This window comes from Solanum stenotomum, chromosome 6, assembly GCF_019186545.1.
Source record: "Solanum stenotomum isolate F172 chromosome 6, ASM1918654v1, whole genome shotgun sequence".
Lineage (NCBI taxonomy): Eukaryota > Viridiplantae > Streptophyta > Magnoliopsida > Solanales > Solanaceae > Solanum > Solanum stenotomum.
Genome location: NC_064287.1, coordinates 25,312,596 through 25,456,774, shown reverse-complemented (window position 1 = coordinate 25,456,774; position 144,179 = coordinate 25,312,596).

The window sequence follows — 144,179 nt, the reverse complement described above, 5'->3', positions numbered from 1 at the left end:
TTTATTATAATTATTTTTATGATGGATATACTATGATCTTATATATATGACATATATTATCTGTCGAAATGGTACATGAAGTTATTCTATTTTAATTGATAAAATGAGATTAAGAAGAAAAAAAAACCCTACATTTTTATTTGTTCAAATGATTTGAAAAGAAAGAAAACACGAACATTGTTCTTTAATAATATGTTAATTAGGAATAAGATATGTTTAAAAATAAAAAATATATATATATTTATTCGGAGAAGGGCATTTTTGACCTATTTAGTAACGATAGGGGCATTTCCGGGCCAAAGTATTGACTACAAGGGCATGTTTGAACCAAAGTATTGACGACAAAGGCATTTTTGAGCCAAACTATAAACGGAAGACATTTTTGTACCTTTTACATAGTTTAGGGGCATTTTTGACCCTTATGCTTGTTTTTCAATTATAACGAGAAAAGTCTAAAAATCTATAGATCATATAACTAAAATCTCAATAAATAACGACACAGTAAAATATAGAATTTAAGTAACAAAATTAAACTTAGCATTCTATATATTGAAATAAAAAAAAGCACGCAACTGCTTATGACGTGTAACATAAAAAAAATCATTCAAATTAGATTAGTGAAAAGTAATAAAAATCCAATAGAAATAAAAAGAAGGGAGAAGAGGGGTGGGGAGAATATTTTGAATAATTTTAAGAATAAAATAAAATATTTAGATAATATACGTATTATTGTCCATAAATTTTAAATTAAAGAGATGTGAACAATATAATAAAAATTAAAAAAATCACGAATAAAAACAATAAATATATATGTTTTATATTAATTAGAAGATTATTTAATAAGTATATTAAGATAAATGATAAGCTAATAAAAATCAATTCTAATAATTTAATAATTTTAAATGGTGAACAGTATAATAATAATAAAAAATATGGAACATAAAATTTATTCGTTGCATCTATTCAAATAAATTTAGTTATGGGGTGGGGTTGGGTGAGGAGGGGGAAGGGGGAAGGGGGAGGAATTACATTTCATTAATGAGGAACAATACTATAGTTGGACTTCGTAAGGTAAAACAAATTCATATGATCGAACAAGATATCACAATAAAAAATAATTAAAAATAATATTTTAATATTATTTGTGCATCGCACAAGTACGTATACTAGTATATATAATAGGAGAGGTGATAGTGCCTACGTGTTAGCACCACAAAAACATTAAAAATTATTATTATTAATTACATGTAATAGGATTAAATAATAAATTAATATTTTATTTTTAAAATGATTTTAAAAAAAAACCCCCACTATTTGTAATTATTAAAATTCGAAATTAAAAATATTAAATTTATTCATTAAAGAATTACTTAAAATTAACGATATAACCACTTTATAATTTTGGAAAAGACTCAAATATGCCATCAATTCTTTTAAAAAAGGCTCATTATTGTCATTCGTTAAAAGTTTGGTTCATCTATGTTATAGCTATTAAAGAAAAGGCTAATCTATGCCTTTTTTTTAACTCCATTTTTTGCAAAACCATGTTCACACTCCAAATAACATTTAACACTTTTCAATTGTAGTTTTTAGAACAAATATACTCTTTTTGCTTCTTCTTCCTTAAGAACACTAAGAACAAATTAAGAAGATAAAGAACTCTCAATTTCAACATCTTCAATTCGTCACCGAAATTAGGCTACATCATTAATTTCTTTTTTAAAATAAATCAAAATTTTAAATAATTTGTAGAGTTTAAAAAAACACCCGTATTAAAACAAATCCAAAAAAAGAAAACGAAAATCAGTCCCAATTTTTTTTAAAATTGCTTTGATTCGTGTTTTTGTAGTTGATTTGGACATTAGATCTTTGTTCTCTATGGAGAAAATTCTACTATTAAAGAATGTTGAAGTTTTGAAACTTTGAAGAAATTTCAAGTGGATCTGTTGAGTTAGGTTGAATTTGAGCTCAAAAGATATTGAATTTTGGCATCTAGCTCGAAGGGAAACTATTCTTGCAATTTGAGGTGATTTCGTGAAAAATTGAAGAAGTTTGAAATTTGGGAATTGTTAATGTTCTTTATGTGTTCTTGGTGTTCTTAAGGAATAAGAAACAAAAAATGTATATTTGATCCAAAAATTGTAATTGAAAAGTGTTAAAAGATGTTTGGGGTGTATAAAATGGTTTTGCAAACCTGGAGTTTAAAAAAATGGATGGATGAGCCAACATTTTAATGGATGACATAAATGAGTCTTTTCTAAAAGTTTGATGGCATAGTTGAGTCTTTTTCCTATAATTTTTAAAAGTTATATAAGATAATAATTGAAATTTTGAATTATCTGAATATGAAAAATAAAACAAAACACTGCAAAAAGTGAGTGTGATTATTAATTTTAACAAAAATAAAATTAAAAATGCACCACGTTAGTAGTGGAGATTTTAACGAATAATTTAAAATATAAAATAAATATAAAATCTGAAAATAAAAATTTTAAAATGAATAATCACACTCACTTTTTGCCATGTTTATTTTTATTGTTTATATTCAGATAATTCAAAAATTTTATTATTATTTTATGTAACTTTTTAAAATGATAAAATGGTTGTATCACGTTAATTTTAAGTAATTCTTTAATAAATAAATTTAATATTTTTTAATTTTGAATTTAAAATAATTACAAATAGTGGATTTTAATTTTTTTTAAATCATTTTAAAAATAAAGTAGTAAGTAATTATTTAATCCTATTACATGTAATAATTTTCGTGGTGCTGACACGTATGTTTTATCACCTCTCCTATTAAATATATATATATATATATATATATATATATTATTAGTATTATTATTATTATTATTATTATTATTACGGAGGAGCCAAATGGAACAAATATTTAGGATCAATCTGACAATAAAATAACTGATTTCAATTCAAAATTTAGTTATATTGTGCATGTTTGTTTCTAGGTTAATTTTATTTAGTTTTTAATTATTGATTTCATTTTTTCATAATTTTAATATATTTCTAAATACCATTTATTACGTTATTTTCATTTTTTTATGTTTGCATTTTTTCAGATTTTAAAATAATTTTTTTGTTTCAATATAAATTAATTTTAAAAAGACTTCATCATCCATTGTGGATATTTTTTATTATTTTCAATAAATTATTTTGTGTTTTTTGTAAATTATTTTAAAAATAATTCCCGATTGACAGTATTTTGATTTATTAAAAATCAGTTTTTTATGTTATTTTTGTTTTAGATTTTTTAAAAAAAAACATTTGAAAGACTCCAATTTTATGTTTTTTTTACACTGTTTCAATTTTTTAACTAGACAGTTTTACACATTAAAATATTAAGCAATGATACTATATTTTTAGAAACTAATTAAGTACATCTCCAATATTTGCAATCATAATATGCACCTTAATAGGATATAATTATTATATTACTTGTAAAAACAAATCAATATATAAATAAATAATAGGATTATTGAATTCACATGCCCTCAATATTTGTTTATTGTTTAACAATTTTAGCAAAGAAGGTATGAAACAATGGAATGAATAATCAACCCAAAACATGATTTATGTGTCTAAATATAAATAATGGCATGAAACATTTTTTACATTCCTAAACAATGGAATTAATCTTCTTTTGTTGTTGATTCCAGGCCGTCGTTCTCAAAGTTTATTGATTGTTCAGAAATAAATTCATCTTTGAGCAAATTTTTAATCTCAATATAAAAGTTATTTGTTCGCATAAACAACCTTGCACAATAAAAAAGGAAAAAGGGAAATTAGTAGCCAATATATATATATATATATATTTACTCCATAATAAAATAAATCCGCAACCCTGTTTTAATAAACAGCAACAAAATAATGATATCAGAGCCAAGTTACTAAACAAAATATGGTACTAGACAAGAATCTAGTGAAACCTTTATGGTATATAGAACAGGAAACCTTAGTAACAATACTACAGGTAATAAAAAGTTTAGAAGAAGATCTAAAAAGAAAAATAGTATCTATAATCACTCTTAGAAATAAAAAAGAAGAAGAAAGACAAGAATTAATTTATAATTCATATAGTTTCGATGAAACTAATACAATGGATACTTCTGATTACTATTTTTCAGAGTAAATATGAGCTTAAAAGAAATCTCAGAATTACTAAAAGATCTCATAGAAAGTAATAAACAACTAACCTTACGGTTAAAAATGATAGAAATAGAGATTACATATATTAAAGAAAATCTTCCAGGAAGAATTACAAATATAATAGAAAAAACAGAAAATTTTGACAAAAAAGTTGGTCAAAAATATATTAAAGAATTACTGTCTAAGAAACTAGCAAGTGGAAATACTTATCAAAAAGGAAGCATGGATGAAATATTAATCCATGAATTTCTTGAAAAATAAAAGAAAAAGATTTATATGATCTAGAGATGAATCTAGAATGTAATTCTGAAGAAATTAATTCTAAATCAAAAGAAAAAGAAACACAAAAAGATGAATGAGCTAGATGAATTGGTTTATTCAATGGAAGATCTTAATCTTTAAGAAGAATTAAAAGTATTCATGAATAAAGGGGAAACAGGCGGACCCCAAGGAAAATTTGAAGCATCTACTTCAATGAAAGAAGAATGGCAAGAGCCAGAAAAAGACGATAAAATTTTTGCAAATAAAGCAAAAAAATAATGATTTTTCAAAACATTATCATAATAGTGATAAATCAAAATTCATTCCAAATAGGCTCCCAACAGGAGATATCGGAGCTCAATTTCTAGATCTCGAAAATGCAAAAGAGATCCGGAAGATAGCTTAGACCTATGGTCTCAAAATTTGCTCCTATACTTCCTATTAGGAAAGGGAAATTATACAGATGAAGAAAAATATATCATCATGATAAACACTTTCATCGGAAAAGTAAATGATTGGTTTTCTGGATTAACAGAAGATGCAGAAAAAATAATCAAGAATGATACCTTAGAAGGATTAAAGAATTATGTACAAGAAGGTATAACAAATTTGAAGCAATACATTGCAAATGAATTCTTTGGTGGGCAAGGAAATATAAAAGAAAATAAAGAATTTATAAGAACTATTGCTAAAGAACAATTAGAAAAATTACAAATCTGTAAAATGAGTTATATTCAAGAATACACTTGTGAATTCGAAGAATATTACTATAAGATATTTGATAGTGGTAAAGAAATGATACCTTATCTAGAAAAATACTATCAAAAGCTACCAGGCTTCTGGGCAAAATACTTCAGAGAAGAATACGAAAAAGAAAATAAAAAAGGAGATACTCTAGGTCAGAGAATAAATTTCCTAAAAAATAGACTTGGTCAACTCTGTATGTCTCATAACATACAAAGAAAAGCTAAAAGAATAAATACACAAATCTATTGTAATGATACTACGGCAGCCACCCAATGGGGGTGTGATGATAGACCATATAAAAAAAGAAAACAACTCCAAAAGGGTTTGAAAAAAAGGGAAAACTTCTCGAAACAGAAGTATATACCCAGGAAAAAATACTATAAAAAGAAAAGAGAATTTTCAAAAAAACCCAGAGATAAAAGCAAATGCTACAATTGCGGAGAAGAAGGCCACAAAAGCTATGAATGTAATAAAAGAAGAGTAAAAATCTCAAAAATAGATAGAATAGAAATTGATTCAGATATCGAATCAGTAAAATCTATAAAAAGTGACGATTTCTTTGAGGAAATCTATGAAGAATATTCAACCAGTTCAGAAGAATCTGACTAAATGAATAGAGAAATACAAGAAAGAGATGATTCTGTTCAAATCCTAGAAACAGAAGAAGATCATCAAGGATACGCTTTAAAAGCAACCTTTGATGGAGAAACATTCTGAAAAATCCAAAGATTAAAACTAAATCTTAAAGTAGAAGACAATCTACTAAGCAAAATGCAAAGAATGTTTGCAAGAGATAAAATTTCTTATCATGAATATCAAGAAATAGAAAGGGTAATAGAAATTACCCAAACAATAGGAAAACATAAACTAAACCTGTTAACAAAACCTATGATAGATCAAATTCTTAGGAAAATTCCAGAAAGAAAAAGAAAGAAAATGAATTATGTTCATTTAGGAAGAATCCAAATATTAGTCAAATCGACTTTTAAAGAATGAATCAATTGTCCTATAGTAATAAATCTATCAAATGAAAGATTTATAAATGCAAGAGAAGGAAATCTTGGTATAGTAGAGGGAAACCTAGCATATACAAAACTCTTGTTCACATATTATCCAAAATATTGTATATCACTCAAAGATGCTGATTTTAATGACGCATTAAGTTTGCATTTCCAGATCAAGAGAAATGATCTATTCAAACCTGGTAATCATATAATGAGCATATATTACCAAGCATTATACACAATTACAAATTCAAATTATGGTAAGATGTATAAAAATAAGGGAATGATTGAAATAGATCAAGAATGTGCAGGAATTGCAAGAATAGTTGAAGCAGAAATCCAACAAGCCCAAATTCCGGATGAATACGAAATTCGATTTGGAAAAACACAAGAAATAGGAAGTACTAGTAACCCTAGACTTTCAATAGAATATGAAAGAAATTCTATTAGAAAAAGTATATCCAACAGATATCCTATAAAAATTGAAACTCCGAATATAACAAAAATAAAAGGAAGAATCTTCAATGGAACATAATGGAAATATCAAGAAATCTTGATACAAACAGGAGCAACTGCTAACCATGTAAAAGGTATCCTAATAGAGGGAATACCAGTTTACGAAGGAAAACATTACACATACAAAACCTTTGAAGGAAATAACTTTAGTTGTAAAAACATGGTAGATTTACCTATACAACTAGATACCATAAGAATAACAGTTCCTTGTTATATTACAAATCACGAAGGTGATCAAGAATTAATTTTAGGAAATTTATAAATTAGAAGATTACAGCATTGGAAAAAATGGAATAGAAATGCTATATAAAGGTGAAACCTGTTTCATATCAAAAATATAAAATGCCAAAAGAAACCATATTTAAAGTTTCAGTTTTCATAGAAATAACATTCTATGATACAAAAATAACAACCTGTTGTCAAATAGACAATGGATCTGAAACTAGCCTAGCAAAATCTTTTTTAATAAAAGATTGGGACACAAACAAAAGCAATATCTCTATAATAGGAATTGCAGGAGATAAAGAGAAAATTACAAAATCAAAAGAAAAGGTAGAAATAATTTTAGGGTCAAAAATTATTCCTATAAATAAATTATTTGCCTATGATAAATTAGAAACAAATTTGTTATTAGGAAATGATTTTCTACAATAATTCCAAGATTATCATCAAACATTATATATGATAAGCTTAAAAACTCCTTGTGGGCATTACATAAAAGTCCCAAGAAAACAAAATCCATATATTCTTGAAAAAGATAATGGAAATCTAAAAAGAAGATACTTAGATAATCTAAGAAAAATTACTTGTAAATATCTTAATCTAGAAAAAATAAAAGAGAATTTGCAAAAATCTTATGGAGAAAATCCATTAGAAAAATGGGAACAAAATCATGAAAGGGAAAAATTAACATTAAAAGACCCTAGTATAATCATTAGAGTTAAACCCATGCTCTATAATGAAGACGATAAAATTGAATTCAAAATTCAAATTAGAGAATTAATCAACTTAAAATTAATAAGAATGAGTAAAAGTCCTCATAGTAGTCCAGCATTTATGGTAAGAAACCATGCTGAAATAAAAAGAGGAAAAGCTCGTATGGTAATAAACTATAAAGAACTCAATAAAAATTGTATATTTGATGGATATTTTATCTCAAATAAAAACAATTTAATTAACCTTGCGAAAGGAAAAACTTATTTCTCAAAATTTGACTGTAAAAGTGGATTTTGGCAAATAAAGCTAGCAGAAGACTCAATGCAATTAACTGCATTTAGCACTCCTAATGGACATTATGAGTGGTTAATTATGCCTTTTGGATTAAAAAATGCCCCACAAATATTTCAGAGAAAAATGGATAAAATATTCTCACATAAAGAATTCTTAATTGTCTATATAGATGATATTCTAATATGTTCAAAAACATATGAAGAACATTTAAGGCATCTAAAGAAATTTTCAGAAATCTGTTTAAAAAACGGAATAGTATTAAGTCAGAAAAAAGCTGACATAAATAAAAATGAAATAGAATTCTTAGGAATGATTATTTCAAAAAATGGAATTGAACTCCAATCTCATATCTCTAAAAAGATTATAGAGTTTCCTGACAAACTAACAACAAAACAAGAAATTCAAAAATTTCTAGGTTGTTTAAATTATACAGGAGAATTTATTCCAGATCTAGCAAAAAAGAGAAACTTGCTACAAAAATTAATAAGAAAATCCAACCGACTAGGATGGATGGATGAACACACTCAATGTGTCAAAAGTTTAAAAGAAGAATGCGCAAAGTTGCCCAAACTTAGATTACCAGAAGATAGCGATAATCTAATTTTACAAACTGATGCATCTGACTATCATTGGGGAGCATTATTGCAAACCGATTTAAACGAAATTTACAGGTACACAAGCGGTACTTTTAACGATGCCGAAACAAGATATTCCACTAATGAAAAGGAATTATTAGCAATTGTTAGAGGAATTAGAAAATTTTCTACTTTCCTTCTACCAAAGCAATTTACTATTAGATATGACAATACTCAAGTTTCAGGGCTAATATTTAACAAACTACCTTCTGAACCTCAATATAGAAGATTGCACAGATGGCAGGTGTTATTATCTTTCTATTCATTTTCAATAGAATACATTAAAGGTAGTGATAATTTTCTTCCAGACTTCATCTCCAGAAACGTCCAATATGGACAATCAGACAAAAATCCTGGTGAACAGGATATATGAAAAAATGAAGATAGTGGATGAGTCCATTGATGATAAAAGCCAAAACTTTTCAAAATTAGAGACGAGTTGTCTAAGCTGTCTGAACAATCTCGGATGTTACAATCTGAAATAAATCAGCTTAGTACTAATCAAGCTGAAAACATGAGGGAATTTTTACTCTTATGTGAACATTTGGACACAAGTCCTTCATAGAATTCAAATCTGAAAGGGAATATTAATCCCAACAAAGTGGCAGGAGATGTCCCACTAGCACCTAGTGTCAAAAACATCTCAATGGTAAGCACGGATATGCCAAATTCCGCATCTAAGGATGAGGAAAAAAGCCGAGCAAATGAAGCAAGCTCATCAGCAGCAAAAGCTGAAAAAATCATATCTGGGAAACCAGAGAGTAAAACTAACCAAGTTCCGTCAGGAACAAAAGTTTTTTCTTCTTTTCAGGTTGGAAAGCAACATCCAAAGGAAGAAGAGTATCTTGCCTTTACTAGATACATCTATAATCTTCCGGAAGAAAGCGGAGAAACATACGGTGTTTTAGGAACAATGAGTTTGTTTCCTAAAATATCAATTTTTCCTAATGGATTATCGGGCTTCACAACTCAATTATTCGAATTTGGATATTTAGATCGTGTGTATACAAAACTAGATCTAAAAGAATTGTCCCAATTACCATCAAAACTGTTTGAGGCCGTTAAGAATTTTGCTCAAGGCAATGGAGTTTACTGCAGGTTCTTTAGCATATCAATGGAATGCAGAGATTTGCAAGCATACTATCCTACACTCAACTATATTTCAGTTGAAAAAATTAAGGAATTTAATGTTAAGGCTACCGGAGTTGATAAAAAACTTTCCCACCTTAATAAAAAATGGATCCAAACCAGAAGAGCGTTAGGAATAAAAGCCTTATACGCTATTCTTACAAGATTTTATAAGGAAGACTGCAGAGTCATCGATCAAGACCAGGATTGGGTTTTGATTACTAAAGGGAGAACTAAGTCCAAAGAACTAAAAGAGAGAATACTCGACATAGAGCTCCACAGGCTAGGAGCAATTGAAGAGACATGGAAATTAGCGTGCAAAATGCTAGATCATGATCATGCTTGATGCAGCATAAAGATTGAAGACAAAGAAAATGACGTAAGCACTTACGTCATAAGCGACAAAGAAAAGGAATCCTTTTCTTTTCAAAAAGAAGGGTCACTTCAGGTCGGCCAATTATCAAAAGAAGACAAGGAGTCATCTTATCAACAAGAATCTTCAGCTTTTAAAGCAAGGACTCAAAGATAATTATAAAATTATTAGAGCCCCTAGAAAATATTTTTTCTTTTTGTAATAAGTCCCTCCTTATATCTATAAAAGGAGAGGAACTTCAGAGGAAGAGGTAGAGAACATTTTCTGAGAGAACACTTAAGAAAAATGTTGGATACTTCAGCCATGAAGAGAGTGAGTGAGTAGTAGCTTCTCCCGCTAGGGAAAAGTAATCTTTTGTTTTTATTAAGTATATTGTTATGTATGTGTGAATGTAAAAAATATATTATGAAATAAAAGTTGGTTTTTATACCCTCTTTCTAAAAAATCCATTAGTAGTCTTAAGTGAAGGTTGCGATCTTCAGCCTGAAGGAGAAACAGTAGGAAGTAGTCACTGAGGTCATCAGGGTGAAGAACTGTTCATGGCCTGAAAGGAGAGCTGCTGCGGTTGTGATAAGGATTATTCATCGACTAAAGAGAAGGAAGGTATACACGCAAACTTTTGTTCTATAATATATTTTTATCAAACATATATAATAACATATGCTAATTTAAACAAAAGAAATACTTAGTACCTACAGGGAATTAAAACAAATATGTTGGTTCGTATTAAGCATATCATATAGCCAAGGCAATATAAAAATGAAATTTATGCAAAAATCTCTTCACGAAGTAAGAAATAGAGCTTGGAAGCATAAAAAGGCTTTATTTCATATGAATAAAGCAATCAAGGAAATGGAATTAGTATACAAAAGTGCTAGTCATTCTTATGAAACTCTAATATTTTCTATAAATGAATTGAAAATATATAAAAGGCAAGAGTATTTTGAATATAAAAATGCTCAAAATATACTTCAAAATTATAGAGTCTTTACTCCATAATAAAATAAATCCGCAACCCTGTTTTAATAAACAACAACAAAATAANAATAATGGTATATATATATATATATATATATATATATATATATATATATATAATCATTTCATGACAATCATTAGCTTGAATAAAATAATTTACAAGAAATAATTTTTTTACTAATAAATAACACAAATTTTTGGATGGACTATAATAAAATAAAATTATCTTAAAGTCACTCTTTGACGGGTAAGCAAATTGAGGACATATATATTTATGTAAGTGCTGCCTCAATGAATAATGTAAAACCAACAAACGAAATGAAGAATTAAAGAATAGGTGCAAAAGAATTTAGAGAACAAAAGAATGTTTGATGGAAAATTAGTTTATATAGGAAAAAATAGATTGAAATTTGGCTTTATCTAGTATAGAGTTAATTTTCGATTGAAATTTTAAAGATCAATGATAACTTCCCATTCTAATTCAAAATTCAAAAAATTAATTATATTTAGTAAAATTTATCTCTATATTTTGTAATTTTTATTTTCTGATTTTAAATTAATTTAGTTAATTTAATAATAAATATTATTAATAATTATTAATTATTTAAAAAATATATTTTTTGTGATGCTGACACGTGTCACTTTTTACTTTTCTTATTATGTATAGATAGATTATTATCTATTTAAAAATACAAAATTTAAAATAAATATAGACACATGTCAATAATAAGAATTGGATTGATTTAGTTCTACGGTAGTTCGCATACAATTTTAAATAAGCATAAAACTTTTTTGATACATTCTAAAATAATTTTAAAAATAAGTCAATTTTAAAAAATATTTAAATTATATATTAGAATTATTTTTTTAAATAGTACACAATTAATTACTACCTTTTTGTATTTTTTTTAAATATCTTTAAAAAATAAAAATAAAAGAAATACAAAAATGTAAGATTTCTTTTTGATACATTCTAAAATAATTTTAAGAAATTAGACAATTTCAAAAATATTTAAATTGTAAGAAAAATTATTTGATTTTTTTTTTGAAAAATACAAAATTATTAAAAACAACTATTAAAAACAATAATTACTATCTTTTTGTATTTTTTGTAATCTTTAAAAAAGGAAGAAAAAATGTACGGTTTTAATAAAAAACTAATCTAATGAACCTCCATATCCCCTATTAAAACCCTACTAAGAAGTACACGTAAACACAATTTTACACGCACATACCAAATAAAAGAAAATATGTAACTCCTTCTTCGTTCTTCTTTTTTTACTTTATTTTTTAATATTGAATTTATATGAAAATGTAATTAATTTAAAATTCAAATTTCAAAAAATTAATAACTAATCTTATACCCAAAAAATACCTAACCATGTAACCCACGTTTTTTTGAGGAAAAAAAAACTACCCTTAACTCTATCTTTTTAAAATTCTACTCACACAATAATTTTCTTATTGTCTTATCTTTATTCAACCTCTTTAACACGATAATTTTTTTTGTTTTTTTTCTTTTCATGGTGCTCTTTCACTTTCTATAATTTCTTTTCTAACAGTTCCTTTGTTTATGCTAATGAATCTTTATAGTTTGAAGCGATGAGTTATACACATAATATTTGTTACATACAGGAACAATATAGGGATATCCTTCCCAAGTCAAAATGTGGTGCATACCTAGCGAGTTTGGATTGATGTTGGTTATCTTATCTCTTTTTTTTTTTTTTAAAAGTAATTGCACATATATTTCTTCTTCTTTATTCAAAATTTAGAATTATTATTATTCAATTTAGATGCTAGTATTTGACTAGTGATTAGGTAGCTAATCATTCCATCCAAATTACAATTTATAAGATTGATTTCACTTCATTTTTTATGAACTAATAAATGAGTTATTAGTTGGATGCATTTGTTCAGATGGGAGAGAATGTGAAACAAGACTATATTGAAAAGGTTATTTTGCTGTTTTACATAATTTTTCCGCTTCAAAGTTTACATATGCACATAAATGTAACTCATCAAACTTCGGAAGAAAAACTTTTAATTTTAATACGCTGATAACATAAGACCATTCATGGATCGTACTCTATTATTTAATTTAAAGTAATTTTTCTCATTTTATTTTTCTAATTATATGGTGATGAGGAGATGTAGATGTGGTATCAAATACACGAGTAAATATTGTGTTGCAAAGGGAGAACCACACAAATAATAGGAAACTAATGAAGCATAAATGAAAAAAAAAATTCAAACTCTTTAAACAAGACTTAATTCTGAATTTTTATTCAATTGAGAAAATGGACTACATGTAAACTTTTAAAAAAAGTGCATTTTCTTCTACTTTGTGACACCTGTTGTGTAGTTGATTAATTTGTAAATTATACATGTTAAGAATCAACATGGAGTGTATAATGTCATTTCTTATATTTATATTTTCTTCCTTTCTAATGTGGTTTGAGTCAAGTTTTACATTTTCATAAGATTTTCTAAATAAAATTTTAATTGTGATATTAAATAGATACCCATTCACAGTACTTCTTTCAATAAAGTATAGTTAATGAGTAATATTATAAAAATTAACTATAAATTGTAAGACAAATACTTTGTTAGATTAGTTTGTATTAAATGTAAAGTGAGATTAGTTTGTATTATATTAGCTTATGTTGTATTTAAGTGGATTTGATCATAATTGAAGATTACATTTAAGAAGTTCTCTGCGTATTTTCACCTATTATATATACCATTATTTTATGCATATTAAATAATGCTAAAACTATTATTAACAAATTTAAATAATGAAAGAATCAAATAAATAGAATGAAAGAGCATAAATAAATAAAATTTAAATAAAAAAATTGTTGAAGAGCATCATGTGAAGCAACTAAAAACACTCCAAAAACAAGCAAAATTTTACCGCCAGGAAATCTATTATCATTAATGGGATCAAACTATGCTACACTTGTTTGTATATAAAAGTTGATTTATGACTTAATAGTTGATACACTAATTTAAATGATTTTTCCAATGTAGACAAGTGTATACTATATATTCGAGCATTAATATAATACAAGTAACAACAACAACAACAACATCATCAACAACACCAACAACAACAACAACAATAATAATAATAATAATAATAATAATAATAATAATAATAATAATAATAATAATAATAATAATACTAAAAATAATAATAATAATAATAATAATAATAATAATAATAATAATAATAATAATATTTCATAAATGTTCCAAATGACAACCACATATAAAATCCTTTTTTCCCGGTTTACTGTACTAATTTTAAAATATAAAATCCATAAAAAAATTCACGAAATATTTAAAATATTCAAAAAACTATATTCTTTATAATTTTTATTTTTTAATTTGAATTGATCCAAATCCTTATATGATAGATGTTTTTTGAATTTCAAATTGATGACAACTTGTCACGACCCAGACCGTAGTGATTGACATCCACACTAACCCTTTGGTGGGAGAACCATTACTTCAACCCAACTATGCAATTTAACAAAAACTAGGCATTTAAAGATACGGAAGCAGGTTTAAATGACTAAACAAAATATGGAGTTCTCATAAACTCTGAAGGTCTAAAAAAACAAAAAGCAAAACTTAACAACTTAAACAAATAGTTTGAGTCCGAAAAGAGTGGACTAAACAAGGATCCATGGCAGCCTGAAAGAACTGACTCACCCTTGAATCCGGTCACGATCAATAGTCTCCTAACTGAGGTCTGTCAGTAGCCGCCCGAAGATGCCTTGTACTCAACAAAGAAAGAGCAAGTGCAGTATCAGTACACAAAACAAACTCTATTGGTAGGATCACACGACTACTCCCATAAGCACAATATACAATGAACGATTACAACATAGTAAGCACACATATACAAAATACATAGATTAGTTCTCATTTTTGGAGGAACATACAATTCCAACAATATCAATGACAGGTAAACAAGAACGTAACAATCACAAGTGGTCCTCTCATGGAACCCATATCCAAACTATTAGTGTGTCGGAATGTGACACCCGATCCAATATACATGTATCGGAACGTGACACCCGATCTAATATATTCTTCGTAACGTGACACCCGATCTAATATATATGTCGGAACGTTACACCTGATCCAGTCAGCACAACCACAACCACAGTCACAATCACATCCATAGTCAACAATACTCAAATCATACAAGCAAGTAACAAGTTCATGACATGTATTGTTCAAACGTCATCATTTCATTAGATTGATTCGCATTCCCTATTCACATGCATGCACACATACAATGAAGAAATTATCTGGCATATATCACACAACATGCAATCAAACCATCACCTACCTCGAAACCAAACTTGATTACTCCTAGGACACTTGAGCCTTCCCTTTCCGGAGTCTTTTAACTTGTTCTTGGTCTAAAACAAGTAATTTAACGCAAGAATCAATAAGCAAGGTCTAATTTACCCCAATTATAACAAACTTAATAACCCAAGACCAAACCCTTGATCCTAAGGTTCAACTAGGGCTTTTTCCCACCATCAACTTCAGCCAAAACCCTCCCCCAACGATAATTACCCAAGAATCTAAGTTCTAGGGATTGAAATACGGATTAGAAGAGTAAAATCCTTATCTTTAGCACTAAAAGTTGTGGAAAACTGTCAAGAAATTACCCTGGGTCGTCCCTTAGCTCGTAAGAATGAAGTTTTACATAAAATAATGAAATTGGGGTTTTTCCCCGATTTAAGTCGCGACTGACCTGCCACAACGGACCCCATCCTGCTACAGCGGCCGCGCCTCGGCGGCTTGCACGGAGACAGAAGATCAGAATTTGAGTTCCAAGCCCCTATTTACAACACACTTTCTAACCAAGACGTTCTAAAATTACCCTTTCATGCCAAGATCTGTTTCGGGAGATCTACTCGCCCGAATTTAATTCCGTAAAGCTGTACAAACTTCTTAACGTCTTGGCTATCCACTCATGTGATCAAATTCATAATTAGACCCCTCATTCATTACCAGATTTTTCTAGACTTCACCTGTCTCAGATTTCTTCCAAGTCTGGCCTAGGCTAGAAATTTCCAAGTTACTACTCAGAAGTTTTCTTGCCTAAAATCCTTCCCCATTGGCTTTTCCATAATGACAGGAACATGTCGTTACAATAGATACCAATTTAGCCATCACTCATCCCCGAGTGATAACTAGGAGAAAAAGGGCTAAAGCAAGAGTAGAATAGTACCTGAGTTGTCGAATAGCTGGGGATATTTGTCTCGCATGTCCTTCTCGATCTCCCAAGTAGCTTCCTCAACCGTATGATGCTTCCATTGAACTTTCACAAACTTTATCTCCTTGGTCCTCATCTTCCAGACATCGCGATCCAGAATTGCCACTGGTTCCTCCTCATACTGAAAGTCTTTGTCTAACAAAATAGAGTTCCACTTTATAATGTAATCTCTATCCCCATGATACTTTTTCAACATGGACACATGGAACACTGGATGGACTCCAGAGAGGCTAGGCGGTAGAGCTAACTTCTAAGCCATTGGCCCTACACAGTCAATAACCTCAAATGGACCAATGTATCGAGGACTAAGCTTTCCCTTCTTACCGAATGTCATCACCCCTTTATGGGTGATAGTTTTAGAAGAACTTGCTCACCAGCATGAAATGTCATGTCCCTTACCTTACGGTCCGTATACTTTTTCTGTTGACTCTGGGCTACTAGAAGCTTAGCTTGGATGCTTCTGACCTTATCCCGAGCATCCTTCACAAAATCAACCCCCAAAGGTTTCACATCTCTAGCCTCAAACCACCCTATGAGTGATCTATATCCTCTACCATAAAGTGCCTCGAATGGTGCCATGTCAAGCTGGAGTGGTAACTGTTATTATAGGATAACTCACACAAAGGTAGGAACTTATCCCAATGCCCTCCAAAGTTAATCGCACATCCCCTCAACATGTCCTCTAACACTTGAATAGTTCTCTCTGATTGTCCGTCCGTCTGTGGATGGAAAGTTGTGCTAAAAATGAGTTCAGTGCCCAACTCCTCATGTAAGTTTCTCCAAAACTTGAATGTGAACTGCGTACCACGGTTCGAGATGATAGAAAAGGGCACCCCATGCAACCTCACTATCTCTTTCACATAAACCTTTGCCAACTGCTGAGTATTATAGTCCATTTTGACTGGAATGAAGTGGGATGACTTAGTCAGTCTATCAACCACCACCCAAATGGAGTCAAACTTTCCCAAAGTCTTGGGAAGACCTACCACGAAATCCATAGCTATCCTTTCCCACTTCCATTCCGGAATTGGCATTCGGTGAAGCAAACCTACATGCCTTTGGTGCTCATACTTTACCTGCTGACAGTTTTGGCACTTAGCCACAATCTCAGCTATGTTTTTCTTTATACCAGGCCACCTATAAAGTTGTTTCAAATTTCGGTACATCTTGGTCACACCCGAATGAATGGAATACCACAAACCATAGGATTCTGTCAACATCTTCTGAATCAAGTGATCCACTTGGGGAACACAAATTCTTTCGTTAAACATGAGCACACCTCTCGCATCAAGAACCACATCTTGTGCTTTACCAGGCACTGTCTTCTTTCTGAGCTCATTCAAACTCTCATCCCCAAACTATTTGGTCTTGATGGTCTCCTCAATGAATGTGGGTCTAATCTCAATGCTAGTTAAAATCCCACCTTTCTCTGAGATGCCCAACTGCATGAACTTAGACTCCAAGGTATCAAACTCTTTGGCCAAGGGTCGCTTGGACACCCCTTAACAAGCTAAACTACCTATACTTACCATCTTCCATCTTAGTGCGTCTGCCACCATATCAGCGTTACCCAGATGATACTGGATGGGAACATCATAATCCTTGAATAACTCTATCCACCTTCTCTTCCTCAAATTCAGGTCCCTTTGAGTGAATACATGTTGTAAACTACGATGATCAGTAAATACCTCACACTTGACACCATAAAGGTAATGCCGCAGATCTTGAGAGGAAACACTACCGCTGCAAACTCCAAATCACGTGTTGGGTAATTTCTCTCATGCACTTTAGCTCTCGCGATGCATAAGCTATGCCATTTCTTTATTGCATCAACACAACACCCAAGCACAAATATGAAGCATCACAATAAACAATAAAATCCTTACCTTTCACCGGCTGGGTCAGAATAGGTGATGTGGTCAGAAGAGTCTTGAGATTTTGGAAGCTCTCTTCACATTTGTCAGTCCACTCAAAAGGCACCTCCATTTTAGTCAGCCTTGTCAAATACATGGCAATAGAAGCAAAGTTTTTCACAAACCGATGATAGTAGTTGGCGAGACCTACGAAACTCCTACTTTAGTCATAGAGCTAGGCCGAACTCAATTGTTGACTGCTTCAATCTGTTGGGGATCTACCATTACCCCTTCCTTTGAAACCACATGCCCCAAAAAGGTAGCTGAAGTCAACCAGAACTCACACTTGGAAAATTTTGCATACAACTTCTGTTTTCCAAGAACACCAAAAATAAAACGAAGATGGTCGGCATGTTTTTCCTTAATTTTTGAATAAACCAAAATGTCATCAATAAAGACGATAACAAAAGAATCCAGGGATGGTTTAAACACACCATTCATCAACTTATGAATGCTACAGGCGCATTGGTTAATCCAAATGACATCACTAAAAACTCATAGTTCCCATAACGGGTCTTGAATGCCCTTTTCAGTACATCCTCAAGCCTAATCTTTAACTGATGGTAACCAGACCTTAGATCAATCTTAGAGAAAACTGACGCACCCTACGATTGGTCTAAAAGGTCATCTATATGAGGCAACAAATACTTATTCCGAATGGTGACTCTATTCAACTGCCGGTAGTCTATATACATCCTCATACTACCATCCATTTTCTTAACAAAGAAGAAAGGAGCACCCTACAAGGAAGCACCAGGACGGATGAAACCTTTATCAAGAAACTCATGGATTTGAGATTTAAGCTCTCTTAATTCTGTCGGAGCCATGCGATAAGAAGTAGTGGAGATGGGGCGAGTGCCTGATTGTAAGTCAATGCATAAATCTATATCCTTATACGGAGGCATACCAGGCAAATCAGTAGGAAACACTTCCTTGAATTCAGACACTACATGAATAGACTCAATAGAGGGAGACTGGGCCTCAACATCTCGAATATGAGCCAAATATGCCAAACACCCCTGCCCCACCAGTTTCCTAGCCCGAATAAAAGATATGACCTTAGATGGCTTAGGCATGTACACCCCTTCTCACTCTAACTTTTCCCTACCCGAGATTTCTAGAGTCACAGACTTAGCATTACAATTTAACACAACATAAAAGGGGGACAACCAAGTCATACCTAAGATTATATCAAAGTCAGTCATATAAAAAATAACCAAGTCAGCCCAAGTCTGAAAACCATAAACAAAACAGGACAAGCATGATACATATGGGTGACTATGACAGACTCTCCAACTGGGTAGAAACATGGATGAAGGCATCAAGTATATCACAAATTGCATCAAATCCCAAGGCAAACTGAACTGACACATATGAATAAGTAGAACCCGAATCAAACAAGACAGTAGTCATCTGGTCACATACAAGAATAATACCTGTGATTACTGCATCAGATGCCTCAGCCTCGGTCTTGCCCGAAAAGGCATAACATTAAGCCCTATCATCTTGACGGGCGACCTCCTTACCTAGCTGTACTGTTCTACCTACATTACCATTTCCTCGACCTTCACGGCCTCGCTGATTTGCCCCTCTCCCACCTTATGGACGTCCTCTACTATTATTACTCCTGCCCGCTGGTACCACTACTTTGGTCTATTGTTGCACTAGGTCAGACATACATGGATGGGGACAATCTCTCCTCACATGCCAGGTTCTCCATAATTGTAACAAGTGAGGTCAAATGACGGCTTGCTTTCAGACACAGGCGCGACTCCTTGACTATCCTGAATGTAAATCTACTGTGGAGTTCCCGAGTAGCCACCTGTAGAAGCGGGCATGGCTGATTGAATTGGCCGGGATGCAAGCGTCGGCCTAACTGAAAGTTACCTATGTTCTTAGGCTTCTTAGCCAAAGCCTTTGCCTGCCCATCACGTTGAACTCCTTCCATTTTTTTCACAAAGTCTTTCACCTCATTAAAACTTTTACCTATAGGGGGGGGTACCTAGTTACTCTTATTTCTTTTCATGGATACCATATTTTAGGATTGATCGGTATTATTTGGGGCGTAGTACCATGCAAGGCGGGGACTCTGTGTGATTTCATGTTGTTGTTAATTTTTGTATTAGCATTTGAGCATATGTGGCCTTAGTCTAGGATTAATCTAGTGCTGCCTTAGACTTGCATTCCTTGTGGCATGTTAGCCTTGTTTCTTCTCTGACGTCATTTTAGATGGATTAGATCCCTGTAGACTAGAATAGCAGACTTGAGTCTGGTAGTATGGACCTTAGTTTAGGCATTTTTGCATCTTTATTGATCTTCTGTTTTCTCTTCCTATTTTTACGGCTCTGATGCCGTTTAGGAAGCAAAAAATCTTACCTTAGTATGGACCAAAGGTTTTGTGCTTTTGCAGGACTTAGGATTTGAGTGTTTTAGGCTTGGATCCTTCTTTTGATTCCTTGTGAATGGAAGTTGTCCATGGTGGTTTGGTATTGATATTTGAGATCCTTTTCAGAGTCGACATGCCCCCGAGTCACTCTTACTAGCTAGGTGGCTTACGCCCTTGGGAGTGGATTGGCTGATTAGGTGGCCTTAATATATTTGAGATCCTATTCAGAGTCAACACGACCTCGGGTCACTCTTCCTAGCTGGGTTGGGAGTGGACTGGCAGACTGCGCGGCATAGATTGATTTGTCACTCTTGCTAGCTTGGCTAGGAGTTGACCAGATTATTGGGTATTTGTGGTTACTTAGGCTGGGAGCTTGATTTTTGCTTCTTTGGTTCAAATCCCTTACACTCTTCATTCTTGTAAAGCTAGATATTATGTGTTCTTGTTAGGCTTATGGGGGTCCATCCAGGTTTTATTTAAATTTGCGCACAAGTGTACCTTCTGAGCTTAGGGGTTCCAATTTAGTTTTGTTTAGCTATACATAGATTTACTTTTGATATGCTCATGTGCTCTCTTTCATATCTGCTTTAATTTGACCTCTGTTTGTGTCTAGATTCTATATTTTCATATTGCCTTTACATTTCTTGCTCAGTTGGCCTATGATGCCTGCTGAGTAGATATTTTTTTGGTACTCATGCTACACTCTACATCTGTTTCATGATGCAGGTCCTGGTACCAGCTACTAGTGGTGATTGTTTGTGCCATCTGTAACTTTTTTTGACGAGAGACGAGGGTGAGCACTTGACGTCTTGGACTTGCTAGTCTCCTTCTGTTAACACCCAATTTTGATCGACCTATGATCCTTTCAGAAGTGCTATTCGATAAATTATGTATTTTTAAAACATATTTCTGGTTGAAAATTTTAATTGATTTTGTCCAAAAATTCTATATTTTAGTATTCATAATTTACGAAAAAATATTATATATATTATTATCAAATTAAATTATTATATTTATCGATAGTTGAACTCGAAATAATTATTTTAATTAAATATTTCAAAATTTAACTGTGTTTAATTTGTATGAAAATATTATAATATGTGTAGTATTTTATTAATTAGATAGCATTTCCAAAATCTTCCTCAAAATTATTTAAATTTTAGCCTATTCAATTCTAACTCATTTCAATTCTAGCCTCTCGTCCAATTCAATTTCATTTTAATTTTAGCCTCTTATTTCAATTTAGTTGCAATTTTAGCCCTTTTTCTAATTGCAATTATAACCAATTTGTTTCAATCTCAGATCTTCAATCTAACACCGATCTTTAATCCTAACTGTTGATCTCTTTTATTTAAATCTCAGCCCTCCATCTATTTTGAAATCGATGACCCAGATTCACCAAGCTATTATTTCCTATTTAAATCTAAGAAAAGACCCTAACCCTAACAAAATCATTCATTATCTTCTTCTCCAAAAATCAGCAGCTGCCTCTCCTCTTCTCCTCCCTTCGCTGTCTCCTCTCCGTCCAGCAGCCACCATGCGAGCCACCGGCCCCCAATCACCAGTGAGCTCTATCTCCCCCTCACCTCCTCTCTTTCTCTTCTCTGTTTTTCTTCTCCAATCAGCAGCAACAAAGCAGCAGCCGAGCGAAGAGCAGCGACAAGGCGAGGACCACCAGCTCCGACCGGCAAAACCCTGTCGCCCTCCTCTTGTCCCTTCTCTCTCCTCTCTTTCTGTTTTCTAGCAAGAAACAATAGCAGCTGCACGGGACAACAAGTAGCCGGCGAGATCCCAGGCGGCTAGCAGCTTGGCGAGAGCAACCAATAATGGCGAACTCTGGCGAGAACATGCAATGCAGACAACAACCAAGCATCGCCTCCGCTTCCCTCTCCTCCTGTCAGCAACCAAAAATAACAACAACAACATTAGCTCCGGTGAGCAGAAGTGAGTTCGACGAGAACAACAAGAAACATTTAACGACAGGTTCAGATCTTGTAAAGATCTGTTCGGGGTTAGTTTTCTCTTTTAAGAGCTTTGATTATCGCTTCCGTTCTTAAGAAATAGATGCTCAATTTGTCTATATTCTTATGCATTCTCATTTTAGATGAATTTCTTTTTAACAATGAATTACTGGCTATTTTCTAATCTCATGGACTATTTCTTGGTGATCTTTTGAGCTCTGAAAGCATCTGTCATTATATTCTGATTTGATTTTAGTTTGCTTTTGAAGCTGTAATAGTTCTCTAAATGTTCAATCATGACTTGTTAGTATATCTTGGTATCTCATTTACAGTGGATGATTATCGAACTTATTTGGCAAGATATGGAGTAAATGGGTTGATTTGCTAAATTATGTTGACTTTTTTCTATGCTAATTTGGAACCATTTTCCCTCACTAGTTAAAACCAATTTAGTCTTATACCGCTAAATTCATGATTTTGTTTACTATAATCATGGTGCATTTGATTTCTTAAGTTGATTGGATCGTTGTTATTTATTTACTTTGCCATTGGAATCTGTTAAATCTTTTGTCTTAATAGGGTAAAAGGTGCCCGAAATTAGTATATGAAGGTATGTAAGATTTGATCCTTAACTTATGTGTAAACATTTCTTTCCTTTAATATATATATTTATTTCCTTCTTCTTTCCTGGCGTGATTTGACATATTATTGCATTATTAATTTATATCTCTTTGCTTTAATTAAGTGGTATATATTCTTTCTGATTGTATATATTTCATAAGTATCGACTTATTTGTTAAAAGAGGCCTTTTATAATTTTATTTTAGTTTTTTTGTGTAAGGAAAATAGTCTCCTTAATTGATCCCTAAAATTATTATTTTCCTTTAATGTTGTTCTCTCACCACTATATAAACAACCCTTCCTCTCATTATTTTGGGATATACTCACGGTTACTCACTCTCAACAATAAGCATAAAAATAAAACTTTCTACTCTTGTAAAAGAAAACAAGAACTCCGGTAAAACTTTGGATCATTCTTTGTTGTATTGCCGTGGTGCTGTTTCGGTGGGTATCTCGTTAAAAACACTCCATTGCTGATAATTATTTCTTCTTTATTGGTGGTGACTCTTCATTCAACCAATCCCAAAAGAGTCGTTAGGTCGTGCACCGAAACCCGTTTTGCAAAAAATGGGGTGCGACACCTTTTATATTTTGTGAAGCTAGTCTTTTGCCATTGGGACAACTTTGCTTTAGGTCCACTTTTGAGACTTGTACTCTCGTTTTAGACAGCTTTGTTCTTGTGACTTTTATGTTCTAAGAGGGATCTTTTGTATATAGTTTTTGGTATTCTTCAACTTCTATTTTGTTTAGTGGTTTAGTTTGATTCTTTTTGTTTTACCCTTATACTCATTACTCGTTGTTCTCGGTACGAGCTACCTTACCTATTGATGGGTTATAGTAGATGCCATCATGACTTGAGGAATTTGGTTGTGACAAGTTTGTATCAGAGCCTAGGTTCACCGGTCTCACTTTTACGGAGCTAATCTAGTAGAGTCCTATGGATCGATGCAGAGACGTATATATCCTATCTTTAAGAGGCTATATGGTGTCTTTAGAAACTTACCATATTTGTGTATCGCTTTCATGCGATGTGTGTGTATTGATTTCATGAATTCACACCTATTTCACTATTTTTGCGGGATGACTCGTACATGACATGCGACAACTTGAGGTAGGGGTCAACCTCCCCTACCAGTTAGAGGTGCAACAATAGCCCCTAATAGAGAAAGGGATCCAGAGCAAGCAATGAACATTCTAGAAGTCTAGGTGCTAGTCCAGCTGGTGGGGTCGGGGCCAGCCCAGCTGCCAGGTGGACTAGCTATGGCCTTGGAGCTCAGGCAGCACGGGCCTAGTACTACCTGGGGTGCTAACCCATGATTGTGTTTGAAGATATGCTGCTAGAGGAGTAGAAGATGCTCAGAGTGTTTCTTAGACTTTTACCTCTGAGGTTTTCTAGGGTGGTGAGTGAGGATTCCCATGAGTTTCTGACTACTTCCCATGAACGACTATATACACTTGGACTAGTGGAGCCGAGAGGAGCTGAATTTACCGTGTATTAGTTAGATGGGCCAGCCAAGCAGTGGTGGCATACCTTTATTTATACCAGGCTTGCTGGGTTTCCTTCGGTCACTTGGACCAAGTTTTCTGAGGCCATTTTTGCTAGGTTCATCCCCCGCAACGTCAGATATCGCCTTTAGGATCAGTACTTTCTTGCCCAAGGGCTATGAAATAATCCTTAGTGATGAAGATTGGAAAACATAACTCATGGAACATGCATTTGGTTTTGTAAAAAAAATCAAAAGTTACATTTTTGTTACCTTATGATTTTAATAATAAAAGGTCCTTTTTATTCATTAAAAAACTTTACTCCTAACTTGTTGCCTAATAACTTCTCGGAGGAAAATTTAGAAATTACAATGATCTCATAAATATTTTTCCATGTATAATAAGGGGTGAAGAATGCCACAGAGGTGTAGGATAAGGTGATAAATATTTATAATTTGAATACATAGATATTATAGACAACACTCGTGTTTTTGTTTGTAAGTATTGTTTTCTCATATTTGTAGGTTGTCTGTCACGACCCAAAGTACACCTTAGACATGGTATGGAAATAGGATCTCGAGATACCCTAAACAAGCCACTTCATATATGCATGACCAAATGTAATACAACTTATGAGATATAATCGATATAAGTTTCAACTCATAATTTGACATAGAAAGTAACAACATGTTACATAAGAGATACACAAAATACTAAGTTTGAAACATGCCTTTCTAACATAATAAGAGTGGTGGGGACGTAACCCATACACCATGTACAAGTCTGAAGTAAAAAGATAATAAAAGCAATAAAGTGTCTGTGGCTTTGCACTCGAATCATGAGGACTCACCAAATCCAAGCGATTAGGATGAGCAATTCCGAGAGTAACCACTTTTGGGAGGAGGAGCATCTTACCCGATAGTATAAGACAATATATGCACAAGTATGCATTAGTACATTGAATGTACTAAGTATGGGGAGATGCATAAAAACATAGGCATGATAATGGGGGAACTTTAAACATAATATGCATGACCAAGTAAAACATAGTAAAATTTTTTAAAGAATCCATGAGCCATAATCAAGGTAAATGCATACTTAAAACCGTTTAAGAAGCTTTCGAAAAAAATATTTTTGAGAAACATAGTTAACTTGTGGGATATTTATTGTTAACTGACAATAAGACTATGTGAGCTATAACATGGAATCTAACATGAAAATCACACCGAAAAGGTAAATCTACTCTCCAAGGTAGACTCTGCCACATTCATTCATCATTGCTATTGTTGATCCACTAGATAGGTCATTTAAGACAATCCCACAGGGCACGTAGTTTTGGAAAAGGGAATCGCTACTAAAGACCAAAACTTTACTAGTAGTAGGACCTCCATTCCAAAGTCCTCTCAGTGCTAAGTATATCCCAACGAAAAAGCATAATAATATTTATATCAAAATACTTGAAAATGCACGATTAAACTACCAGTTCAATCATAAGTCATCATACAGTAGCTCCTTTTAATTCATGATTTCATAAACTTTCACATTAGACACTTACCTTACTAAGCATCTAAATCATAATTTCATTCATATGTGAGACAACCTTTCACCACTCATTAATACTTATCTTAAAAGCATCTATAGTTCATCAATAATCCTTTTCATAAAACATGCATACATTTCATAATCAATTTCATGATCAAAATTCATGAATTCATAAGCATTTTTCATAATTCAAGTTCAAAAAATAGGCACAGACATGAGTCTATATGAAATCAATTGAAATTCATGTAATTGAATCAAATCATGCAAAATAAGATTGAAAATAAATAATTGCATCATACTAAATTGGACCCATGGAGATTTTCATGAAACCCTAATGGAAATGGGTGAAATCAATTTAAGAGATTGAGATTCTTTTGGGACCAATGGATGAAAGGGATCCATGGGTCAATTCCCACATACCTTGATAGTGAAAGCCCTAAGAATGCAAGGAGAATGAGAATTTGAATCTTGAAACCCTAGTTCTTCACCTTGAAGTTTGAGAGAGAATTTGGAGAAGAATACTTGAGGTATTTGAGAGAATTGAGTGAATGAGAGGATTTAGGCTTAGTCTAATGAGTAAAAATGGTTACAAAGTAGTTATAGGGCCAAAACAACGTAGTTTAGGGGTTAATTAGGTAGGAAAAGACCAAAACACCCTTACATAAAATCTACTGGAGGACAATATGACTTTGAACTTCTACGAACTGCCATGGTCAGTCGTACAATCATTTATTGGGACTCGAAATTTCTGATCAATTCCATGGGACCTTCCTACAACCTGTCCAACATTCGATGGCTTGTATAGCCAACTCGTTGAACCCAAGTTCGAGTCCAAAATTTTACTAAGTCTAGATTTTTCTACAACCTGTAGACCATATCACGACCCGTTAAATCATTTTGTAGACCTAAGATCTCAACCCATTTCTATGAATCAACTCTATCAATCAGTCTTACAACCCATGGAATGCCCCACAATTCGTCTTGTCCATTTGTAAGTCATAAATCAGAGACTTGACATTTCCAAAACTCATTCCAAGTCCTAAGACTGCCTTCCTACGACCCGTAATACTTCATAATCAAGTATTCATGAACATGCATGCATATACATGAGAATGACTAAAACACATGAATTTGATAGAATTAACCATGAGGAACTAATACCTCAAGCTAGAATAGAAGCGTAGGGAAAAAGATGCGAATTCTGGGACATCATATCGACTTCGGCCTCCCAAGTAGCCCCCTAAATAGTTGATTTCTCCAAAGGACTTTAACGGAAGCAATTTCTTTATTTCTCAGCTTTCGAGCTTGACGGTCTAAAATTAAAATGGGAACCTCTCATACGAAAGACTTTCATTAACTCCTAAATTTTCCAAGGGAACAATAGATGTCAAATCTCCAACACACTTTTTCAACAAAGAGACATGGAATACCAAATGTACTAATGCTAAATCATTAGGGAGCTCTAAATCGTAAGCAACCTTGCCAAACTTTCCTTTCTTTCTGAATCTCATCACACCCTTCATGGGTAAGATTTGCAAGTACACCCAATCATCAACAACTAATTTAATCTCTCTACCTCTAACATCGACAAATGACTTTTGCCAACTTTGAGCCATTTTCAACCTGTCACAAATAAGTCGAACCTTTTCTATAGCCTCATGCATTAGCTCGGGGCCTATCAAGGCGACTCACCAACTTTGAACCAACCAATAGGAGATCTACACCTCCTACCATAGAGAGCCTCAAATGGAACCATTTGGATACATGGATGATAGTCATTAATATATGCAAACTTGATCAAACGTAAATGATAATCCCAATTACCCTTGAAATAAGAATAAAAAAAACTCTCAACGTATCTTCCAAAGTCTAAATAGGATGCTTAGCTTTCCCATCGGTCTAAGGATGAAAAGTCGTGCTAAGCCCTGCTTAAATACCAAGACATTTTTGAAATGACCTCAAAAACTGAGATGTAAGCTGAGCACCACGATTAGAGATAATGGATAAAGGCACTTAATAAAACCTTACGATTTCCCTAATATAAAGCTTGGAATACTCTTTGGCTGAATATAAATTCTTTATGGTAAGGAAGTGAACTGACATCGTCATTCGGTCTACAATGACCCAAATCAAATCAAAGTGACAACGGGTATAAGGTAAACTCGTAATAAAGTCCATATTCAAATCTTCCCACTTTCATGTAGGAATATTAATATCTTGAGCCAAACCACCCAGTTTCTGATGCTCTACTTTCACTTGTTAACAATTAGAACACTTAGCCATAAAATTCCATGATATCCTTCTTCATCTCATTCAACCAAAGACCCCGCAAATTGCAGTACATCTTGGTGGCTCCCAGATGAATAGACTATTAAAAACTTTGAGCTTTTGTGAAAACCTGATTCTCAACTCATCAACATTCGGAACACATAACCACCTTGGTATCAAAGGATAACATCTCCCTCTTAGGAGAAAGTCTTAATAGTTTTTTTCCAGAAACCAATTTCTTCAAATCAACCAATACCGGATCAAGATCTTGCTTAGCCTTCACGTCTGATATAAAGGATTATTCCAAACCATTCTGAACAATCACACCTCCCTCATCAGAATCAACTACGTGAATAACAATCGGTCCAAGCTATGAACATCATGAACTAGCTCTTTATTACCATCTTCAACATGAGCAACACTATCGATCAATAATCGACTTATAGCAGCCGCCACCATATTCACTTTACTCGGATGATAAAGGACACTCATGTTGTAATCTTTCACTAACTCAAGCAATGTTTTTTAGCAAAGGTTTAAGTCCTTTTGGGTAAACATATACTTCAAGATCTTGTGGTCGGTAAACACATCTACATGAACACCATATAAGTAATACCTCCAAATCTTTAGAGTAAACACTACCACTGCTAACTCCAAATTATGAGTTGGATAATTCTTTTCATGCACTTTCAATTGCCTTGAAGCATAAACGATGAATTTCCCATGTTGCATCAATACACAATCAAGACACATCCGTAAAGCATCACAATATCCATAAACCCATCCGATCCTTCTGCTAACATCTATATTGGGACTGAAGTGATTCTATCCTTTAACCCTTGCAAACTCTTCTCACAAGATTTAGACCATAGGAATTTCACCTTCTTTTGAGTCAATGCCATCAAAGGCGAATCAATAGAGAAAAATTCTTTTACAAACCTTTTATAGTAACCGGCCAAACCCAAGAAACTATGAATATTTGAAGCGGAAAAAGTCTAGGCCAATTCTTAACCACCTCGATCTTCTGAGGATCAACTTGAATACCTTCACCAGAGACAATATGTCTAAGGAAAGCAACCATTCTCAACCAAAACTTACATTTGCTAAACTTAGCATACAATGCACGATATTTGAGAATTTGTAACTCAATCTTCAAATTCTCAACATGCTCATCCTCACTTTAAGAATAATTCAAAATATGATCAATAAACACAATCACGAACATGTCAAGATATTACTTGAATAGCCTAGTCATTATGTCCATGAATGCCACCGGAGTATTGGTCAAACAAAACAACATCACCACGAACTTTGGCTATTTCGAGTCCTAATTGTGGTCTTAGGGATGTATGTTGCCCGAATCCTCATTTGATGGTAACCGGACCTCTGATTAATTTTTGAAAACACTGCGATACCTCTTAGCTAGTCAAACAGATCATCAATCCTAGGCATGGGGTAACGATTCTTCACCATCACCTTATTCAGCTGCCTATAATCACTACACATGCACATTGTACCATCCTTCTTCTTCACAAAGAGAATAGGAGCGCCTCAAGATGATACACTAGGCCTGATGAATCCCTTACCCAAGAGATCCTAAAGCTGAACACTGAGCTCCTTGAGCTCTATAGGAGTTTCAGTTACTGCTGATCCATCATCTTATTGAAACAATGCTAAAACATTTATGAATTGAACCATATCACTTTTATCACGATCCTTGTGTAAAATATACAATGTTAGGTTGATATAATATAAAACCATTTTCAAATTGTTCAATTGAAAACTCATATTGTTCTATATTATTGTTCATCATTTATTTCATCTGGCCCTACATTGTTTACTTTATACTGAACTTTGATCGTATGTCAGGTATATTATTTTTCTTCATTTTTAGGTTTTTGGTTAGTATATTATTAGAGATAAACATAATATAATGTTTCTATTAATTATGTGTATGTTAAGGGTTATAAGCTTATCAGTTGTCCGAACTATAGTGAAAAAATTAGCGTAGGAAAATATAACTCATCCAATTCGTCGTAGTTTGGTCTAATCTATCCATTTACTAGCTCAGTCAATTTCAATCCAAACCGTAAAGAGTTAGACTAATTTGTTTGCCAGATTGACCCATGGTAATCTTATCAATCTATTTAAAGAATATTTTTTCTTATTTGATATGTTATATATTGGTGTAATTAAGAAAAAATATAATTTTATTAGGTACAAAAAATTTATAAAAGAAGAAATAAAATAATTGAAACTTAGAAAGAAGTTGGTGGATCGGGACATGACCCACATTTTATCCCAACAAATTTCAACTGATTTTTTTGAGAGAGTCAGTAATTCATCTATTTATTAATTTAAATAATTTAAATTCAACTAAATTTAGCATAACCGACCCACTTGACAAATATACCTACCCAAGTAATCTTATGGAGAGTTAGAATCTAGATCACATAAAATTAGTGAGAAGAAATTTGATCACATAACCTTATTTACATTTGAAATTGATTGCAATGATGATAAACTTATCCCTTAGCCAAAATATTCAATTTCATTTGGTAAAATTATTTAAATGACCCTCATAAAGTCATTCAATTCAACAATATAGTGTAATTAGTATATAAAAATGAATCTAATTCCTCCTCGTGTAAATTAAAGTATAATTTTTAAAATTAAATATCAAACATAGTCTTGACTTTTGTGAGAAAACAATTGACCGCACAATTGTTTCGAAAATAGAAGGTGAATTGCATTAATTATAAATTAACTCATAGTCCCACAGAAAAGACTCATTGCGTGTTGTGGAATTCTCATAATTTTCATTTATTATAATCTAGAGTAATGTAGAAGAATCGAGCATAATTTCAAAATGTGCATACTTATCACTTATTTTGAGCCCTTTTAATATCTCTTTTGAATATTGACCAAATTTTGTTGAGACGATATATAGATAAGCATAATATGATATTAGAAGTATACAAGATATACATTAACAATTTTTTTTCTCAATTCAATTTTTCGCCTCACTTCTTTGCCATTTACCTCTTTATTTCTCAAACTTGTGTGTGTTGTAGTTCTTCGGAGTCATAGAGGAAGGGGAAAGGAGAAATGTAGAGACAAGTGAACTAAAAATAGATTCTGTTATTTTCTCTGATCTAGACCATCGATTCAAATCTATTTTTTGTTGATAGATTTGAGACTTTTGATTTTACTTCCTTATCTGAAAATGTGAGTTCTTTTTACAGAATGGATCATCTATTGCTTGTGTTTTTTTCTTCTTTTTTAAAAAAATGTAAAACATGTTGTTTTATTCTATTGTTGCAACATGAACCGGTTGGCAGATGACTCCCCATTTGGCTTTTCCCATAGACCTATGTAAGATCTTTGCCTTCTATTAATTATTTTCTCAGTTGACTTTGTATGTACATGCCTTGTTTAGGTGAATTATCAATAATTTAGTTATTTTTAATTCCTGTAGGATGTATGGTGTGTGTATCGTAGTGAACAAGACATGTTCAATACCATTTTTTGTCATAACTTAACAACTTAGAGTATGTCTTATTAATTTTTTTGTTTACTACTCAGAGTTATCAGTACAACTGAAGATAAAGATTGAATCTTTACTTATCTTGCGTTTGTTTAGGTTGATCTTGATTTTTATTTTTCTAAAAATTCTTTGTTAGCGTAAAGGCTCTAACATAGCAACAAAACCACTATTTATTTAGTTGTATCATATCAAAGAATTTGTCTATTTTGAATGAATTATTAAAATAAACATTGATTTATAGTCGATGAGAGTATAACATAATTCTATTGGAATATATTGGAAAAATAAATTTGACTGCTAACTTTTAGTTATGGTTCTATGTGTCATAGTCAATCACAAGTTTCTGGAAGTGGTCTGAGTAATATAAGTGGTGGTAGCGATGTTGATAAAGCTAGTGCTAGTAAGCCAGGGATGACAATTGATGATGCATTCTCTTATTTGAACCAAGTTAAGGAAAATATTCCAAATCCAAGGGAGAAGTATAACACGTTCCTTGTTGTTATAATGGACTTTAAGAAAAAAAGTTTTACTACTAAAATTTGCCTATTGTCAATTGTCATTAATTTCTATTCCAATTTGATGATTTATGTGGGACTAAGTCTTTGATATTCCTCATAGAATTGATACCCCTGTGTTATAGAAAAAACTAAATAATTATTTAAAGGACATCTTAATTTGCTTCTTTGTTTAAATTCTTTCTTGTCAAAGGGTTATGAAATAATCTTGAATGATGAAGATGAGAAAACATACTTCATGGAACAAGCACTCAGTTTTTTTTGAAAAAATAAGGGTTACATTTAAGTTACCTTATGATTTTAATTATAAAACTTTACTCCTAACTTATTGCCTATAACTCAAAAATTGAAAAATCGGTTAACTACTGCTCTAGTTTTGACTCTATCAAGGGGGTACAAAGGGTTTTGTTGTCTATTTTGATGTATCTAGGGTGGGTCTTGGTTGTGTATTTATGTAGAATGGTAAGGTTATAGCCTATGACTCTAGGAAACTTAAGATTCATGAGAGGAACTACCCGACTCATGATCTCGAGTTGGCAACAATAGTTTTTGTCTCAAGATATGATGTCACTATCTCTATGGAGTTAATGTGGAAGTGTTCACTGACCAGAAGAGTCTCTAGTATATTTTTAATCAGAAAGAACTTAATCTCAGACATAGGAGGTGGATAGAGTTATTCAAGGATTATGGACATGAACATCATCCTCTATCACCCAGGATGTTGCTGTTGATGCCTTGAGGGGGTTGTCCATGGGGAGTACTGCTCATGTCGAGGAAGGCAAGAAAGAGTTGGCTAAGGAAGTTCACAGACATGTACATTTGGGAGTTCATTTGTTATATTCTAATGAAAGAGGAGTTGTTGTGAGGAAAGGGGTTGAATCGTCATTAGTAGAAGTGAAGGAAAAGCAAGACAATGACCCCATCTTACTTGAGCTAAAAGCAAAAGATAACCCTTAACATACTCAAAATTGATATAAACATTGTATTATGTATATCTCTAATAATATACTAACCAAAAACGTAAAATAAAGAAAAAAATATACCTCACATATGATCAAAGTTCAATATCAAGTAAAGAATGTAAGGCCAGATGAAAAAAATGATAAACAATAATATAGAACAATATAAGTTTTCAATTGAACAATTTGAAACAAGTTTTTATATTAAATCCACGCAGCGATGTATATTTGACACAAGGAGCATGATAAAAGTTATATATTTCACTTTATCAATGTTTTAGCGTCGTTTAAATAAGAGAACGGGTTAGCAGTAACATAATCGTCCTACAAGAATTGTTTGAACTCTTCTATCAAATCTAGATGGTAATTGCGAAGTATAACATCCTACACATATAAGAAAATAGAACTTACAAACAAGAACACGAGGGTTATCTAGAATATCTATGTATTTAAATTATAAATATCTATCACCTCATTAGACACCTCTTTGGCATTCTTCCACCCCTTCTTAAACATGAAAAAAAATATATCTATGAGCTAAGTGTAATTTTTTTAACGTTCCTACAAGAAGTTATAAGGCATTAAGTTAGGAGTAAAGTTTTTTAATGAATAAAAAAGTAGACCTTTTATTATTAAAATTATAAGGTAATATAAATGTAACCTTGTTTTTTTGCAAATCTGAGTGCTTGGTCCATGAAATATGTTTTCTCATCTTCATCATTAAGGATTATTTCATAGTCCTTGGGCAAGAAAGGATTTAAACAAAGGAGAAAACTAGGATGCCCTTTAAATAATTCTTTTATTTTTTCTACGAAACCAACGGTATCAATTATGTGAGGATTATCAAAGACTTAGTCCTAGATAGATCATCATATTAGAATAGAAATTAATGACAATTGACAAAAGGAAAATTGTAGTAGCAGAGTTTTTTCTCTTAAAGTTCATCATAACAACATTGATTTGAAAACTTGTCCTTATCTTGGTTCAAATAAGAAATGTGTTATCATTTGTCGTCTTTGGCTTACTAGCACCAGCTTTATCAACACCACTACCACCACTTATATTACCCAGACCAATTCTAGAAACTTGTGGTTGACTGTGACACATATAACCGTAGCTAAAAGTTGGCAGTGAAATTTATTTGTCTAATATATTCCAAAGAGTTATGTTATACTCTCATCCACATTAAATCAATGCTTATTTTAGGATAAAAGTAAAAACTTATTATAGTTAATTCAAAATCAACAAATCCTTTGATATGATACAACCAAATAAATAGTGTCCTATTGCTATGTTAGATACTCTACCTCAACAAAAAATTATTAAAAAAAGAAAATTAATCTATATCGACCCAAACAAATGCACCATGGGTAAAGATTCATTCTTTATCTCTAGTTATGCCTGAAAATTGTGAGTAATAGGAAAAAAATTGATAAGACATACTCTAAGTAGATAAGTTATGACAAATTTTGTTTCTAAAATGTCTTGATCAGTAAGATATACACACCACATATCATATAAAAATTCAAAATAACTAACTTATCAATAATTCAGCTAAAGTAGTCATGTACATACAAAATTAACCGAGAAAAATATGAACAAAAGGCAAAGATCTACCTATCTCTGTGGGAAAAACCAAATGGAGAGCCATCTCTCAATCACTTCATGTTGAAACAACAAAATAAATTTTTATAGTAAAAAATATAAAAATAACACAAACAAAAGATGCTCCATTCTCTAAAAGAACTCACATTTTTAGATAAGGAAGTAGAATCAAAGGTCTCAAAAGATCTATCAACAAAAAAATAGAATCAAATAAATGGTGTAGATTAGAGAAAGTAATTTTTTTTTAGTTTACTTGTCTCGACCATTTTCATTTCCCATCCTCTTTGGCTCGGAAGAACTACAACACCACAAATTTGAGAAATAAAGAGGTAAATGGAAAATAAGTGAGGCAAAAAAATGAATTGAGAAAACATTGCTATTGTATATATTATGTACTTCTAATATCAGATTATGCTCATATATGTCTTCTCAACAAATTTTGGTTAATATTCAAAAAAAGTATAATGTTAAAATGGGCTCAAAATAAGTTATAAGTGAGCACATTTTGAAATTATGCTAGATTTTTCTACATCACTGTAGATTATAATAAATGACAATTATGGGAATTCTACAAAGCGCAATTAGACTATTTATTGTAGAATTTTGAGTTAATAATTAAAATTTGTAATTAACGCAGTTGATCTTATATTTTTGAAAGAATTATGTGGTCAATTATTTTAACACAAAAGTCTAAGACTATGTTGGATATGTTATGAAATAAGTTTGTCACGCTCCGAGACTACCCCCTGGACGTAAACACGACACCTAGGATCACGAGTGACCCCAAGTTAACCCTGAGCTGGCATATCATAAGCATACTAAAAGATTACTGAATAAATATACTATGCTGAAGCTTAAAACATGAGATAAACTAAAATGATAGGGAATACCCACTACTGATGTGAATATATAAAAGACTACGAGTTTAATAACAACAGGAGAATCAAATTCAAACCTAAAACTGAATCTAGTACTATGTCTGAAAAAGCCTCTAACTGACTAAAGTTGTTGGGACATGCCCCCACCTAACTCTAGCAAAACTGAAAACTGAATAAAAAGACTAAAGTGTAAAACATGTCTATTGTCCTCGAAGAGTGAGGACTCACTACTGAAGCTACTGAACTGGAGATCGGGAACGATCTATACGTGATCTGGATACTGAGTACCTAAACCTACACATGAAAGGATGTAGTACAGAGTATGCGTTAGTACTTGGAAGGTACCGAGCATGCAGCATAGGAAAATAGCTGAAAAAAGCATATAACTGAAGAAAGCATAACTGAGAAATGACATAATCTGAACCTGATGGAAATATTGATATATATATTGAAAAGAACTGAACTGAATGCAATGACCAAGTACATAATATGTTGAGACTGAATACTGAAGTATAAATGAAAACTTGGTCGAATGCACTAGAGTCTGACTGTGGGAGCTACTATTAACTGACAAAAAACCATGTGAGCTAAACGTGGAGTACGATGTATACGCCCTATCAAAAGGACCCAATATACCTTGCCATAAAGGCATGACTGGTGTGATCACTAAACCTGATGCCCACAGAGGGGACTTAACCAACGGGGGCATGTAGTTCAGGGACTATGAGGCTGACTGACCCTAGTCCAACTCGGTATTAGGCCTACTGCCAAATAGAAATGTGTACAATACAACTTAATAGAAATACTGAATAGCTCAAAATACTGACATGCAAATACTCATACTCAAAAACTTTATCTAAAAAACAATTCAAAATCATATTATAATATGATCATTGATGACTCGGGAAGTCATACAACATAAAATTGATGGTATATCTAGATACCATACTGCTCATACATTTATGGCCTACTCGATTGTCATACTAATCAGTTTTTTAGAAGCTCTTTCTCAAAACTCATCTTAACGTTCTCAAAAACTCAGTTTAAAACTCAAGTGTTGACTTTAAAAAGCTTTTTTTCTTTTATAATTTATAACTCAAAATAGGGTTCATGCTGACATATATTGGTAATGTGACGTTCGAAACTAGAGCATATATATTTGTTTATCTAACCTAGCAAGTGTAATTCATGAACTAAACGAATCTACACAACTAGGGTTCTGAGTTTCATGCAATGAACTAAGCAACAATTCGTCAAAATCATGATAATCTAATTAGGATTAGTCTAACAGCTGAATCACAACAATAATGTGAAGTTCTAGAAACCCTAGGTCTAAACATGATATAGACAATCAAGAATCTAAACATGATATAGAGAATCAAGAATCTGACGGTCTGTCATTTGACCTATCGGCCGTCGTTTGGGTTCGTCGGTCAAGTTTGCCCAACAGGGCTTCACTAAAATGAGCATAGCGCTTTACCCTGGGATTTTAGAAAACTCGATAGCGTTGGAAAGAGGATTCAATTATCAATCATTTTGTAGGTCATGGGCCATCTAATTCCTTGTGTGCTAAGAGTTATGACCATTTGAAGTTGACCCAACAACAATTTCCCGCTAACTGGCTGCTGATCCTCACCTACTCTCAGACCTACAGTCTATAGGTCCAACCACGGACCGTACTAGTTGACCGTGGGTGGGATCAAAGACTATTAAAACTTGGGCCTTAATGACGGAACCCCACCTACGGTCTGTGGTCCTACCTACGGTCCGTGGGTGGTTCTGTTGGTACTGGCACCAGATTTTCTGAAAACCAGGATTTTCTTCGTTTTGAGATCTGAGGTGTTACAATATATCCCCCTTGGGAACATTCATCCTTGAATGAAGTCTAAAATAGCTGGGTATGGAGGGAAGGAGCTGCAATCCCTACCACTAAGTACTAAAAACTGATATATGATTGAACTGAGTTCTATGAACATGCAAATATGCTGAAAATGCAAAACAACTGAAGGAATAAGGTACTAAAACTGAATTTATGCACGAGTAAACTGAAAGACTGGAGAGGAAAATAATATATCAAGCTAAACCGAAATTGGAAGGAAATAGATGAGGATACTTGGCCTTCATGGCTTCTTCTGCTTCCCAAGTAGCTCCCTCTATGGATTGAATCCTCTTAGATTGTTAAATCTCATCACCCCCTTCATAGGTGATACTTTCAGGAAAGCCCAATCATCTATCTCAAACTCTAAGTTCCTTTCTCCCTACATCTGCATAGGAGAAAATCGGCGATGAAAAGGAGCAGTCGGCATATCATCGAACGACTTCGCGAAGCAGTGCTACATCACCCAATTATCCAGGACACAAATATGCTGAAGGCAAATGATGAAATGCGATGAAGTAGACCAAAGGGAGGATCACCGAATGTATCGGCGATTCTCACTAACGTCGCCGACAGATCCTTCAGAGCACATTTTCTGAAAACTATAAATACTAGTTCAGTTTTTATTCTTAGGAGTGATTTTTACATTGTTTTGCTTAGTTTTTAGATTATCAAGTTGAGACAGATTTTTTGGGAGATTTTTGTACTTTGAGTTTAAGAGGGTTTTTGAAACTTGAAGAAGAGGAGGGTTTCATCTCTTTAAATTTGGAAGTAGGTCTCTTGGATTTTCCACTCTTTGCCTAAATTGAGACTTAAATCTTCATACTGACTTGATTTCAACATCATTGAATGTATAAATTTCTAATCTCTTGATGTGTGGCTAAAACCCCAATTCTTAGGGTGTGATTTAGCGAATATGGTTTAAGATTTTTGTTGGGTGGGTCTTTCTTGCTGATAGAATAAATATGGTTTAATGGTGATTTCGTCTTGTTGTTGTGGATGAATTTAACAAATTTGTAGTTGCAAATACAAGTTTATTTATGTGTTTCACCTTGCTCGAGAGAGAGGTTGCGAAACCAAGACTACTAGATTGATGGCCTAAGGAGTGGGTTGACATGAGGTTCAACTCGAGAGAGTGAACCCTAGTCCCATATCCTAACACTTAGCTCGAGAGAGTGAGTCAGGTAAGGTGTAGGCTGGTCTTCATGCGGCAAGTGGGTGTCCGAGTGGAACAAATTGAAACCGGGTAAATTGCTTGAGAGAGAATTCATTCCCACCTATAGCTTAGCCTAGTCACTTTATTCTATAAATTTTCTATCAAAAGCATGTACCCAATAATTTAGATTAACCCGTATTCCGATCACATCCCAAGAATCCACCTCTCATTTCTTAAATTTCCTTATTTTCACTGTTTTAATTGTTTCCTGCTTACAAACTCCCATTCGATAGTTGACGCTTGAGTCATCCCTTTAATTTGCTATGTTTTCACTCGTAAAAATCATTAGCTACGATTAGCTTTAGCACATTTGCACTTAACTACTAATTTTCATACCCACTCCCTTGGGACTCGACCCCAACCTTTGGTTGGGTCATTATACTATTGTACGATCGTAGACTCTTGCATTGGAAGTTGGGTCGTTGATTACGCAAACATCAAAATGGCGCCGCTGCCGGGGAGTGGTGTTACGTGAAAGTTCTTGGTTTAAGTCAAATTCTTCTTTCAATAATCATAGTTTACTAACCTTATTTTTAGTTTGCTTTTCTTTAATTTTGTTAGTGTAGGTAGGTTTCCTGAGCATGGCTGAGGGAAATGGTCGCAACTCGGCTGAGATGAAGCAAGAGGTCGAGAGGGACTTCACATTACCCGCACTGGTAACTCAGCTGCACGAGTTGGCCACCAAAATAACAGAGGTGGAAAACAGTGCAAGAGTCAAGGGAGGTACATACCTCCTCACGAGAGGAAGCAGTCTAGATGCAGAGAGAACAACCGTGTCGAGGACACACTCCAAATCATTCTCCAAAAGATCACCGAACAAGATCAAATATTGGAAGAGATGAAGGAGAGTATTGAAGTATTGAATCAAATGGTTGGCTCTCATTCTAGATCGATCCAGCTGATCAGGACACTTCTGGATTATGCGGTGCCTCCTCTTCACTCACACAAACTATTGGGGTTACCTAGTAATACTAGGGCCAACCCAACCAATTGGGAGTGAGTAAGGACTCGTGTTGAGCCATGACGTTAAATAAGGCACTTTTTGGGAGGCAACCCAAGGTCTTAAACGCTTAAATTTGCTTTTATAAATAATGGTGTGTTAGTGGTGCAGGTGTGAATGAGGAAGTGGTGAAGAATACAGATTGTCGAGAAAATGGTCAGTTGGTGAACCGTCGAACAGGTCTGCGTGCTCAACTTGACCCGCTATTTGGCTCAACTCAAGTTTAACTTAGAGCCTGTAAAACTCGATGACCTTGAGAAGCAGTTCGGCGCATCGCCGACCAGGTCGGCGATCTTGACTTAGACTGCCATAATGATCCCAAGAAATTGACAAATCTCTAACAATCGGTGGGACAAGGGACCACTCATTGAATCTCCGAGTAGATCGGCGATTGCAACTAACGTCGCCGAATGAGCGCGAACTGGACTGTTTATAATGGACAAAAGATTCAAAACTTCAAACTTTTTTCACTTTCGCTCGCTTAAAAATCTCATACACACGCACTAAGGTAGTACCTTTTTCAATTTAGCATTACTCTAGTATTTTAGTTTGGGACTTGTGATCGTAATTGGAATACTTTGCCGCCTAGCTTTTCAAATTGATTTTATTCAACATTGAAGGTTGGTTTCCTTTTCCCACATTTACATTCGAAAATTTTGTACTCATTTGCAATAATTGTCTCTTATTGATGTGTGCTGGGCCTCTTTGCTAGGATTAGAATGTTTACATGCCTATTTCAATTTGAAAATCTTGCCCGTAGTGTTTTGATTGTCAAATGCCCATGTTTGTTGTGATTGTAATTGAATGAAATCTCATTGGGTTGTGCTTGCTAGTTGTTTTGGTGAAGTCGTAATTGCCCATACGTGTGCTAAATGACGAAAGTTGCTTAATGATAGAACGGGTAACCACATTCTTAAGAGAAAATATTGCCAAATAGCTAAACTTGGTAAAGCCAGGAGAAGTCTGAGTATCCCGGAGTGTTGGGCAGTATGGGTCCTATTCGAATTTCGTTAGTGCATGCTTTGATTTTGCTTTCGGGGTTTGTGGGATTGAATTCGAGATGATGGATTGAAAATGGGCACGTTGGTCCATTTGGCAAGTTAGGTCGAGCTCGCCGAATCGTTCGGTGGTTCGCCCAATGTCTCCATCTTGCCTTTAATATCATGTGAAATTGGATGTTTGAGACTGTAACTTTTGGCGAGAAGCCATGGGTTGTCGAATGCACTCGGCGACTCGCCAAAAGTACTCTTGATCGCCCTCTGTATGCTACCCCTGAGACCCTTATGCACTGTAACTTTTGGCGTACAAACCCTTGCTCACCGAAAGTAGTTAGTGATTCGCCAAAAGGACTCTCTTATCACCGACTTACCTTAATTGTTTAGCCAACCCATCGGCGAGCCTGACATAGTTCGCCGAAGTGGTTTAGCGACACGCCGACTTGATCGGCGAGTGTATCTGTCAAAAGAGTCGCTATACCTAAATTTAAGTGGTTTTCTTATCTTTTCTCGATCTTTTGCAGATATGGTACACACCAATTTAACTGAGTAACCACAGAAAAAGACTAAATGCATTACAATCAATGATGAGGGATCAAATCCTCCAAAGATAAAAAGGGATGACCTCCAACCGGGAGATAAAGGCAAACGAAAAAAACACATAGCTAGGAAGGATACAAATGTTGAACCAGGTTTTTCTGAGCCAGAGGATGAGCAACCTTTGATGAATTGAAGGAATGAACTCAGGGCTAGAACTCAGCCCAGATCTACCAGAACTCCTTCAGCTGCCACTCCTCCAACTACTAAATCAGTGCCAGCTCCAGCACCACCTCCAGTGGCCCTTGCACTCCCCGTAGCTCTATCTCCACCTAGATTGCTGAACAGAGAAAAAGGCGATGGTTTACGAACCATTCTAGAAGAAAAGTTACTATCTATGGAGGGTTTGGAAGGTAAGCACGTTGAGGTGCTTGACACACTCAGGTATCATGAGTTGGAGCAGTTCACTAGGCCACGGGGCCCTTACATTCCTTCCTGGGTCTAGGAATTCTACTTAGCCTATGGAGAGTTGGTCCCAAAGAATAAGAAAAAGGTTAGTGAGTTCCGACCGATGATGTCGGTTATGGTTAGAGGCAAGGAGGTGGAGTGTCACAGCGATCATATTACTGCTGTATTGGGTGGAGCGCTGCACCTAGTACTGCCCTACCAGGGTTTGCCTATTTTTCCATCCCTGGATGATCTGAAGGGTTGGTTAGCTCCGATGATCTCTAACACCACCCCAAGGTGGATAGAGGCAGGAGCTTCGATTGAGAAGAGGGACATGAACATTGCCTCCCGGTACTGGTTTGGTTTCATTAGCAACACTATCACTCCATCCCAGAATGAGTCCATTCTGCGTCATCCTAAGGCGGCTTGCCTTGGTTCTATCATGGCTAGGAGGCGAATCGATTTGGGACTGCTGGTTTCACAGGAGATGGCTATGAGAGCCAAACAGACCCAGACGTCTCTACCATTTACTATTCTTATTACTGAGTTATGCCGGCGTGCTGGAGTACCCCGGGATCTTGCTAGCGATATAAAGGTCACCCCGTCTTCCTCCACCAATATCTGGCGTATAGAGGCCGAGTTCACACGAGAGGAGGTTGACAGGAGGAGAGCAGCTCCAACAGAAACTTCTCCAGAGGTCAATGTTGACTCTTTACCAGTAGAGGCACCTTCGTGTACTCCGGTTTTGGAACCTTCAGATGTACCCACTCCTTCTTCTCCTCCACAGACTCCAGGTGCCTCCTCCTCTTCCTAGCTTACCAGGATCACTCATGCCATGATCCTGAAGATAGGGTAGCTAGCCTATTCAGCAGATCTAAGGGTGACACGATTGGAGAGATCCGTCCTAGGGATGATTGACAGTGCCATCTTGACTGCACTGACCCCTCTTAGGACCACTGTTGATGATCTGACTGCAAGAGTTACTGCTTGTGAGAATAGACAGGGGGAGACACCCGAAGTTTAAGCATTAAAAGCTAAAATAGGAGAGTTGAAGAAGAACGTAGCCTATTTGAAGTCTACCAACTTCACTACACTGATGCAGGGTATAGATGACAAGGATGCTCCTGAGACCTCGGGGATTCCTCCAGCTACTGCCAGAGAGATGCAGAGGTATAATGCAGGGTATGCTGAGTCAGAGACAGAGACCGACGAGGAACATATAGCAGTGCGCGATGAGGTAGTGAGCAAGAGCCAAAAAGACATCATATTCAGAGACTTGCCGTGTCTTGTGGAGATGGTTGTGCAGTCGGCAACTCAAACAGTGCCGGCTGAGACATCCATATCAGCTCCTAGTGGATCTGGCGTTGCTAGTTCGTCTGAGGCTACTCCGGGTACTGAGACCCATGACCAGATAGATACACCGGGCACTGATGCCCATATTTAGACCCCGACAGATAGAGAGACTGCATAGACAGGACTTCTCTCTACTTCTTTCTCTGTCTTATTTATTTTTACTTTTAGACACTTTTATTTTCATTTGAGGACAAATGCTTTTAAATTATGGTGGGGTGAGGCCCACACATTTTGTGTTGATAGTTGTGTTTTGTGTTTATATTTGAGTTGTTCTGTTTAAAATTATTTTTACACTGGTTTCTATGGATGTTTGAGCTTATGGCTCCCTTTTGTTTAAATTACAAAAATGATTTTGATTTTGATTCGTCCAAAATTTTTTTGCCACCTCTTATGTGTGAATGTGGTTGTTCTTTTGCAAAATTTAAGTCTCTATTTCGATCAATACCGATGACTTGAATAGTGATCTCAATCGAACGAACATGAATGCATGGCTACAACGAGGCCAATTGAAGTTGCATAGACAATATGTGAACTCTTTCCATCTCATTGTGATTAGCCATTTATCAAATCGAGTCTCTTGTGATGACCGTTGCACACTAGCGAAAATGTGGAGTCTTGTTTAACTTTAGTGTCGATGCATTGTGTTTGAGCTTACTTTGAACCATGCATGATAGATCTTGGAATTTTCCCAATTGGTCCGATCAACTAAGTGATGTTATCTCTTGATATGATCTTAGGCAACTTCTAAGAGTGTGAGTCAATTTGACATATGCCTCTTTTGTGACCTACCCTGTGAGCGTGTAATTCTCTTTTGAACACCCCTTGAGCCTTACCTTTTTTTGGAAGAAACATGATGAAACCATAACCTTTCTTTATCCACTAACTATAATCCTCTTAAATTGTGGTTAGTTAAATAGCCAACTTAAGCCAAAAGCCTAAGTTGGGGGTGTGGTAAAAAGAAAAGAAAAGGGGAAGTCAAGAAGTGCAAGGAAAGTCTCCTCTTACCCATGGTTTTAAACAAAATGGAACCCCTCTCTCTCTCTCTCTATATATATATATATATATATAAAAGACTAAAAAAAAAGTTGTGGAATAAAAGTAAAAAACAAATGGGGTTCCCAAACAATCCATGGAAAGTGAAAAATAGGATGACTTATGAGCACTAAAGAGAATGATGAAGGAAAAGGAAAGGAAGTGTCCTGAGCACCACATTTCATGAGGATGAAAGTCACAGAGCCTAAATAACCATACTTTTGCACTCAGCCCCATTACAACCCTCGAAAAGACCTTTTTGATCTTGAGTGAGCTGAAACAAATGTTGATCGGAAAATACGGGCAAACCTATGGGTGAAAGCATGCATTGTCCTCTTCCTTGTGAGAGTGAGCGTTGCATCTGATTTCAAAACTTTAAACTGTGAACCATTGTGTGATTATGGAATCATTCTTTCTGTGAGGGCATTCGAACACTTTGGTTGAGCTTGAACTTGCATTTGAAGCAAGTATTGTGAGCATGAGGTTATTTGATAATGGTGAGTCACAACTAGAATCTTTGAGTGCACATTTGATCTTTGTATAAGTAAATTGAGTCCTGTTGTGTGCATTCACGATTAAGCCTTTTGTAGCACAGTTTGAGACGCCCTTTTTTAACGATTGAACTTGAGTTTGCTTGAGGACAAGCAAAAGTTTAAGTTTGGGGGTGTTGATGAGTCCACAAATTGGACTCATTTAGGGCTATATTTTAATAGAAATTGTGTCCTCAAATGATTATTTTATCTCAATATCTGATGAAAACCTTTAAGTTTTAGGTATTTGAAGTTTGAGGCAAAGCATGGACACTACTTAGCAAAAAGAACGAAGAAACGAAGGTCTACGAATTGCTAAACACATTCGGTGAATCACCAATAGATCGCATATTTCCCTGTAGTTCCAGTGTGCTGAGCCCTGAAGAAAAGGAGAAAATTGGCGATGAAAAGGAGTAGTCGGCGTATCAACGATGACTTCGTAAAGTAGTGCTACATCGCCCAATTATCCAGGACACAAATATGCTGAAGGCAAATGATGAAAGGCGACGAAGTAGACCAAAGGGTGGATTGCCGAATGTATCAGTGATTCTCACTAACGTCGCCGACAGATCATTCGGAGCACATTTTCTGAAAACTATAAATACTAGTTCAATTTTTATTCTTAAGAGTGAATTTTAAATTGTTTTACTTTGGTTTTAGATTATCAAGTTGAGACAGATTTTTTGGGAGATTTTTGTACTCTGAGTTTAAGAGGGTTTTTGAAACTTAAAGAAGAAGAGGGTTTCATCTCTTCAAATTTGGAAGTGGGCTCTAGGATTCTCCGCTCTTTGCCTAAATTGATACTTAAATCTTCATACCCACTTGATTTCAACATCATTGAAGGTATAAATTTCTAATCTCTTGATGTGTGGCTAAAAACCTCAATTCTTGGGGTGTGATTTAGCGAATATGGGTTAAGATTGTTGTTGGGTCTTGCTTGTTGATATATTAGATGTAGTTTAATGGTGATTTTGTCTAGTAGTTGTGGATGAATTTAACAAATTTGTAGTAGCAAATACAAGTTTATTTATGTGTTTTCGGCTTGTGAGAGAGAGAGAGGTCGTGAAACCAAGACTACTAGATTGATGGCCAAGGAGTGGGTTGACATGAGGTTCAGCTNNAGTAGTTGTGGATGAATTTAACAAATTTGTAGTAGCAAATACAAGTTTATTTATGTGTTTTCGGCTTGTGAGAGAGAGAGAGGTCGCGAAACCAAGACTACTAGATTGATGGCCAAGGAGTGGGTTGACATGAGGTTCAGCTCGAGAGAATGAACCCTAGTCCCATATCCTAACACTCAGCTCGAGAGTGTGAGTGGGGTAAGGCGTAGGCTGGTCTTCATGCAGCAAGTGGGTGTCCGAGAGGAACCTATTTGAAACGGGGTAAGTTGCTCGAGAGAGAATTTATTCCCACGTATAGCTTAGCCTAGTCAATTTTACTCTATAAATTTTCTATCAAAAGCATGTACCGAATAATTTAGATTAACCCGTATTCCGATCACATCCCAAGAATCCACCTCTCATTGCTTAAATTTCCCTATTTTCACTGTTTTAATTGTTTCCTGCTTACAAACTCCCATTCGATATTTGACGCTTGCGTCATCCTTTTATTTTTCTATGTTTTCACTCATAAAAATATTTAGCTATGATTAGCTTTAGCACATTTGCACTTAACTACTAATTTTCACACCCACTCCCTTGAGACTTGACCCCAACCCTTGGTTGGGTTATTATACTATTGCACGATCGTAGACTCTTGCATCAGAAGTTGTCATTGATTACGTAAACATCAGTCCTATTTCCTGAAACACTTCCCTGAGACTTAGAGCCTGGTTCCCTAGTATTCTGATCTTGTCAAAATTATGAGTGATTTCCACCACCCGATTTGTGTTGAGAGTACTTATAGTTCCCCGTTCTAGCTTTCTTATTGGCCTTAGCTATTTCCCTAAGCTTATCTCCCTCAACCTGCTGAGCATGAGTCATATTCATATCCCCTAACAACATAGCATTCATGCACTCTGTCTTCACTAAGTCAGATACCCCAAATAGAAACATACAAATTTGTTCCCTTGGATCGGCAACCATATGTTGAGCATACCTAGAGAGTTGGGTGAAGTTTTGTCCGTACTCTTGGACTGACATAGTTCCTTGCCTCAAATTCATAAACTCCTGAGCCTTAGCCTCTCTTAACTCCCTCGGGAAGAACCCGTCTAGAAAAGCTCCAATAAAACACTATAAAGTTATAGGAACTACATCCGTACCCCTGTTTTCTTTCCACTGAGTGAACCAAATGTGAGCTACATCCTTAAGCTCATAGGATTCCAACTCTACCTTATCATTTCCAGTCAGTTGCATCACTCCAAAGATTTTTTTAACCTCATCAGTGAAGTTCTGGGGGTCCTCACCAACTTGTGACCCTAGAAACTCATGTGGATTCACCCTAACAAAATCTTGAACTCTAGCTGCCACTGATCCAACATTTCTATTAGTAGGAACTGGAACCTGCTGATTGTTCTGATTAGTCATACTCTGAGCCAAAAGTTGGATAGCATTCCGAAACTCTACATTCTAAACCTAATGGTCAGGGACTGGAGGGACTGCGTTTGCATTACGTGCATTAGCATTCCTTGGGTAAGCTCTACAAGGAGGCATTATCTCAAACACATTATGTTGGATTACAAAGAAGATCATACCCACACACGATAAGAATAGCAAGAAAGTGAAGTTTTTCTTAAAACACTTCGTAGCTTCCCTCTCATTAGATATGGTGCACTTCACACCCATGAAAATGACTCTACTTAGTGTGACTTTCAGATATCCTAGGACTCTTGAACCTAATGCTCTAATACCAAGTTTTATCAAGTACTAATTCTGAATATGACATACTTAGACTGAATGCTAAAATATAACTAAAAACTGGGTCGAATGCACTAGAGTCTGACTGTGGGATATACTGTTACACTACATAAAATCACGTGAGCTAAACGTGGAGTCCGATATATACTCCCCATCGATAGGACCTAATATACCTTTCCAGGGGTATAAAGGCATGACTGGCGTGATCACTAAAACTGATGCCCATAAAGGTGACTTAACCTATGGGGGCACGTAGTTCTAGGACTATGAGGGTGATTGACCCTAGTCCAACTCGGTATTAAGCCTACTCCCATCTAGAAATGTGTACGATACAACATAACTAAAATACTGAAATAATGAATAGCTCAAAATACTGACATGCAAATACTCATACTTGAAAACTCTTTCTAAAAAACAATTCAAAATCATATTGTAATATGATCATTGATGACTCGAGAAGTCATACTGCATAAACATTGATGGTATATTTAAATACCATACTGCTCATACATTAATGGCCTACTCGATTGTCATACTAATCATGTTATAAAAGCTCTTTTTCAAAACTCATCTTAACTTTCTCAAAAACTCAGTTTAAAACTCAAGTGTTGGCTTTAAAAACCTTTTTTTTTTAAATTTATAACTTAAAATAAGGTTCATGCTGAAATATATTGGTAATGTGACGTCTGAAACTGGAGCATGTATATCTGTTTAACTAACCTAGCAGGTGTAATTCATGTACTAAATGAATCTACACAACTAGGGTTCTGAGTTTCACGCAACAAACTAAGCAATGATTCCTCAAAAACATGATAATCTAATTAGTATTAGTCTAATTGCGGAATCGCAACAATAATATGAAGTTCTAGAAACCCTAGGTCTAAACATGATATAGAGAATCATGACTGAATTCTAGGGACCTAGTGGATGAAAGGAATCCACCAGTGAAATCCCACACACCTGGTGACGAAAATCATGGAGAAATCTTTTGATTTCGGGGCTGGAACTAAAGAAAACTTGCTGGGTTTGTGGAGAGGTCTTGGTGGACTGTTTCTCCTCTTTTGCTCTAATTTGGTGAATTTTTAGTGAATAAAGGTTTTGGTTATGTTTTGACTAGGTTATTAGGCTTAATTTGAGTAAAACGACGTAGTTTAGGTGCCCAATGCATAGGGGAAAGGACCAAAATGACCCTATTAATTATGATGAAGCCCATCCACAGAGAGAACAATGGTCCGTCGTTTGACCTACAGGCCGTCGTTTGTGTTCGTCAGTCAAGTCTGCCCGACAAGGCTTCACTAAAACGAGCATAACCTTTTACTCGGAGATGGGATTTTAGCAAACTCGGTGGTGTTGGAAAGAGGATTCAATTATCTATCATTTTTATAGATCATAATTCCTTGTGTTCTAAGAGTTATAATTGTTTGAAGTTGACCCAACAACAATTTCCCTCTAACTGGCTGCTGACCCTCACCTGTGGTCAGACCTAACCTCTAACCGTACTGGTTGACCGAGGGTGGAATAAGAGACTATTAAGACTTGGGACTTAACTACGGAACCCCACCTGTGGTCCGTGGTCCTACCTACAGTCTGTGGGTAGTTTCGTTGGTACTGGTACCATATTTTCTGAAAACTAAGATTTTCTTCATTTTGAGATCCGAGATGTTACATAAGTATTAATGCTAGGATATCAAGAGAGATGGATGATAAATAGTATTTGTAGTATTTTATTTTCACTTACTCTAGCTACTGTCTTTGTTATAAGAAGAGGGGTATACATAGTTGTATATACTTGGGCACCACGTGTGATACATAGATTTCTTCTTGTCATGTATACACTTTGGGCACCAAGTATATTATATGGTTAACTAGCATACACCACTTAACATATTGTGTATATAATTAACTTACAAGACATGACATATTAATGTGGACATCCAATTTACAACATTTCCCGTTGGATTTCCATATAAAAGAAAATATAATAGTGAAAGAAACACTGTAGTATTATGCATAATTTGCTGCCTCATTAAAAACCTTACTAGAAAAACCCAGTGGGAAAAAAACTTAGCTAAGGGAAAAAAAGTGCAACACGTATTTACTCCGCCCGATGAAAACATTAATTAATATCTCGAAGATGACACATTTCAATCTTGTTTCTCAACTTCTCAAAGGTTAAAGTTGGGAATACCTTAGTGAACATATCTATTAAATTATCACTGAAATTTTTTTGTTGAACATCTATTTAAACCTTCGTTTGAAGATCGTGAGTGAAAAATAATTTTAGTGAAACATGTTTTGTTCTATATCCTTTGATTTATCCTCTATTAGTTGAGCTAGACATGCAACATTATCTTCATATAATGTCATTTGAATCTTTCTCTTCGAAAGAAGAGCATATGTTTCCTGGATGTGTTGAGTTATTGATCTCAACCAAACACATTCTTGACTAGGTTCATGTATGACTATTATTTCTGCATTATTTGAAGAAGTAGCAATCATAGTTTATTTTATGCAACGCCATGATATAGATGTACCTCCATATGTAAATAAATAACCTGTCTGAGATCGACCTCTATGTGGGTCAGACAAATATCCTATATCTGCATAACCAATTAATTGTGAATTGGACCCTTTTGAATAAAATAGTTCCATATATATGGTTTCTCGAAGATATATGAGTATATGCTTAATACCATTCCAGTGTATCTATGTTCGGAAAGAACTAAATCTTGCTAATAAATTTAAATAAAAAGATATATCTGGTCGAGAATTATTAGCAAGGTACATCAATCACCAATTGCAGTAAGCTATGGTGTCTCAGCCCCAACAAGTTCTTCATTATTTTTATGAGGTCGAAATGGATCTCTATTGATATCAAGTGATCTTACATTCATCGGTGTATCTAATGGATGTTCTTTATCCATGTAAAATCTCTTTAAAAATATTTTTAGTATATGTTGATTGATGAATAAATATTCCATTTGTATAATGCTAAATTTGTAGACCAAGGAAAAAGTTATTCTTTCCAAGGTCATTCATTTCAAATCTTTTTTCCAAACATTCCACTACCTGTGAAAGCGATTTACGAGTTCCAATGATATTCAAGTCATCAACATATACAACTATTATAACAAATTCTTATCCACACCTTTTAATAAATACACAAGAACAAATTGGGTCATTCTTGTACCCTTCCTTTAATAGGTATTCGCTAAGGTGATTATACCACATACGTACTGATTGTTTCAATCTATATAAAATATTTTGAAGTTTTATTGAACAAGTTTACGAGGAAACTTTATACATTTCAGGCATTTTAAATCCTTCAGGAATTTCATTGTCTAGTGAGACATATAAATAGGCTGTAACGACATCCATTGGATGAATGTCAAGTTTTTCATGAACTACAATATTTATAAGATACCTGAAAGGGATTGCATCCACCACATGAGAATATGTTTCATATAATTAATGCCATGTCTTTGTGAAAATCTTTGTGCCACAAGTCGTGCTGATAACGTGTTATAAAATAAGTATTAATGCTAAGATAACAAGAAAGATGGATGAGAAATAGTGTGTGTAGTATTTTCTTTTCACTTACTCTTGCTTCTCTCTTTGTTACAAGAAGAGTGGTATCTGTAGTTATATATACTTGGGTATCAAGTGTGATACATGGATATCTTCTTTCCATTGTAATACCCCAAAAATCTCTAAGCTAAGATTCGAACCATTCTTCGTAAGTGTATAAGGTTGTACCAGATGATTCTTAATCGTTCATAGGTGTTAAAGTCAATTATTTAGTATGGGAGGATATTTGGAGATTAATTAAGGTAATAATAATCCTCTAACACAAAATTGAGTTGAGAATGAAAAGTTACGTGGCCCACAACCTACAAATTAAAGGTCTACGAAACTTCTTTCAAACGCCACCATGTTTGTGTCATTCGCCGAGTTAGGATTAGAGAATTATGATCATTTTACTAAATAATGTAGTGCAGTTCCATTTTGGCTGTGGAAAAATTCTAAATAAGGTATTTTTCTTCTCCTTATACAGCTAGGAAAACCTCAAAACGGATTTCTTAACTCTTATAAAGCCTAAACAATCCTATGTAGATCTTTTTAATTCTGTCTTCTCCTCTCTCAAAATCTGCTACAAAATTCTAAGGAAGATCAAAGCATAAGACTTTCGAGCAAGATTCTTTTAAATATTTTTCAATATTTTCTTCAAGCAATGTTCTTCGAAATCCTTTTCAACATTCTTTTTTCAAACAAAGTCTTTCTCTACGTGTTTCAATCTTTCCAACTCAAATTTTTACTATAATAATAATCATTAATAGTATTCTTAACCCTTGACCATAGGGTTTTCAAGAAACTAATTCAAAAATCTCAAGAAAAGATTTCTTGATCGTTCTTCTTCAAATTGGAGTTCTTCTTCAAGATTAATGGATCGTTTAAGTTATGTAAGATTATCAAAGTGAGGAACTTTGTTCTTCCTCAAGCTTACTCCTACAATATATTCTTGAGATAAAATCTAGGGTTTTTATCCAAGATTCTATTATTTGAAATTCTCTTTTATCTCTTTGATTGTTGATCTTTATCATCAAAATTATGGTATTTTATGTCATTATTGAATATTCATTTATGGTTCATGCTTATTATACCAGATGAAATACTTTCTAATAAAATTTATATAAAAACTTTGTCGTAGTATTTCATATGCATTAATTTCACAAATAAAGGATGTTCAATATTTTAAAGAAATCTTTCCAAAAAGAGTTCAAGAAAGTTTTATGTACATAATTTTCAAGAAGTAATTTAAGAAAATATGATTCTCTTTAATTTAAAGTGTATACTTTTAGAAGAATTTCAAGAAAATATATTTTACTTCAATTGCATTATTTTCAAGAAGTATTTCAAGAAAATGATTAACCTATGGATGATGTTTTATGAAAGTTTATGCATGATTTATGAAAATATGTTTTATAATTTAAAGGTTGCTTTTGTGTTAAGCCTCAATGTTATTGTGAAAAATTTTCTCACATACGAATATGATCATGATTGTGAAAGGCGTTCTCACATATGGATTCACATTGATGAAAAGTTTTCTCACCTGTGCTTGAATTTTGTTTTAAGGAGCTATTCTGAGTTTTTATTTTAAAGATGTTGATTGGTATTGATCTTTGCCTTTGTTATGCTATAATTATATTTGACTTTAATCTATTTTGTTGGAATTTTGACTTAGCATTGAGAGGGCTTTGAGGTGGAGGCTCAAATAGGGTAGTCTCTAGTAGCAACCTCCAGTCCCTAACTGCATGCCCCTGTATGATTGTCTTAAATGACCTAGTTAGTGGATCCACTTTAGTAGAAGATGATCTGTACTAATGCTACCTTCGCAAGTAGAATCCCCTTCTTTTGGTATGAGGGATATACCGAATTCCATGACATAGATCTCATGGTCTTATTATTGGTTAAAGTTAATATTCCACAAAAGAACTACGTTTACTTCATAGGTTTTATTAAAATTTTTCAAATGGTTTTAGGTATGCATTGACCTCATAAATGATTCATTATTTCTTTATAAAGTCTTTTATCATGTTTTACTTGGTCTTGTGTATCATGTTTAAATTCATCATGTCCACCTTTACAAATTAACATACATATATCTCATACTAAGTACATTCAAAGTAACGATTCACATACTTCTTGTGCCTACATTTTTTATGTGACGTAGATTCAGGTTCTTACTGTCATGATCCTACTTGATTGGATTGCAACTTCCAGTCAGAAGGTGATGAGTTCTCTTATTTTGAGCACTCAAGTTAGTTTGTAGTTCTAGAATGTTATTTCTATTCACATGTATTAATTAAGGTAAGTGGGGGTCATGTACCTCTAACTATAATCAGTATTAGTAGATGCTTCATAGATAGTCAGTTAGAGTTGTTGTATTCCATTTCAGTTTTCTTTCACATTACAGTTGTTTTATACAAAACTTTGTTAAAAAATCTATCAAACAAGTATTCCATAATTATGCTTCTGATCAGTCATTTTCATTCTTTTACATGTTCATATTTAGTTGCTCATGACTATGGTAGTATTAAGGGTTAGATTGGAGTCACTTGTGATTTAAAGCACTGTGTTATGACTAGAGATAGTCTCGGGTTGTGACACATGTACACACTTTGGGCACCATCATATGGTTAACTAGCATACACCAATTAACATATTGTGTGTATAATTAACTTACAACACATGACATATTATCGTGGACATCCAATTTACAGTAGGATATTTTATTTTTAAAATTATACTTCAATTTTCATGACGAGGAATTAGATTATATCATATATTATATACTAATTATTACTCTATAATGTTGAATTGAATGACTTTATGAGGGTCATTTAAATGATTTTACCAAATGAAATTGGATATTTTGTCTAAGGGATAAGTAAAATGTCATTGCAGTCTATTTCAAATGGAAAGAAGGTTATGTTTATCACATTTCTTCTCACTAAATTTTATGTTATCTAAACTCTAACTCTCCTCAAGACTACTAGGGTAGATAGATTTGTCAAATGAGTCGGTTCTGCTAAATTTACTTGAATTTAAATTATTTAAATTTAATAAGGAAATGAATTATTGACTCACTAAAAAGTAATTTTGGCTAAAATTTTTTGGGATACAATGTGGGTCATGCACGAATCCAGCCATTTCTTAATAAGTTTCAATTGCTTTATGTGTGCTTTTATAAATTTTTGGTACCTATTAAAATTATAATTTTTCTTTGTTACACCAATAAATAACATATTAAATAAGAAGACATATTCTTTAAAATAGTTTGATAAGATTACCCATGGGTCAATCTGACCAGCATATTAATGTAACTTTTTACGACTTGTACTGATATGGACTAAGCTAATAAATGGATGGATTATAAGAAACTAGGACGAATTGGATGAGTTATATTTTCCTAGGCTAATTTTTTCACTATAAAGATTTATGATAAGTCTATAACCCATCACATACAAATAATTAATACAAACATTGTATTATGTTTATCTCAAAATAATACACTAACCAAACACATAAACTCGACGAAAATAATAATATATCTCACATATGATCAAAGATCAGTATCAAGTAATCAATGTAGGGATAGATGAAACCAATAATGAAAAATAATATAGATCAATCTGAGTTTTCAATTGTAATTTGTTTTTATATTAAATCCAGATAGCGGTGTATATTTGAAAGAAGATCATGATAAAAGTGCTATATTTCACTTTATCAATGTTTAGTATCATTTAAATAAGACAACGAATTATCAATAACTGAATCATCCTACACGAAGTGTTTCAACTTTTCTAGAAAATCTGGATGGTCTTTGAGAAGTACGATAACCTACATATATAAGAAAACAATACTTACAAACAAGAACAAGAGGGTTTTATATAATATCGATGTATTCAAATTATAAATATTTATCACCTTATCTACACCACTTTGGCATTCTCACACCCTTTCTTAAGCATGGAAAAAAATTCTATGAGCTCAGTGTAAATTTTTAAACATTCCTACAAGAAGTTATAAGGAAATAAGTTAGGAGTAAAGTTTTTTAATGAAGAAAATGGTAAACCTTTTATTATTAAAATTATAATGTAACATAAATGTAACTTTTTTCCCCACAAAACGGAGTGCTTGTTCCATGAAATATATTTTCTTATCTTCATCATTCAGGACTATTTCATAGCACTTGGGCAAGAAAGAATTTAAACCAAGGAGCAAACTAGGATGTCCTTTAAGTAATTATTTTGTTTTTTCTATGACCAAACATTATCAATTATGTGAGGAATATAAAATACTTAGTTCATCATAAATCATCAAATCATAATATAAATAAATCACAATTCAAAATAGGAAAATTATAGAAGCAAACCTTTTACTCTTAAAGTATAGAAACAAGGAATATGTAACACTTCTCCCTTTTATTTGTCCTTTACTTGATTCAAATAAAATAATGCATCATAAATTGTCATCTTTTTCTTACTAGCACTAACTCTGTCAACACAGCTACCACCCCTTATATTACCCAGTCCACTTTCAAAAACATGTGATTGACCGTGACACATAAAACCATCGCTAAAAGTTGGCAGTCAATTTGATTTGTCCAATATATTCCAATAGAGTTATGTTATACACTAATCTACTTTATATCAATGTTTATTTTCGGATAAAAGTAAATGTTTTTAATAATTCATTCAAAATCGACAAATCCATTAATATAATACAACCAATTATATAGTGATTTTATTGCTATTTTAGAGTCTTTTCCTTAATAAAGAATTATCAAAAAAATAAAAAACAATCTAGATCGACCCAAACAAATGCAACATGGGTAAAGATTCAATTTTTGTTTGCAATTGTACCTGATAATTGAGAGTAATACAAAAAAATTGATAAGACATACTCTAAGTTTTTAAGTTATGACAAAAAATGGTATCTAACATATTTTATCACTAAGATACACACACCATACATCATATTTGAATTTAAAACAACTAATTTACCAATAATTAGCTAATCATGTCATGTTCATCTAAAATCAACCAAGAAAAAACATGAACACTAGACAAAGATTTGAGAAATCTCTGTGGGAAAAACCAAATGGAGAGTCATCTCTCAATAACTTCATGTTGCAACAATAGAACAACAAAAACAAGTTTTAAAGTGAAAAAGCAAAAAAAACATAAACAACAGATGCTTCATTTTCTAAAAGAACTCACCTTTTGAGATAAGGAAGTAAAATGAAAAGTCTCAAAATATATATCAACAAAAAATAAATCTAAATCAATGCTTTAGATCTTAGAAAATAAAAAATTTGTTTTCAATTCACTTGTCTCTACCCTTTTCCTTTCACCTCCTCTCTGATTCCGAAGAACTACAATACTCACAAATGTAATGACCCTCCACTTTATTTAGGTGTTAATTTCTTTTGTTCATCATTTAGAATGTTCCTATCATGACCTCAAGTTATTTATGACTTGATGAGATTGACAGTTCGATTACTTGATAATTTATTTGGTTTTATGCGAATTTGTATTTTTGAGCTTTTGAACTTGATTTTAATCAAAAGTTTCGGACGACGACCTCATAATTCAATTATGACAGTTGTATTAGCTTCAAAAGGATTATTTTAGGCTAGTGGCTTGATAAGCATGACTCCCAAGGCTTTCAGAGCGAGTTTGTGAGAAACTTTTAATTTTTGGCCTAAGTTAACCTTGGTCAACATTCTTGATAAATGTGTATGGTTGAGAATTCTATCAGTATGGTTAGCTATGAAATTTCAGGTTTGGTCTAGAATTACCCTTCATGCCGATCCTCAGGATTCCAGGCTTATTCTGATCCCTCTTATGGATTTTTATTTAAAATGGAGTTTGGGAGTGAGACTCACTTTTTGTTGAGACGACTTCAAATGGAAGTTTTGACTCCTTTGAGTTCAAAATATCAAATTTTATAGGGTGAAATATTTCATTTGCATGCATAGGGTTCTAAACTAATTTCAAACACCATGTCAGAGATTTTAATTTTACCCTTCACATAAATTGGGCCTTGGGCCGTGTTCATGAAGGTCTGGTTGACAAGCCTTAACAATTCTGTGGCCCTAGATGCATTCGCCAAGACAAAGTTTCTAGACCTCTGCAATCACGAGCCAGTTTCACCGTGATCACGAAGAGACAATTGGTATGGTCTTTATGTATAATCCACACTTCAAATAATGATCCCTCACTCATTTTAGCTCAAAATTTAGTGATTGGATGTGCCGTGTGTTTATCGAGCTTGTGGCTACATGGGTGAATTTGGGAGTGTTGGGCATCCTTCGTTTGAGGTAAATTCACGTATTTGTGGGCTACCTTGGTTCCTTAATTTCCCTTTTATTTGAGAATTATTTACATGCTGGTTAATCTATTGTTTCGAGCCTATGATTGTGTTATATTTTGGAACACAAATTCAGGGTACTGAATTGAACCTTTTGAAGGAGTTATTTTTGGAATTCCCAGCGTGGGGCCCATGATTCCTGTTTGGACATCAAAACTGGCTCGTTTATGTTTTAAGTGATTTTTGGGTTTAAATAGGTGTATTACTATTATGATTCTATTTTTCAATGGTGGCAGCATTTTGAGGCCATTCGAAGTGGAAAAGCTCTATAGACGTGATTTGGAGCACGCGCGGTCAACCTTAAGCTAAGCTACACCATTTCTTTTTCTAAATTAAGCTTTAATGTGTGAATTCATGTTGATTGGATTTAATTAGGGGCGGGTAGGTAGTTATTCATACTACATTGCTTAGATACCATGTTTTAGGGTTGATTTGGTAATTCTGAAATAAGAAGCATGCTAGTTGGGGTTATGTGATCATCCTTATCTTGTGGTTAATCTTTTTTGATGTTGTTGTATGTTTGACCTTAGTGTCATAACCCGAGCCTATACCCTGGACATGACACGACGTACAAGACTCTGAAAAGTCTCATACAAGCCTCATAGCATGTCATCACATATGATAATAGAAATAGTGCAGGATTTAAAATTTTTCTTTAAAACAATACAATCGAAAATAATTTAAAACAAAGGAAGTCTACTAGTCTCAAATGGCCATCTAAAAACATCTTTGAATCAAAAGTAGGGTCACAACCCTTTACAAAAGAAGTCAAACAAATATCTAGTACAATGAAGAAATGAAACATGAAATAAGCACTTGTCCTCGGATTCATGAGGACATACCACTAGCCTTGGAAGAACTCAATCCAAGCTTCAACTAGAGAGAATCAACTCAAATGCCGGAACCTACACTTTGTAGAAAAATAGAAGAAATATGGGTTAGCACATTTAATGTACTAAGTATGATAGTCATGCAAAAACCATGCTTAAAAAGGACATTTTATTTGGAAATCATGCTATATACCAATTTTGAGAAAACTTCATGAACATAAGTAAAAGAGGTATAAGATACAACTTAATCAACATACAAGCCATTTCATCACATTAGGCTTTCACGTTAAGTAACCCCAAGCTATACTTTGTGCAATGTATGAATAATATCCCATACCACCATCCACACTAAGTACCACTTTAATACCACCAAAAGTGAACTTACCATTCTTCCTTTTCATCATTAGACAATACTCATACATAAGGAACATAAACATTTCATAAGTCATAACAAGGAAGTAACTCATAAGACAATCCAAGTACATCAGACATCATCTTATTAAGCATATAAGTCAACATTCTTCATTAGCTTCATTAATATCACATTCTTTCTTTAGACATTCAAACATTTGAGAATCACACCATAGTCCTCTCAAAGCCTACTTGTGCAATGCATGGATGGTATCCCATACTACCAGCCACACTTTATAGTACTTCTCAAGAAACCATAGCACGTATCTCACGTGATGGGAGTAAGCGTTTAACTGACATAGACCATGTGAGCTTAAAATGGAATCCGGTGTCTTGCCCCACACAATAAAGAGGTGGTCTACTTGCCTAAGGTGGGACAGGTAACATTTTAGCTTAGGTGGATCCATTAGCTAATAACATATGCGGGCACATAGTTATGGGATAAGAAAGACGTTCATTGAAACCCAAGCCTAACATAGGGAGAGCTTCCATCTTACCATATCCACTCGGTACTTAGCCTTCATTCCCATAGAGTAGTTCATTCACATTACATTATTGAAATTGAGAGGAATTCCATTGGCCTATCGACCCAAGGTACATCATTATACATGAAAGGAATGCCATAAGCCTATTGATTCATGGTACATTATTAGGATATCTCTTGAATCCCTATGATAGGAATTCCATAAGACTATCGATTCATGGTTCATCATTACATTATTATACAAATGAAAGGAATGCCATAAGCCTATCGATTCATGTTTTGTCATTACATTATTATACACTTGAAAGGAATGCCATAAACCTATCCATTCATGGTACATTAGTTCATTGACTCATTAGAAAAAGAATACCATGGGCCTATCGATTCAAGAGGCGTCAGTACATTAGTTCATTTATGAAAGGAATGCCATAGGCCTATTCATTCATATTAATTAAGTCAAGACACATTCATTACAAAAGAGGAGGATGCCTAAGCCTACCAATTCAAGATTCAATAATCAACAATACTTTCATTTATTCAAGAAGAGAATGCCTAAGCCTACCAATTCAATGTGTACATTACATTAAAGAAACCCTTCACATTGTATCATCATCATTCATGAGTGTTAATTGAGAATACAATTTCAATAATAACACAATTACATTCTAAACATGATCATAATACTTTCATTGAGATCACACACATATACTTCACATCATGATCATACATAGATCCTTCATGAAAGTTTCCTCCAAGGCTATGAATCAATCTCAACCCAAACACCCAGAATACTACATTAGATAAGGGAATTAACATGATTTAATAACCAATTCAATATAAACGTAAACAATTCAACATACTTTCATGATCAATCAACCCAAATCATAATCTTCCAATTTAGTATTTTGGGGGAAACATGGGTTCATAGGGGAAATTCACCATAATTCATCATTAATTAAAAATTACATTCATAATTAATCACATATAAACCTTTGAAACCGTTTTGGAATTGAACCCATGCATAGATTGAAACCCTAGGTTTTTGGGAGATTTTGGAAACTTGAAATCATCTTTTGAGAGGGCTCCTTGAATGAAACTTAATCAAGGATAAAGACTACCATACCTTTATGGAAGAAAATCCACGAAAATTGAGTGAGGAAGGTGAGATCTTGAGCTTCAAACCTTGACTCCTTCTTCTCCAGTGGTGGTTTCTAGAGAGAGAATATTTGAAAGAGAGGTAGTTTCTAATTTGAGTGTTTTGGAATAATGAATTGGAAAAGGTGTTTTAATACTTTTAAAAGACTTAAAATACTTTAATTAATCAAAATAAACCAACCCCCAACTCATTTAACCACCCCATGAATTTACCACTTTGCCCCCAACTTGGCCGAATTGGACAACCTACAGGTGGTGACTCACGAAACCCCACCCACGGACCGTGGGTGGGTCCATGAGCCGTGCTGGATTTTTGTGGTTTGGGTCAGCAACATTCCATCTTGTCCCTTTATCTACGGAGCAAGCCCACGAAGCGTGGATGGACCTACGGGGAGTAGGTCCATTCCGTAGGTCCCCAACTTTTTGACAGCTTTTTGGTTCTTGGACAGTTTTGGGGTTTAGACTTTAGGGTCCTCCTCAATGATCCTTGGTTTGTTCTTGGGGGTCGTACCTTGACGTTTAACCCCTCAAACCCTCAACCTAAGCTCGGGACATCACTTTACAACTTCAAACCCCATATCAAACTCAAAAATGAACTCGTTAGGCTCTAGTTTCACCTAGCTAGTAGATTTCCAGGTTGTAACATTATACCCCCCTTGGGAACATTCATCCTCGAGTGATACTTTTAACATTTTAAGGAATTAAAGACTCAAGACTAGCAGCCCATCATGCATGCAACATCATAAATAGTGCAAAAAACTACGAGGAAACTTCAACTCCATCTCAAACATACTCATTGCAACACAAGAAAGTAGGAACTACATCTACAAACTCATTATGCATGAAAACTTCAACATTTCTCATTTCATTAGAGGAATTACCTTCTCCAACTCAAATCATGCTCATCATAACATTATTAAGCACATTATGCAATTTCTCTTAAAAAGCATAATTAGGCATGTTCAACAATTCAGCTCATGAAGCATATAGTCAACTCATACTAAATGCACATCAACATGAGGAGCATAATTCATAAAAACTCATTTTCTCATTTAAACATGAATTCATCAAGAACATGCATAACATAAGGAGATGATGGAAACAAATAATCACACATGCCTCCAAAACATGAAACAAGCTACTAGGAACTCTTGGTCTCAATCTTGAATAGGAATAGAAGAAAAGAGATAAGGATATCAGAACTCTCAACAACCTTACTATTCAATCATACCATCTCCCCCTTGGGAGTAAACCCAAACTTAGGCTAACATGAAAATAACATAGAGACCTTAACAAGACATTTACAACTATAAGGAACTATCAACATACCGGTGCCTTCATCCGGAAGAGCTCCTTTATACTCTTTAGACTGGAGTGCATAGAAACAACCATAATTTGGAGGGATAGGAACCGTACCATTAAGAGAAGCTTGCTTGGTCTCCCTTCCTTTGGCCGTGAGAGTAGGGCAATTTTTCACTTGGTGATCACTCTTTCCACAACCATAGCACCCATCCGTACTGGCTACGAGGAAATGAAGACCCACTACCTTTCTCTTGGTTAACCCTAGGAGTGCTTGAAGAATCTTGGTTAAAAGCTCTCTTTTGAACCTTGATTGACCTTGCTCATTGGACCTAGACCTCTTCACCTCCTTATATTTTTTCATAATTTTGAACTCCTCAATTTGTTGAGCAAACACTATCAGCCTAGAGATATTCATGTCATCATGGAGCATCGCCGTACGTCATTCTTCCTCAACTAGGTCGGACACACCCGTCACATATCTACTCGTCTCATCCCTCGGGTTAGACACCATAGATGGAGCATACTTAGACAATAGGGTAAATTTCAAGGAGTACTCTTGCAAACTCCTGCTACCTTGCCTAAGGTTGATAAACTCCTCCACCATAGCCTCCTTCTTCTCACGGGGAAAGAACCTATCAAGGAATGCTTTCTTAAACACCTCCCACTCTATATGACCCGCTCTTATCGGCCTATTTCTTTTCCATTGAGTAAACCAAACTTGGGCAACATCTTTCAATCGGTAAGTGGTTAGTTTCGCCTTTTCTATAGAAGTCACCCCCATAGCATTAACTACCTTATACACCTCTTCCACAAACTCTTGGGGATCCTCTCCTACCTTGGAACCAAGAAATACCGGAGGATTCATCTTCACTAAGTCTCTCAACCTAGAAGCCATAGTGCTCACAATAGGGTTAACATGAGTCTCAACACCCCTAGTTGCTTGGGCCGTCATAGCTTGGGCTTGAGTAGTTACGGCTTGAGCTATCATCAAAAGAGCTGGCCTAACTTTTTCATTAGACATAGCTGGAGGATCAATCGAAACTTGATTGCCTTAAGGAACTTGGTCACCTTGAGGACTTTAAGGACCCTAGAGACGAACTCCATCATTCACAATATCCACTTCCATCCTTCTTGTGGTCGCCCTTCTTGTATTCATATCCTATAAACACAAGAGAAGGGTTAGGAAAAGGACTTTTATAGAGCTAAACTCTGGCACGACTTCAAGAGTAATGAAAGAAGTGAAGTTTCCTAACGTCTTATAGCCTCATTCTTAAATGTGTCATGATTCACACCCATGAACAAGATTCTACTCAATGTGGCTTGTGAGATATCAATCCTAAAAACCATCACAAAATCTTGTATTGTGATACCATATTTGTCACGACCCGAGTCTACACCCCGAATGTGACACGTCATACAAGACTACGAAAAGTCTCATACAAGCCTCATAGCATGTCATGACATAAGATAATAGAAATAGTGTGGAATATAAAACTTTTCTTTAAATCCATATAATCAAAAATCATTTAAAACAACGTAACTCTACTAGTCTCACATGGCCATCTAAAAACATCTTTGAATCAAAAGTAGGGTCACGACCCTTTACAATAGAAGTTTAACAAATGCCTAGTTCAATGAAGAAAAGAAACATCAAATAAGCACTTGTTCTCGGATCCATGAGGACATACCACTAGCCTTGGAAGAACTCAATCCAAGCTTCAACTAGAGAGAATCAACTCAAATGCCGGAACCTACATTTTGTAGAAAAATAAAAGAAATATGGGTTAGCACTTTTAATGACCTAAGTATGATAGCCATGCAAAAATCATGCTTAAAAAGGACATTTTATTTGGAAATCATGCTATATGCCAATTTTCAGAAAACTTCATGACCATAAGTATAAAAGGCATAAGATACAGCATAATCAACATACAAGCCATTTCATCAAATTAAGCTTTCACCTTAAGTAATCCCAAGCTATACTTTATGCAATGTAGGAATAGCGTCCCATACCACCATCCACACTAAGTACCACATTAAGACCACCAAAAGTGAACTTACCATTCTTCCTTTTCATCATTAGACAATACTCATACATAAGGAACATAAACATTTCATAAGTCATAACAAGAAAGTAACTCATAATACAATCCAAGTAAAGCATACATCATCTTATTAAGCATATAAGTCAACATTCTTCATTAGCTTCATTAAGAGCACATTCTTTCTTTAGATATTCAATTATTAGAGAATCACACCATAGTCTTCTCAAAGCCTACTCGTGCAATGCATGAATGTCATCCCATACTACCACCCGCATTTCGTAGATCTTTTCAATAAACCATATCACGTATCTCACATGATGGGAATAATTTAACCGTCATAGACTATGTGAGCTTAACATGGAATCTGGTGTGTTGCCCCACACCGTAAAGAGGTGGTCTACTTTCCAAAGGTAGGACTGGTAACATTTTAGCTTAGGTGGATCCACTAGCTAAAAACCTATGCGGGCACATAGTTATGGGATAAGAAAATCGTTCATTGAAACCCAAGCCTAACGTAGGGAGAGCATCCATCTTACCATATTCACTCGGTACTTAGCCTTCATTCCCATAGAGTAGTTCATTCACATTACATTAGTGTACTTGAAAGGAATGCCATTATTTTCGACCCAAGGTACATCATTACTCATGAAAGGAATGCCATAAGCCTATCGATTAATGGTACATTATTAGGATAACTCTTAAATCCTCATGAAAGGAATGCCATAACCCTACACCCAGGGCGTGGTACGACGTACAAGACTCTGCAAAGCGCCTACAAGCCTCATAACATGTCATCACATAAGATAATAGAAATAAGGCAGAATTTAAAATTTTCTTTAAATCCATGCAATCGAAAATCATTTAAAACAACGGAAGTCTACTAGTCTCACATGGACATCTAAAAACATCTTTGAATCAAAAGTAGGGTCACGACCCTTTACAATAAAAGTCTAACAAATGTCTAGTACAATGAAGAAAAGAAACATCAAATAAACACTTGTCCTCAAATCCATGAGGATATACCACTAGCCTTGGAAGACGTCACTCCAAGCTTCAACTAGAGAGAATCAACTCAAATGACGGAACCTACACTTTGAAGAAAAATAGAAGAAATATGGGTTAGCACATTTAATGTACGTATGATAGCCATGCAAAAACCATGCTTAAAAAGGACATTTTATTTGCAAATCATACTATATGCATATTTTGAGAAAACTTCATGAACATAATTATAAGAGGCATAAGATACAAAATAATCAACATACAAGCCATTTCATCATACTAAGCTTTCACCTTAAGTAACCCCAAATTATACTTTGTGCAATGTATGAATAGCATTCCATACCACCATCCACACTAAGTACCACTTTAAGACCACCAAAAGTGAACTTACCGTTCTTCCTTTTCATCATTAGACAATACTCATACATAAGGAACATAAACATTTCATAAGTCATAACAAGGAAGTAACTCATAATACAATCCAAGTAAATCATACATCATCTTATTAAGCATCTAAGTCAACATTCTTCATTAGCTTCATTAAGAGAACATTCTTTCTTTAGATATTCAATTATTGGAGAATCACACCATAGTCTTCTCAAAGCCTACTCGTGCAATGCATGAATGACATCCCATACTACCACCCACATTTCATAGAACTTTTCAAGAAACCATAGCACGTATCTCACATGATGGGAATAAGCGTTTAACCGACATAAACTATGTGAGCTTAACATGGAATCTGGTGTGTTGCCCCACACCGTAAAAAGGTGGTCTACTTTCTAAAGGTAGGACTGGTAACATTTTAGCTTAGGTGGATCCATTAGCTAATAACCTATGCGGGCACATAGTTATGGGATAAGAGAGATGTTCATTGAAACCCAAGCCTAACGCAGGGAGAGCTTCCATCTTACCATGTCCACTCGGTACTTAGCCTCCATTCCCATAGAGCAGTTCATTCACATTACATTATTGTACTTGAGAGGAATGCCATTGGCCTATCGACCCAAGGTACATCATTACGCATGAAAGGAATACCATAAGAGATGAATGCCATTGGCCTATCGACCCAAGGTACATCATTACACATGAAAGGAATGCTATAAGCCTATCGGTTCATGGTACATTATTAGGATAGCTCTTGAATCCTCATAAAAGTAATGCCATAAGCCTATCGATTCATGGTACATTATTAGGATAGCTCTTGAATCCTCATGAAAGGAGTGCCATAAGCCTATCAATTCATGGTTCATCATTAAATTATTATACACATGAAAGGAATGCCATAAGCCTATCGATTCATGGTACATTAATTCATTGACTCATTAGGAAAGGAGTACCATAGGCTTATCGATTCAAGAGTCGTGATTACATTAGTTCATTTATAAAAGGAATGACATAGGCCTATCGATTCATATTCATTAAGTCAAGACACATTAATTACACAAGAAGAGGATTCCTAAGCCTACCAATTCAAGATTCAACAATTAACAATACTTTCATTTATTCAAGAAGAGCATGCCTAAGCCTACCAATTCAAGGTTTACATTACATAGAAGAAACCCTTCACATTCTATCATCATCAACATTAATGAGTGTTAATTGAGAATATGCTTTCAATAATAACAAAATTACATTCTAAAGATGATCATAATACTTTCACTGAGATCACACGCATATACTTCACATCCCGATAATACATAAATCCTTCATGAAATTTCCCTCCAAGGCAATGAATTAATCTCAACCCAAACATCTAGAATACTAGATTATATAAGGGAATTAGCATGATTCAATAACTAATTCAATATAAACATAAAAAATTAAACATACTTTCATGATCAATCAACCCAAATCACAAACTTCCAATTTAGTATTTTGGGGGAAACATGGTTCATAGGAGAAATTCACCATAATTAATCATTAATTCAACAATCCATTCATAATTCATCACATATAAAGCTTTGAAACCGTTTTGGAATTGAACCCTTGCATAGATTGAAACCCTAGGTTTTTGAGGGATTTTGGAAACTTGAAATCATCTTTTGAGAGGGCTCCTTGAAAGAAACTTAATCAAGGATGAAGACTACCATACCTTTATGGAAGCAACTCCACGAAAATTGAGTGAGGAAGGTGAGATCTTGAGCTTCAAAGCTTGACTCATTCTTCTCCAATGATGATTTCTAGAGAGAGAATATTTGGAAGAGAAGTAGTTTCTAATTTGAGTGTTTAGGAATAATAAATTGGAAAAGGTGTTTTAATACTTTTAAAAGACTTAAAATACTTTAATTAATCAAAATAAACCAATCCCTAACCCATTTAACCACCTCATGAATTTACCACTTTGCCCCCAACTTGGCCGAATTGGATAGCCTACAGGTGGTGGCTCACGAAACCCACCCACAGACTATGTGTGGGTGATGAGTCCACAACTTGGACTCATTTAGGGATTTATTTGAATATATTTAGTTTCCTAAAATGCATATTTTGTGTCAATAATTGATGTAAATCCTTGAATTTTAGGTATTTGGATTGAGGAACAAAGCATGGACACTATTGAGCAAAAAGGAACAAGGCAGCTGGAAAAATGAAGTAAAAAAGGCCTGATGATCGCCTAACCCATTAGGCAAGTCGCAGAATGGTTCCACGATGCAGTGCTAGGTCGCCCAAAGTTTCAAATCCTTAAGGATGCTGAAGGCAAAAGTAAAATGGCGATGAAAATGACTAAAGGATGGATCACTGAGTGGATCAGCGATCCCGACTAACTGCGTTGAATGGTCCTTTACAGTACACTTTTTGACAACTATAAATACATGTTTAAATTTTTAGCTTAATAGCTTACCTTTTGTTGAATCATATTATTATATTATTCAGTTTTTGAAGTCTAGAGCTTAAAACTAAATAGAGAGACAATATTTCCTTATCTTTGAAGATTTCCATTTCTAAGAAATTGGACGTGGGTGTTGAAGATTCTTCATCTTACATCTTTATAAAGACTATATCAATCCTACCCATTTGATGGAAACACAACTTGGTAATGATTTTTACCTTTTTACTATGTCTAGCTAAAACCCCAATTCTTGGGGTGTGATTATGTGATTATGGGTTGATTTAACTGCTGGGTATTGTTAATTGATAGTTTTTTTGTTGCTTAAAAGTGATTTCATTCAGTAATTATGGTTGAATTTAATGGGTTGTAGTTGCTAATACAATCCTAACTTTGTGTTTTTGGCTTGCTCGAGAGAGAGGTTTTAAAATTAAAATTACTGAATCAATGGTCTGTAGGTATTGGGCTGTCATGGGTTTAGATCGAGAGAGTGAATCCTAAACCCTTTTCCACTCAGGCAACTCGAGAGAGTGAATGGACTAAAGCGAAGGTTGTGCTTCATTGCCGCTTCTTGGTGTTCGAGAGAAACCAATTTGATTCAGGATAAATTGTTCGAGAGAAAGTTTATCCCCACTAAAGTCTAGCTTATTCACTGATTTGCAGCTGTTTACTGTTAATTGCAATGACCCAGCTATTTACCTTGACCCATAATCCAATCACATCCCAAAAATCCCATCTTCATATTCGTATTTTCATGTTGTTTGTTGTTTTAGTTGATAATTGAGTACAAACCCCCCTTTTATATTTGACACTTGTGTCACCCCAAACTTGAATTATGTTTTTCTTCGTAAATGTTTTTTAGCTATAATACTTGCACATATTTATACTTTTCTATTGATTCTTGAGTACGAACCACTCCCTTGGGACTCGACCCCAACTCACTAGTTGGGCTATATTACTATTGAATGATCGTTGAAACCTAGTATTGGATGAAGTGTCATTGATAACATTATTAATCAAAATGGCGCCGCTGTCGGGGAGTGGTGTTACTTGAGAATTTTTAGTTAAGTTGAATTTTGTTCTTGTTAGTTATAGTACCACTTACTTAATTTTTAGTTTTGGTTTGTGTGTTGATGTTTTGAGCAGAGACTTGGAGCATATTTGGTAGCAACAGTAACCTACTGGATCACCTTCCTTCGAAATTGATGATATTTAGGGACAACATCCTAAATTTCAAGCAATTGGATGATGAATCCATGTATGAGTTGTGCAAAGGTTTAAAATCCTATTGCAGCAGTGCCCAACTCATGAGATTTCGGATAAACTACTTCTGGAATATTTCTACCGGGGTCTTAGCCCCGATAATAGAATAATGGCTGACCAATTCTCTTTGGGTTGCTTGATGCAACACTCCTATGAGACCGAAGCCAACTCCTTGATTGTGTGGCCAACACTAACAAAGAGACAGAGAAGGACCAGGACTTGACCACATTGTTAGGTCAGTTGGATGCCTTGACCCAAACGGTCAAGGTCTTGGCAGTACTGTCCAAAAAAATGGATAGGTGCATCTCCCCTCACGAGCGTCGGAAGATGAAGAAGCAAGAGGGCGGGAAAATTGAAGAGGTCCTTTTACTCATTCTACATAAAGTCAAAGGACTCGACAAAGTGTTAGAAAAGATGAGAGAAAATATCTTGATGCTAAACCAAATGGAGACTTCACATTTTATGCTCATTCAACTTCTAGAGTCCCAAATGGACCAAGTACTGAGTGACCTCTACCATAACCAGAAGGGGGGTTTCCTTATGAAAATGAGGGAAACCTCACTAATGGAACTTAAGTGGGGACCTGCGTTGTTCCACGATGTTAACTAAGGCGCTTTTTGGGAGACAACCCAAGTGTATATTTAAGAAATAATGGTGTGTTGAATGTGCATGTCAAAGTGTGGAAAGTGTGTGAGAAGTTCAAGTTGGTGATCCACAGTTCCAGTCAGCGAACCCCACCTAGACCACTATTGGACTCAATACAACTTTGAAGTGGAGTCTGGAAAACTCGGTGAGCCAAGGAAATTCTTGGCGAGTCGCCGACCAGTTCAGCGATAGCGATCTAGTCCACCGTTTGGAACCCCATGGTAACTAGAGGTCCTGTAAAACACGGTTAGGTAAGTGACCACTCAACGTGTCACCGAGTAGGTCGGCGAGCGCATGTAACGTTGTTGAGTGGGCGAGAACTGGACGGTTTTTAAAAGGCTAAATGCTTAAACCTCCAACTCTTTCACTTTCCTTCACTTTTGAACTTCACAAACTCACATCCGCACATCAGTTTATATATTTTAGCATTTTTAGAGTAGTTTGGTTGTTGATTTGTGCTCGGATTGGGATTACATTGCCGCCTAGCATTTCAATATCAATTTAATCGTCATAAAAGAATGGTTTTCCAAACCCCGTGTTTACTTCTAAGATTTTGTACTCATTTGCAATAGTTTAAATTGATTGAAGTGTGTTGGGCCTCTCTGATAGGATTAGTATGTTTAAATGCCTGATTTGATTTGATAATCTTGCTCGTAATGTTTTGAGTGTTGAAATCCCATATTCTTGTGCTTTAAAATGAATTAAATTTTATGGGGTTGTGCGTGCATGTTATTTAGTTTAGTTGGGTGAAGTTTGAGTAGCCCGTATTTGTGCCGAACGATGTAATTTGCTCGATGATAGAATCGGTGACGTCATTCTTAAGGGAAAAAGTCATCAATTGGCCAAATTTGGCAAAACTAAGAGAAGTCTGAGTATCCTGTGGTAATGGTGCTATGGGTTTAGTTTTAATTTTAGTTGTACATGATTTGATTTTGTTTTTGGGGGTTGCAGGGTTGAATTCAAGAAGTTAGGTTGAAAGTAGGCACGTTGGGTCGTTTGGTGAGCGGGGTCGAGCTTATCGAACCACTCGGCATTTCGCCGAAGGTCCCCGTCTCGCCTTTAATTTCATGCTTAATGTGTTGTTGGGCTCTGTAACTTTCAGCGAGAAGCCTGAGGTCGCCGAAGGCACTCGGCGACTCGCCGAAAGACTTCTCGATTGCCCTTTGTTCTGCACCCCTAAGCCCTTTTTACACTATAGCTTTCGACGGGCTAGCCCTTGCTCACCGAAAACTATCGGCGATTCGCCGAAAGGCCCTTCCCATTGCCAACTTGCCAAGAGTTTAGAGCCAATCCTTTCGGCGACCCCGATCTGGCTCGCCAAAGTGATTCGGCGAATCGCTGACTAGACGACGAGTCTTTCTACAACTGTTTTTCTGTGATTTTGATTGAGTTGTTTCTAACTTTTTTTTTTATGTTTTGCAGATATGGTACGAACAAATTTAGACATGCCACCCCAGAAAAAAGTACGGGGTATCACTATAAATGAAGGGGGATCAAATCTTCCAAAGAAGGGTAGACAAGAGCCTCCTCCAGCTTACAAAGGCAAGGGCAAAAGGCCCATATCCGACAGGATGACTACTTGTTCCTAGGTAGCTTTATCTGAGCCTGAGGATGACCTACCTTTGCAGTGCCGACAGAATGAAATCCGGGCTAGATCTCAACCCAACTCAGCTAGAGTCCCTCCTGCTTGCACACCAGCAGACTCTTGGTGCCAGCTCTGGCACCTACTATGGCTCCTGTGCCACCAATTGTCCCTCCTCCCAGGCCCTTGAACCGGTTGAAAGGCGATGGTTTGTGAACCATCCTCGAGGAGAAATTAGTCTCGGTAGAAGGCCTGGAGGAAAAGTACTCAAATGTGAGGGACACCCTCCACTACTATAGTTTTGATCAGTTTACCAAGCCCCGAGGCCCTTACATTCCTTCATGGGTCCAGGAATTCTATACAGCCTACAGTGACTTGGTTTCGAAGAGCAAGAAAAAGGTGAGCGAGTTCAGACCGGTGAAGTCTGTCATGGTACGGGGACATACTTGCAGAGGCCTCTGTGCCTACTCCGGCCTCAGAACCTTCAGGCACTTCTGCCCCTCCTTCCTCTTCTTCACAAGCTCCAGGTACCTCTACTTCCTACCAGCAGACCAAGAATACTCAGGCAGTGATCCTGAAGATGGGGCATCTGGCCTATTTAGCTGATGTGAGGTTAACTCGGTTAGAAATATTTGTTCCCTTTATCATTGAGGTCGCTATTCTGGCTGCGCTGACCCCCCATCCGAGCTTCTGTTGATGATCTAACTACTAGAGTCATAGCTTGTGAGGATAGGCAGGGGGAGACCTCCGAGGTTACAACTTTGAGAGTCGAGGTAGCTGACTTAAGGAAGGACGTAGACTATCTAAAGTCTACTGACTTCACTTCATTACTGGAGGTTGTAGATGATTTAGACGCTCCTGAGACTTCAGAGATTCCTCCGGCTACCACCAGAGATGTACACAGGGATGAGGCAGCAGTTGATGAGTCGGATGCTGAGACCGACGAGGAACAGATAGAGATACGAGAGAAGAGCATATATAGGGACTTGCCGGATCTTGAGGAGATGATTATGCAGTCGGTGATCGACATCGCTGACCGAGACGTCCATGGAAGCTCCTAGTGGGTCTGGTATGACTGTTCCTTCTAAGGTGACTCCGGGTATAGAGGCCTGAGATCAGTCTAACGCACTGGGCACTGATGCCTAGACAGATGGAGTGACTGTGTAGACAGGATCCCCTCTTTACCTCCCTCTCTGTCTTACTTTATTTTAACTTTTGGATATTTTTGTTTGCATTTGAGGACAAATGACTTTATTTGTGGTGGGGTGAGGCACACCTTTTGTGATCTGTTATGAATATTAATGTTTTGTTTATATATTTGGGTTTTGAGATGGAATTGTGTTTTTACACTACTTTTGTGGATGGTTGAGCTTGTGGCTCCTCGTTTTTAATTGTAAATGATTTTTTACCCTTCCAAAAAATTTTGCCACCTCTTGTTTGTGTTGAATGTGGCTATTCTTTTGATAATTTTAGTCTCAGTTTTGATCAATACCGATGACTTGAATAGTGCTCATAATTGAACAAAAATGAATGTGCAGCTATGATGAGGCCAAATGAAGTTGCATACTCAATATGTGAACTCTTTGCATCTCGTTGTGACTAGCCAAGTATCGGATTGAGTCTCTTGTGATGAACATTGCACACTAGCAAAAGTGTGGAGTCTTTCTTGACTTTGGTGTCAATGCCTTGGGTGATGAGCTTACCGTGAACCATGTGTGATGATACCTAGAATTTTCCCCATTGGTCCAGTTGACTAAGTGATGTGAACTGTTGAGATAATCTTAGGTAACTTTAAAGAGTGTGAACAATTTGACATTAAACCTCTTTTGATGGCCTACCTTGTGAGAGTGTGAACCTATTTTGAACACCCCTTTGAGTCTTAACCTTTTCTTGGAAGAAGCTTGATGGAAACATAACCTTTCTTGATCCATTACCCATAATCCTCATGATTTGTGGTCTGTTTGAATTGCCAACTTAGGCCAAAAGCCTAAGTTGGGGGTGTGGTAAAAAGAAAAGAGGAATCAAGAAAATGTAAAGAAGTCCCTTTCGCCAATGTTTTGAGAAAAAATGGCACCCCTCCATACAAAAAAAAAGAGAGAAAAGAATGAAAAAGAAAAAGAATGAGAAAGTTATGGAATAAAGTGTAAAGATGCAAAAAGAAATGGGGTTCCCAAAAATCCATGGAAAGTGAATAATGGGATGACTTGTGAGTATGAATAAAAATGATAAAGAAAAGGAAATGAAGTTTTGTTGACACCACATTTCATGTGGACTATAGCCATTGAGCCTAAATGACCATACCTTTGCACTCAACCTCATTACAGGCCTTGAAAATACCTTGTTGATCTTGAGTAAGCTGCAACAAGTGTTGATTGGAAAATGCGGGTAAACTTATGGATGAAATCATACATTGTGTTCATCTTTGTGAGTGTGAGCATTGCATTTGATTCCAGAGCTTTATATTATGAACCATTGTGTGTGAATATGTAATCATTCTTTGTGTGAAGGCATTTTAGTACCTTTGTTGAGCTTGGACTTGTATTTTAAACAAGTATTTTGAGCTTGAGATTCTTTGATATTGGTGAGTCACAACTTGACTCTTTAAGTGCACAATTGATTCTTGCATGAGTAAGTTGAGTCTTTTTGTGTGCATTCATGATTGAATCTTGTGTAGCACTGTTTGAGACATCCTTTTTGAACTACTAAACTTGAGTTTTACTTGAGGATAAGAAAGGGGGTGTTGATGAGTCCACAATTTGAACTCATTTAGGGCTTTATTTGAATAGATTTAGTGTCCTCAAATGCATATTTTGTGCCAACAACTCATGTAAATCCTTGAATTTTAAGTATTTGGATTGAGGGACAAAGCATGGGCACTATTGAGCAAAAAGGAACAAGGCAGCTGAAAGAACGAAGGAAAAAAGGCCTGAGGATTGCCTAACCCATTAGGCGATTCGCCAAACGGCTAGGGTCTCGCCTAATGTTCCAAAGTGCCAAGCCCTGAAGGAGAAAATCTAGTCGGTGAGAAAAAGGAGCAGTTGGCAAGTTGCCAAACGGTTCCGCGATGCAGTGCTAGATCGCCCAAAGTTTAAAAACTTCAAGGATATAGTGCTATACTGCCCAAAGTTTCAAAACCTCTAGGATGATGAAGGCAAAAGAAAAACGACGATGAAAATGACCAAAGGGCGGATCGCCTAGTGGATCGACGATCCCGACTAACTGCGCTAAATGGTCCTTCGCAGCACACTTTTTGACAACTATAAATACTTGTTTAAATTTTTAGTTGAATATCTTATCTTTTGTTGAATCATATTATTATTCAGTTTTGGAAGTCTAGAGCTTAGGACTGAATAGAGAGACAATATTTCCTTAGCTTTGAAAATTTGAAGATTTCCATTTCTAAGAAATTGGAAGTGGGTGTTGAAGATTCTTCATCTTAGACTTTTGTAAAGACTATATCAATCCAACCCAGTTGATGGAAAGATAACTTGGTAACGATTTTTACCTTTTTACTATGTCTACCTAAAACCCCAGTTCTTGGGGTGTGATTATGTGAATATGGGTTGATTTAATTGTTGGGTATTGTTAATTGATAGTTTATTTGTTGTTTAAAAGTGATTTCGTTTAGTAATTGTGGTTGAATTTAATGGGTTGTAGTTGCAAATACTATCTTAACTTCATGTTTTTAGCTTGCTCGAGAGAGAGTTCTAAAACCAAAATTACTGAATCAATGGTCTATGAGTATTGGGTTATCATTGGTTCAACTCTAGAGAGTGAATCCTAAAATCTTTTCCACACATTCAGCTCGAGAGAGTGAATGGACTAAAGCGAATGATGTGCTTCATTGCCGCTTATTGGTGTTCAAGAGAAACCAATTTGATTCGGGGTAAATTATTCGAGAGAAAGTTTATCCCCATTAAATTCTAGCTTATTCACTGATTTGTAATTATTTACTATTAATTGCAATTACCCGGTTGTTTACCTTGGTCCATAATCCAATCACATTCCAAAAATCCTGTCTCCATATTCATATTTTTGTGTTATTTGTTGTTTTAGTTGATAATTGAGTACAAACCCCTTTTTTATATTTGGCACTTGTGTCACCCTAAACTTGAATTATGTTTTTCTTCATAAATGTTTTTTTAACCATGATTGACTTGAGCATATTTATGAAGCCCTTGTGAGTCTACTATTTTGCTGGGTGGCCCCTTTATTGGTTACTTGTGGCTAGAGGCCCGAGTGTACCTTCTAGGCTTATGGGGTTCCACCTAGGTTTAGTTTAGTTGTACTTAGTTCTAGATAGTCTGGTATGCTTGTGTTTTTTTTTTATGAATTCCGCTTTGGCCTTTGTTTGTCCCTATTCTATCAATCGACCTTTAACACCTATTCTCACTTGTACATTACTAATACCTAGTAGAGTCCTATGAATCGGTGTGGAGACATCTGTATCCTATCTTTGCGAGGCTACATGGTGTCAATAAGAACTTTATCTATTTTGTATATCTTTCATGCACTGTATGTGTTATTGGTTTCTTGAAATGTCACGTGTATCATTCTTTTGCAGCATGGCTCATACACATCGTGCACTGGTTAAGAGTAGGGGTTGACCTCCCCATAGGCTGGGGCTACAAAATCTGCTCTAGACTGAGAGAGGGATCTTATCATGCCCCAAGGCTACCCGCTTCACGTAACACGTGACCTAGGATCACGTGTGACCCCAAGCTAACCTTGAAGCTGGCATATCGTATGCAAACTAAACATATCTAAGAAAACATAAACCAATGCGGAAGCTAAATCAATTGATAATTGATAGTGGAGAATACCCTAAACTGGTGTGAATATATAAAACTTTCTTAGAGTTTAGTGATATTGAAAAATCACTCAGAAATTAATGTTGAATCTAATACTAAGTTTGAAAAGTCTCTACTAACTAGAGTTGTTAGGACATCCCCCCAGCTAACTCTAGCAAAACATAAAACAGAAATAAAAGTCTGAACATGAAAAATATGTCTATTATCCTCGAAGTATGAGGACTCACCACTGAAGCTGTTGAATGTGGATCGGGAACCGATCTATGCGTGATCTAGATAATGAATACCTAAGCCTACATCAGGAAAGGATGTAGCGTAGAGTATGCGTCAGTACTTGAAAGGTACTCAACATGCAAAATATAGATAATAGATGAACAAATACATAGGCTGAATAAAGCATAACTGAGCAATGATATAATCTGAACAAGAGTGTACATACTGAAACATAACTCAAAAGCTGATCTAAATGCAATGACCAAGTACTGATTATGAACATAACATGCTGAGATTGAATACTGAAATATAAACTGAAAACATGGTCAAATGCACTAAAGTCTGACTGGGGGAGCTACTAGTAACCGACATAAAACAGTGTGAGCTAAAGGTGGAGTTCGATGTATGCGCCCCATAGAGAGGACCCAATCTACCATGCCAAGGGTATAAAGGCATGACTAGCGTGATCACTAAATCTGATGGCCACAGAGGAGACTTATAAACCTACAGGGGCATATATTTCTGGGACTATGAGGGTATGTTGAACCCTAGTCCAACTGGGTGCTAAGCCTACTCGCAGCTGGAAATGTTTATCTAACACAACATAATTGAAATATTGGATAGCTCAATATTCTAACATGCAAATCTGAGAATGCAACACTTAAAAACTAGAGCATGTTTATCTGTTTAACTGACCTAGCAAGTATAATTCACGAACTAAAATAATTTATATAACTAGGGTTCTGAGTTTCATGCAAAGAACTAAGAAAACTTTCCAAGAAACATGCTAATTTGATTTAGGATACTACAACAACTAAATCACAATAATTATCTAAGGTTCTAGAAACTCTAGGTCTAAATAGAACATGGATAATCAAGAATCTGACTGAATTCTAGGTACCTAATGGATCAAAGGAACTCACTAGTGAAATCCCATATACATGGTGATGAAATTCACGGAGAAATCCTTTGGATTCTGGATGAAACTTGAAGATCACCTCCTGTTTGTTCTTGTGAAACTAACACCTCTCTCTTCTCTTTTTAGCTTTAAGTTTTGGTGATTAATCGTTTAGGGTAGGTTTTGACTAGAATATCAGGCCTAAACTGAGTAAAACGATGTAGTTGAGGTGCAGAACGACGTAGTTTAAATGTCCAAAGAATAGGGGAAAATACCAAAATGACCCTGACTTAAAAGATGACGAGGCCTTCCCACGATGCCAATGATGGACCGTCAAAGGGACCACGGCCTATCAAGTGGGTCGTGGTTCTTGGCCAGTGTCTATTGGTCCCTACTACTCCCAACTACAATCCACTTCATAGACAATGAAGGCTACCGTGCTTCTTCACTTGGGCTAGGGGTGTGCTGGTTAAAGATGATGGACCCATCCACGACCCGTCATCGAGACCACGACCCATGTTGGGCTCCATGGTGTGGCAGCCTGAGCACTGGTGGTTCTGCCTGGCTTCTACAAGCCTTCCTACGGCTCGTGTGGGGATCCATGGTCCATGAAGGGTCTCATGGTCCCCCACTCCTAGGAGGGTGTGAACCACGATGAAGGTGATAGACCATGGTCTTGATAACCACCCGTGAACCCCTCTGTGGTTCACCTGTTCATGCTGAAAAGCCCCAGTTTGTTTTCCTGAGGTGTTACAATATCTCCCACTTGGGAACATTCGTCCTTAAATGAAGTCTAAACTAACTGATTATGGAGGGAAGTAGCTGCAATCCCAACCACTAAGTACTGGAAACTGAAGTCTAACTAAACTGAGTTATAAGAACATGCAAATATGTTGAAAATGCTAGAACAACTGAAGGAACATGATACTAAGGTTGAAATTACGCAAGGGTAAATTGAGAGATTGGAGAGGAACTATTACCTCAAGCTGAAACAGAATCCGAAGGAAAGAGATGAGGATACTTGGCCTTCATATCTGCTTGTGCTTCTTAAGTAGCTCCATCTACGGATTGACTCCATAAAACCTTCACTAAAGCGACTTCTTTATTTCTCAACCTACAAACATGATGATCAAGAATCTCAACTGGCACCTTTTGAAAGGTGAGACTATCCTTCATAGCCACACTTTCTAACGGTACAATTGATGCCAGATCACCCACACACTTCTTCAACAAGGAAATGTGAAAGACTGCATGAACCGCTGCTAGTTCTGGTTGCAACTCTAACTCATAAGCCATATTACTAACCCATTGCAGGATTCTGTAAGGACCTACATATTTAGGACTGAGCTTCCCTTTTTTGCCAATTCTGATCACCCCTTTCATAGGTGACACTTTCAGGAAGACCCAATCATCGATCTCAAACTCTAAGTCCCTTCTCCTTACATCTCCATAGGACTTCTAACGACTCTAGGCTATGTTAAGTCTATCTCTGATGAGCTGAACCTTTTCCATAGACTTATGAACCGAATTTGGCCCAATCAAAGCTGTTTCACCTACTTCGAACCAAAATATTGGAGATCTACAACTATGCCAATATAGTGCCTCATACAGGGCTAAATGAATACTAGAATGGTAGGTTTTTTTATAGGCGAACTCTATGAGAGATTAGTGATCATCCCAGCTACCCTTGAAATCAATCACGTAGGCTCTCAACATGTCCTCTAAGGTTTGAATGGCACGCTCAGCCAAACCATCCGTCTGTGGATGAAATGCTATACTGAGATTTACCTGGGTACCAACACCTTTCTGAAATAATTTACAGAAATGAGAGGTAAACTGAGGACCTCTATCGAAGATGATAGATAAATGAACACCATGTAACCTAACTATCTCATTAATGTAGAGTTTAGCGTAGTCCTCCGCTGAATCTCTAGTCTTGACAGTCGAGAAGTGAGCGAACTTGGTAACTCTCTCTACTATCACCCAAATTGAGTCATACTGCCTGCGAGTACGAGGTAAACCTGTAATGAAGTCCATATTTATTACTTCCCACTGGCATGTAGGAATGTTAATCTCTTAGGTCATACCTCCTTGGTTTTTGATGTTCTACTATAATCTGCTGACAATTAGGACACTTTAGCCACAAAGTCTAATATATCTCTCTTCATGTTGTTCCACCAAAAGACTTCCCGCAGATAACGGTACATCTTAGTGGCACTTGGATGAATGGAATACCTGGAGTTATGAGCTTCAGGATCTACTGCCTCAACTCACCCACCTTAGGAACATATAAGCCACCCTAGTAACAAAGTACACCATCTCTCCCTTGGGAGAAAACCTCAACTTTCTGCTAATGAACTGCACCCTTCAACTGAAGTATTATAGGATAACTATCTTGTTTTTCCTGAACCTCCACTACCAGTGAAAATTCTGACCCATTATGAACTATCACACCACCATCTGATATGTCCATAAGGCAAACTCCTAAGCGAACAAGCCGGTGAACATCTTTGGCTAACTCTTTCTTTTTTTCCTCAACATGTGTCACACTACCCATAGACAGTCTATTGAGAGCATCAGCTACTACAGTGGCCTCACCAGGATGGTAAAGCACACTCATGTCATAGTCCTTGAGGAATTCAAGCCATCTCCTCTAACAAAGATTCAACTATTTTTGGGTGAACACAGATGAGTCCACGATTTGGACTCATTTAGGGTTTTATTTGGATATATTTAGTGTCCTTAACTGCTTCTTTTGTGCCAACAACTAATGTAAAATCCTTGATTTCCAGGTAGTTGGATTGAAGAACAAATCATGGATACTAATTTGCGAAAAGTAACAAAGCGAACTGAAAGAAGGAAGAAATGGAGGCCTGGTGATCACCAAGTCCCTTTGGCGAGTCACCGAATGGCCACCATCTCGCCTAAAGTTGCAGTGTGCTAAGCCCTGAAGGAGAAAATCAAGTTGGCGAGAGAATAGAGCATCGGTGAGTCGCCAAGTGATTCCGCAATGCAGAGTTAGATTGCCTAAAGTTACAGAAATTGAGGATGTTGAAGGCAAAAGCAAAATGGTGATGGACCTGACCAAAGGGTGAATCACCGAGCTAATCGGTGAGCCTGACTTACTGTGCCGAAAGGCCCTTCGCAGCATATTTTGGGCGACTATAAATACGTTTTTGAACATCTAGTTTTATATCTTTTCATCAATTTTTTATCATAAGAATTATCTTTGACATTGAACTCTGAGTATTGAGACAAGTTCTCTTTAGCTTTGAAGAATTGAAGTTTTCCATTTTTGAGAAATTGGAAGTGGGTCTTTGAGATTCTTCAATTTGGAATTTTGTAAAGACGAAATTAATCTTACCAAGTTGATGGAAACATAAATTGGTAATGATTTTTATAATTTTATATGCCTAGCTAAAATCCCAATTCTTGGGGTGTGATTATGGGTTAATTTAGATTATGGGTATTGCTTATTGTTAGTTTAAATGCTATTTAGAAGTGATTTCAATCATTAATGGTGGTTAAAATTAAAGGATTGTAGTTGCAAATGCAGTTCTACCTTTGTGTTTTTGCCTTGCTCGAGAGAGAGAGGTTTTAAAACCAAGATTATTGATTGATGGTTTGTGGGTATTGGGTTGTCATGGGTTCAGCTCAAGAGAGTGAATCCTAAACTCTTTTCTACACATTCAGCTCGAGAGAGTGAATGGACTAAGGCGTGGGATGTTCATATTTTGTATGCTTGTCGATGTTGGACAGAAATTGACTTGATTCGGGGTAAATTGTTTAAGAGAAAGTTTACCTCCTCTATAGTCTAGCCTATTCACTGATTTACAACTATTTTCTAATAATTGCAATTACCCATTTGTCTACATTAGCCTATAATCGAATCACATCCCAAGAACCCGTCTCATTATTGCTATTTCTTGTTATTTGTTGTTGCTGTAGTTGATAATTATAACCAAAACCCCCTGTTATTTGACATTCGTGTCACCCCGTAATTTGAATTATGTTTTTTCGATAATGTTTATTCCTATGATTGACTTGAGCATATTCATACTTTCCTATTGAATCTTAAACATGTACCACTCCATGTGAGATTCAAACCCAACTCATTTAGTTGTGTTATTATACTGACTAACGATCGTTGACACTTAGAATCGGATAAAGTGTCCCTGAAACGTTAAATCAAAATGGCGCCACTGTCGGGGAGTGGTGTTGGTTAAGATTCTTTAGTTAAGTTGAGTTTTGTTCTTGTCAGTTATAGTTGAACTTACTTAATTTTAGTTTTGGTTTTCATGTTGCTTATTTAGTACTGAAGAAAAGAGCATGTCTTGCAGCAACGGTGACAAATGGACCTCTCTCCTTTGAGGATGATGATTCTTAGGGATAACATCCTAAGTTTCAGATAATTGGAGGGTGAGTCAATCCATGAGTTATGGTTGAGATTTCAGTCTTTGTTGGTGCAATGCCCAACTCATGGAATTTCAGATAAAATGCTGCTAGACTACTTCTATAGAGGTCTTGGTCCAGAGAAGAGAGAAGTGGCTGATCAAATTTCTCCGGGTGGTCTTACATGACAACCCTATGCAATAGCAGCCCAGCTCCTTCATCACATGGCCAAGACCAACAAGGAGTCTCAGAAGAATCAGATTTTGGCCACATTGCTGACTCAGTTGGAGCTCGTGGCCAAACAACTTATGGAGTTGGAGGTACCGTACAAAAAGAAAGATCAGTACACTCCCCCTCATGAGCGTAGAAAGTCCAAGGAGCACAAGAGTGGACGAGTAGAAGAGATTTTCTCAGTTATTTTCCATAAAGTCAAAGAACATGCTAGAGTGTTGAATGAGATAAAAGAGAATGTCTCACTACTGAATCAGATGACTGCTTCCCGTTCCATATCTATTCAGCTGCTAGAGACACAGATGGGTCATATGATGTCTCATCTCTACCCCACAAATAGTGATTGAGTGGGGAAGTCGTGCCACAACGTTAACTAAGGCGCTTCTTGGGAGGTAACCCTAGTTTTTACCGCTTTCTTTTTGTTTCAGAAATAATCGTGTGTTGATTTTGCAGGTTGGACTGTACAATGTGTAAAAAGTGCAGGTTGGCGAGCCAAAAGTCCAATCGGTGACTCGCCAAAGAGGTTGGGGAGCTCGACTTAGACCGCCGTTGGACTCATGGAATTTTGAAATTGGAATCTGTAAAACTCGATGAGCCCAGGAGCGAATTGGCGAATCACCAACGATGTCGGCGATCATGATTTAGTCTGCCGTTTGGACCCCCACATTATCTCGAGGTCCTGTAAAACTCAGCGAGGTAAGTACCCAATCGGCGTGTCGCCGAGTGGGTCGGTGAGCAAAATTTATGTCGCCGAATGGGCGAAAACTAGATGGTTTTAAAGGCCAAAATTCAAAAGTTCAAAATCTTTCACATTCCCTCACTTTTCAACTTTCCAAACTCACACGCGTACTTTAGTTTTCCGTAATTTTTCTTTATTATCGCTTTTTAGTCGTCATTTGTGTGTTTGGAGTTGGATTCTTTTCCCCCTAGATTTTCAACTTGTTTATTTAGCTTATAAGGTTGGTTCTCCGAACTCCGAATTCTTATTTTGAGATTTTACTCATTTGCAATTAATCTTATCTTAGTGAAGTGTGTTGGGCCTCTCTGAATCGTAATTATTTATGTGTGTGCCTATTTTAATTAGAATATCATGCCTATAATGCCTTTATTATTTAATTCCCAAATTTTTTGTGCTTAAATGATTGTTGGGTCTAGTTGGGTGAAGTCTAAGTAACCCACATTTGTGCTAAATGACATATTTTGCCCAATAATGGAGCGGTTGACGTCATTCTTAAGGGAAAAAGTCGTCAAATAGCCAAATTTGGCCAAACCAGCAGAAGTTTGAGTATCCCAGGGACATGGGTATAATGGGTCTAAGTTTAATTTAATGAGTGCATGTTTTGATTTTATTTTTGGGGGATGCGTGGTTGAATTTGGAAAAAGGGGTTGAAAGTAGGCACGTTGGGCCATTTGGCAAGCTAGGTCGAGTTTGCCGAACCACTCTGCAGTTCGCTGAATCCCCCTTGATCGCCTTTAATATATTGCAATTCTTGAGTTTTGGTTATGTAATTTTCGGCGAGAAACCTGAGTTTGCCGAGTGCACTCGGCGATTCGCTGAATGTCCTTCTTGATCGCCCTTTCTATGCCATAACCCCTAAAATGCACTGTAATTTTGAGTGAGCTATCTCTTGCTCGCCAAATGCTATCGACGATTTGCTGACAGGCCCCTCCATCGCCGATATGCCAATTTTTCCAATTTTTTTTAGCCAATCCATTTGGTGAGCCAGAGAATTGATGACTCGCCGACCGGTTCAGCGAGTTTGTGTGCAACTGATTTTGTTGCTTTTGCTTGAACTGTTCCTCAAATTTCTTTTATGCCAATAACTGATGTAAAATCCCTGATCTTAAGGTATTTGGATTGAGGAACAAAGCATGGACACTAATTTGCAAAAAGGAACGAAGCAAGCTAAAAGAAGGAAGAAATGAAGACGTGGTGATCGCCAAGTCCCTTTGGTGAGTCGCCGAATGGCCACCAACTCGCCTAAAGTTCCAGTGTGCCAAGGCTTGAAGGAGAAAATCAAGTTGGCGAGAGAAAGGTGCAGTCGGCGAGTCGCTGAGTGATTCCGCGATGAAAATTTAGATCGCCCAAAGTAAAGAACTTGAGGATGCTGAAGGCCAAAGCGAAAAAGTGATGGAATTGACCAAAGGACGGATCGCCGACCCCGACTTAGTATGCTGAATGGCCATTCCCAACATATTTCTGGCGACTATAAATACGTTTTTGAACATCTAGTTTTATCTCTTTTCATGAGTTTTTGATCATAAGAATTATCTTTGACATTGAACTCTGAGTATTAAGATAAGTTCTCTTTAGCTTTGAAGAATAGAAGTTTTCCATTTTTGAGAAATTAGAAGTGGGTCTTTGACATTCTGGAATTTGGACCTTTGTAAAGACGAAATTAATCTTACCAAGTTGATGGAAGAACAATTTGCTAAAGATTTTTATCTTTTTATGATGTCTAGCTAAAACCGCAATTCTTGGGTGTGATTATGGGTTGATTTAGCTTATGGGTATTGCTAATTGTTAGTTTAAATGTTGTTTAGAAGTTATTTCAATCATAAATTGTGGTTAAAATTAACGGATTGTAGTTGCAAATGCAGTTTTACTTTCGCATCTTTGGCTTGCGAGAGAGAGAGGTTTTAAAACCAAGATTATTGATGGATGGTCTGTGGGTACTGGGTTGTCATGGGTTCATCTCGAGAGAGTGAATCCTAAACCCATTTCCACACATTCAGCTCGAGAGAGTGAATGGACTAAGGCGTAGGCTATTCTTATTTTGTATGCTTGTCGATGTTTGAGATAAATGGACTTGATTCGGGGTAAATTGTTTGAGAGAAAGTTTACCTCCTCTATAGTCTAGCCTATTCACTGATTTACAACTATTTTCTAATAATTGCAATTACCTATTTGTCTACATTAGCCTATAATCGAATCACATCCAAAGAACCCGTCTCCTTATTGTTATTCGTTGTTATTTGCTGCTCTGTAGTTGATAATTAAAACTAAAACCCCTTGTTATTTGACATTTGTGACCCCCTAATTTAAATTATGTTTTTATTCGATAATGTTTATTCCTATGATTGACTTGAGCATATTCGTACTTTCCTATTGAATCGTAAACACATACCACTCCCTCTGGGATTCGATCCCAACTCATTTAGTTGGGTTATTTTACTAACTAACAATTGTTGACACTTAAAATTGGATGAAGTGTCCTTGAAACGTCAATTCAACACATACCGGAGGCTCTTATGATAAGTGAACACATCTACATGAACACCATACAAGTAATGTCTCCAAATCTTTAGGGCAAATGCTACGACTACAAGCTCGAGGTCATGAGTCAGATAGTTCTTCTTATGGACCTTGAGCTGTCCAGAAGCATAAGTTATGGCCTTACCTCAATGCATCAACACACAACCTAGGCCGACCCTAGATGCATCACAATAGATCACATAACCTTCTAAACCATCTGGTAGAGACATGACAAGAGTTGTAGTCAACCTATTCTTTAGTTCTGAGAAACATTTCTAATACTTATCGGACCACTTAAACTTGACCTTTTTTTGAGTCAATTTCATCAATGATGAAGCAATGGATGAAAATCATTCAACGAACCTCCTATAATAACCGACCAAACCCAAGAAACTTCTGATATTTGTTGGAGAGGTGGGTCTAGGCCAAGGTTTTATCGCTTCAATTTTCTAAGAATTCACTCGGATCGCTTCACTAGATACCACATGACAAAGGAAAGCGACTGATTGCAACCAGAATTCACATTTGCTAAACTTAGCAAATAACTGGCGATCTTTGAGAGTTTACAAAACAACTCTCGGATGAGTCGCATGCTCCTCCTTATTTCGAGAATAAATAAGGATATAATAAAAAAAGACGATAACGAACAAGTCCAAATACTGTTTGAACACCCTGTTCATTCAGTCCATGAAAGCTACAAGAGCATTTGTTATTCCAAATGACATAACTACAAATTCATAGTGACCATACCGAGTCTTGAAGGCTGTTTTTGGGATGTCACTGTCTCTGAATCTGAGCTGATGATAGTTGGATCTGAGGTCTATCTTAGAAAAGCAACTAGCCCCCTGTAGTTGGTCGAACAAGTCATCAATCCTGGGGATGGGATACTTATTCTTGATGGTGATTTTGTTCAACTTACAATAGCCAATGCACATCCTAAGAGCACCATCTTTCTTTTTCACGAATAACACTGGAGCACCCCATAGAGAGATACTGGGTCTCATGACGCCCTTATCTAAAAGGTATTTCAACTGCTCTTTCAATTCCTTAAGCATAGCTAGAGCCATTCTGTAAGGAGGAATCTAAATAGGCTGGGTATCTTGAAGGAGATCTATTTCGAAGTCAATTTCCCTTTCGGGAAGAACTCTGGGAAGATCTTCTAGAAACTCATTTACTACTGGAACTAACTCAAGAGTTGGGGTTTCAGATTGTCAATCTTAACCTAAACAAGATGATAGATATACCATTTAGAGATCATCTTCCTAGCCCTAAGGTACGAGATAAATCGACCAACAGGCATTGAGCTGCTACCTTTCCACTGTAAGACTGACTAGTTTGGAAAGTGAAACTGAATGATCCTAGTTCTACAATCGACTAAGGCATAACAGGAATGTAACCAATCCATGCCTAGAATTATATCAAAATGTACCATTTCTAACTCTACAAGATCTTTTGAGGTGACTTTCTGAGAGACTGTGACTGGAAAATTTCTGAATACCCGTCTAGCTATCACTGGGTCACCAACTAGAGTAGAGACTGATAATGGTCCTGAGAGAGTTTCTGGATTGACACTGAAGTTTTACTGATGTATAGGGAGTTACAAACGAAAGTGTAGCCCCTGGATCTAACAAGGCATAACCATCTACACGGAAGACTTGTAATTCTCCCGCTCTTTGTACTAAGTGTAGGCCATTCCCTTCAACTGATAGTCAGCTAAATCCGCACACTCGACTGGAGTGACACCCATAATGTCTGTTATCTTCTGGATGTCGCTGAGAAACTTTTGTTTCTAGCTTAGACCCATGAAACTCCTAAGGGTTCATCCGAGCGAATTACCAAATTCTTACTGCAACAATGTTAGTCTGCCGCAGAGCTGGGGCCATTACCTACTTATTGACCTGGGATGATCCTAGACTGAGCAAGCACTTGGAAGTAGCCCTAAACTCAGCATGCGTGACTTGCTCAATCAATGGGTCTGCTGGCTGATTCCTTGTGTAAACTCTTCTGGGAGGCATTTTTTGAAATGCTAAGAGTACGAGTTAGAAGGAGGTTAAATAGAGTTGATACTCTATAGCATAAGTTGGAAAAGAAAAAAAGGAAGTTCTTCTTAGAATACCTAGTACCCTCTCTTTTATAGGTGTGGCACACTTCACACTCATGAAAGAGACTCTACTTAGTGCGACTTTTTGACATCCTAGGTTTCTTGAACCTAATGCTCTGATACCAAGTTTTTCACACCCCGAGGCTACCTACTTGACGTAACACAAGACCTAGGTTCATGAGTGACCCCAGCTAACCCTGAAGCTGGCATATCACAAGAAATCTAAGCATATCTAAGAAAACATGAACTAATACTGAAGCTAAATCAATTGATAACTGATAGTGGGGAATACCCAAAACTGGTGTAAATATATAAAACTTTCTAAGAATTTAGTGATACTAAACAATCACTCAAAAACTAAAGCTTAATCTAATAATATGTCTGAAAAGCCTCTACTGACTGGAGTTGCTGCGATATGCCCCGAGTTAAGTCTAGCAAAACTGAAAACTGAAATAAAATACTAAATATGAAAAACATGTCTATTGTCCTTGAAGTATGAGGACACACCACTGAAGTTGCTAATTACGGATCAGGAACCGATCTATGCGTGATCTGGATGCTGACTACCTCAACCTACATCATGAAAGGATGTAGCGTAGAGTATGCGTCAGTACTTGGAATGTACTGAGAATGCATTATATAGATAATAGCTGAACAAATACATAGCTGAACAAAGCATAACTGAGCAATGATATAATCTGCACAAGAGTGTACATGCTGAAATATAACTGAAAAGCTGAACTAAATGCAATGACCAAGTACTGATTATGAATATAACATGCTGAGACTGAATACTGAAGTATAAATTGAAAACCTGGTCAAATGCACTAGAGTCTGACTGTGGGAGGTACTATTAACCAACATAAAACCACGTGACCTAAATGCGGAGTCCGATGTATACGCCCCACAGAGAGGACCCAATATACCTTGCTAAGGGTGTAAAGGTATGACGACGTGATCACTAAATCTGATGCCCATATAGGGGACTTATAAACCTACGGGGAACATATTTCTAGGACTATTAGGGTACGTTGAACCCTAGTCCAACTCGATGCTAAGCCTACTCCCAATTGGAACTGTGTATTTGACAAAATAACTAAATTACTAGATAGCTCAATATTCTGGCATACAAATATGAGAATGCAACATTTAGGTATTGACAATGTAACATTCGAAAACTATAGCATTTTTATCTGTTTAACTTACCTAGCAAGTATAACTCATGAACTAAAAGAATTTATACAACTAGGGTTCTGAGTTTCATGCAATGAACTAAGTAAACTTGCCAAGAAACAAGCTAATTTGATTTAGGATACTACAACATCTAAATCACAATAATTATCTAAGGTTTTAGAAACCCTAGGTCTAAACAAAACATGGAGAATCAAGAATCTGACTTAATTCTACGGACCTAGTGGATGAAAGGAACCCACTAGTGTAATCCTACATACCTGGTGATGAAATTCACCGAGAAATCCGTTGGATCCGGGCTGAAACTTGAAGAACACCTCATGCTTGTTCTTGTGAAACTAACACCTCTCTGTTCTCTTTTTGCTCTAAGTTTTGGTGATTAATTATTTAGGGTAGGTTCTGACTAGAATATAAGGACTAAACTGAGTAAAACAACGTAGTTAAGGTGTAAGACGACGTAGTTTAAATGTCCAAAGCATAGGGGAAAAGACCAAAACGACCCTGACTTAAAAGCTGACAAGGCAATCCCACGGCACCACTGACGAACCATCAAAGGGATCACGGCCCATCAAGTGGGTCGCTGTTCTTGGCCAGTGTCTACTGGTCCTTGGTACTCCCAACTGCGGTGAACTTATTGGACTATGTGAACGAACATGGATCGTGAAGGCCACCCTAGTTCTTCACTTGGGGCTAGGGATCTGCTGGCTCAAGATGATGGACCCATCCACAGCCTGTCATTGAGACCACGACCCGTGGTGGGCTTTGTGGTTTTGCTTCCTGAGCCATGGTGGTTCTGCATGGCTTCCACGAGCCTTCCCATGGCTTGTGTGGAGATCCATGGCCCGTGAAGGGTCTCATGGTCCACCACTTCTGGGAGGGTGTGAAGCACGATGAGGGTGACAGACCGTAGTCCTGATCACGGCTCGTGAACCCCACCGTGGTTCACCTATTCCTGCTGAAAAGTCCAAGTCTGTTTTCCTGAGGTGTTACAGATCCGAAACCAACAATGGATCTTCTAGCAGCTTAGGTTCCTATATAGCCGGTGGGGCTGGGGTTAGCCAAGTGGCTGCTTGAACCAGCTATGACTCCCAAGCTTTAGGCAACCATCACACAATTATTGACCATTCTACGGGGAATACGAATGGATCCTACTGAATCTACCATTTCACCAACACCATCTCCATATGGTCAACTTGTAGCAGAGGCACCTTAGGTCTAGGTATCTCCTAGGGCCATCCAGTGATTGTGACCGGAGCTATGTCACTAGAGGAATAAAAGATGCTCTGACGGTTTCTTAGACTTACACCTCCGATGTTTTTCGTGGTCATGGGTAAGGATGCCCATGATTTTATCATTACTTGTCACGACTGACTATATACTCTAGGTTTGGTGGAGTCAATAGGAATCAATTTCACAGGTTACCAGCTAGATGGGCCAGCTAGACAATAGTGGCATTTATGAATTTGAGACCAGACCAACTGGTTCTTCTCTTAGTTTCGTTGACAGGTTTTATGAGGCCTTTTTGGCTAGTTTCTGAAAGTAAAGAGGGGTGAGGTGAATTAAAATTCCTTCAGTCGACTCACCTGCAAGTTAGTAACACAAATATATACAGATATAGTAAATGTAATGAGTAAATAATGCAAAAAGTTTTATATTGGTTCAGAACACTGATGTGGTGCCTACCCCCCTTAGGTTTCAAGGGTTTCCTTAGGAGCTTTATGAGAACTTGGGTAGTACAAGGTATTTCTACTACAAATCCTATTCGATATGCAAATCAGAACTTCTACATTGACACAACCTCTACTCGTATAACCTACACTCAATTTCTTTTTCAGTTATAAGGTCACATAAATACAATGTTTTTATGAAAGATGATAGAAGACAACAATACATTTTCAAGTGAAGTGCGTACTTCACAACTATGGCGAAGAGAGGTTTATATAGCTTTGGAGGACTTTGCTTTTTGATGGAAACCCAAGGGTGTTTGAATCAAGGATCTTCGATTGAGTCCTTGATTTTATTTTTGATTGATTTGTTAAGTCATGTCCATATCAAATATGTGCATGCAACACGTGGCCAACCACGACCCGTGGGTTGAACCACGGACCATATGTCGGTTCGTCGGTTGGCCACCCTACCATTCTAGTTGAGGCCAAGAACAACGGCCAGACCTACGAACCGAAGGTCAAACCACGGTCTGTGGTCGGGATCTTTGGTTCGAGGCCCAGACATAATCTCTATGACATCAATCGATGGTCCACCAGGACGGATCATAGGTCAGACCACATTCCATCGACTAGGGGTCTATAGGTCAGCCCAAAATTCTCTAGAGTTACTGACGAACATGTAGGACGGACCATAGATCTATCCATGGTTTGTTGGTCGAGGGGAGTCGGTGGTAGTTGGCAGTTATTTTAAGGCAGGTGGATATTTTCCTAATTTATTAATTCCTATACTATGTCATTTTTACTAAGTCTAGGACCCCTATATAAGTCTTTTTACCCGCAAATTCATCCCATTTAATTCATTCTTCTAAACTCCCAAAAGAAAACCAAATCTCCTCCCAAATATTCCCTCTCTAGAAACTTGAAGAAGAAGAAGAAGGATTCAACTAGGGTATCAAGCTAAGGTCTCAATACCTCCATTGAGATAACTAATTGGACATGAGGTATGGTAGTTTTCATTCATGGAGTCCTCAAATTCCTCTATTTCTAAAGGTAGAATTCCCCAATTAGCTAGGAGTTTCTTCAATTACCATGGATTCTTTTGATTATTGATCCTAATGATTGAATTATGTTTAATATGCATGAATTGATGATTTAAAATGCTTTTATGATGTTTCCCCTATGAACCCATACAAACCCCCATGTTTCCAAATTGTGATCTCATAATGTAGGTTGTTGATTATGAAAGAGAAGTTTTATGATCTAAAGTATGAAGTGATAGAATCTCATGAATTTATGATATAATCCCTATATAATGTTTGAATTCTAGATTTTGTGATTGAAAGCAAGCTTTGAACCTTGGAAGGGAAAAGTATGAGTGTATGCACGATCTTACGAAAACTATGTAAATGTTTTAAGGGTGCTTGGAGACTGAAGTGCCAATGATGTTGTTGTTGTTGTGTTGTTGAAAAATTATTCTCATAAACTCTTAAAACTATGATGTGAAAGGTTTTCTCACATAGAAAGGATTCTTAGGTTGAAAAGCTTTCTCACCTAATTGAATCAAAGTGTAAGAGCTATCCTAATGAAACTTGCTTGGTTTGGTTGTCCAAGGACACCTTTCCATGAATGATAAGAATAAGTAAGAATTGAATATTCCGTGGGAATTATGCTTAGCACCGAGTGGATATTGTCATGATATGGAAGCTCTACCGTTAGAAGAGGTCGGGTTTCTAGAAGCACCCTCTTAAGATTGAAGCTCTCGCGTTAGTAGAGGCCGGGTTTCTAGTACCAATCTCCTTATCCCATAAACTATGTGCCCTCATAGGATGATTATCTAGTGGATCTATTTAAAACTAGAAGTTCATTGTTCAACCTTAGGCAAGTAGAACAACCGTTTTTGGTGTGGGAGACACTGGGGGATCATGTTATAGCTCACATGGTCTCTATGTCAGTTAAGGATAATTTTCCCACAACAAGACTAAAAGTGAACTAAGGTTACTCAAGGAGTATCTCACATGTGTTCAAAGAGTTAAAGATGATTTAGTTTGCATTGACCATGATGTTATGACTTATGCTTTCTAACCTACTTATATCAAGTTTTAATTGGTCAATTACATGTCATGAAATGAAATGTCCTTCTTAGCATGTTTTAAATGGTTTTATGCATATCTATCATACTTAGTGCATTTTTTTTTACTAAGACATACTCTTGCCTACATTTTTCCCAAATGTAGGGTCCGACAGTCTGGGTGATCAGTTTTGTGGCTAAGTGTTCAGTTCGAGATTTTTGAGCTTTGGTGAGTCCTTATGCTTCCAGGATGGAGTCTTATTGTTTTATTTTCTTTTTTGTATTTCCGTTTTGGACATGATGTATGGGCTATGCCTAATTGCTTTCAATTGTATTAGATGGCTATGATTATACATTGTAACGACCCTTAAAATGAAGTAGGATAAAGTAGAGCCTCACATGGGTTTTATGCATTAATAAGTTGTTAAAATAATGAAGAATAGCCTTTTTAGTCAGTTTTAAAGAGTTTGGAAGTCAAACGTCAAGGGACGACCAAGATGTTCGAAAACTAGTCTTTTACATGTTGGTGTGTTCTAGTATGTTGTTCATGTCTTTATGTGTTGTTTGGAGTCTAAAATCAGTGGAGGTGACCCTAGTGTCTTGATAAATGTTTTTAAGGTCAAAATGTTTGGGTACGACTCCCCGGGACCACCCTAAGGGTCCCCAAGGAGGACCCCAACCCTTGGCCAAACAAGCTGCCAAGGCAGCTTGAAGTTGGTCATGGAGGGAGCATGTCCGCGTTGCGGACTAGCTCCACCAATGAACAAAAGTTTGGTCCACCTCACGGACATGTCGCGGACTCTACTGTCTCGAAATTTATTTTATGAAACTTGTGGGAACACCTACGCGTTGCGAAATTGTTTCCCGACGAAATCTGCGAAAATAAAACTCATGTTTGACTTGTTTAAAAGGTCCAACTAAGTGAGGGGTAGTTTGGGTACTTTGGGGAATTATTATAAACGGTTATTCTACCTATTTTAGGGTATTTTATGTTGGTTAAAACCTCAAAACCTAAAATTAGACCCCATTCTTCAAATTGACCCTTCCCTCTCAAAATGGATTCTCTCAAAAACCCCATTGAAGACCTTGATGAAGCTCAAGCTAGAAGATGGATTTTCAACTGATTTCTTCTTCAATTTCATGGGTCTTCAATAATTAAGGTATGGTAACTCTTGATTCTTGAATAACCTCTCATTCAAGGAGTTCTATCAAAGCTTTACAAAAGTGATTCAAAGACCAAAATTCCCAATTTTCAATCTAAACATGGGTCCCTTGTCAAACAATTTTCTAAATCATTCTATTGTTGAATTAATGTGTAATTAAGGTTTTTAAGTTAATTTTCAAAGGAATTCTTGAAAAAGCCATGATCCCCAAATTCTCGAAAATTGGCTTATGATGTGGGTCTTTGCGAATATGATCTCTATTGGTGAAATTATGTTTAGATTAGATTGTATTGATTTTTCCTATGATTATCTATACTTATTCATGTTGAATTGTTGGTATATTGATGAGTTGAGAATTATGGCCTTATAGGCAAAGTTATGGGTTGATCCCTTTGTTTATAGAATTGTACTTAGATTATGTTTATGTTATTGAATTACATTGTTGATTCCTATTGATATCTATGTCAATTGATTATGAATTGTTGAGGATTGATCCATAGTGATCATGGCTTGGAGAATTGGTAAGTTGACCTAACTTCTAGTCTATAGTATGAGAATTGATGTTGTGTAGTTTGGTCCACTTATGGTGGCGGTGTTTACTTCTTTTCTATCTATGCATGTTGAGATCATGGCCTTGAAGGCAATATATGTGAAGTGAATTGATGATTATGATGCATATATTTATGAAGTTGTGCTATGAAGGTTATGTATGAAATCCTCAATGCTAGCATGATGTTTAAAGTGTGTTGATGATTAGGAGTATAATGTGAATGATAATGTTAGGGATATGGTGTGGTCTACATGATTGATTATGCTAAGTACTATTGTGGAATGACCCCTACCTATATGACCCCTATATGAATGTGTGATCATATACATGTTAAGAGTACCTATTCAATGTTGAATGTGTCCTTGTCTCCTATGATGAAGTCTGGGTGTGTGGTCTAGAATACCTAAAGGCTTTATATGTGAATTTCTCATGATTTGGGGACATTGTGATTGTGTTATGATCCCTTGAAGGGAAGTGCACTCAATATCAATATTGTTCCTATTATGTCACTATGAGGACCAATATGCACACACACACTCTACATGTTTAGCGATGAATATGATGTGTTATGGTGTCTGTTGAAAGGTTAACTCTATGCATCCAAAGTGTATGATTAGCAAGATATGAATATGTGTTGTATAAAAGTGTTTATGTGAAAGGCTTTCTGACATATGTACACACACATGAATGAATGAATAAGGTTTATGATAATCTAGTGAAAGTGAGTCTCTTGAAAGGTTTCCTCAATTGTACTCTAAACTAGACTATGTTATGAATATGGTATGACTATGTGAAAGGTCATTCTCACATAATGTAGGTTCTATGATGAAAGGTCATTCTCTTCTTAGAAACCTTTGAACTATATGATATGAGGGATTAAGTCCCTAAAACCTATTTTATGAACTAATGTTAAATAAAGGCTTAAAGATGTTTAAAAATGGAGTTGGAGCTTAGCACCGAGTGAACATGAAAAATTAGAGTGGGGGCTTCACGTTTAGCAAGTCCGGATTCCCCCAAGAGAACCTTCATGTTTAGCAAGTCCGGGATCCCAGCATAGATGTTGTCTCATGAGATGGAAACCTCCACTCCTAGTAAGTTAAGGTTTCTAGTAGCAATCTCCTTGTTCCATAACTACGTGCCCCCATAGGTCTTTGCTTAGTAGATCCACTAGATAGATTTTATGTATGTAGGTCCTACCTTGGCAAGTAGTACCCTCTCTATTTGGTGTGGGAGTAGAACACCGGATTCCATGTAGCTCACATGGTATATGTCGGTTATGGTAATGTCTCCCAAAAGTTAAGAAATGAACTAAGATAGGAATATGAACTCTAGTCATGATTTGTTGAAGAGTCACTTAGTGTAGGTAGGACTATGGACCCTACTCATGCATTGCACTAGTGGACTATAAGGGAGGTTATGATTAGGCTCTTTATGTAATGAAGACTATGGTCGATGTATGCTAATATGAAAGCATGTTAAGGTTGACTTTACTTATGTCAAGACATGAAGTATGATTATGCATGTGAATTACACTTATGACTTCTTAATGGGTTTACTTAGTATATGTGGGGGTATGGGACTCCATGTGTACATTACATAAGTGAGCTTGTCAAGGGGTTGTGAGGGTGGTTTATCTATGATATGAACTAAATGGGTTATGACTAACGATGTAGTAAAGGAATGAATCCTTATATGATGTTATGAAGTATGTTGGTCTTATGTCTAATGCTAAATGAAGATGTTATGACTTGTTGAATATGATGTGCCTAGTTTATGGTGGCTTCCTAGGTACACTTGGTGTGAGTAGTATTATGGGATGCTACTTGCACATTGCACTAGTGTGACTTGGGGGTTCTCTTAGGTGATGGTTCCTATGTGAAGACTATGTCTTATGGTGTGCTTATGACTCTATGAATATATGTGGTTGGATTGATAAAGGCTATATGTAAGTTCACCCTTGGTAACCTTAAGGGGATATATTGTACCAAGTATTCCCTACGGGTTGCTTGAGGAAAGGAGTTAAGATAAAGAGGAAGGTAATGTATTGTATGCATTGAATGTGCCTAAAATGTTATAAGTGGCTCTATGTGCTATTATGAATGGTTTCCATGTGTATGATTATGTATGTGGTTTATATTGTTCCTATTGTGCTAAATGTTCTTGAAGTTTCACTAAAAAGGCATGATCCATGGTTTCCAACTAAATTTTCCTTTTAAAAGCATGTTTTTGCATGGTTATCATACGTAGTGCATTCTTGTACTAACACCATTCTTCTTCATCTTTTTACACCAAATGTAGGTGGTGGGGGCTAAAGGGCCTTTCCTAGAAGTGATGAGCTTGGCATACTATTCAGAAGTTCGGGTGTGTCCTTAAAGATTCAAGGACCTTCATGTTAAAGAGTTTCTTTAAGTTCAATATACTATATAGTAGTTTCTTTTGTATTGTAAGGGTGGTGTCCCTCTTGTGTTGTAGTCGTGTTTTAAGATGGCTACCTTGAGACATAGTACTCCGATTTTTTGTATTTAAGGTTTAAATGAGGTGACATTTAAGTCTTGTGTTATATTATGGAAAAGTTTTAAATTTTCCGCTGTTTTTCTATGATAAATGCTATGACGAATGCTAAGGGCTTGTGTAAGACCTCCGAGAGGTCGAATACGCCGGTAACGGCTAAGGGGTGCTTTCGGGTTGTTACATACATGAGTTTAGGCATCCGATTTTCTTTTATAAAATGTTTTGGACTTGAACTATTGTTTTACTCTTATTGTTCTATTTTTTATGTTACGAAAACTAAGTTGATTTTGTGGAGCCCTTCGGGGTTCTATACGCCATGTTAAATCTAGGGTGTACCTCTGGGTCGTGACAAATTTGGTAATCAGAGCACAAGGTTTAGAATGGTCATAGGATGTCTCATAAGTTAGTAGAGTTTTGTTCATAAGTGTGAAGCGCGCCATATTTTCGAAAGAGTGGCTACAAGATGATTAGGAAGCTTGACTTCTTCCATTACTCTAAATTCGTGCCATAGAGTTTTAACTCTATAAAATATCTCTCCTAATCCTTACTCTATGTTCTACAGGGTATGTCTACCAGAAAAACGTATACTAGAAGGCATGTGAGGGAGAATGCACAAGAAGCTCATCCTCATGCTTCGGTCGATCCTCTGGCCAAACAAGTTTCAAATGTGGAGTTTAGTTCGGCCTTTCAAGTGTTGGCTTGAGTTGTGATGACCCAAGACAATAGAGAGATGGTAGTCCCTGTGAACCCAAATGTGGGTACGACGGCCTCAAGAGTGAGGGACTTTATGTGGATGAACCCTCTAGAATTTCATGGCTCCAAAGTTGAGGAAGATCCTCAAGAGTTTATCGATGAGATATATAAGGTACTTGCTATCATGGGAGCGACTCCGAGAGAGAAGGTGGAATTGGCCGCTTATCAATTGAAAGGTATTTCTCAAGTGTGGTACAACCAATGGAAGGAGGCAAGACCAATAGGAGCAGGTCCCATTGAGTGGGAAATGTTTAAATCTGCTTTTCTTGATAGGTTCTTTCCCCTTGAGATGAGGGAAGAAAAGGTGTTTGAGTTCATTAACCTTCGTCGGAAGTATGAGTGTGAGGGAATATACTCTAAAGTTCACACAATTGTCCAAATATTCTCCAAAAATGGTTACCAATTCTAAGGCAAGGATAAGTAAGTTCGTGTCGGGTGTGCCCGAAATGGTGGTTAAAGAGTTCTGTACCGCCATGCTCATTGGTGACATGGACATATCTCATTTCATGGTGCATACACAACAAATTGAAGAAGAGAAACTCAAAGAAATATCTAGAGAGGTAAAAATGGCTAAGACCGGTGATGGTAATTTGTCACATGCTTGATCCAATGGACATGGTCGTCCTAAGTTTCGACAAGGGTTTTGCGATCAAGGTTCCTCCAATGCTCCTCCTAAGTTTAACAAGGATAGGGTATCTAACCCTTGGCCCCAATGAAGAAATGGTGGTGGATCATCATTGGCTAAGTCTACTTGTGCTAAGTGTGGGAAAAAGCCTGATGGTAAGTGTCTAGCCGGCACAGATGGCTGTTTTGGTTATGGGAAGAGTGTTCACAAAATGAGGGATTGCCCAATGCTTGCGGATAAGAGAGGGTAAGCAAGCTACTCCTAGTGGTTCAGGTCCTAATTCTCCCAAGCGAAACTACTTCTATGCATTTCAGACTCGAGGCGAATAAGTGGGTTCTCCAGATTTGGTTACTGGTATGTTAAAAGTTTTTCAACTTGATGTGTATGTTTAACTTGATCCCAATGCTACTTTGTCTTTTGTGACACCTTATATGGCTATGAGGTTTGATATGCTTCCCGAAGTGTTATTAGATCCCTTTTTTGTCTCTACTCCTGTTAGTGATTCTATTGTTGCTAAGAGGGTCTATAGAAGGTGTCATATTTCCTTATCCCATAGAGTTACTGTTGTTGACTTGGTAGAGCTTGACATGTTATACTTAGATGTTATCCTTTGGATGTATTGGTTGCATTCTTGTTATGACTTTATAGATTGTAGGACTCGAGTGGTCAAATTTCAGTTCCCAAATAAGCCTATCCTAGTGTGGAAGGTAGGGAATTCTATGCCCAAGGGGTAGTTTATCTCTTGTCTCAAAGATATAAAGATGATTTAGAAGCTTTGCTTTTACCAACTAGTTAGGGCGAGGGATGTAGATTCCAAAACCCCTATTCTTTAGTTGGTCCTCGTGTTAAATTAGTTTCCGAAAGTGTTCCTCGATGATTTACCTGGTATTTTGATTTAACGTTTCAAGGACACTTCATCCAATTCTAAGTGTCAATGATCGTTAGTCAGTATAAAACCCTACTAAATGAGTTGGGGTAGAATCCCACACGGAGTGGTATGTGTTTCAAATTCAAGTGGGAAGTATAAATGTGTTCCAATTAGTCATAGGAATAAAAATTATTGAATAAAAACATCATTCAAATTAGGGGTGACACAAATGTCAAATGGGGGGTTTTGGTTTTGATTATCAACTATAAACAGTGGTAAACAATACGAAATAACAATAATGAGACGGATTCTTGGGATGTGTCGATTATAGGCTCATATAGACAAATGTGTAATTGTAGCTATTAACAAATAGCTAGATATTAGTGAGTAAGCTAGGCTATAGAGGAGATAAACTTTCTCTCAAACAATTTACCCCGAACCAAGTTGATTTCTCTCAAACATCAACAAGCATGCAAAATAAGAACAGCCCACAACTTAGTCCATTCACTCTCTCGGGCTGAATGTGTGGGATTGGGTTTAGGTTCAGTCTCTCGAGCTGAACCCAAGTCAACCCAATACCCACTGACCATCAATCAAAAACCTTGAGTTTACGGTATTTCTAATACATTTTACTTACAAGTTGTCTGTGTCTAGGGCCTTTTTGTATTTGTTTTTATGTGTTTTTATCATATTTTGCAGGAACGATGTTCAGGCGCAGAAGTAACGAGACAGTAGAAAGAAATGCAGTAACGGGCATCTACGGAGGTGATCTACGGACCGTAGGTCTATTGACGCTCTGTAGATGGTGGTTGTAGATCAGCAGGCAAGGCAAATCAGGGAAATCTGACTAAGTGTGGAACCACGGTGACCATTGACGGTTGTAGATTGATCTACAGATTGTACTATTAATCCGTAGATTGATACTGCGAGGGTTCCAGTACCTAATTTTTGAAGATCCTAAGTATAGAGCTACGGAGGGTGATTGACGGACCATAGATCGATCTACAGTCCGTACTGTAGTTTTGTCGTTTGCTTCAAAGAAGCTGATTTTTGTAAGCGGAAATATTTTCTAAGTCCTGGCTGACGAAAGTTACTCATGGACCGTAGATCCATTGACGGTCCGTGAGTCAGTCTCGTGGAATGAAGATGCGTCCCTGAACAAACTTTCCTTATTTTGTTTCCCTTTTAATTTAGGACTTGTTTTCTATAAATAGGGCATGTAAACCTCGTTTTTGGGGGTTAGATTTTATTACTTTTTATTTTAGTTCTTGACTTGGGATATTAACTTGCAACTTTAGCAATTCTTAAGTTCCTAAGTTCGTTTTGAAGATTTTGATGTTGCAATTCAAGTTGAATTTCTGGGTTTATTATTCTTCTTACGTAAGTTCATAATTCTTTCATCTAAAACAGTGAATTGTGTTCATATAATTATAAGTAACTAAACTCCACAACTAGGGTTGTGGGAACCACGAGTGATTAACAAAGTATGAATAGTAATTAAGCAATTCTTGAATAGTGTTGTTGCATGCATTGATAATTCTTTCGTTTAAAAGTCTTTTTAACGAGTGCACGCGTTAGAAATCGCCTTGTAGCTACTTGCCGGACCAAGGAGGTAATCAACAAGAAAAGAATCATTAACATAGATTTAGTGTGATACTATCTAATAGGATAGTGTCGATTGGTGCGAAGTAATAACTAAGCCAAACATAGATGTGATGTCTAATATGAGGTAAAGGTAAGGGTTAGTAAATTATACACACGTAGCTGGACCAAGATGCGGGGTGATATTCTGTAGATGCCAGACCAAAGATTTAGAGATACCTAACTTATCACTTTGCATGTAGTACACTAGGAAAGAATTGCTATTACTAGGATTACTCTGTTATGAGCCTGTGGGGAACACATATACCCTAGTCGATTTTCTCAACTTGATAACAACCAAAATTGAATTTTGTTTACTGATTAATTACTGAATTCTTACAATTTGTTTCAAAAGTCCCCCCCTTGAATTACTTGTTTCTGGAAGTAATTTAACCAAACGAATATAATTGTTGGTTAAAGTTAAGTCTAGACCATTTTCCTTGTAGGATCAACCCCAACCTACAAGTTGGGTTCTTTACTTGATAACGATCGCTTATGCTTCTTTAGGGAGGTGTAATTTGAGCGTATCAAATTTTGGCGCCGCTACCGAGAAATTATGCTTTTAGATTAATTTTAACTACATTAATGAACTTTGGTCAAATATTTCCTAACTTTACTTTTTCCTTTCGCTTTTGTCTCTCTCAGGTTCTCACTCCAGTGTATGCCAAGCACACGGAGCCAAGGTGAACCACTTACTCCTTACTATCCAGAGTTGAACCGAACTTTGCGAAGAATGAACAATCAAGAATTTCAAGTTACTCCTATCGGAGGCAACCTAGGTGATGAAGTTGAGTTGCAACCCCCGAGGGTGGTTGGGGGAGACAATCAGGTTCTAGGTGAAAATCAATTGGGAGATGCAGTGAGGGTGCATGGCCCACCAGGCCCTCGATTGTATGCCAAATATAGGGGCAACGTAAACATTGCTGACTCAGATGGGCCTCTTGTCCTACCCCCTTTGCCTCTGGGGCACACATTTGTAGTGACCAGTAGCTTGATGCAAATGCTTACAATGAGGAGCTTATTCTCGGGTTCGCCATCGAAAGACCCACATGCTTACATAGCAAAGCTAAGGGTGGTTTGCTAGAGATGTGTGGGTCGACCAGACTTGGATATGGATGTCATCGGGTTGCGAGTGTTCCCTCCATCACTGACAGGCGATGCTTCTGTATGGTTCACTGAGCTTCCTTATAACTCAATATATACATGGGACCAACTGACGAATGTGTTCTTAGCAAGATATTATCTAGTGTCCAAGAAGCTCAATCACAAAGATAGGGTCAATAATTTTGTAGCATTACCTGGAGAGTCTGTGAGTAGCTCTTGGGACAGATTCACTGCATTTGTAAGAGGTGTTCTGAATCACCGTATTGATAATGAGTCGCTGAAGGAATATTTCTATCGAGGTCAGGATGACAACAATAAAACAGTGCTTGATACTATTGCTGGAAGATCATATGGTGAGTGCACATATGCACAGATTGCAGAAAAATTGGAGAAGATCTCTCGCAACAATAACGCATGGAGCACTAAAAGGTCAGATACTGGGAGAAACACATTTGTCGTTCATGTTACGAACAACCAATCTACAGAGGAGATTCGTGAGAAGATGGCTCAGAGGAGGATCGAGTTGGGGTTGGTATTGAAGCATGTGAGCGGAGGTGCAGAGAAGGTAAATGTTGTGAATTACTTGACTAGAACACCACCACTAGTTGAAGAGTGTTACTATGAAGAGGATGCTTATGTGGTGAATGATCAGATGGGGGGTTTCCGACCAAACGCCCAAGGATCCAACACGGAAAATTGGCGCCAAGGTCAAGGAAACCAAGGTCGAAACTATGGTAACTACAACCGAGAGGGTCAATATGTCCGTGATGGGAACTTCAATAGTGACAACAACTACAACCAGAACAACTATGGCAACAGAAATGATCGGGTCGGACCCTATGTTCCCCATCAAAATTGAGAATTTGGTACTAGGGAAGCTAGAGGCAATATGGTACGTATTGAATATATGATGCATAAGATGATGGGAAGGTTTGATGCAACTGATGAGAATGTGAAGGAGATGAGAAACGACTTGTCTGGTATTGGTCAAAAGGTTAATGCCCATGCACTGTCAATAAAGCATCTAGAGCAGCAGATAACTTAGTTGTCTACTACAGTGAACCCACGTCAACCTGACACTCTTCCTAGCAACACGATCCAGAATCCAAAGAATGATGGTCATTGTATGGAAGTTACCACTCGAGGGGGTAAGCAAACCATAGATCCACCTATGCGTCTGTGGTGGATGTTTAGTTTAGAACAAAAGATGATGTGGTAGAGGTTAGGGAAGAGTCTGAGAATGCGACAGAGAAAGAAGAGGAGATATCGCAGAAAGTGGTCCCTATACCTAGACCTCCACCACCTTTTCAACAGAGGTTAGTGAAGAAGACCGAAGATGATAAATATCACAGGTTTATTACTATGTTGAAGCAACTTTCTATCAATGTTCCCTTGATAGAGGCTTTGGAGCAAATGTCTGGGTATGTGAAGTTTATGAAAGATATGGTGATAAAGAAAAGGTCTGTGAGTTTTGAAGATGATGATAGATTGTACCATTGCAGCACTATTGCTACTAGATCTCTTGCATGGTGCTTTCACGATCCCATGTACTATAGGGTTGTTACACTTTTCTAAGGCATAGTGTGATCTTGGAGCTAGCATCAATCTCATTCCATTGTCTATTTATAAGAAATTGGGTCTAGGGGATCAAAAGCCTACTACGATGCAACTACTTATGGCCGATTGAACCGTGAAAAGGCCCATTGGTGTACTCCATGATGTGCTAGTAAAAGTAGAGTCGTTCATCTTTCCAACAGATTATGTGATTCTTGACTGTGAGGTTGATTTTGATGTTCCCATCATCCTTGGGAGACCATCCCTTGCCACAGTTCGTGCATTGGTTGATATGGAGAAGGGATAGATGATGTTCAAACTGAACAACGAAGAAGCAACTTTCAATATTTGTAGGTCCATGAAGCAGAGTGGTGAGCTTCAAACGGTATCTGCTTTAACTTACAGAGTTGAGAGTGGAATAGAAGTGCAAATTGAAGAGCGACTTGGTGTTGAGGCACTAGCAACAGTTATGATGAATTTCGATAGTGATGGTTTTGAAGAGTACAATGAGTTGGTAGTTGCATTAGATAGGTGTAAATATATCGGTCAAAACAAAAGAAGTATTAATTAGACATGAAGAATCTTGAGTCTCCACCAGTGAGACCATCTATGGTGGAAGCATTGAAATTGGAGCTTAAGGCACTACCACCACATTTGAGGTATGTATTCTTGGGCAGAGATAACACTTTGTCAGTCGTCATTACGGCAGATCTAAATACGAGACAAGTAGAGTGCTTGGTGACTTTGTTAAAGAGGTTCAAGTGAGCTATTGGGTGGACTATTGCAGATATTATTGGGATTCCTCCTGGTATTTGTTCACACAAAATCCAACTCATGCCAGATCACAAACCTAGTATTGGGCAACAAAGAAGTTTAAATCCACCTATCCACGAAGTAGTTAAAAAGGAGATCATCAAGTGGTTGGATGCTGGAGTTATCTATACCATTGCAGATAGTAGTTGGGTATGCCCTATTCAATGCGTGCCCAAGAAAGGTGGGATTACAGTGGTGCCTAATGAGAGAAATGAGCTTGTTTAGATGTGGCTCGTGACTGGATGGAGAGTCTGCGTGGACTATCGAAAGCTAAATGCTTGGACAGAAAAAAACCATTTCCCTATGACATTCATAGATCAGATGTTGGATAGACTTGCTGGTAAGGGTTGGTATTGTTTTCTTGATGGTTATTTGGGCTACAATCAGATTTCTATAGCTCCAGAGGACCAAGAGAAGACCACCTTCACTTGCCCTTATGGGACTTTCACCTTCTAACAGATGCCCTTTGGGTTGTGCAATGCTCCATCAACCTTCCAGCGTTGTATGATGTCAATATTCTCTGATATGGTGGAGGACACTAGTGAGGTATTTATGGATGATTTCTCTGTGTTAGGTGACTCTTTTGATCGATATCTGAATCATTTGGCTGAAGTACTGAAAAGGTGTGAAGATTGCAATCTGGTGCTGAATTGGGAGAAGTGCTACTTTATGGTGAAAGAGGGTTAGTTCTGGGTCATCAGATTTCTGAGAAGGGCATTGAGGTTGATAGAGCAAAGGTAGAAGTAATTGAAAAGCTTCCACCACCTATCTCTGTAAAATGAGTTCGAAGCTTTCTTGGGTATGCAGGTTTCTATAGGAGGTTCATCAAAGATTTCTCTAAAATTGCACATCCATTGTGCAAACTACTCGAAAAGGAGTATAAATTTGATTTTGATGATGCTTGTCTGAGAGCATTTGGAGAGTTGAAGGAGAAGTTGGTTACTGCACCTATCATTATTTCACCAGATTGGGGACAACCGTTTGAGGTAATATGTGATGTGAGTGGAGTGGCACTTGGTGTAGTATTAGGACAGAGGTGAGAGAAAATTCTCCGTCCCATTTACTATGCTAGCAAGAGCTTCTTGCAGTGGTTTTCGCATTCAAAAAATTTTGATCCTACCTGCTTGGTACTAAGGTCATAGTGCATACTGACCATTCTGTATTGAGGTATTTGATGGAGAAGAAGGATGCAAAACGAGGCTGATTAGATGGGTATTGTTGCTGCAAGAGTTTGATTTTGTGGTAAAGGATAGAAACGGGACCAAAAATCAAGTTGCCGATCACTTGTCCAGATTGGAGGAAGAGGCTATGTTAAAGATTGGTGATGGGGCTGAAATTAATGATGTTTATCCAGATGAACATGTATGGGATACTTCTCATGATCTAATTCCTTGGTTCGTAGACTTTGCTAATTATTTGGCAAGTGATATTGAGCCCCCGGATTTGTCTTTTCACCAAAGGTAAAAGTTTATGCACGATGTGAAGAAATTCTTTTGGGATAAGCCTTACTTGTATTGTAGTTGTGCTGATGGAATTATTCATCGTTGTGTGCCCGAGATTGAGATGTTGAGTGTACTTAAAGCATGTCATTCATCGCCTGTTGGTGGGCATCATACTGGTATTCGAACTGCACATAAGATTTTGCAATGTGGGTACTACTAGCCTACTATCCACCAAGATGCTCATGATTTCGCCAAGTCTTGTGATCGTTCCCAAAGAGAAGGATGGATTTCAAAGAGGCAAGAGCTTATATATTGGTGATAAAGTTGTTTGATGTATGGGGCATTAATTTTATGGGTCCATTTGTGAGTTCACATGGGATGAAGTATATCCTTGTTGCGGTTGATTATGTATCGAAGTGGGTGGAAGCAGTTGCGCTACCCAACAATGAAGGTAAAAGTGTCACCGCATTCTTGAAAAATAACATCTTCTCCAGATTTGGTACACTGAGGGAGATTATTAGCGATGGAAGTTCCCACTTTTTTAATAAGTTGTTCAAGGCGCTACTTGAGAAATATGGTGTCCACCACAATGTAGCCACTCCTTACCATCCGCAGACTAGTGGGCAAGTTGAAGTGTCCAATAAAGAGATCAAACATATTTTGGCGAAGACTATGAATGCTAATAGAAAGTATTGGTCAAGGAAGCTTGATGATGCTCTGTGGGCCTATCGCACTGCATACAAGACTCCCATAGGTATGTCTCCTTACCAACTAGTATACGGGAAATCTTGTCATTTACCGGTAGAGCTAGAGCATAAGGCTTTGTGGGCGATGAAGAAGCTAAATTTGGATTGGGGCGCCGTATCTAAAGAATGAATGACTTGAATATGGTTGACGAGTTTCATCTAAAAGCTTACGAAAGTTCAGCTTTGTACAAAGAGACGATGAAGAGGTATCATGATCAAAGAATTGAAAAGTGAGAATTTGTTGTGGGTGATCTTGTGCTTCTATTCAACTCTAGGTTGCGCTTGTTTCCAAGCAAACTCAAATCCAAATGGACCGGGCCATTTTTGCTCACAAAAGTGCTTCCCCATGGAAAGGTTGTGCTTGAGAACAGTGACAAAACATGGTTCATGGTTAACGGACAAAGGATCAAGATTTATCTGGGAAACGCAGAAAGTGTGCAAGAAGTTATGGAGGCATATCATCTTGATGAAGTCTAAGTAATGAAGAGGTTAGCATCGTGCCGCGACGTTAAATCAAGCGCTGCTTGGGAGGCAACCCAAGAAGTACAATCTAGCCAACAATAGATTTTTGTTTTCCGTCTAACAGTTTTTGTGTCTAGTTGATTCTATGTATTAATTTAGATAGGTGTTTTAGTTTTTTTTGTAGTGTTGGCTAGAATTAGCATAGAGTCCGTGTCTAAAAAGTGTCCAGAAAATGTAAAAAGAATAGCCTAATGGTTGCTACATGTGCAGGTACGCTATGAAAAATCTGCAGAAAAATGGTCTAGTGCAGAGGTCTACGGACCCCATCGACGGTCCGTCGATCCATCCACGGACCGTGGATGGTGTCCGTAGATCCCAGGTAAGACCCTAAACTTTACCAAGTGTAAGAGTGATCTACGGATCCAATCTACTGACCGTAGATTGACCCACGGACCGTAGACGGGGTCTCATGGGTCTAAAACCCTAATTCTGTCTGACCTGACCCGGACCCCCTTATTTAAAAACTCCCAATTTTAAATCATTCCATTTCCCTACATTTACCTCCAAACCGTTTCATAACTTCCCAAACTCCTTAAATTACTCCCCTTTATCACTCCATAACTCCCCCATAAAATCATCCCTCCCATTCCCCCAAATTTCCTACGATCCCTTTCCATTCCGAATACTACTCATTCCATATTCCACAAAAGGGTCCGGTGTTTGGGTTAGTCAAGAAGAGGTGGTTTTTGGCCTTGAAAGCATTTGTCATCACACAATCACCCCATTCCCATTGTTGTAAGGTACGATGGCACCCAAGAAGCTAGTCACCTACTCAAAACAGGGGAAGTCAAAATTTGTTGCTCCTAGCTTCAGGTTAGTCGATGAGGACATGGACATAGAAAAAGATCCAGCATACGTCCCTCCCAACACAAGGACTTCCCCCACTGCACCCCGAGCCACCATAGGCACTCCCCGGAAGGTGATTCCCGACATAGTCATTGTCTCCTAGTCTGATGAGGAGTACACATTGATCGGCTCACCAACTGGGGCTGCTTCTAGTTCAGCTACTGGGTCTACGTATGGCTCCGAGTCTGCCCAGGCTTCGGGCTCTAAGTCTATCCATGCTTCAGGGTCCGAGTCTGCCCATGCTTAGGGATCCAATGCCAAGTCAATCACAGGGTCCGGCCAGAATGAACAAGCAGCCTCATCTGATGAGGCCACTAGCTCAGAGTCAGTACCTGTACCAAGGAATGAGGACCCTACTCCAGTAGCTGGCGAGCCAAACATATGGTATATTAGGGCGAATGGCAAATCTATCGAGATGCCAAGATGAAAAATGACAAAGAGATGATGGCCCGACTTATTACAGAGGAATGCAGAGTCTTCACAGGGAACTTGCACACTGTCCCCGACATCCACCAACTTTTTAACCTTCACAAGTGTGACTGGATGGCTCGAGACCCAGGGAATTATAATGAGGAGATTGTACAGGGGTTCTACGCCTCCTATACCGCCACTCTCTGTGGTTCGATTTCCAAGCGGTCAAAACTCATAGCCCAGGACCCTCTCACTTCCACTATGTCTGAGGTTGTCCGGTGGACATATCAAATGCCACCATCAGCCATTTTCTCTATGGTCCTACCACGGGTCACTTTTGGTCACTAAACATAATGGAGTTTGTTTACAGATGGGACATCGTGCGAAGCGGCGCTTTCAAGAGGAATATTGAGAAGCGAGAGGTTGTTGTACTATGGTTGGCTAGGTATATTGCTGCAGATGGTGAGCGTGTGGAGTGGGTCGCCACACCACGGTTGGGTATCCGAAATGCCACATTGAATTTTGTAGCCAAGTTCTTCTCGTTGTTGGTACGTAATAGGGTGTCACCAACAAAAACCGACAACCAACTCACATGGGACAGAGCGGTCATGGTTGCAGCATTAGTAGTAGGATTAGAGATTAACTTTGCTTGCATGTTGCTGGCAGAGATTCACGAGAGGGCATTCAAGACCTCCATTACTTACCCCTTTCCATGTTTGATTTTCCAACTGGGCAGGGACTCTGGAGTGCCGATCTGGCATTGTGATAGAATTATTCACCCTGCAGGGACTTTGGATATAGGCCTCATTCGAGATCAGGCAAATGTGGCGGCACCTCGCAGAGAACCCCAGGTTGAGGTACCTCTTTTGGGCGCAGATCTAGCAAACACGGTGGGGCAGGCACAGGGCGTTGACCTCACTATACCAGATCACACCGATACTATCCCGACCTCCTCTTCCCAGGCCACTAGTAGGGCTCCTAGATCATCCAGGTCCACACAACCATTAGGAGTTGTTGTTGTCCCAGTTGCCAGAGTACAAAAATTAGAGGCTTAGATGGCCACACTGCTACATCACATCCATCCTTGGATGCAAAAGTCGATAGCCGAGTCTGAGGCCAGAATGGAGCAAAGGATGGAGGGCATGGTGGATCAGAAAATCCAGGCTGCTAATAAGCGTCTCGATGCCTTTGAATTGCGAGTCCTCGAGCGACCAGCCCCGGCCATTGATCTATTCTCTTTTAAGGCTGAGTTAGCCAGTCTCCAGGTCGATGTTGATGCCATTCTTGCCACCCCTACAGTTGAGCCTCAAGCTACGCCCACTGCGTTGGCCGATGATACGGTGCTAGATGTTTTATTCAGTGGGACCGTCGAGAAGGGGCCTGAGCCTACACATACCAAGGGTAAGAGACACCGTTCTAGTCACACTTAGGAGGAAAAAGCCTAAAAGAGACAACGTAGGAAAGAGAAGAAGGCTAGGAAGGATTCAATTTTAGAAGAAGAGTTGCGCCAACAGAGAATGCGTGAGAGTATTGCAGAGGCATCGAGTTCTTCCCCAGTTGTAAAGTTCCCACCTGTCGTGAGGGACGTTGTGAGCACCACTGATGGTGCGGTTAGAGTGACCGAGAGCACTAATGAGGGTACTATGATGGATGATATAGGCACTACTGAGGGTGACCAAAGTATGGTTCCAGCGGGCTCCGGGAAACCGGACCCACCCGCTTGTTGATGATTCTTCGGCACAATGCGCCACAGGTTTGCTTCACCCAATCCATATCTTTTACTATTTTTGTATGCATTGGGGACAATCGTATCTATTTTTGTTGAGAGTGGGGTAAATGGATTGTGAGTGATAGGGTGAAGTCTGAGTAACCCAACTCATAAATCCTCTCTTTGGGGTTTTCTTGCATGTGTTTTTTCCCCCAAAAGACCATTTAATTTCTGTTGAACCGGCATGTGTTAGGATCGTATGTCTAGAAGTATGGAAAATAATGAAGCATGATGGCTTATGAAAAATATGCCCGTCCAAATTGAGTGATGTGTGCTAGAATTGGTAGGCTAAGACAAGTTGAATGTATTGGCTTTGAGTATGACATTATAATGAATAAACTTGATGGCATGACTTAAGCTGAAACTTGAACTGGGTAATCTGATAATCTAATAATGAAACTATGTGCCAAGAGTGTGTGAGAATAGTTGATTGTTCAGACAGTTTTTGTACAACACTAGAACTTGCCCGATTAGTCCTCCTAAAACTATTCACTCTAGAGGCTAGGAAGCAATCATACGACCTTGTTCTGATAAGTCCACAAATTACCTAAAAGAAGGATCTAACCAAATGCTAAATGCTCTCTTTGATCCAAATGCTTTGAGCCTAAAATTAGACTATTTATTTCTAAACCCCGAACTCACCTTCCCATAATCGACTATGTTAGCCCCGGTCCCTCCTTGGACATGTGCACCTCGACTTAGGCCAAAAGCCTAAGTTGAGGATGGGAAATGTAAAAAGTAACTTCAATATTGGCCCTAACCCGACATCGGGTATTGTGCACCTCAACCAATGGAAAATCCATAAGTTGAGGGTGGCTATGAAAAAAGAAACCAAAAGAAAAATGGGTATGAAAAGAGTTTGATGTTGAAAAAGAAAGGAAAGGATGTGACTTGTTGAAAGATAAAGAAAAGAATAAAATGCAAGAAAAAGTTGAGCTACAAAGTCTAAAGTCACATCCATGATTAAAGAAAATCAAGGGAAAGAAGGTAAATCGGTACGGTGGCAAAAATTGGGTAAAAAGAGGTTGAAAGCCTAGTGTAATGTCAAGGAGGGCAGAAAGTCACTAAGAAGTACCCAAAATGTACCACACCTGACCCTGAGCCTACGTTACAAGCCAGGAAAGTCCTATAGTGATCCTAGAGTCTAGTTTGGAGAGTCAAAGCAGTGAAAATAAGGGCAAGCCTATGGTACTGAGCACTAACTGTAATTGAAGTTATTTCTGAGTGTGAGTGTTGAATGAATCCTTGTACTCCAACTCATAGTCACTGTGTGAAAGAAGAGGGATTAGTTTGAAGTAAGGGCACTAGTTACATTGTTGGAAAGTTGGTACGTTGCTAATAGTGAAACAATGTATGTTGTGTGTTGGTTGGTCAATCGTTGTCATGGTTTGATCCGCATGAATTAGCTTGTCGAGTCTAAGAGAACAAATTCTGCACCCGGAAAGTGAGTGGGATAGAGAGCCATGTGATTGCTTGTGATTGAAATGCTTGCTTCTATACAAGTGTTGTTTAGAGTCTTAGTGTGGCGCTTGAGGACAAACAACAAATTTAAGTTGAAGGTGTTGATATACCGTGAGTTTACAGTATTTCTAATACATTTTACTTACAAGTTGGCGTCTAGGGCCTTTTTGTATTGGTTTTTATGTGTTTTTATCATATTTTGCAGGACAGATGTTCAGGCGCGAAAGTAACAAGACAGCTGAAAGAAATGCAGAAAAGGGCATCTACGGAGGTGATCTACGGACCGTATGTCCATTGACGCTCCGTAGATGGTGGTCGTAGATCAGCAGGCAAGGCATGGAAGGCAAATCAGGGAAATCTGACCAAGTGTGGAACCACGGTGACCATTGACAGTCCAGAGATTGATTTACGGACTGTACTGTTGATCCATATATTGATTCTTCGAGGGTTCGAGTACCTGATTTTTGAAGACCCTAGGTGTGGAGCTACGGAGGGTGATTGACGGACCATAGATCAATCTATGGTCCGTACTGCAGTTCCATCGTTTGCTTCAGAGCAGCTAATTTTTGGAAGCAGAAATATTTTCTAAATCCTGGCTAATGAAAGGTACTCACGGACCGTAGATCCATTGACGGTCCGTGAGTCAGTCTCGTGGAACGAAGACGCGTCCCTGAACAAACTTTCCTTATGTTGTTTCCCTTTTAATTTAGGACTTGTTTTCTATAAATAGGGCATGTAAACCTCATTTTTGGGGGTTAGATTTTATTACTTTTTATTTTAGTTCTAGTCTTGGGATATTAACTTGCAACTTTAGCAATTCTTAAGTTCCTCAGATCGTTTTGAAGATTTTGGTGTTTCAATTCAAGTTGAATTTCTAGGTTTATTATTCTTCTTACGTAAGTTCATAATTCTTTCATCTAAAACAATGAATTGTATTCATATGATTATGGGTAACTACACTACACAACTAGGGTTGTGGGAACCATGAGCGATTAACAAAGTATAAATTGTAGAATGGGCTAGATTCCCCATCCATAGTATCGCTGCCTGGGTGAGTAGAGGTCGAGAAGCAGCAGCAATAGTGGCACCAGACCTAGGGGGCAGGGGAGCTGTAGAGGAACTAGGGGTCACAAAAGGGACATCACTAGATATACATGAAGGCCCAGGGCCGGAGTAGGAAATACTTCCTCTGCAAGTAGTGTATCAGTATCAACAATCGGGGAGGTGTCCACCGGGGTTGCCTTCTTCTTCTCAGCGTCATCTTTCAGATACTTAGCCTCGATCCGCCAAATGTCAGTGCAGGATGTGGGAGTCACTTCCACATCCTTCTTCGCATCAAAGGGCACTCGGGATCGTCTGCACAGCTCGGTGATTAACACCGAGAATGAAAGCGATATCTAATGCTGCTTAACCCTCATGGCCATTTCTTGTGCAATGATCATGCATAGATTTATACGCTTCCTTGCAATTATAGAACCAAGACAAGTCGCCTTTCTGTGGCAGAGGATGGATTCATTCTGAGATGGCATAATGGTGCTGCTAATGAAGCCAAACTAGTACCTCGCTGCCACGTTGAGGTCCTTCTTCTCAATCTACACTCCAGTCTCGACCCACGTAGGAGTATTATTTGACAAATGAGGAGCCAACAATTACTTCATAGTCTCCAAAGACTTGGTCTTGATCATGTATTGGTAGTCATCAGCAATGTTGGCAGTGCATTCCAATACAATATTTATGTCAATGATGTCACACTTTACATTCTTGCCCCTGACGACCACTTAGTCAACCGGTTTGAAAGTTGTAGCCTTTCTCTTTCCTTGAGGTACTTGAGCTCCGTAGGCAGTATAAACTCCCGGACCCAATTGGGAATGTAGGGGCCACGGGGTTTTGTGAGGATCTGAAACTTGTGGGACCTCAAGGTGCGATAGATTTCTGGATATCTATATCACTCCATCTGTAGACAGTCCCTTCTCTTCAATGATTGCCCTCAATCCCTCAGCCTTTAGTTTGTTCATGGATCGGGGATGAGGACCCTGTGCAAGTGGTACTTGGACCACAGTCTAGTCTGTGACAGCAGGAGGAGTAGCAATCTGGGCACTCTGATCCTGGAAGGATCATGCATCCTATTGGATCGTAGCTCAGCTTGCCGGGACAATAGTAGTTCATCATCCTAAGGCTAAGAGATGGCATAATGAGGCTCCTGGAGCTCACTCTCAGTCTTAGAAGTGGTGAGGTGAGTGGCGTAGATACCGTCACTATCGGAGCTGGCCTATGTTGACGAAGGAGCAGGTGCCTTGCCTTTCTCTTTTCCCTTCCCACCTGTGGAAGGAAGTTTTGCAGCCTTTTCCTTGGATACAGCTGCATCCTCGTCGATAACTATTTCATTCGCCCTCTTATGGGACGACATGTCTCGTCCTGTTACCTTTGGTCTAGCCATATCTGCAAAGGACATCGGAAGTAGTTAGAATCAAGTCAAGTAAAATGCAGAAAAATAAGCTGCAGAAGGACTTGTCGAATTGATCAGTGAGTTACCGAGTCACTTAAGAGAGCTAGATTGGGCTCACTGAATGGACTGGCTCCAAAATTTCCCAGAAAAATGGAATGTCAGTGATGAGAAGGGACTTTCAGAGAATCGCCGACATCATTCAGCGAACACAAATTAGCCCACCAAAAATCACAATGATTTTTAGGGTTTAGGGACGCAGAAAGGGCGATCAAGGAGACTTTCAGCGAGTCGCCGAGTGAACTCGGTAAGCTTGACCCAGCTCGCCAAACTGTCGAACGTGCCTATTTTCAACACAGACTTCAAAAATCAACCCCACATCCCCCAAAAACAAAATCAAATAACACACCCACTCAATTAGGCTCAGACCCATTAGACCCATCCGCCCGGGGTACTCAGACTTCCCCCAGTTTAACCAAAATTGGCCATTTGATGACTTTAGCCCTTAAGAATGATGTCAAACACTCCACAATTGGGCAAAGCACATCATTTAGCACAATTTGGGTGACTCAGACTTCACCCGACTAGACCCAACAATAAAATAGCACAACACAACAATTTATGATCAATTTTGGAGCATGCAATTCGGGAAATTAACAGTTAAGGCAATTTAGGCATGATATCAAAACTAAAAAAGGCAAACTAGCACACATTTATGAATTCAGAGAGGTCCAACACACATAAATAAGAACTACACAATTGCATTTGAGTTTAACCGCTACTTAAGAGTTCGAGGTTCAAAAAACCAACCTTTAATGCCGAATTATAATTTGAAATTCTAGGCGGCAATGATTTTCAACTCTGAGCACAAGAATGACCAACAAAAAGCAAGAAAATACAAATATATAGGAAATTTGAAGTGCGGCTGTGATTGTATTGGAGTTAAAAGTGAGGGAATGTGAAAGAGTTTCAAAGTTTAAACCTTTGGCCTCTTAAATCCATTCAGTTCGCGCCCTTTCGACGATATTAGTCTACCTCGCCGAACCACTTGGTGACACGCCGAGTGGATACTTACCTCGCTGAGTTTTACAGGACCTCCATTTAATTTGGGGGTCCAAACGGCGAACAAAGTCGGGCTCGCCGACCTATTCGGTGATCCGCCGACTTGTCCATGGGCCCGTTGAGTTTTACAGGCTCGATCTTCATGATTTCTTGAGTCTAACAGCAGTCCAGGTCGGGATCGCTGACCTCTTCGGCGAGTCACCGACAGGAATTTTGATTTGCCAAACTGCATATTTCAAACACATTCCACTTTTTTCATTTGCACAATCAACACACGATTATTCCAAAAATAAAAATAAAGCAATAAAAACTTGGGTTGCCTCCCAAGCACCGCCTTACTTAACGTCGTGGCATGACGCAAGTCCCCACTCAAACTTCCTCTTGGATTTTCCACAGTATCACTAGGCAACCCCCCTTGTTGTTTCGGGTTTAACTGAGAAGAAATTTTACCCATTTGGGTCTCCAACTGCTTGATAGAGACGGAATGAGAGGTCACCATCTGGTTAAGGGACGATACATCTTCCTTCATCTCCTTCAAAATTTTATCTGACCATTCAACCTTGTTGACAATATGAGAGAGCATATCCTTAGCCCGGCCACCCTCAAAATCTTTGGGCTTTTGACGCTCGTGGGGAGGAACATACCTATCCTTCTCCCCATTTTTTTTCTTCCTAGTGGCATTCAGATCACACCACTCTCTATCACGGCCTCTCCAGCCTTCATCTCTATTCCAAACTTTGTTACCACCCGACCTTAGGTAGTTTGAACGATACCCACCTCCTTGGTTGGCTAAAAAGTTTACTTCCTCATTGTACATCGCTTCAAATGTGGCTTCTTTGGGGTTCACACCACCAACACCGATATCATTTACAATCCTAGTACCAGCCCATGACGTTCTTGGCCAAAATGTCCAGTTGAGTCATCATTTTTGCCATGTTTTGGTCCCATCTTGATATTTTTTAATTTGTTCTTTGGTCAATTTAAAAGTGCGAGGGGAGACCTGATCTTCATAGGTGTACCATGCTAGGTTAATATTGGTCATGCCATCCAAAAGCTGGGCTGCGATAACATAAGGTTGTTACATTAAACCTCTCAGAGAAAGTTAATCAGCTACTCCCTTGCTCACCGAATCAAGGTTTCGATAAAAGTATTGCATCAAAACGTTGTCGGGTAATCCTTGAGTTGGGCATGGTAGCACCAAATTCTTAAATCTTAGCCAAGTCTCATGGATTGGCTCACCCTCCAAACTCTTGAAGCTTTGGATGTTGTCCCGAAGAGTCATCATATTTTAAGGGGGACAGAATCTCACTTGAAATGCAGTAATGAGCTCTTCCCACAAAGTGATAGAATCTCTTGGCAACTCAGCAAACCACTTGTACGCTGCTCCTATTAGAGAAATCGGGAACAACCTCAGCCGGACGGACTCTTAAGATATGTTTTTAAAGGAGAATGGCCCGCAAACATCAACAAAATTCCTTATATTCTCATGGGTATCCTCATGAGCCAACCCACCAAACAACCTTTCAATTGTGAAAGTTGCAACATGGTGCTTGTAATGTGGAACACAACGTTCCCTTCAGCTGGAGATAAGCGAATGGCACCAACTCCACCCACTAGATTAGGGTTATTAATATTCAGCTCATTGACATTATTGAGATTGTTGATGTCATCTTGGTGGCCCACTTGGCTACCATTACTTCCATTGACACTCTTTTCCGCTGTTTTAAACAGCAACACACAAACCAAAAATGAAAGTAAGTAGATTTAAATATGATTAAAAAGAACAAAATTCAACTTCACTAAAAGAATTTCAGACAACACCACTCCCCGGCAGCGGCGCCATTTTGATTTAACATTTCAAGGAAACTTCATCCACTTTTAAGTGTAAACGATCATTAGTCAGTATAAAACCCAACTAAATGAGTTGGGGTCGAATCCCACAGGGAGGGGTATGTGTTCCAAGAAGAAGTGATCTTGAGTTTGATGCGATGTTAGAAGAAGTGATCTTGAGTTTGTTGCGAATGATTGGGTCTACTTAAAAATTTCACCCATGAAGGGTGTAATGAGATTTGGAAGTAAAGAGAAGCTTAGTCCCCATTATGTGGGCCCATAAAAGAATTTGAAGTGAATTGGCAAATTTGTTTATGAACTTGATTTTCCCAATGACTTTGCATCGGTGCATCCAGTCTTCCATGTCTCATTGTTGAAGAAACGTGTTGGTGATCTTACATCTATAGTGCCATTGGAGAGTCTTGGCATAAAAGATAGTCTTTCTTATGAAGAAGTTCTGGTTGAGATCTTAGACCAACAAGTTCGAAAGTTGATAAATAAGGAAATTGCTTTGGTGAAAGTTCTTTGGAGGAATAAGTTTGTTGAGGGTGCTACTTGGGAGGCCAAGGCCGATATGATATCCCGTTATCCTCATCTCTTTCCCTCCGTCCCTACTATAGCTTTGGATAATTAGTTTCTCATGGTCTACTCTTTTGATGTCATGTGTCTTAGATATTCCCATGATTCCTTATTTATGCATGTTCATGAAAAAGCTTAATTTCTTTATTTCTTGAGAAAAAATGAGTTAGTTGATTGATTTATTCATGTATATGTGCATTTGAGTATGAGTAGCATATAGACATCATGATTTGATGTTTTGAATATGCTTTACCTTTGAGTTGATGCTTCCTTTTTGGATATGTGCATTTATATGATTGCATTCAAGTTGGGCCGTTAGGTTAAGTTGCTACCCTTCTTATGATATCTTGAATCTCATTCGAGGATGAATGTTCCCAGGGGGGAGATAATGTAACAGCTCAAATTTGGAAATACAGAAAATTTGCAGCTTTTCCAGGATGTGGTGCTAGTACCACCAGAGCCACCAACTGCCCGTGGGCCGACACTAGGTAGCTCCGTGGATGGCTAGTCTAATTTTTTCCAAAAAATTCATGTTCCAATACTTAATATAGTTCACCAGAATGGCTCGTTGTCCTATCCATGAGTCTTAGGTAGGTCTCGTAGGTGAGTCCAAAACTTCGAGAAATCTTAAAGTCAAAAGTTGAGACCTACAACCAAGATGTAATATCTGTAGGTGGACCCACGGACCATACATGGGTCCATCGAATTCATGTTTTTAGCGCTAAGATATGATGGTTTTCCTTTATGGAGCCCTTTCCTCCATGGAGTAATTTTCCAATTTACAAAGTTAGAAATCACCAATTGAGTTAGGTTTTTCTTTCATGTTATGGGTTCTCATTATTGTTGATTTAATTGCTTGTTTTATCATCTTTGAAGCATGAATTGATATAATCATATGATTTTATGATGAATCCTCATGAACCCATGCATATCCAATGTTTTCCAAGTGATGATGATCTAATGTGGGTTATGGAATTAAGAAAGATGAATTTATTAAATCATGCATGTTATCACGAAATTGATGTAAATGTTTTAAGGATGCTTTGAGAAGTGAAGCGTCAATGATGTTGTTGTGTTTTTGAAAGGATTTCTCATATACACATGAAAGCATGGTTGTAATATGGATTCTTAGGGTTGAAAGGTTTTCTCAACTAAACTTTGAATCAAAGATTTAAGGATCTATTCTAATGAAACCTACCTTTGATTGGTTGTTGAATGATACATTTCCATGGATGATACATGACTTAGCTTTGATTGGCAATATGGGGTGTCCTTCCATGGATAATAAATACAAGTAAATATAATTGACTATTCCATCGGAATTACTCTTAGCACCGAGAGGATATTGAGATGGAAGCTTCCCCGTTAGTAGGGAATGGGGTTTTAGTGGCAATCTCCTTGTCCCTTAACTATGTGCCACCATAGGATGTTTTCTTATTTATATATTAGCTAGTGGATCCACCTAAGCTAGAAGTTCATTGATTAATAACGTTCCAAAGACACTGCTTCCAATTCTAAGTGTCAACGAGCGTAAATTAGTACAAAACTCAACTAAATGAGTTCGGGTCGAATCCCACAGGGAGCGGTACGCGTTTTAAATTCAATCAAGAAGTATAAATGCGGTCTAATCAGCCATAGGAATAAACATTATCGGAAAAAGACATATCAAATAAAAGGGGTGACACGAATGTTAAATAGGGGAATTTTGGTTTGAAATTATCACCTACAAACACTCACAAACGATTCTCAGCAACAATAAGGAGATAGATTCTAGGGTTGCGATCGATTATAGGCAAATATAGGCATATGGGTAATTACAACTACTAGTAAACAACTAAATATTAGTGAGTAGGCTAGACTATAAGGGAGATAGCATTCTCTTGAACAACTACCCCAAATCAGGTGATTTCTTTCGAACATCAACAAGCATGACAATGAAGTACAACCCACACCTTAATACATCCACTCTTTCAAGCTACATGGGTAGGATTAGGTTTAGGATGTACTATTTCGAGCTAAACCCAACTGAACCCAATACCCAAAAATCATCAATAAATAATCTTACTTCTAAAACCTCTCTCTCGAGTAAGCCAAGAACACAAAAGTAGAACTGCATTTGCAACTGCAATTCTTAAATTAAACCGTAATTAACGATTAAACTCACTTTAATTCAACATTTAAACTCACAATTAGCAATATCCATAAACTAATTCAACCCATAATCACATGATCACACCCAAATAATTGGGGTTTTAGCCGAACATCATAAGAAAATAAAAACCGTTACCTAATCGATTAGCCATCAATTGGGTAAGAGGAATTCAAGCTTTACAATGCTCCAATTCAAAGAAAATTCAAAAACCACTTGTGAAATCTCCAAGTTGAGTCTTAAAACCTTCAAGTCTACTTAGGAACTTTTGAGAAAACTATTCTAGACTAAAAATGGAATAATAATCTATAATTAGATGTCCAAAGATTCAATATGTGTGTATGATAATAAACTCAATGTTCAAAATCTAATTTATAGTCGCCGAAAATAAGCCACAAAGGGCCAGTCGGTAATGTAAGTCGGGCTCGCCGAACCACTCGGCGAGCCTCCCTTTGACCTCTTCCATCGCCTTTTCTCCTTGGCATTCAGCATTTTCAAGGTCTCTAACTTTGAGCGATCTATCTTGGCTTCGCAGAACTACTCGGCGATCCGCCGAGTGCTTCTTTTCATAACCGACTTTGTTCTTTCCAGCAGGACTTGGCACACTTGAACTTTCGGCAGTCAGATGAGCCACTCGGTGACACGCTGAGTTCTCTTGGCGATCCTCAGGCTCGCCCTTCTTCATTTCTTCAACTTGTTTTGTTCCTTTTTGCATGTTAGTGTCCTTACTTTGTTCCTCAATCCATATACCTGAAAATCAAGGATTCAACATTAGTTATAGGCACAAATTAAGCATTTGAGGACCCTAAATCTATATAAGCAAAGCCCTAAATGAGTCCAAATACAGGACTCATCAACACCCTCAACTTAAACTTTTGCTTGTCCTCAAGTAAAACTCAAGTTCAGCAGTTCAAAAAGGATGTCTCAAACAGTGTTACATAAGACTCAATAATGAATGCACACAACAACACTCAACTTACTCATGCAAGGATCAATTGTGCACTCAAAGATTCAAGTTGTGACTTACCATTATCAAAGATGCTCAAGTTCACAATACTTGCATCAAATGCAAGTTCAAGCTCAACAAAGGTACTCAATTGCCCTCACAACAAAGATGATTCCATACTCACACACAATTCTTCAACAATTTATATTTCTGGAATCACATACAACTCTCACACTCACAAATATGAACACATGCTTGACTTCACCAATAGGTTTGCCCTTATTTTCCAATCAACACTCGTTTCAGCTCGCTCAAGATCACAAAGGTCTTTCAAGTCTTGTAACGAGGCTGAGTGTAAAGGTATGGTCATTTAGGCTCAGTGGCTTCTACCCTCATGAAATGTGGTCTGAACATCACTTTCTTTCTTTTCTTCAACATTTTGATCATGTTCATAATAATTCACCCAATTATTCACTTTCACATAGACTTCCGGACACCCCATTTCTTTTGCAATTTTCATTACTTATTTCACAACTTTTTTATTCTTTTTCTTTTTTTTTCTTCTCTTTTTTTTTATATGGAGGGGTACCATCTTTTTCAAAACCATTCTCAGAGGGGAATTTCTCACACTTCTTGATTTTTCTTCTCTTTTCACCACACCCCAACTTAGGCTTTTGGCTATTGAAACAAACCACACTTCATGAGGATTAAGGGTGAATTGATAAAGAGGGATCACAATTGTTCAAGTTTCTTCCAAGAAAAAGGGTAAGGTTCAAGGGGGTTCAAGCAAGGTTCACACTACTCACAAAGTTGGCTACAAAAGAGGTATATTGTCAAATTGTTTCACTCTTCAAAATTGTTGCCTAAGATCATTTCAAGTGCTTGCATCACTTAGTCAACCAGACCAATGCAGAAAATTCTAGGTGTGCTCACACACTTGTTCAAGGTAAGCTCATCACACAAGGCATTGGCACCAATATCAAACAAGACTCCACACTTTCTAGCTAGTGTGCAATGGTCATCACAAGAGACTCATACGATAATTGGATAGTCACAACGAGATGCAAAAAGTCCACACATTGTCTATGCAACTTCATTTGGCCTCATCGTAGCTTCACATTCATTTGGTTCAATTAAGAGCACTATTTGAGTCATCGATATTGATCATCACTGATACTAAAAATTGCATAAGAACAGCCGCAATCACACACAAAAGAGGTGGCACAAAATTTTTAAAGTTGGTCAAAAACTATTTCCATTCAAAATGAGGAACCATAAGCTCAAACATCGACAAAATGCGATCAAACACGTATATAGTTCAAAATACACAATATTCATCAATATTAGCAAACAAAATCAAAACACAAGAGGTAGGTATGAAAATACCTCACCCCACCCACAAAAGAAAAACAGTTGTCCTCAAATGCTACTAAAAATAGAAAAATCACAAAAATAATAGAGAGGGAGGTAAAGAATGATCTTGTCTACACAGTCACTCCGTATGTTGGCGCATCAATTCCCGATGTAACACTCTGATCTTGGGCATTAGTGCCTGGGGCAACAACAACACTGGCTCCACTAGAACCTTCCATTGAAGTATCTGTAAGCGATGTTTGAATGACTGACTGTACAATTGTCTCCTCTAAATCAGGCAGGTCCTCATAGATGGTCGCCTCTTAAGCATCAAGTCGCTCCTCATCCGTCTCCTCCTATGACTCAGCAGCAGCCACATCATCCATGGGATCATCCCCGATAGTAGCCAGAGGCATATCAGAACTGGCCGAAACACCAGAGTCTCAGCTGACTCAAACAGTGAAGTGAAGTCTGTGGACTTCAGATAGTCCACATCCTTCCTCAAATCAGACACCTCGGCTTTCAAACCTATAACCTCGGAAGTAACCCACTGTCGACTCTCACAAGTCTCTACTCACGCTGTGAGAGCATGAATAGATGTCTGGAGGGGTGTCAAAGCAGCTAAGATGGCTCGCTCAATCATCCAAGGCACCTCGGCCTCTAGCCAGGAAGCCTGCACATCAGCAGAATGGACTAGGTGCCCCATCTTAAGGAGCATTGCCTGGGTGATCCTAGTAGGCTGGGAAGTAGTAGAAGAACCGTGGACCTGGGAAGGAGTGTTAGAGGATGTACCTAAATACTCAGTTGTCAGAGTAGGCAAAGATGCATCTGTAAGTGTAGACTCAACATCAACCTTTGGGGATGCATCCACAAGAGCTGCTCTTATACTATCCATCTTATCCCGTGTGTACTCAGCCTCTATGCGCCGGATATCTGTGGAGGATGTAGGGGTGACCTTAGTGTCCCTCATCTCGTCAGGAGAAACTCCAGCCCGCTGACATAGCTCTGTAATAAGCAATGGGAAAGGAAGGGATGTATGGCGTTGTTTGGCCCTCATGGCCATCTCCTGCTCAGTGATTAGTCCCAAGTTGATGTTCTTTCGAGCTATGATTGATCTGAGACAGGCCACCTTTGGGTGCTGATATTCTCAAATTACATTTCCCTAAAGAAGTATAACCGGTCGTCGTCAAATAAAGAACCCAACTTGTATGTTGGGGTCGATCCCGTGAGGAATATGGTTTAGACTTAAACTTAACTCATGATTATATTCGTTTAGACAAACTATTTCCGAAACAAGTAATTAAGGCGGGATTTTTTCTAACCAAGTAACAGATTGTTGTTTAATTAACAAGTGAGCAAGATTCAAACTTCGAGTGAGCAATAGGAGAAAAAAACTAAGGTGTATATGTTCCCCATAAGCTCTTAACGCGGTAATCCTAATAATAGCAATCATTTCCTACAGTTTTACATGCAAAGTTGGTAAGATAGGTATCCCTAAGTGATTGGTCCTCCAAGTAGGGAATTTCACTCCGCACCTTGGTCCAGCTATGTGTTTATACTTTACTAATCCTTACCTTTACCTCAGATTAGACATCACATCAATGTATTTCTTAGTTTTCACCCTCGCACCAATTGACATTAGACTATTAGATAGTATCACACTAAATCTCTGTTGATAATTCTTTTCTTATTAACTATATCCCTTGTCCGGCAAGTAGCAACAAGGTAAGTTCTAAAGCATGCACTCGTTAAAAAGACTTCTAAGCAAAAGAATTACCCATGCATGCATCAACACTATTCAAGAATTACTTAGTTATTATTCATACGTTGTTAAATGCTCACGGTTCCCACAACCCTAGTTGTGGATTTAGCTACTCATGCTTGAAGAACACAATTCATGTTTTGATAATAAGAATTTATGAACTTACGTTTTGAGTAGAAGAAACACGAAATCTCAAACTAAATTTTAAAGCCAAAATCTTATAAACTGAAATCCGAAAATCAAATTGCTAAAGTTGCAAGTTAATTCCCAAAGAAAATATGAAGAACTAAAAGTAAACAATAATGTCTAACCCTAAAAAATGAGGTTTGCATACCCTATTTATAGAAAAACGTGTCCTTAAAAAAAGGAAACAAAATAAGGAAATAAACTTCCGGAACGCGGCTTTGATCGACGACTTGACCTACTTTTCTACAGGACTTGGAACCATCATTCTCTGATTATCAACAACGGACGTGCATGACAGACCGTAGGTGGACCTATGGTCTGTGGGTCCTCTTCCATGGCTCCACACTTGGGAATTTCATTAGGTACTGGAACTTCAACTCTCTGAACACCTTCAACGGATGTGTAGAACGGCCCGTAGATCGACCTACGGTCCATGGATCGCTTCGTAGTTCCACACTTGGTCAGACTTCCCTGATGCTCCTATCTACACCTACCCATCGACGAACCATTACAGGACCTACGGTCCATAGGTCACTCTATAGGAGGCCACTTCTGCAGAATTTCAGTTGTCAGCTCACTCAACCGCGTCAAAAGCCTATTTCTTGCAAACATAACACACAAAACATTATTTCCAATACAAAATGGCCCTAGACACATACAACTCTTAAGTGAAATGTATGAAAAAAATAGTAAACTCGTGGCATATCAACTCCCTCAACTTAAATATGTTGTTTGTCTTCAAGCGACATACTAACACTCTAAACGACACTGAGAAAGAGTTATGTTTTTAAAAATATGAGCTAGTTATATTTTGGGAGTAGTATTGATCACATATATGAGGACGAGTTCAGATAACTCAAAGTCCTCATAAACCATGTAGCTACCGTTGGTAGAAATGATCATACTTTTTAGATGATTCCTTATTGCTTTTAAGCATAGACTAGTGGATTCACTTAGTAAGTAGATCATATACCCCGGCAAAGTATAGGATAGTTCTGGCAGCGTAGGCGAGACGTTGTATCATCACCTAGCTCATAGTGATGGTTGTCGGTTAGAGAATCCCCACACAGAGTTTATTTTGTATTTTCATATACAAACAGAGTTTATTTTGTATTCTTGCATATAAATTGAGCTATATTGTATTTTCTAATACATTAAGTTGTTATCTAATTTTTTAAAAGCTTGTCTTTATAATGCATCTTTTCTAATGCTTTATATTGAAATGATTTGAGTAAGTTAAGTATCCTTGAGGTTGAGTTGAGTAGAGACGAGGTAAGTGTTTATTTCGTTCTGCTCATGTATTGTTTTAGATTTTCCCTTTCATGCTCGTACATTCCATGTATTGATGCCATTTGGCCTGCATTTTTTATGATGCAGATACAGGTAACCAAGAACATCTACCAGCGCTTCGTTAATTCAGTCGAGTTCCAGATTTGTTTAGTGAGCCTCTTTTTTTCTAGAGGATCCCTTCATTATTTTTCAGTTTGTTACGATGATCGGGGCCTTGTCCCGACATCCTTCTTAGTATTAGAGGCTTCATAGATAGATAGACTGTAGTAGTTGATGAGTGTTTTTCATTTCAGTTGTTATGTTCTAGACTTGAGTTGCCCTTGAGGCCAGTTGAATGTTTCTCTAAATATTTCCGAGTTATCATTTTGAGATATTTGATTTAAAGTTTATCGTTTGAGTTTATTCTATGTTGAGTAAGTCTTTCGCTGAGAGTTGAGCCAGGCCTAGGTTCGCTTGGGGCCAGCAATGGTTCTCGAGTGTTGGCTAGGTCCACGGTGTATGCCTGGGGAGTGACAACTTGAAATACTAAAACTCAATCCGAATTGGCGACTCTGTAAAATAAATATCCCTTTTCAGAATGTCACTTTAATTGGAAAATCTCTTTTTCAAAACATTCATTTGAAAATATAGGGGTGTGACAACAATCCTCGAGTGTCCACTTAGAATTGGATTATACTCATGTGATACATATGAACTTGGAGCTCTGATACCATATGTCGCGAGCTAAAATGAATGTGATGACACTTGTCTATTCCCATCAATACAAGTCAACATCAACCCAATGAATGAAAGAAATACAGAAAAATAAAGCAAGAACAAGATAAAAGTGGAAAACTCATTCATTCTATTAACACCCCAAAATCTGATTGTCATGTGTACAAGTCACTAATACATAAAGCGCGGGATTAAAAAATAAGTACAAGTCTCAAGTCTTTGTTTCTCAAATAGAACAAAGCATAAAAACAAGAACTAGAGGGTCCGCTGGGATGACAAGTAGCTACCTCTCAACAGTTCTTTGATAAGCCTTGGTGATGGGAGAGAAAGAGAAATCACGTTATACCGAGCTCGAAACCTACACAAGTGTAGAAGAAAGGAGTGAGTACCAAAAACATGATACCCAGCAAGCAATATAATAAACAAAGCAACTAACTATAAATTGAATACTCCTTTCACCCCAACCGAACCGCTTCAAACTACAACCTGCACAGAAATCAGCACAACCTAACAGTTCTATAATACACAACTCAGAAGGCTCAATACTCACAGTTTAATAGTCACAAATCAACTACCAACACATATCAAGTAAGTCAAATTTCAATTTCAAGTAGATCAATTACATGTAATAGGTGCATTAATAATAGTTAACAAGTAAGTCAAACTTAAGCATCAAAATTCATCAAATCGCAATAATCAAACTCTTGTTGGAACCATTTCCGATCGGTTTTATATCATGTCACTGGCTGGAATCATTTCTCCTCAGTTTTATATCATATCACTAGCCGGAATCATTTCTCAGTGGCTCTATATCATGTCACTAGTCGGAACCATTTCCCATTAGCTTTATATCACTAGTTGGAACCATTTCCTATCGGCTTTATACTATGTCACCAGATGGAACCATTTTCCATCGGTTTTATATCATATCACTAGCCGAAACAATTTCCCATCAGCTTTATATCATGTCACTAGCAAGACTATTTCCCATAGGCTTTATTTCATATGTCTCATCATGGTATACAACAATCAATGCGCATAAGCAAGTTCACACCATAAGGAAAAGACAACAATTCAAGCAATTCAAGTCCATATTCATGTTATCAAGCATTGCATCAATTAATCAAATTGGGGCTACCACAAGTCAATTCACAAGCATTATGATCAACGCATTGCCTTTCATTTACCCCTTTTTTATTCATTAAACTTAATAAAGTGGAACAATAAATCCTTCACTCCATTCATATTACTCACAAGACACAAACAATGAAGAGAAGTAGGTAATACTACTAGATTGCAAGCTTTAACAGATCACTTGCCTTAATGCAATCAATCAATCAATCCAAGGCTTTTATTTTCCCCTTCTGAACCACGTTTGAAGCCACATAATCCATATCAATCAAGTTTTCACCATAAGTTTCCAGAAACAACAATACCAACATCAAATACCTTGAAAATGGGTCATTCAATTCAAAACCTGATTTTAAAAATGAAGCTTGAATCCAAAAATAAATACTTGAATGTGTTACTCAAGGCCTTATGAATTTAATGGTGAAACCCATTTTGAAAAAATGGTACAAATTAGTTCACAATCTCCATTTTAGTTTGGAACATGAGTTCTTGCAAAACCTTGTCATTTGTCAATAAAAATGTAACACCTCGGCCTTAGAAAGAGCTAAGTAGAGAAAGAACTAAACTAGAAATAGCTAAATTGATAATTGTGCAAGTTAGTCTTCAATTGTGAGTTTTAGGTCAACTTCAAATGACCGTAACTGTCAGTACAGGATGATTTAGGTGGCCTATAAGGTATCAAATGAGAGATATTTGAGTCTTCTTTCCAACGTCATTAAATTTGCAAAGTTTAGAAAAAGGAGATATGCCTGTTTGAGTAATGTATGTCTAGTTAAGGCATTTCATCCGTTTTAATGAGGGATATTTTGGTCTTTTCCTTACCCCCACTAGCCTAGCTCGTTTTTGTTAATCTTTTAGGGGTCTGAACTGATTGGATCATTTTAAGTCATTCCTAAACAGGCCTAGGGTTTTTGAGAGGAGTTGAAAGGGAGAAAATAAGAACATTCAAGATTCTTGCGAACTTTTAGGAATTTCGCCAAGGATTTGATCCTTTCGATGTATGTAAGTTTTTGAGGTAATGCATATTACAGATGCTAAGCATGTGGATTTAGTTTCATACTAACTAAAGGGTGTTGCTAGGGTCTGGTATGACCAATGGAAAAAGAGTAGAGCTGAAAGGGCTCCAATTGTGAGTTGGGTTGTGTTCGAAGATGCATTCTTGGATTGTTTTCCCCATGAACTAAGGGAGGCAAAGGTAAGAGAATTCCTGAACTTGAAGTGGGAATCCATGAGTGTGCATGAGTATAGCCTCAAGTTCACTCAAGTGTCCCACTATGCTCTGGAGATGGTTGCTGACATGAGGAGCAGGATGAATTTATTTGTATCTGGGTTATCTCACTTGTCAAGTAAGGAGGGCAAGGCAGCTATGATGATCAGAGATATGGACATAGTCAGGGTTATGATCCATGTACAACAGGTTTAGGAAGATAAGGTGAGAGATAGATAAGAGTTCCATAACAAGAAGGCTAAGACTGCAGGTAATGAGTCCCGATAGCAGAAGATTGGAAATGCAAACCGGTCATCTTTTCAACAAAGGCCAACTGGACCTGCTCCATCATCTTCTAGTGCACCTGCACCAAAGAATTGAGGTGACTTCAAGAATTAGAATTCGCAGAATTTCAAAGCTAGACCTACTCAATCTCAGGGTAGTGTAGGACAAGGGGCCAACTGGAATCCTATAAGTTCTAAGTGTGGTAGAAACCACCCAAGAGCGTGTCGTGATGGCTCCACCAGTTGCTTCAAGTGTGGTCAAGTAGGTCACTTAATGAGAGAGTGACCTAAGAACAGGTAGGGGAGTGGTAATGGTGGCAAAAGAGCCCAATCTTCTTCAGTGGCTTCACCAAACAGAGTTGCACCTAGAGGAGCTACTTCAGGGACAGGTGGAGGAGCAAACCATCTGGATCAAATCACCAGTCGCCAAGAGCAGGAGAATTTGCCAGAAGTGGTCACTGGTATGATCAAAGTATTTACTTTTGGTATATATGCATCGCTTGATCCAGGTGTGATTTTATCTTTTGTGACTCCATATGTTGCTATGAGATTCAATATCCTTCCCGAGCAACTTTTTGAGTCATTCAGTGTTTCAACACATGTTGGTGAGTATGTCCTAAATAAGAGAGTTTTTCATGATTGTCTCATCTCTATTAGTCACAAGGACACCATGGTTGACCTAATCGAGTTAGACATGGTGGAATTTGATGTTATTCTAGGTATGGACTGGCTTCATGCTTGTTATGCCTCAGTTGATAGTAGAACTTGAGTAGCTAAGTTCCAGATTCCTAATGAGCCTATTATAGAGTGGAGGAGTAGTTCAGCAGTTCCTAAGGATTGCTTCATTTCGTACCTTAAGGCCATAAAGTTAGTTTCCAAGGGGTGCATCTATCCCTTAGTCTGAGTTAATGACTCTAGTGTTGAGACACCACCTATTCAGTTAGTTCCAGTTGTGAGTGAGTTTCCATAGGTCTTTCGAGACGATCTTCTTGGAGTCCCTCCTGAGAGTCCTAATACTTGACCTATCTCTATTCCGCCATATAGAATGTCTCCAGCTGAGTTGAAAGAGTTAAAAGAGAAGTTGAAAGATCTCCTTGATAAGGGCTTTATTTGACCTAGTGTCTCACCTTGGGGCGCTTCGGTCTTATTTGTGAGGAAGAATGATGGTTCTTTCAGAATGTGTATTGATTACCGATAATTGAACAAGATCACTATCAAGAATAAGTACCCTCTTCTGTTGATGATCTATTTGATCAACTTCAAGGTGCCACTTATTTTTTCTAAGATAGACCTCAGATATGGCTATCATCAGTTGAGAGTAAGAGAAAATGACATCCGAAAGATAGCATTCAGGACCCATTATGGTCGTTACGAGTTTCTAGTTATGTCATTTGGCTTGACTAATGCTCATGTAGCGTTCATGGATCTTATGAATAGAGTGTTTAAGTCATATCTTGATCTATTTGTTATTGTATTTATTGATGACATTCTGATTTATTCAAGAAATGAGGAGGACCATGCTAGTCATCTCAAATTAGTTATTCAAACTCTAAAAGATAGAGAGTTGTATGTTCGATTTTCCGAGTGTGAGTTTTTTCTTGAGTCCGTGAAGTTGTTAGGCCACATTTTTTCTGGTGAAGGATCCGAGTTGACACTCAGAAGATTGAGGGAGTGCAAAACTGGCCTAGACCCACATCTTCGACTGATATAAGGTGTTTCTTGGGATTGGTTGGTTATTATAGAAGGTTTATCAAGGGATTTTCGTCTATTTCATCCCCATTGACTAAGTTGACTCTGAAGACAATAAAGTTCTAATGGTTTGAAGGTTGTGAAAAAATCTTTCGGGAATTGAAAACCCGATTAACTATTGCCCCAGTATTGACCCTACCAGAAGGTACGCAAGGCTTTGTTGTTTATTGTGATGCGTCCAAAGTTTGACTTGGTTGTGTACTGATGCAGAATAGTAAGGTTGTATCCTACCATGGTCGGGGTCCGTGGTTCGAAGCCCAAAATCTTAGTCTCTGATGACCAAACGACGGTCCACTAGGACGGACCGTAGGTCAGGCCACGGTCCGTCGACTAGGGTCTGTCGGTGGTCAACTAGCAGTTATTTTTGGGGCTAGTTGGGTCTTTTCCTAATTAATTAATTCCTATATTATGTCGGTTTGCCTATGTCTAGGACCCCTATATAAGTTTTTTACCCCCAAATTCACCCCATTTAATTCATTCTTCCGAATTCCCAAAACAAAACCAAATCTCCTCCCAAATATAATCTCTCTAAAAAGAAGAAGAAGAAGAAGAATGATGATGATAATGATGATGATGATGATGATGATGATGATGATGATGAGGAGGAGGAGGAGGAGGAGGAGGAGGAAGAAGAAGATGAAGAAGAAGAAGGATGAGGAGGAAACAGAAGAAGAGGGAGGAGAAAGAAGAAGGAAGAGGAGGAGGAGGAAGAAGAAGAAAAAGAAGAAGAAGAAGAAGAAGAAGCAGAAGGAGGAGGAGCAGGAAGTAGAAGAAGAAGAAGAATAAGGAGGAGGAGGAGGAGAAGAAGAAGAAGAAGAAGAAGAAGAAGAAGAAGAAGGAGAAGGAGGAGGAGGAGCAGAAGGAGGAGCAGAAGGAGGAGCAGAAGGAGAAGAAGAAGAAGAAGAAGAAGAACAACAAGAACAAGAACAAGAACAAGAAGAAGAAGAAGGAGAAGGAGGAGGAAGCAGAAGAAAAAGGAGGAGGAAGAAGAAGGATGAGGGGGAGGAGGACTCAACTAAAGTTTCAAGCTAAAAGTCTCAATTCCTCCATTGAAGATAAGCAATTGGACTTATGGTACAGTATTTTTCATCCATGAATCTCTTTCATTCATGGAGCCCCCAAATTCCTCTATTTCACAAGGTAGAATTCCCCAATTAGCTAGGGTTTTCTTCAATTACCATGGGTTCTTTTGATTATTGATCTTAATGATTGAATTATGTTTTAATATGCATGAATTGATGATTTACAATGCTTTTATGATGTTTCCCCTATGAACTTATGTAAACCCCTATGTTCCTAAATTGTGATCTCATAATGTGGGTTGTTGATTATGAAAGAGGAGCTTTATGATCTAAAGCATGAGGTAATAGAATCACGTGAATTTATGATATAATCCCTATCTAATCCATGATTTCTAGATTTGGTGATTGAAAGTAATCTTCTAATCTTGAAAGGGCAAAGTATTAGTTTATGCATGATCTTATGGAACCTATGTAAATGTTTAAGGGTGATTTGAGAGTAAAGTGTCAAATGATGATGTTTTATGTTGTGTTGTGAAAGGCTATTCTCATAAATACAAACTAGAATGATGTGAAAGGTTTTTTCACATAATAAGAATTCTTAGGTTGAAAGTCTATTCTCACCTAATTGAATCAAAGAGTAAGAGATATCCTAATGAAACTAGCTTGGCTTGGTTGTCCAAGGACACCTTTCCATGAATGATAAGAATAAGTAAGAATTGACTATTTTGTGGGAATTATGCTTAGCACAGAGTCGATATTGATGTGAGATGGAAGCTCTCTCGTTAGTAAAGGATGGGTTTCTAGAAGCAATCTCTAGAGATGGAAGCTCTCCCGTTAGTAGAGGTTGGGTTTCTAGTAACAATCTCCTTATCCCATAAACTATGTGCCCCTATAGGATGATTAGCTAGTGGATCCACTTCAGCTAGAATTTCATGGTTCTACCATAGGCAAGTAGAACAACCTTTTTCAGTGTGTGAGACACCAGGGGATCATGTTAGAGCTCACATTGTCTCTATGTCCGTTAAGGCTAATTTTCCAACAACAAGACTAAAAGTGAACTAAGGTTATTCAAGGAGTATCTCATATGTGTTCAAAGATTTAAAGATGATTTAGCTTGCATTGACCATGATGTTATGACTTATGTCTTCTAATTCTCTTATATTATGTTTTAAATGGTCAATTTCATGTCATGAAATGAAATGTCCCTTTGTTGAATGTTTTAAATGTTTTTAGGCATAGCTATCATACTTAGTATGTTTTTGTACTAACACATACTCTTGCCTACATTTTTTCCAAATGTAGGGTCCGATAGCAGGGTTCCCAATATTGTGGCTAGAGCTTGGACTTTGATTCTTTCCCGAGCTAGGTGAGTCCTCATGGTTCTAGGACGGATTTCATTATTTTAGTTCTTTCATGTATTTCTTTTTCGGACATGATGTATGGGCTAGGCCCAATTTCATTCAATTGTAATAGATGGCTATGATAAGACAAAGTGTCTAGACTTTCGCTTTTCTCTGAAATTGTTTTGGACTTAAAATGTTGTTTTACTCTTTATTGTTCTATTTCTTAATCTATGAAAGTTTAGTGGCTTGTATGGAGTCCTTCGGGGTTCTATACGCCATATTACATCTAGGAGCTACCCCTGGGTCATGACACTTACCCAAATGATTTAGCATAATAAATATCTTCAAAAGAACGCCTCCAAGAGTTTACCAAGCTCAAAAATGAAAAATGGGGCATAAACCCCAAAATTTGCATGTCCAAAAACCTCCTCTAATGTCTCTTTTGTGTCAATGGGTTCGCTAAGCGAATCCCGCAAAAGTTGGGACCATCGTGATCGCGAACAATACCTTTGCTAACATGAAGGTCACGAAAGCGAAAGTCCTTCACAAATGCGAAGGTCAACAGGAGTTTACCCTTCACGAATGCGACCCGAACCTCGCTAACACAAGCCTTGCAGAAGCGAGCCATCCCTCGCGATCGCGAGGTGCACCAGAACACAGACATCAATAAACAACAATCTCTCAAAATATTGAAAGGACCCTCGAGATTCATTCGAAACCTTGTACACACAAATCATATATGCAAATGAAGTATACTCGACGTTCCAGACACAATGGAATCATTGAAACACAAATCCAAGGTCTCCTTGATCTGATATTCGTAAAAATCACAAGGAATAAACATGCCTAAAATGGTCAAAACAAGCTCGGGATCTCTCAAAAATCAACCAAGACCTCATCTAGGCTTAAAATCATCCCCCGAATCCAAAAAAAATCTTGGAATTTTGATCCGAGCATCTGAACCTAGAATATTGACCAAAGTCAACCAAAAGTTTAAAATTCCATAAATTTCCAACTTAGGAGCTCAAATCTTCAAAAGGACTCCAAATCTGAAGCTGACAACTCACTTGGTCCAATTTCATATTTCAGGACTAATGGAATCGACAGAATTCCAATATGATACTTGAAACTTCAAAAAACATCGAAAATCACTTTTAAGCAACTTAAGTCTTTCAAACTCAAAAGTTACACAAATTCTCAAATTTAAACTCCAAGTTCAAAATCAACTTCCAAATCTCAATTAGAAACAACTCGGGGTCAAGATCGGGAAGGTCAAAATGATAAATTCATGAAACTTTTCAAAAATGACCAACCAGGTCATTACATATTATATATATATTTGTGTATTCAGTAGAAAATTCCACATATATGTGTGGGGGGATGACATGTGGCATAAGAGGGGTGTTTTAAAATGACTTAATCAAGTAAATGAGTGTTTTTAAGGTTGTCAATAATTGGGAGAGTAAAGTAGTAATTAACTCCAAGTTTAAGGAGGTTTTCGATATATACTTATCTATTTATATAGTATATCAAGTTTCACTTAGAATTTTGAATGGTCCAATAAAGGTAATAGCCCATAGATATTAGTAACTTTAATCAAAATCAAATAAATACTAGTGCTAACCAAAAAAAAAAAAAAGGAATCAATTCAACACTAAAAATGACAATAATGTTGAATATTTAGTTTGTTCTTTAGTTTTACATTGGTTTAGATAATTAAAATACATAATATAATTTTAGTTTTTCTTTAATATTTAGTCATGTGATTAATACGTATTAGACTTATTTTAGCATGATTTAGTACTTTAAATTGTGATAATTTTCATTATGACTTATTTATTTTGCAATGTTGTTTTATGCAATTTCATTATTATTTTTTGTTGAATATTTTAGTGTCATCATTCATATCATAATGTGTGTTCTTTTCTTAAGAAACGTCATAGATAGTTGTATTTTGGTAGGACTAAAGAAATATTTGAAGCACAAGTTAGTTATATGTCTGTATGAATACTTTATATGAAAAATTTTAAGAAATCCGAAAACCCGAGAAACCTGAAAAAACTTGATTTTTATTAATTTTATTTGGCTTATAGATTTAAAACATATGACACAAATGATTTGATTTGGTATTCGAAAATTCAAACTAACCCAGTCCATGTATACTGCTATTTACTAGATGCCTAATCTTCTCACCCATACAAATATTATTTTTTCGGGAAAACTATCTTGTTTGACATACATCCACACAATATATATGCCAATTCTACTTATACTTTCAAATAATTACGTGTCTTACCACTAATTTAAGAGTTTTCTATCATATATTGAGGAAGATATACCTATATACATTTATTTTTGCTATCGGATACACTAAAATAGGGAGAGGGAAAGCGAGATGGGGAGGAAGTCGAACGAGATGGAAAGGGAGGCTAGCAAGATAGTCATGTATCTCAAATGCATGCGCATCACACTAGATACATGTATATGTATGTATCTGGTGTGAGCCGCATTAAATGAGATACCAGATACATAGGAGAGTGGTGAACAAGATTTGTTATGTATCTCATATACATGCCAAACCACATGGATACAACGAAACTAGAACAAAATACACCTAAGTTTGGCTTCATATATCGCGAGGTACATGTATATGACTGCACCAAATCTTGTAAGATTCATAATATTGCAAATTAAAGTGTATCTAAGTAATCAATTCCTAAACTAATGAGATTTATGTAAGTTCCTGTTTTTTTTTATTAACTTTAATTTGCTTTTATTAAGTGTTAGTGAATGATAATTTCAAACTTGTTTGCTTCTACCGAGAGTTAGTATATATGATCATTATGCATGGTCATCATTCCAACGTGTTTGATGCCAAACCACCAATAATCAAGAAATGTTTGGAATTAAGAACGTAATATCCATTTCTAAAAAGTGCCTTTATTATCGAGGCCAGAGAAATAAATCAAGAATGCATATTTTACTCTATATATATCTATATAATAAGAGTGAATGTTGAGGAGCACAGGTCAGCCGGTCATTTGATCGGTTTCGCCTTCTCCTTCAACTTCCTCTATTTACTTTTAGTATTTTATTTGTTTTAATTTATTTTATCTTATTTTATTTTTATGTGTTAAATATCGATAAAAATAGTACTAAAAATCAATTTCAAATACTAAAACTTTGGTTAGCTCTCAAAATTTCATTCGTACTGCATAATTGGAACTGAGGGAGTAACGTAACATATATATTATATATTTAAAAATTACGTTATGAATACTATAAATTACAATAATTAACAACTTAAAATATTTGAAAAACATATTAAGATGTGATTAGCTTTGAAAATTTCACATGTGCCACATAAATTTGGACAAATGGAGTAAAATATATTATTTGGAAATTATGTTAAGAATACTATAAATCACAACTTAAAGTACTTAAAAACATATTAAAAAATTGATTTAACTCTCCACATAAAATGGGACACGGAAAATAACATATATTATTTAAAAATTATGTTAATTAAGAGTACTATAAGTCATGACAATAATTAACAATTTAAACTTTTTTTTTAAAAAAAAAAACATACCTACTAAAAAATTGGTTGAGTTCAACATTTCACATGTGCCACATAAGTTGGGACAAAGTGAGTAACATATATGATTAACGTATCAACTACACCTCATCTGATACGATCGTTAAGCAGTATAAACCCAACAAAAGAGTTGGGATCTATCCCACAAAGAGTAATTCTATTTTGAATTCAAATATGAAGCATAACGGTGACTTTGGCAATTGAAGGCATAAAAGTTTTTTCGAAAACTATGGACCAAATTGGAGGAGTAACACAAATTCCAAAGTGAGCGGTCTTTAGACTAGACAACCACTACAACAATCAACTAGGAACAACCAAATAATGGAGAGATCAACTCAATGGGTGCAAACCACTAAACTAAAAATGCTAATTTTTCATGGGTAGGGTGGACTTTAGGTAAGGCACTTTTCTCTCGAACAATTACCTTGTTTCCACTGAGTTCTTTCAAACCTCAACGCACTACATACAAAGACCAGCCCACAACCTCACCACATCCACTCTCTCGAGCTAGATACATAGGATGAATCTTGGGCTTCACTTTCTCAAGCTGAAATCGTCATGATCCACTAGCTATGAGTGCCAATTTATCACATTATCTCTACACTTCTTTCTCAAGCAAGCATAAAAGCCTGAATTATATTGAAATAAACATACAATATAGAGGTTAAACCACAACAATAACTTAGACCCACTTCAAATTAGCACCAAAATCAATAATAACTAGCACCCATTAAATCAAACGCAACAATTGGTTACATTGTCAAACCTCCAAGATCGGAGTTTTAGTCAATCATCATAAAAGAAAGAAATTCAATACTTACTACATGCTCCATGACTGGGTATTTGAAAATCGAAATTATAAGATGAATAATATATCCTCTATTACAATATCCAATTTAAATCTCTTGCCAAAATTGCTTAAAATCAACAAGAGTAGTGTTTTTGCTCTCTCTATTTCGTTCCTCACAATTTCTGAATGCTTTCTCTCTCTTCTGAAAATCAATTTATACTAAACTGAGGTTTGGCTTTTTGGGGTCAATCGGCGAGGAAAGTCGGGCTTCGTCAACCAGTCGGCGACTCGCCAATCGTCCTTGCCTCTCGCCTTCTTTCTTCACATTTTCTTCATTCAAACACTATAATTTTAGGCGATCTAGATCGGGATCGCCGATCCTTTCCATGATGCGCCCTTTAATCTTTTAGCTCGCCAATTTGAATTCATCTTGGTCTCGACTGGTACGTTCGGCGACATGATCGTCTTTCACCAATGTAGTCGGCGATTCGCTAATAGGGAATGCAGTTCGCCTAAGTTCTTTCGGTTTCAGGCTCAGTGCTCTGTAAATTTAGGTGATCCAGGGGTAAGTTGCGATTCGCTGAGTTCTCTTGGCAATCGTCAGGCTTGTTTTTCTCCCTCTTTCTCAGCTTGTGTTGTCCTTTTTGCCTATTAGTGTCCTTGCTTTGTTCCTCAACCCATATACCTAAAAATTACGGATTTAACATAAATTTATGGCAAATATTACGTATTTGAGGACACTAAATCTATATACACAAAACCCTAAATGAGTCCAAATCTTGGAGTCATCAACACACCCAACTTAAACTTTTAGTTGTCCTCAAGTAAAACTCAAGTTTAGCAGCTTAAAAAAGAAGTCTCAAACAGTGCTACAAAAGACTCAACATGAATGCACACAACAAGACTCAATTTACGCATGCAATGATCAATTGTGCACTCAAAGATTCAAATTGTGACTCACCATTATCAACGATGCTCAAGTTCACAATACTTGCTTCAAATGCAAGTTCAAGCTCAACAAAGGTACTCAAATGCCCTCACAACAAAGATTATTCCATATTCACACACAAAGTTCTTCGACAATTTATAGTTCCGGAATCACATGCGACTCTCACACTCACAAAGATGAACACATGCATGACTTCACCCATAGGTTTTCCCTTATTTTCCAATGAATATTCTCTTCAGCTCACTCAAGATCACAAAGGTCTTTTCAAGGCTAGTAACGAGGCTGAGTGTAAAGGTATGGTCATTTAGGCTCAGTGGATGCTACCCTCATGAAATGTGATCTGAACATTACTTTCTTCCTTTTCTTCAACATTTTGATCATGCTCATAATTCACCCCCATTATTCACTTCAAATGGACTACCGGATACCCCATTTCTTTTGCAACTTTCACTATTTTATTTCACAACTTTTTCTTTTGTTTTCTTTATTTCTTCTTTTTTTTTACATGGAGGGGTTCCATCTTTTTCAACACCATTTCTCAAAGGGGGATTATTATTATTTTTTACACTTCTTGATTTGCCTTTTCTATTCACCACACCCCCAACTTAGGATTTTGGCCTAAGTCAAACAAACCACACTTCATAAAAGTTATGGGTGAACGGATAAAGAGGGGTCACAATTGTTCAAGTTTCTTCCAAGAAAAGGATAAGGCTCGAAGGGGTTCAAGCAAGGTTTTCACCATCTCATAAGGTTGGTCACACAAAGAGGTATCATTTCAATTTGTTTCACTCATTGAATTTGTTGCCTAAGATCATTTCAAGAGCTTGCATCACTTAGTCAACAGGACCATCGAGTAAATTCTAGGTGTCATCACATAATGTTCAAGGTAAGCTCATCACACAAGGCATTGGCACCAATATCAAACGAGACTCCACACTTTCTAGCTAGTGTGAAATGTTCATCACAAGAGATTTCATTCGATAACCGGCTAGTCACAATGAGATGCAAAAAGTTCACACATTGTCTATGCAACTTCATTTGGCCTCATCGTAGCCGCGCATTCATTTTGTTCAATTAAGAACATTATTCGAGTCATCAACATTGATCATGACCGATACTCAAATAACTTTTGAAAGAGCAAAGGACTCAATAACCAGACACCTACCACACCCACCAAAAGCATCAAACATTGTCTCCAATATGAATAGAGAACAAACAATAACAAAAGCAAAGATAAACTATTGGCACTTAAACAAGCAGAGTAGGGTGACAAGTAATTTTCACTAGGCACCTATTTGGCGAAAGCTTGTTGGAGTCGCCGAACTATTTGGCGATTCACCAAATGGTTTGGAACTCGCAGATATTTCCAGTATGCAACCAGTCCATGTGGGGGCAGAAAGGTAGACAAGAGCGAGTCCGCCGAATACATCGGCGCGTCGCCTAATGGAATTAAAACCTTGCCGAATGATCCAAGATTTGGGCTATCAGGGCTAATGCAAAAAGGTGGTAAAAGTCGAGTCGCCCAATCACTTCGGCGAGTCACCGAGTGGTGCAAGTATCCCGCCTAATGTTCCAGTGTCTCAGCCCATGGTTGACACCAGGAAGGCGATCAACTTCGTGATCGCCAAACTAACTCGGCGACTCGCCGATGGAGTTTTACCCTCGCAAAATCTCCTACACGTGCACATTCAACACACATTATTCAAAACACTAGCACATGGGTTGCCTCCTAAGAAGCACCTTATTTAACGTCATGGCACGACGTGGAAATGCTCTCAAGCATCTTCCAGATACACCACTTCAATCACAGAAATTTCATGGCATTCTCCAAAATATAATTTCAAGTGTTGCCCATTCACTTTGAAGGCAGGGCCTTCTTTACCTTCGACTTCAATGGCTCCATTAGTGAACACCCATGTTACTCTAAATGGGCCTGACCATTTGGATTTGAACTTTCGCAGAAAGAGTCTTAGCCGAGAATTATACAGCAACACCCAATCTCCAACTTGGAATTCCCTCCTAAGGATTCTAGAATCATGCCACTTCTTCATCTATTCCTTGTAGAAGGCTAAACTTTCATAGGCCCAAAACCTGAATTCATCCAATTCATTGAGTTGATCTACTCTTCCTTTTGAAGTCCTTGCCCAGTGCAGATTCAGAGCCTTTAATGCCCATAATTCTTTATGTTCTAGTTCAACCTGTAAATGGCAAGATTTCCCAAAAACTAGTTGATATGGATACATACCGATTGGTGTCTTGTAGGCGGTGTGATATGCCCATAGAGAATCATCTAAATTTCAATACCAATCAGTCATATTTGCATTTACGATCTTAGCCAAGATACTTTTGATCTCTCGATTTGAAACTTCCACTTGGCCATTCGTTTGAGGATGATATGGTGTTGCTACTTTATGTCTCACCCCATATTTGCTCAATGCGGACGCAAAAAGCCTATTGAAAAAATGGGATCCACCATCACTAATAATAACCCGAGGAGTGCCGAACCTAACAAAGATGTAGCATTTTAGGAATTGAACAACACTTCTCCCTTCATTGTTTGGTAGTGCCACAGTTTCTACCCATTTAGAAACATAGTCTACTGCCACCAAAATTTACTTATTATCAAACGAACTCACAAATGGACCCATGAAATCTATTCCCCAAACATCAAACAACTAAACCTCCAGAATAGGCTTGAAGGGAAGCTCATGTCTTATGGATACTCCACCTTGTTTTTGACATTGAGTGCGCTTATTAACAAACTCATAAGAATCTTTGTAAAGAGATGGCCAGTGGTAACCACTTTGAAGAATTTTAGCAGTTGTACGTACCCCACCATAATGACCACCAACCGGTGAAGCATGACACGCTTGGAGAATTTCGTTGAATTCCTCCTCCGGTACACATCTCCTAATGATATGGTCTACACACTCTCGAAATAAGAATAGTTCATCCTAAAAGTATTTCTTGACATCGAACAAAAACCTCTTTCGTTGATAGAAGTTAAGTTCCTCCGGTATCAATACACACACTACATAGTTAGCAAAATCAGCATACCAAGGAGTTTGTTGTAGAGTTACCGTGAATACATGTTCATCGAGAAAGGCTTCGTTTATGTCTACCTCTAGCTCATTATTCTCCTTGCCTTCTAACCTTGATAGGTGGTCACCCACCTGATTTTCACAACCTCTTCTGTCTTTGACTTCAAAGTCAAATTCTTGCAACAGCAGCACCCACCTTATTAATCTTGGCTTGGCATCTTTCTTTGCCATCACATACCGCAGAGTAGCGTGATCTGTATGAATAACAACTTTGGTACCTAGAAAGTATGCTCGAAACTTCTAAAATGCATATACCACCGCGAGTAATTTTTGCTCCGTAACTGTATAGTTATGTTGAGCACCATTCAGAGTTTTGCTTGCGTAGTAAATGGGGTGGAATAGCTTATTGCGTTTTTGCCCCCAACACAACACCGAGTGCCGTACCGCTTGCATCACACATCACTTCAAAAGGTGATGACCAATCGAGATTAATGATAACCAAAGTGGAAATCAATTTTTCTTTCAAACATTGGAAGGCTATCATGCAATCATCATCAAAATTGAATTGTACTTCCTTCTCCAAAAGTTTGCACAAAGGGTGTGCAATTTTTGAAAAATCTTTGATGAACCTTCGGTAAAAACCAGCATGCCCTAAGAAACTTCGAATGCCTTTCACCGAGATCGGTGGTGGTAACTTCTCTATGATTTCAATTTTTGCTTTATCAACTTCCGGCCCTTTTTGTGATACTTTGTGACCAAGAACTATGCCTTCCCTAACCATGAAGTGACATTTCTCTCAATTGAGGACCAAATTTGTCTCAACACATCTCTGAAGGGCCTGCCCCAAATGTGCCAAGCATGCTTCGAAAGTATCACCCACAACTGAGAAGTCATCCATGAAGACTTCCTTTGAATCTTCTACCATATCAGCGAAAATAGATAGCATGCAACGTTGAAATGTTGCTGGAGCATTACACAACACGAACGACATTCTTTCTCTTGGCTTTGCGGGAGGATTCTCCCAATTCTTTAGATCAATATCCAGTTTTAATGGAGTCTTTGAATATTCCCCCAAACCCGAAAGGGCAGCTACTACCTCATTGTAACCTTGGACTTCAGACTCATCATAGTTTGCAAGTACCGCTTATAGTGGCTCACTCAGGCACATCAAATGGCTAACACTAGCCACAACTTCATCAATTACATCAATAGTCGAAACCACATGAATATTGCTTGAGTGTTTTATAGACTTACACACATTAAAGGTTACTTCATCTTCATTTACCCGGAACTTCAACTCTCCACTTTCAACATCTACTAACTCTCTCCCCGTTGCCAAGAAAGGTCTTCTCAAAATAATTGGAATTTCCGCATCAATCTCGCAATCAAGGATGACAAAATCTGCCAAAAAAATGAATCGGCCAATATTTACCAAGATATCATAGAGTATTCCCAAGGGATGCTTGATAGATCGATTTTCCATCAAAAGCCTCATTGTTGTGGACTTTGGTTCACCCAACCCAAGTTGCTTATAGATCGCATATGGCATTAGGTTTATACTTGCTCCTAAATCACATAGGGCCTTGGCGAATTGGAGCATACCGATTGTGCAAAGAATGGTGAAGGCTCCGGGATCTTCCTTCTTTTTTATCGTCTCATTAATCATAATTGCACTACAACTATGAGAGACTTCAATTGTTTCAGAGTCCAAGCTTCTTTTCATTGTGACTAACTCCTTCATAAATTTGGCATAACCCAAAATCTCCAACAATGCCTCCACCAGAGGGAGATTAATCGATAATGTCTTGAACACCGAGAAGAACTTCTTGAACTTTTCATCCTCATATTTCTTCTTGAGACGTTGGGGAAATGGACGAGTTATTTTGGGAAGAGGTTGCACCACTTTTGACGTTGGAGTGCTTTTTGTTGCATCTGTTTGTAGCTCTTTGGCAACGCTTTGTTGGATAGGTATCTCTTCTTCCTCAATATCTTTGTTGTATTCATGAGCTTTTACTTCATCATTACCCTTCATATCACCTACCGCTACTTTCCCACTACGCGTAACCACAGCCAGACCTCTATCACCATCATTCCCCAAAGTTGTGATGTGTATGGCTTCGCCGTCCCCCATCATTTTTTGTTCCAATTAAGCTGAAAGTAGACTCAAATGACCCTCAAGTAGCTTGAATGCACCAGCGTGAGAGTTCACTCTATTGTTTAATGACGAGAAATCAGCTTTCATCCCTTTTAGCAAATCATTTGAACCCTCAACTTTGTCAAGATACGAGATAGCAATTCATCCACTCGGAGACTACTTGCACTCCCCTTTGACTTTGGGCTCTCACTCGATTGAGTGTGGTCTTCTTCATGATCATCCTCTCCTCTCCAAGGATCACTTTGCTCATCCCATTCTTGATAGTGTTTTCTTTGCTCTTCTTCTTTGTGAGAGTTCCAACCTTGATTCCCACCCTGTTGTAAATAGCGTGAGTGGATACCCTCCTCATATCTAATAGAGTTCCAACCTTGATTCTCCCCCGGCTTTGAATGGCTCGAGGAATAACCCTCCTCAACTCTAAACACTACCCTTGCTCCTTTGGGCTTTTTCGCATTCTCTAACACTTGTGTTTGTAGGAGCTCGATTTGGGATAACATCTTCTTGATGTTCTCATCTCTTTATCTTTCCTTATCAAGTTGTTCTTGAGTCGTTCTAAAGCAAAAAGGCGAAACTCGATCTTCTTGAGTGTAACTTGATTTATTTTCGTCATGTCATCAAGTAGAAATGAAGCCATCTCAAACGATTGCAACATTATTCCACCTCGAACCAATTGATCAGCCACTCCTTTATTTACTGAATCAAGACATCGACAAAAGTATTGGAGCAGCACATTGTTTGTCCCACTACAAGAAAATGCATTTAAAGCTACAAAATACATTGTAGCTAAATATGAAATTTTTCGTAGCTAAACGCTTTAGCCATAAAATATTTTTTCATAGCATTCATAGCAAGATGTAGGGTGGCTAAAAGATAGCTACAGACTTTGCATGGTATGTGGCTAAGTATTAATACTTATAGCTACTAAAAAATTGTATTGTAGCTATAATAGTACAAAATTCTTGCAACAAAATATATACTTATAGCAAATATTTTTACTCTTTTGCCACAACAAATTAAATCTATAGCAAGTTTTATATTGTAGACACAATATATTCTACTATAGCAAATGACTTGATTTATTTGCTATGAAAATTTAAAATTTGTTGCTATTTTATATTTTTAACCTTCTGGCAATGATACTTGTATTTAGCTACAAATTAAAAACATTGGCATTTGCCACAAATATTTTTTCACAAAGCTAAGATTTCAAACTTTTTGCCATGACATACATAAATTATAGCTAATATTTTTTAATTTTGCTATGAAAAGTGAAAATGTATCTCCTTATTTTTTATAATTACATATAGATTTAGTCATAATTACAAAAAATCATTGCTACAAATTGAAGAATACTGACATAAACATTATTAATTACAAGAATTTTTATAATGTAGCTAAAAAATAAATTTCAGCAAGTTTATTTCTACAATTTTGAAAGGATTTTCCACAAGCTTTGTAAGTCAAAAAAGTTACATAATGTAACCTCGAATACATTTTTGAGATTCTTAAATAATTCTCAACTTACATATAATTGCATTCTACAATTTTGAGAATAGTCATAATATACAATTTTTGTAAGACATCATCTTGTTTGAGTCCAAAGAAACATAGTCTTCCCCTATCTCTCCTTGCACAATCTTCAATTG